The 144,179-nt window shown below is 37.8% G+C and overlaps 5 protein-coding genes, 3 long non-coding RNA genes and 1 pseudogene across 23 annotated transcripts; 5 read left to right on the top strand and 4 right to left on the bottom strand.

Moving 5' to 3' along the window:
- Positions 1-11,440: 11,440 nt before the first annotated feature.
- Positions 11,441-41,941, bottom strand: LOC136246648 (uncharacterized). 5 transcript variants are annotated; one of them, XM_066038176.1, is made up of 22 exons: positions 41,809-41,928; positions 40,880-40,949; positions 40,209-40,255; positions 38,630-38,690; positions 35,376-35,468; positions 34,760-34,891; positions 34,571-34,600; positions 34,472-34,510; positions 33,285-33,404; positions 32,379-32,477; positions 23,874-23,963; positions 22,886-22,949; positions 22,355-22,524; positions 21,820-21,847; positions 20,932-21,405; positions 19,967-20,151; positions 17,339-17,791; positions 16,588-16,722; positions 15,985-16,054; positions 15,335-15,396; positions 13,925-14,411; positions 11,441-12,581 (listed from the first exon to the last, which is right to left on the bottom strand). In XM_066038176.1, coding segments are annotated over exons 1-22 (3,897 nt in total). In that variant the 5' UTR covers positions 41,811-41,928; the 3' UTR covers positions 11,441-11,595. The 5 variants fall into 5 exon arrangements, with proteins under 5 accessions (XP_065894248.1, XP_065894249.1, XP_065894251.1 ...); XM_066038177.1 differs by lacking the exon at positions 34,472-34,510; XM_066038179.1 differs by lacking the exons at positions 38,630-38,690; positions 40,209-40,255 and having other exon boundaries at positions 41,809-41,941.
- Positions 41,804-58,965, bottom strand: LOC136246649 (hydroxysteroid dehydrogenase-like protein 2). The gene is made up of 8 exons (XM_066038181.1): positions 58,876-58,965; positions 56,816-56,979; positions 55,353-55,521; positions 55,160-55,204; positions 54,814-54,917; positions 54,497-54,598; positions 42,885-43,016; positions 41,804-41,928 (listed from the first exon to the last, which is right to left on the bottom strand). The coding sequence occupies exons 1-7, from the start codon at positions 58,884-58,886 to the stop codon at positions 42,964-42,966; spliced, it is 648 nt and encodes a 215-aa protein (XP_065894253.1). The 5' UTR covers positions 58,887-58,965; the 3' UTR covers positions 41,804-41,928; positions 42,885-42,963.
- LOC136246650 (uncharacterized) lies at positions 48,627-50,449 on the top strand. 5 transcript variants are annotated; one of them, XR_010696716.1, is made up of 4 exons: positions 48,627-48,724; positions 49,017-49,119; positions 49,386-49,459; positions 49,926-50,449. It is a non-coding gene; the product is annotated as an uncharacterized lncRNA (long non-coding RNA). The 5 variants fall into 5 exon arrangements; XR_010696715.1 differs by having other exon boundaries at positions 49,017-49,067; XR_010696713.1 differs by having other exon boundaries at positions 49,017-49,459.
- Positions 58,966-59,005: 40 nt separating the features above from the next.
- LOC136246642 (RNA 3'-terminal phosphate cyclase-like protein) lies at positions 59,006-64,580 on the top strand (annotated as a pseudogene).
- An 8,262-nt stretch (positions 64,581-72,842) lies between these two features.
- Positions 72,843-74,218, top strand: LOC136246651 (uncharacterized). 2 transcript variants are annotated; one of them, XR_010696719.1, is made up of 5 exons: positions 72,843-73,023; positions 73,316-73,451; positions 73,504-73,722; positions 73,771-73,813; positions 73,981-74,218. It is a non-coding gene; the product is annotated as an uncharacterized lncRNA (long non-coding RNA). The 2 variants fall into 2 exon arrangements; XR_010696718.1 differs by lacking the exon at positions 72,843-73,023 and having other exon boundaries at positions 73,274-73,451.
- A 989-nt stretch (positions 74,219-75,207) lies between these two features.
- Positions 75,208-81,399, top strand: LOC136247830 (uncharacterized). The gene is made up of 2 exons (XM_066039652.1): positions 75,208-80,270; positions 81,090-81,399. Exons 1-2 carry the CDS (start codon positions 75,208-75,210, stop codon positions 81,169-81,171), a joined length of 5,145 nt encoding a protein of 1,714 aa, XP_065895724.1. The 3' UTR covers positions 81,172-81,399.
- A 6,987-nt stretch (positions 81,400-88,386) lies between these two features.
- On the bottom strand, positions 88,387-121,593 carry LOC136246654 (uncharacterized). Its single transcript, XM_066038184.1, has 22 exons — positions 121,577-121,593; positions 121,245-121,314; positions 120,575-120,621; positions 119,035-119,095; positions 114,714-114,806; positions 114,098-114,229; positions 113,927-113,956; positions 113,828-113,866; positions 112,679-112,798; positions 111,770-111,868; positions 100,996-101,085; positions 98,137-98,200; positions 97,605-97,774; positions 97,082-97,109; positions 95,560-96,033; positions 94,708-94,892; positions 92,857-93,309; positions 92,171-92,305; positions 91,597-91,666; positions 90,866-90,927; positions 89,824-90,310; positions 88,387-89,522 (listed from the first exon to the last, which is right to left on the bottom strand). Coding segments are annotated over exons 1-22 (3,894 nt in total). The 5' UTR covers positions 121,579-121,593; the 3' UTR covers positions 88,387-88,539.
- Positions 121,594-126,853: 5,260 nt separating this feature from the next.
- Positions 126,854-132,099, bottom strand: LOC136247831 (piggyBac transposable element-derived protein 4-like). The gene is made up of 3 exons (XM_066039653.1): positions 131,647-132,099; positions 129,123-129,496; positions 126,854-128,919 (listed from the first exon to the last, which is right to left on the bottom strand). Exons 1-3 carry the CDS (start codon positions 131,648-131,650, stop codon positions 127,009-127,011), a joined length of 2,289 nt encoding a protein of 762 aa, XP_065895725.1. The 5' UTR covers positions 131,651-132,099; the 3' UTR covers positions 126,854-127,008.
- Positions 132,100-136,282: 4,183 nt separating this feature from the next.
- LOC136243298 (uncharacterized) lies at positions 136,283-139,270 on the top strand. Of its 7 annotated transcripts, none has more exons than XR_010694831.1 (6): positions 136,283-137,233; positions 137,281-137,732; positions 137,785-137,996; positions 138,079-138,316; positions 138,378-138,833; positions 138,884-139,270. It is a non-coding gene; the product is annotated as an uncharacterized lncRNA (long non-coding RNA). The 7 variants fall into 7 exon arrangements; XR_010694837.1 differs by having other exon boundaries at positions 136,285-137,732; positions 137,785-137,896; positions 137,942-137,996; positions 138,076-138,316; positions 138,884-139,268; XR_010694834.1 differs by having other exon boundaries at positions 136,285-137,732; positions 137,785-137,896; positions 137,942-137,996; positions 138,884-139,267.
- Positions 139,271-144,179: the final 4,909 nt, after the last annotated feature.

Here is a 144,179-nt window from a genome sequence, read left to right on the forward strand (position 1 = left end):
AGCAACTTTGTGCTAATACGGTGTTACATATCACAGTTAGGCTTTTGCACCTGTTATGTTGAATCCAGGCACATTATATCATGATGTAAAAATGTACATAATGTGTGACTGGGTCTGCAGAAACAGAGATCATGTGGGCCCATAAAATTTACATACTGTTTAAAACTTTCATGACTCCTAACTTTTAATGTGCTATATATGGCCATGAAATTTTCAGCCCTGTTTTAAGCAATGCATTAGCTATATCATACAAGTTACAGAATGCAAATACTATATTCTATTCCTGTACTAAGATATTTTCTGTCGTGTGATGGTGTGTAGTTTGTGTCCACATGCCCTGTTTCGAAGGCCCTGTCACATAATTATGTGATGTAACTATGTTATATTTCTAAGTTGTTGTTGCTCAGAAACAGATGATGGCCAAGTTCTCTTTGATGTGGTATATAGGCATTGTCACACAAAAGTACATTGTAGTTATTAGTTGGATAAATCTTTTCTAACATATATTATAAATGGATGGGATAGCTGCTCATGGTTGTATATTTCATACTTGTTCTTGTACATAATGATGTAGGTACATATTCCTGGTTAGTATTACAAGTTTTAGTTCTATGATATCCCATAGTGCATCAGACAATAAAATACGTACCAACAGAAACAACTAGCTATAATTTTTATGGTAATATTCCCAGGCCTGATTGGGGTAAGCTAAAAGAGGTTTTATAGTGTGTTATATAGGATGCTTTTATTATAATTTAAAGAGTACCAAAAATCAATGTGTATTATGAGTCATTTCAGTGTGCTGGTGCTTTCATAGGTCATTTGTAGTAGTCAAACTATTCACTAAGTTATTAGTAGTCTAATTATAGAAGTGATAACTACAATGCTGTATATAACTTGACACTACAACAAGGCTAGTTACTGAATAACTAGTTATAATGCATTAAAAGTGACTACGTCACAACTGCACTGCATCTTTGTACCAGTATTTGTTTGGGGTAGCTATCAGAATGTGTGTACGTCAGATCAATTTGTTTGGTTTGACAAGTTTGACCATGCAACCTCCTTTGAGTTGATTCTGTATGTAGTTTTTAAGAAATGCCTGAAAATGAATTGAAAAAATTACATATCTGAACATGGCACCAGGAGTTGGTATGAAATCCTTTTTGTCGCATTCACACAAATAAGTATTATAGTGTTTATTTTTTATCTATGTAGAAACCACTTACCTTTTAGGCTACTTCCACTACTTGTAGCTGCTTGTAGAGTCTCCCACCAAATAACAAAAATCTGAGCAGTTGAATGGACAAAATAATATCACAAGTGCTCACAAAGGTCTATACTTGTTGTAGCCACTGTTGTCCAGAATTTTACATACATGTATTATTATTATTATTATTACTAGGCCCAGGGCACATACAACCAAGTACAACCACCAATGGGGCAATCTACAAATGGGGCAATCTACAAATGGGGCAATCTACAAATGGGGCATGTACAGCAGTGCATGACCAGCACAGTGAATAGTGATAGTCACAGGTTTAGCGAAAAAATAATTATTTTGTAAAAAAAAAAATTCTTGCAGGCTACATAAGTATAAGTATGAAGGAATCTTAAACTACACTGTAGAGTAGGGACAATGTATATGTGTATATATGCAAGCAGTCAGCAAATTTTTGCCGATTAGTTAAAAGTATAATGCACCACATATTGCTAAACTATACTCACTTAGAAGTTTATCAAGTTATCTAGCTTAACACAAGGTTCACTCACTAACTATGTTTACATGGTATTACATGTATAGCTCTATATTATGTGGTTTGCTTGACATATCATGTGAAGAAACACAAAGAAAGTCATGAAGGAAAGAATACTACCAGTATGGATATGATGAAGCAAACAAGAGAAGTGTGCTTGACTTTATCCAACCAATACTGTCATGTCATTGCGAAGAATAATCAAGACAAGTTTTTGGATGTTTTATCACCAGCCACGCCCACACTGTCATCATCCTTACTATGCAGTACTATCGTACTGTACGATTTAATGTGCCCTTGGGTTGGTGCTATTGATGCAAGTTTTCATACTCAATGGAGGATTTTAATGGCATTACACGATATGGTGACTGTTTTATTAGAGTATTTGACAAGATTTCAAAATCTTGTGTACAGAATTAGTGTGTGTGTGTGTGTGTGTGTGTGTGTGTGTGTGTGTGTGTGTGTGTGTGTGTGTTGTTGGGGGACTGTTTGAGTGGCTTCCACAGCCTCAGTCTGCACATGGAGCTAAGGTTCATTGGAGAGACAACCTGATTCAAGAGATTCAGTACTAAAGACAGAAACATGTAGAGAGATGTGTGCCAGGAAACTGAAGAAGGTGCAGAAAACTACTCTTTCTGCACAGGAACTTGTCACCATGAATTTCAAAATAGACAGAGCATCGCCAGACAAGTATTAAATGACATGTCCACAACAGAGGAAGAGGTAGCCATGGTTTGGTCCACTACCAATAGTTTGAGGTATCATCCAGTGGATGGTTTCACTTTAATGGTCAATGATGTGTGTGTGTGTGTGTGTGTGTTTGTGCGTGTGCGTGTGTGTGGCTTTGCTTTGCTTGTGTGTGCATGCGTGTGTGTGTGTGTGTGTGTGTGTGTGTGTGTGTGTGTGTGTGTGTGTGTGTGTGTGTGTGTGTGTGAAAGGGAAGGGGCATGTGCCCTGTACCCCTTCCCACCACTGTCAGTAGCATTGTACACTTTTGCTATTGATACATGCACTGTATATATGTGGAAATTTGATGTTTAACATATAAAATATTATAGTATTGTCAATACAGCATGTACATATTATGTGCTTTGACTTCAGGTTCGGTGACACTAAACCAACTAAGGGCAGCCATACAAAGTTAATTTGACAACATGTTTGTGGTTATGCACAACAAATGCAGAAACTCAGACCATACTGAAGAATCTCCGTGGACTAACTTATGTACATTGTTTCAAAAGTGTCAGATAAAGCATAATACAGTCAGAATTTAATTTAAAAGAAGACTACTGCAATTCATGGACCGTATGCAAGTCAGGGGCAGATCCAGGGGGGGCTCAGGAGGCACGTGCCCCCCCTTAAAAAAATGTATATAAGATCGAGATACTCTAATAGAGCAGTCAATCACCAATCACTCTAATAAAGCAGTCATAGTGTTCATGGGGAAGTGTAGCTTACTTAGGAAGCTATAAATAAGATTTTATTTTACATAACATACGTGATATAATATATTTGGTAAAGGATAACTAGCTATTATTGTTGTGACCTTTTTTTTTTTTTTTTTGCTCTTCAAATTTTTTCAGCAAGGTGCCCCCCATCTTTCCAGACTCTGGATCTGCCCCTGCAAGTGGCCAAAATGAATGATGATTTTAAATGAATCTTTATTATGTGGCAATAGGTTGGCTCCAAAAAATCAGGGTAAAAACCAGTTATTGATGAGGAAGTTTAAACATTGTAATTGGGTGGACATCAGAGATACCCTTTCCACAGCAGTGTGAAAATGACAATCACATAGTTCACACAATGTACTTATTCCTAATAGAACAATTACCAATATGTTGTCAGTACAATTTATTGTTTCACACTATCAGAGATTAGCTGGGAAAGAAATGATATTTCTTTTTGCTTAAATTACAGTACAGTTGCCATTACAGGGTTTCCACCGGTCATGAGAACTGCATGAAAAATCGAACACAATGACCAGTAACATGAAGGGACACATGCATGCACTCAGCAGGAGGACATTCAAAAGAGATCAATCTAAGAACTAGTTGATGTGACTCAACATTACTGCAAATGACAGTCAAAACCCTTCACCTTATGATGTGTGGTGATAAACAAAAGCTAAATAGAGCCTACATTATTGAGGTAACTTTTGACTGCTCTATTAGTGTATCTTGATGTGCTTGACATTAGTGCTGCCACAATATGAGACTAGATATTGCAAAATCAACCATATGGGTGCAAGAGCCAAAAATGAGATAACACCAGCATGAAGTTGTTGCACTATCAGGCTAACAATTTCCATATCAAACTCTCCTTCAACTTGTCAGGTCTGCTTTTGGTAGACTGTTTTCTGACTGAATGCCAGATGTCTGTACAGGTTTTGAACAGCAGGGAAGTGTTTTTGGGGGTTCATATATACACTCTGGACAGACAACCAGGGAGTTGAATGTGTGATGCATGTCTGTTTTGTGAGATTTCAGTCTATTCCTGTCTCTGATGGGCTATTTTGTGGTCTGGTACCTTCAATTACCATCCTCGTCCATTTTTTAGTCTATCCCTTACCCACCCTGCCACCCCCACACTCAGCCCCCTGGACGCATGATCCTGCAACACTGGTGGAAAATCTATCTAAAACGGTGGGAAACTCTACAAGAATTATCTTGGCCACCAGGTGTTCTTAAAGGTTGTGAATTGCTCCATCTTTGTTGAAAAATCCATATGTGTAGTTGCCAAGGCTGATGAGTAACAATGCAAAAATACATTTTTCTCTGAATCAACAATGCGCCCGCCCATAAGGTGATTTTCCAAAATCCAGTCACACATAAAAAACTCCATATCATATATCACCAAGGTTTATGTCACGATACAAACATATATCATGATAACTAACTATAACATGAAAAACTCCTCCTTGTAAATTAAATATTTAAGTTGGACATATACCTCAAGTTAAAGTTACTCATGGTAATCAGGTTATAAGCATATTTTACTACAGCTGAGAAAAGTGGTTAGCACTCTATAGCAGGGGCATACCGAGGGGGGCTTCCAAGGGGTTTCAGGGAACCCCTTGGATTTTACACACTACTTGAAACATCAAGAAATTGAAACTGCAGGTTTCCAGAATCTGGAATCTGCAATGGAACAGGACACATTTTAAACCTTTATATTAGCTAAGTAATAGTTTCTCACATGATAGCAACACTTGTAGCATTGTTATGAATTATGATTTTGGTAAAAAGATCGAGATACTCTAATAAAGCAGTCAGGCAATGTAAACTACTCTAATATAACAGTCACCTATCTGTAGTGGAAACCCCTTTTCAAAATTCCTGCATACACCCCTGTATAGAATCCTTAAAACCTCAGTTTACTTTGGGGTTAAATCGTGCTCACCACTATAAACCATCAATGCATAACTTAATTAAATAACAAATACCATATGTCTGGCCTCCCCACATCATTGTACAGGGTACTAAATGGTGCTACTATCGTCACAACATCAATATAATTGATTGGCTATATCACCATCTTACTATCTTGATACTACCGATAAATTGTGGCAATGCTACTATTTGACATCTTCCTGGTGCCAGTGGCGTAGCAAGACTTTTCAGGGCGTAGCTATACAAACCATATAACTAGCATGCCAATCTGAGGGAATGCCCCCAAGTACTGTTGTTTTGAAAATTAGACCCTCTGAAATTGTGATTTCAACAATTTATTCGACTGTTGCATTAGGGTGACTGCTCTATTAGGATATCACAATATTTTATAGCATAAGCTTTCTACTATAAATGCATAACACCCAAGAAATTGTTAAATTTTAGACCCTCTGAAATTAATGCGAGACGGATTTCAACACTTTAATAGAATAGCTACTACTGAATACTCTGATTTTACTGATTGCTACAGTAGTGTGACTGTTCTATTAGAGTATCTCGATCTTTTTCGCTATGCTCGGACCTGGGCCTCGATTCCCGCTACGCCTCTGTTAACCTGGTGCTACCTTTCAGTCCTACCCCTACTTAAATTACAGAAACTTACAACACTTCTAGCCAGTTTAGTTGTAAATCTTCGGCTCAGTTGATTCACTCTTTCAGTGCCGCTCAGTCAGCCGTCCTTCTGGTCGAGTAGCTAGTCTGCCTCAAACACCAACTTTCTATGTAGTATGACGGTACCAGTAAGGTACTCTAGCCAACGGCGGTTCATCCTAATCCGCTGAGTTTTGTCTTGATAAAGTTCGAAGTAGTATCTAACACCTAAGCCATGAACTGGTTGCTATAAGCTAAAACCGGTTCCGACCAGTTCTCAAACCGGTTATACAAGTTCAATGTTTACTGTTATGCGTTGTAACAAACGCGTACTGCGGTTGAACCAGTTGCCAGGTACTCAAGAGATGTTACTATGGATAGCGTTATATAGAAAACCTAACTTGGCAATGAAGAGTTGCAGAAACAAACCCGTCGTTTTATTTAATGTTCGGATATCGCTTCATCCAATACCGGTTAGTGTTCTGTTCTATACCTTGTAGTTTTGTCTGTGAATTAATTATTTATGACGTCACGTTTGTATTAGTACTTGGTTATTATATAATGTATAATATAATAATTATTATTGATTATTATTATGATTATTGTATGTACCTGTATACATACAGTTGTATGTGAGTGTAGAATTGTACATGTGTAATTTACCTGAATATGATAATATACATTAGTGCATGTAGCTAGCTATATCCGCTCGGCTATATCTGTACATATGATGGTGGGGATATTGAGATGGTGGACAACTTCACCTATATACCTTGGCTCAGTGGTGTCTAGTGATGGTGAAATCTCTGAGAATATTAAGTGTAGACTAGCTAAGTCTTCCCATGTTTTTGGCTATCTGAGACATCGAATCTTTGCCATTGTTTGTTTGTCGTTAAGTGCTAAGAGAATTGTATATCAAGCGACAGTGTTAGCTGTGTTATTGTATGGGGCTGAGACATGGACACTTGCGGCTGACAATGTGAGATGTTTGACTGTTTTCCATATTTGTGTTAGGACCATCTTATGTATCTCCAGATATGAACAATGGCAACAACACCTAACTTCAGCTATACTTTACTTGATATGTTTGGCATTGAGCCAATATTTTTAAAATAATCATAGAGAGACTTTAACGTTGGCTGGGACATGATGGCCATATGGATGAGACTAGGCTACCTCAAATTAAAGAAAAAGAGACCTGCACATGGACCAAAGAATTATTGGAGAGATTTAGTTTTTACTGACTTGAAACAGCTAAATTTAAGTGATGGCTGGTTGGAACTCAGACAGTTAGTACAAACGTACATTGTCAGGAGGGAACATTTCAATTATCACAATTTGGGGAGAACTTGTGTGCTGCCAATCATCAACCTGTAGGTGGACCTTTCTGTGACATAATGCACACACTAATTAGATTGAAGCCTGCAACACAAACTGTTTACTGTGTATGCATAATTGGTTTATAATTTACAAATGTATTAACACATTATTTTATAATAATCTTGTAAATAAGTGAACACAGTTGTTTTTGTAATATACTTACTAACACTTTTGTAAACATGTGTATCTATATGTATTCGTGTTGCAGTATAAATTGAGTTGTGTTGTACCTGTATTCATTTCTGTTGCTATATTGCTAATAAAAACTGTTAACTATATAGACAATGTATATTCCATAATGCTACATGAAACAGCTAAATTTAAGTGATGGCTGGTAGGAACTGGGACAGTTGGTACATATGTTGTCAGGAGGGAACATTTCAATTATCACAATTTGGGGAGAACTTGTGCGCTGCCAACCATCAACCTGTAGGTGGACCTTTCCACTGTCAGTGTGGAAGAGTTTTCAGAAGAGCTGGTGATCATTTGAGACATCAGAAGTACTGCAAGTCAACACACTCTAAAAGCCTGCACTAGCCAGGCTTCGTTATCACAACTTCTGATTGTGGGCGACTTGAGGCTTGAGGTACATATGAATTGTAATTGTGATGGCGGTACAAAACAATTCTAAATACTAATATTGCACCCAACTCAATATCAGAAACAGTTGAACAGAAAAGTGGAATGCAAGACTGAAAGTGGTCAAAATGTTATGTTTGCTTTAAGGGGAGCCTTAACACCATTGTCACTGCTCATTACAAATACCGCACTAGTACTGTTACAGTAGAGATTTCATGTAGCTATATAGTAGGTTTCAAACATAGCTAGGGTTGAGGTATACTTCATCAGTGAAATAGGGAGGGGTTTTCTGGGGCTCCAGAACTTCCCTTACAATTTGAAGTCATTGGCATGCAGCAGGAACATTAAACTATTAGGGCTTGCCAGAAAAGACAAGATCAATATAGTGTGGTATAACTAACAGGGATCTTACAATGACTCCTCAGAAATGTTATTGACTAAGGGAGAACAAAGGTACACACTTAAGTTTTGATACTCTAATAGAGCAGTCACAACTACATACATTAATAGAGCATTCATACACACTCATATCAGAACATATATTTCTTTAAAACAGTTATTAAAGAAAAATAGGCTGAGAAAATTTACTGTAAAGCACGATTGGAGTTTTTCACTTCAATTAGAGAATTTGTCAATGAAGCATTTGGATCACTAAACTCTATGACCAGCCATAAGCCATAATTATAACATTAATGACTGACTGAGATAGAATTGTACGAAATATAGTGAGCATTAATTTTGACTCATCAGTTGATGCTGCACTGAGCACACTGGTAATATTTCCAGGCTAAAACTATATTTACATACCTAAACTTGACCCAAGACTGACAAAGAAACTGATAGATGATGAATTTAAAAAAGGGTTGGAAGTTAACTCATACCTTTGTTCATCTTCTTCACTCATGATCAGTAAAGGCTGCGATTCCTCTAGTGCTTTTTGCGACTGAGTGATGTTGTTTACGTCTGCTTAACTTTGACTGATCATGAGAGACCATTTAATTGTAGCATTACCAGTACTGCCTTCTCTGTTACATAATCATCATCACTATATTATTGTCATCTCTATCATCAGAATGGTTTACATTACTTACGTTGTTCCCTCCTAAACTTAGTGAAGACTTCAAAACAATGATCATTTCTTAAGGCAGTTCAAATGACACGTCTGTTGCAGGAGGTGATGGCACAGATATTGATTCAGTTCGGAATTGTGGGCTGTGTCAAATATATGCTAGTGCTAGGCACCAGCCTATTATGCTGGCACAATATGGACCATAATAGGTGCTTTTTAAGCATGAAGCATAATGCTAGCATAATGGGTAGGTTTTTGCCATACTTTAAATCATTATCAGTGGAAACGATTGGCATACTCAGCTACTCTATTTACAGCCTTGTGTACTTTCCTATACATTCTTTTCACGCAAAAAAGAATTTAAGTTGTGACGTGTAGCCTTATTAGTAATTCTAATAAATGAATGAGCTACATAATTTAAACATTTGACATAATAAGCTGCTAAATGAATTGTTTTTAAATGGTTAACTTTGAACAACATTTCTTGCAAGCCAAAAGTTATTGTTAATTCATTATCCATATAGAGAAAGTGCAAAACTGTTAGTTAAACATGAAAGTTGTGGCAAAAGCTTAAGTTTGAGCATAATAGGGAAACTTTTTGAGCATTGCAACATAACATAGCTAATAGGTAAAATGAAAAGCATAATAGGCTGGTGCTTAGCTAGTGCAATTATTCTGTTCTTGGTGTTCTGTGAATGCTATCTCACTACAATAGGCTGAAGTGTTATGACAGCATAACATTAACATATTATGTGGATATTTCAAACTATGGAGTTTAAATTATTCCTAATAGAACACTCAAATGTATTATATATACACACCTAGCTCCTTAGATCAATATTCTCTAATAGAACAGTCACTTTGTAGTGAAATACCAGTATGTAGTTTAATGGAGCATTCACTAATCCATTATAATGAATTTGGGGAAAGCATTGGCAAACTTATGAGCATATTTAATTTGACTCAGGCCGGCTGCCTATTCAGAATAACATCTCCCCCAGATTTCTACACAGTTGAGTAGACAGACTAACTGCAGGTGATATGGGGTCATCTGCACATTGAGTATTATTACCACTGGGCGAATATGGCTCATTGGAAAGTCATCAGCTTGTCACCAACACTACTTGTAACTTAGTTTGTTAGCAACATTGAGAAATTTTGTTTCAGTGGGTCAGGTGTAACTGCTTTTTTGGAGACTACGCATCTTTTGCAGTTTGGTTGCTTTGGTTTAGATATCACTTCTATTTGAATTGCAAGCCACAAAGCTGGCCATAAGCTGGCTTTGGAACTTCTCTTTAAGCGTTCTTTTCTCTAGTACAGAAATAATCATTTGTGCGCATAGCTTTGTGCTGATTAAAAATAAAATAATCATGTATATTAATAAGGTGGCTTAATTCATCATTCATTCATTGTTCAACTATCCCTCTAGGGATCTGCAGGGAGGCAACAAATTAGCCTGTGTAAATTACCACCAAGAGTACTAAACTATGGTACATCCATTACATTATACACGATGTGGTTAATAACACTACATCATTGTGACTTGTATTTCTGTACAATGCTCCATGAAAGTACTTTGTGTTATATGTATTCTTTGTTGTAATATAAATTACTGTCCTGTAAATGCCTACAAATTACATTACATGAACTATTTACAATACAACAACCAGATAACCTGCATTATCAATTCTTGCAATTTGTAATAAGGGCACTTATTGCCCGGTTGGTATTCCCAGCATCAAATCACACTGCTTTTGTATTGTTAACTAAGAACTTTACAATGGTAAAGTAGGTCAGTTTTGTGTACGGTGGGGCACAAAGATGCTAAAGGAGTGTAGAAGGCCTATGTGGTAATTTTACCTTATTTGAATGCAAAAAAATATTTAAAACTACTGAATGTCTCACAGTACCTACTGTATGTATTAGTGATGTGTGATAGTAACTGTATCAATTATCAAGATACTTGTATCACAATACAATGGTTTATCATGACTGTAAACCCAAATGATATGATGAATCAGGGGTGGTGGAGCAGGCCAGAGTGAGGGGGCCAGGCCACCTGTAGGTGAAGACCAAAAACAAAAAAAAGGCCACTGCCTGCTGACAATAGCCACTCTCCATATAACTACACATGCATAGCTAAGTAACTTGCTACACTGCTTCTCTGAATACTGTGACTGCTCTATTAGAGTATCCAGATCCTGACTGTTCTATTAGAGTATCGCGATCTTTTCTTGCAGAGTGTCCCATAAAAGTGTGGGGAGGGCATGCCCTGTCTCCACCGCCTATGTGATGAATAATTTTATAAATTATTCCTATGCCATTGCTATCAAATGCACACAAAAGTGAAACATATAATCAATGAATTGGTAATAATGTGACCAGATCTGCGAAAAGGTATCTTATAGCCTTTCCAATTGCATGTACTTGGCAATACATAACTTGACTTGTGTGTATGCCACCAGCCTGAAATTTGGTCACCTTACACTCCTAACATAGCACTATACCTGGATGTGATTTTAAGACAATGGGTTAAACACATGACGAGTTATGACTAGTCAAACTTGGAAAGTCTATAAGATCCCTTTTCACAGATCCGGTCACATATGCAACAGATATCCACAGTGAGTAACTCACAGTGCTATTGTAAAATAATGGTATATAGCTACACACAATACACACATGCAGATATTTCACAATTACAGTACAAAGTTACGAAAAGTAACAACTGACACAGAATTGCATGAAATATAATGAGCATTATTGTAATATATCAGTTGATGCTCCTGTTATCCTGGTTACCACGACCACGGAAGAACCCAGTAATGTAAAACCATAACAAATTACCTAAACCTGATCCAAGACTGACAAGGAAACCAAAAAACGAGCGAACAGACCACGATGAAGCAGTTGAAGAAGTCGGAGAAGGGTTAGATGTTTCTTGAACAGTACCATAAGTTTGTTCATCTTCTTCATCACTCAGTAAAGGCTGTGATTCCTCTAGTGCTTTTTGTGACCGAGGTCTTGCCTTATGATGTTTTTGTTTACGTCTGCTTAGCTTTGACTGAGACTGACTGAGTGTAGCACTAGCAGGACTAATCAATTGTGTCTTCTCTGTTACATTATCATCAATAAAATCGTCATCTCCATCCTCAATATAGTCTACACTACTCCCATCGTTCCCTCCTAAACTTAGTGAAGACACTCGACCCTTCAATACAATATTTTCTGAAGGCAATTCAAATGACACATCAGTTGCAGGAGATGACGGCACAGATATTGATTTCAGTTTAGGATTAACATCTCCCAGACTTCTAGACAGTTGAGATGATGGAGTAACAGCAGGTGATATGGGGTCATCTACACGTTGAGTAGCATCAGGAGAGTGAAGGTGTTTACCACTAGGAGAATATGGCTCATTGGAACGTCTTCGACGTGACTGTTTGCCACCACCACCACTAACTTGTAACTCATTAGGAGATTTAGTAGCACTCAGTTTGTTAGCAACATTCAACAGTACTTGATCCTGTGAGAGATTTTGATTTACGGGGTCAGGGGTTATTGGGAAGGCAGCTTTATCACGATCAACAACTTGTTGTAATATAGGACTCTTAGCTAGTGAAGTGACTAGAGGACTAAATGGTTCAAGACTTGATCCGTGACTATCTGAGAGGTTAGCATGTGATGATGAGCTGGTGACGTCATCATTAGCTGGTGTTATCAGTGAAGGAATAGGTCTGTCCTCTTTATTATCATCACCTAATTGTGGAGAATTTTAAACACAGTAAAATACAGTTGAATTAAACAAAATATGGCATGTACTTTAAATGTGTTGTATACAAAAACAATTCAGGAAATACAATTCCGCACTATTGAAAAAGGCCAATTAATTTTGTGGTCCCATTGCCAAGGTATTAATACATCACATGACCTTGAAAGAAGCTACAAGCTCCCGTTGAAATTGAAGGGGTCAGCGGCAAAAGGGGACAAGTGCCATTTGAAAATTTAGGTGACCACATAGTGGGCATTAAACAGAATTTTGAGATATAATTGAATTATTGTAATATTTGCTAAAAATCAATTTGAGACTGCCATGAACTTTTAAATTCTGTTGTTTACTTAATGACAACATTATTCACATGAATAAAACAAGCCATTCTAATTAAAAAAAAATGGAAAATCTATAATGGCACATGTCCCTTTTTAAACCAGGCGCACGCCCACAGCCGGCCGAAGACCGGCTGTGGGCGTACGCCTGGTTTACTGAAATTGTTTTCGTAAAAGTGTGTGTGTGTGTACCTATCTATCTACCTATCTACCTATGTTTGTCCGTACGCACCCACGTGAGCAAAATCGTTTAATAACGGTAAAAGCAGCTTTTATGTAAGAAGTAAAAGTGAAATGAAGTCTGTATTAAACTTTTGCACAGGTGAACCTTGCTCTGAGGTTGTTTCTTTTCGGCGGACTGAAATATGGGTGTGGTGACTTTCCTCAGACTACCTTCCCCCTTGAGGTTTTCAGGCATTAAGCAACTGAAAAACAACTGTGCAGGCCTCGTACACTGCCAGGAATAGCCTATCACTTTGAGTCAAAAGGGGGCATATCCCTTACGTACGCAAACGAAAATGAAGAGTAGCTTTGAGGCTTTGTCTAGAGAATTTGTGGGAAAAAACACGTTAGTCACACTATAAAACAGTTTAGAAGATAGTTTTGTGCGTAATATGTTGGTAAAAGCGGTTTATTTAACAAACACTTCCTTAGCAGTGCATAGCAACGTAATTGAACGAATTACGAATATTTCATGAATTACGAAATATGAGAAATAGCTAATTATATTACTGCACAACCCAAACTACCCTATTGTAAAGTACGTAGTAATACATAGTTGGTTAATTCATAGTAGTATATACTGTCTATAGTTATTCCAGATGAGTTAGCTAGCTGCATGGCGCCTGGTTTTTAGAAGTAGCACAACATCAACTTGTTTCCACTGATCCCTTCAATTATAGACATCAAGCCAACATGAAATTTTCATTCAATGCACATACCTTCTTAACCAAATAAGGACTAAACTAACAGCACAATAGTACATAATTATATACCTTCAGCAATTTCTGATGGTAATTTTACATCACCATTCTTGTCATCCTCGGTATAACCATAATCAGTGGTAACTTGTTCATCCTTTGACTGAGTTTTAACAACAGCATCAGAAGTGTCTCCCACTGGTGTAACAAACACTGGTGAAGTGTCACCCCCAGTAGTACCAGTTTCCACAGGTGTAGCAAACAGTGGTGAGGGTGACATCACTTTAGTAGGCAATGGTGTCTTACCAACCACATAAGGTGACTGAGAAAATGTCTGAATTATTGGAATTTCTTGATTAGCTGGGGTACTAAATATGGTGTTGTCATTTTCACTACTAGGTGGTGGTGATTTACTATGTTCAGTAGTATTAGGTGTAGTGGTTGAGTCAGTTGTGGCAGTGAATTGAAATGGTTCAGTGAGTTTGGTAGATTGTTGTTGACTATCAGTAGTGATGGATGTACTAATGTTTGTAGTGTCTACACTACAATTGAACTGGGCATCCTGTAGGGACAAGATACCAATATAATATCTAGTGTAACATGATACAGTAGATTACGATAGCCACCATCCTTAATTTTGTTTATTAAAACTGACCATTCTATTAGAGTATTTTGAGCATTAGTGTGTGCTCTATTAGAGTGCAGCAAGTATAATACAGTATGTTCTATTAATTATTATTTAATTGAGATTGTCCGTAACTTCTGTAGTGAATAAATAATTTTGTTGTAGGGCATGCCCTGTGGCCCTGTTTCTTGAACTTCAGACACTTGCATAAATTCATCACCAAGAAAATACATTTATTCAAGACTAAATTCATTGCTTTCCTTCTTGTACCCAATCACTTTACGACAGTATACTGTAAAACATGCGCTAAGTTTAATTTCAACATGTTACCTGTGTGGGTGTGTTTGTGTGTCTAGTGTTGTGTGTGTGTGTGTGTGTGTGTGTGTGTGTGTGTGTGTGTGTGTGTGTGTGTGTGTGTGTGTGTGTGTGTGTGTGTGTGTGTGTGTGCGTGTGTGTGTATAGTGTTGTGTTTGTGTGTGTGTGTGTGTGTGTGTGTGTGTGTGTGTGTGTATGTGTGTGTGTGTGTGTGTGTGTGTGTGTGTGTGTGTGTGTGTGTGTGTGTGGTGTGTGTGGTGTGTGTGCGTGTGTGTGTGTGTGTGTGTGTGTGTGTGTGTGTGTGTGTGTGTGTGGTGTGTGTGGTGTGTGTGTGTGTGTGTGTGTGTGTGTGTGTGTGTGTGTGTGTGTGTGGTGTGTGGTGTGTGTGGTGTGTGTGTGTGTGTGTGTGTGTGTGTGTGTGTGTGTGTGTGTGTGTGTGTGTGTGTGTGTGTGTGTGTGTGTGTGTGTGTGTGTGTGTGTGTGTGTGTGTGTGTGTGTGTGTGTGTGTGTGTGTGCTGACAACCAAGAGACACGACGCAGTCTACCTGTGGTGATGATGGTGTATCAGTTTCTGGCAGAACACTACTAAAGATCGGTACAGTACCACCTGAAAGATAACAACAGTTGTATGATGACAGTTTAAAGACAGGCATATGAGACTAGTAGTATAAGATCAAACTTTAGATAGTTTCAAAATCGTTTTCAACAAAAAACAGACAAGAAATTTACACTAAGCAGTGCTCCCGATAAGAATTCTTAAGTGCCAGGACAAATGTCCTGACAAATCCAAACTTATCCGGACATACGTATTTATACTTTACATGGACACAAGTGCCTATAACACTGTCCGTAGTAAGCATTCTCTAATGTAAGGCACTCTGGCTATAGACATTCCCTTTGTTGTGCTGACGATAGACTTCTTTTATGTGCTGAGACACTATACAAGTGATTTTGTGAGGTTTCTGTACAGCAGAGAGGTTGGCATTGGTACATTTGTGGTCACTCTCTTGGTGGAGTTTTTGGGCTATTTTGATAGGACATTATGTCCTGCCAAATACACTGATGGTCAGACATTGGATAATTTGTCCCAGTGTCCGACTGTTATCAGGAGCAATGCACTAAACAATACAATCATCGTCTATTCTAATACAACACTCATAATTACATCAACAGTAAGTACACCACTACAACTTACTATCACTTTTAATCTGGTCAAACACTGGTGCTAGATTCTTAACAAGAAACTGATCATTAGAACCATCAGCCTGTAACAATGGAAACAGCACATGCACCAAATAGCACATGCACCAAATGGCACAACACACACATGCACACGCACACGCACGCACGCACGCACACACATACACACAATGCCTCTGGCAGCTATGCAAAACAGCTATTACCATCCAGTGAACTACCAATGAGATGTCTGTGTACCACTCAGGCATTCAAGTCTTTTGTGAAGGAAAATCCTCCTGGGGCAGCATTAGTGGAGCACTGTCAGGTCACATGGATAGAGGATGTGGACTCAAAAGTTCCACAACGACCCCAACACCACTAAATGAGACAATGATAGTTGGCATTTGTTTCCCTAGCTAACACCTAGTAACCATTGATGATGGCTGCTTCCCCAGTTTACCAGATCCCTATTATACAGCCAGATAGAATAAGTAAAGTTTCTTGCTCGATGAAACAACAACAAAAGTATATAACTTGGCACACATATACACTTAAATAGGATCTGTTTCACTGGTTGCTAGAGACATTTAAAAAGAATGCACAACACATGTATACCTACCACTGCAGGTTGCAAGAGGCCAGGTTGACCACCATCATCAACTGGGTCAGTGTTGGAATGACGTTTAAATGCTGCTCTGCGTCCTGATCTTTTAATAGACTGATTCTTTGATGATACCCTCATGGACTGACTCCTCTGTGTGTGTGGTGATAACACGTCACACAATCACATACACACTAAATACAGTTACTATACTAGTCAGAGGAGGATGCCACAATTCTGTGATTATGCAGCCAAGAATGGCACCAAGGTAAAGGATTTCTTTTGTTCATCTAAAATGACACTGTTGTGTTGAGAATCATTATAAGGGCCCTCACACACATATGGTATAGATACACAATTGGTTTTAACAAAAATATTTGGCAATAAAATAGTTCAACATCTTTGAGATCACAAGATGAAGGATCAACCTTGTCTGAGTACCAGTACAAGGAACACACAAAGAATATGCTAGGGTTACAAGTCCTATAAGGCTGGCAGCATGAGCAGTGTATCGTGTGAATTTTTAGTTGTACTGTTTGTTATGTTACAGTGTATGACAAAAGGGGCTATTGTTTCATATTGTAAATGGATATAATTTTGGATCCTTTATGATTGAGAATACACAATTAAAAATGTATTGTCAATAACCCCCTCCTCCTCCTATGCAACACACACACACACACACACACACACACACACACACACACACACACACACACACACACACACACACACACACAACACACACACACACACAAACACATCTTACCCTCAATGGAAGGCTGGTAGTCACCAACTGATCCTCGTGGTCACTCACTACAACATAATCCTCATCTTCATCATCATCATCACTTTGTGTATAATCTTTGCTCTGGCCCTCCTCTGATTGCCTTGACAACAGACGAAAACGTTTACGAGCAGCTGCCCCTAATATCCCTGGAGCAGAACCTGATAATGAATATGTAATACTCCTTGTCACCGACATGCTACGTCTCATGCGAGGCAGAGTACTGCTGGGGGCAATAAAACGTCCTGAGGCAGTTATGAACATGTCTTCATTGGTAGCCCCAGGCTGTTGTGAATTGTCCTTGTCAATGAGTCCACTGTACATGGGACTGGAGTGTATGGCAGGATCAATATCATGTTCCTCCTCTGAGTCAGTATCTGAAGATGTTGTGTGTACTTCAGTCTTTATGACTGCTGCGGCCTCCAAGTCTCCTTCCTAAGGATGACAGAAAAGTATATTAAACAAAAAAAAAGCATTAAGATGGACCTTCAGTGCTGGTCACTGTAAAGTGCTAATAATAATAATAATAAATACAGTACAACTGTAGCATAGAAGGTCTCCATTCTCTGAACCAACGGGCTACAGTGTTCTTACTTACAAGTGAGCGAATCAAAATGAAATCTATTCATTTACTTAATTTAATCACTCTAATTTAGTATGTGGCTTTTAATGAAACAGAATACTTTGACATAGCAAAGAGGACATGAAGTGGAATTTTCAACCCTTAAGGATCACCCTGGTATTAGGATTACTCCGTACCTTCAATGTTGTGTGTAGAATTGATATAGAAGCACACAATAACACAATGAGACTATAATAGGGTAGGCTAGCCAACTACACTTATAATAACTCTGTAGAGCAATTACTATGGTGGTGTAACCTTAAGAGATTCACTGTAGTATTGCTATGTATAGCTACATACATATAATGTACAGGCGGGCACTATGGGACGATATTCTTACTGCTGTAAATTGCTTTTACTACTTGCTTGGGAATAACATGCAATGAACAAACAATTATGAATTAGTCTTTGCTAACACACAAATCCATCAGATAGACCTTTCTCTTGCTAACTTTTGTGAAAGCTACTTAAGGCCAGGCAAAGTTAATTCACACAGTTTATTGTCTCGGTTTTCCAAAAAAGCATGTGGTCATTATTTCACTTTGGGAACTGAAATGTGCAGAAATTGCTGCTGAGCTGCATTTCAGCTAGAAGTCACATTGCCTTTATCACATAATACTGTATGCCACTCCCAGTTACAACTAATTTATTTATAGCCATTGTAGTGTTTGTAGTGTAATGCAACATCACTGCTAGCATGTGATATTAGCTACGTAGAGTCTTTCCTAGATAAATCACAAGTTACCGTATAGTGGGTTATTTTCGAAACAGAAATTTTCGTACAAGAAGCAAAATCTGAATTTCGAAAGAATTCAATTTCGAAGAGTGCATATTTCGAAGTCCGGATGGATTTCAAATAAACGGAAATTCGTGTCACAAATTATGAAAATGCGTGAATGTTTGCCAAAAACTGACTTACTGATGGAATAATCCCCATTCCTGTGCACTGGAGAGAAGACTGAGGGAGTCTCGGGTGGAGTGAACTCACTGGCACGATCACGCTCGATCATAGCTAGCTCATATCACCATAGATTCTAGAGCAGATGGCATCAATTCCCATTCTGGATCACCTGTTTTTTGGTTATTGGTACAGTAATGATACAGTTTACCCATTATCATCAGCAATACTGAGCTAAAACTCAAGGAATACACGAACGAATCGCCGAAAGTTGGACGGTTGCTTTCACTTGTGGGAATTTATTTTCGAAAAACAACCGGACGTGGGAATTTATTTTCGAAGAGAAGGGCCTCTTCGAAATATCCGAAAATAAAAACCTTTCGAAAATTACCAGCTATATGGTACTGAAAACTGTAAAGTAGGAAATTTTCTTTCAAGATAATTTAGTTGTAAAATATATTCGATGTTATATTTTCGCAGGCAGCTTAAGCCACAACAATATTTCACCAGTGAATTTTTTTGTACAAACTGCTGAGTTATTAACCTCTATACTGTATCTGCAGTCAGCACACCATTGGGATTAGAAGCCAGCACCGTTTTCGCTACGTTCCTTTGCTGTAGTGCGCAATGCAGCACACAATGAAGTTGATCAAGGTATGACAACGTTAAACTGGTATCTGTTGTACAATGAACATCTAATTGTAATGGATCCCTACAGTTGTGACTGCATTAGGTATGCTTCAACCTTTTGTTGTAGTCGGAGCTAGTACAATCATATGCAACTACAATAATTCTGGCAGAGAGGGCTCTATAGGCCATTCTGTTTTCTCCATCATTCCTCAGTGTTCAAACTAGTACACTAGTTTTGACCTGTGTAATATAGCCACAAACTTTATGACAAGCTACCAAATAATATTTCACAATTAGAAAATATTCACGACCGTAATATTATTTTCATTGGTTGAGGCAACCACAAAATATTCTTACTCTCGAATATTTCCCTATCTATGGTAACATGTATAAACTACTATACATTGTTAATTTCTTATAATGGCATGACTATAGGGCTTATATTCCATTTAACACACACCTCAGGCTTTCCACCATCAGTGACATCATCAGATGATGTTGGTTGAATAATTTTATCATCATCATGGAGACCAGGTTCATCAGTTCCTGTTGTTGTCAATGGCAACTGATGATTATTTTCTGTGATGTCATCATGGATCATGTGATCCTCTTGCATCACGTGATCTTCTGCATCACCATCACATTCTACATACATGCATAAACATCCATAATTCACACACACACACACACACACACACACACACACACACACACACACACACACACACATGCACACACGATTTGCATAAACAATGTACATACTTCAAACATTTCATAAAGTGTTACATCCCCAGCTGTTGGTACACAAACACTAGTCTTGCATGGATAATCAGTTCAAATAACTTGAATAATCAGTTTTGATTAAAATAAAAACCGATGCTATTCTCTACTTACTGTGTAGTATAATGATGTGGGGGAGGCTAGACATAAGTTATTTGGCATTTTCATGAAGATATGTGTTAATGGTCTACAAGTCAAGTCCACAATAAACTGTCAGGTTTTAGGCTCCTATGTAGTACTGTACATCAGTGTTGTTTAATATGAGTCATTTAATAATGACGAGGATAAGTATTAATGCAAGCAAAAGTTATGAGTATGAATTAGTCACCTGTAGTATATACTGTATATAGTCACTGTACAAATTGATTTCTTTGTTCTATCTACCGTCTAACGTTATCACTCCAAAACTGCTCACCGTAATAGGCTAACCCATACTTTGAACACTGTAAATAATGCTAGCGTTGAAAAAAAAAAAGAAATTAGAATGTTGTGTGAGCTAGGTGGGTATTGGCTGAGAAAGTCACAAATAAATAAGCTAGTAATGGAAGCCTACTCATCAGAAGTTTTCTACCCAACTGAGAGAGGCTACAGCTACAACAAAACAAACAAACAACAACAATACAAACAGACAGCTAACATACATACCATCTTCAGGTATTGGGGTCATTGGTGGTTCTGTACAAATCTGAATATCACCAAGGCTGACAAGAGAGCTACGTTTAGAGGATGCCACAGACGTCGCATCACTATCTTCCCCTTCCAAGTTGACACTCTCCAATGATGATATACTAATAACTGATTCTCTGTAGGGCAGAATTCCTTTAGGAATCTTTCCAGCTGTTTCATCAGATACAAAATCCATGATCTTGTCTTCTTCTATTTGTGCAAGAATTGACAAGTTTCTCAGATCTCCTCTACCCATTTTGCCATCTTCTCCACTGTCTCCAATATGGGAGTCGTGAGCAGCTAACTTTGACCACTGTAATGGGCCGTCGTCTGGCGGTTCAACTAAGTGAATCATTTCCGTGTTTTCGTCTGCAACTGTGGAGTATCCTAATAGTTTGGGATGGGAAGGAGTCTCGTCTCGAATAATGTCAGAAATATTTGTATTAGTGGATCCTACAGGAAATAAAAATATGAACAGATTACAACATAGACATCAATATTCAAATGTACAGATTTAACTACTCTAATATAACAAACACTACTATATATTCTAATTGAGCAATCATCTTCCATTATGTGGGGTGAAGAGCGTACTGTAATCTTTTCCTTAATTACATACAATTTAAGCTTACTATCCACACAGTAAGGAGAGCACAACAATGCTGTTGGCACACAATTCACCCAAAATTGCAGTAAATTGTCCTCATGTGTACAATGCACACACACATACAGACAGATGTTTGTCCAAATGTGAACAGGATAAAAATGATACAGTATCCAAAACTACAACACAGACCTGCTACATAGGACAGTAGAATTAAGGCTAAAGTGTACATATAGCGAAAATGAAATGTTTTCATTCCATACCTGGTTGTGTTTCCATGTCATCAGATTCCTAAGAAATTAACAAATTGATTTAAACATACACACAGCTTAATAGTACATGTACCAATTGTAGCAATTGAATGTCATATGTAATGACACAGAGTGAGTTTGTTCCCGGAGGAATTTACATATATGTAGCAGTAAATAAGCCTACAATACTGGAACCACAACAGCCACCATATAAAGTTGACACTGTTTGTTTGTGCCCAAATTTATTTTACTAATACATATAATATTCATATTAGAAAAGTGTCATGATCGTATTGGTCAAAATATCTCCTGATTATTAAGGTGCCATTACTAATAAAACTGTTCCATTTTTAGAGATCTAAATGTGTGTATAGTAATACAATTGGTACCATGGACAAGTCCTCATTATTATAAAGATTTCTTTGATATTATACACTTTTAGAGAAGAAGCAGTACAAGTACACGACATACAGCATTATAGTATGATATGGACATTAAAATTGTAATTGAAAATTGTTATCACAAGCTCCAACAGATCACTACATACCTTACTACGTTTGACGGAGATTTTTCTTCGACTTGCATGATGTCGGCTGAACACAACAGGACGTGGTCCAATGTCCTCATTAACATTTGATTGGTCTGAGAGAATTTGGCGTGGCTCGGATATGACCGGTTCATCTTCACGATATGACCGAGGTCTCTTTCTATTAGAGTCTACATGATGTGTGTGATGAGAACAATATAAAAACATGTCTCATGATAAAACAGTTTATACAAGCAATGACATTTTTAGTGAGCCCTAACATATGGTAGTGGTCGACACGTGTGTTATGAAGAATGGAACAAAAAATAGAGTAGAGACTGAGTTAATTGATAGTTTTGTATAAATACATCCTTATTCATCATTCCAAATGTGTTATGACAACCCAAGACAAGCTACATGTACAAACATACATATGCATGCAGACACATACATGGACTACACAAACACGTACACGCGCACACGCACGCACGCACACACACACACACACACACACACACACACACACACACACACACACACACAAAAGCTTACAATAGTCTTGCTTCCCGGAATGACTAATCAACTCAGCATTCCTCGGTAAAGCACTAGTCTTCATCTGCATGACAGCAGGAATAATATATGTGTTTAATCCATGTGTACCAGTACAATTTAATGTGCTCATACACAGAGACAGTTTTGTACTATATGTGACAGAATACACAAGAAGCTACGTATGTAGCATAAGGAACTGTTAACAAGGTGTGTAAACCTCAAGTTACGTACATTAGAACAAAATGTCAACAATCTGTAACTTGGAAGAGTATAATACTCCAAATTTTCATGATGATCAGTGAGAACTATTGACACATAAAATTTGTAGGAGTGTTATCACTGACATGGTTGGTTTTGTGTGGGTACGAACTAGGGCTGGGACGAATATTGAAATTTACCTTCGAATATTCGCTAATATAATTTCGAACATTCGAAGCTTCGGTGTTAGCTTTCAAGTTACATGTTTTCTTGTATTTATGCACATCCTTCTTAGGTTTTACCTTTCTAAACCTATTTAATAAGTTTGTAAGCATGTGGAAAGTGCATAGCAGCAGTACTGAATGACATGATCGATCAATTGCAAATGGGCGTGTCCGCTATACTGTAATCATGCACAGGTAAACACCGAGTAATGGCTAAAAGTTCATTTTCCATGTATTATCTATCACCTTATAAGGTGTTTTAAGGCTGCAACTATGGTAGCAAGCTGAACTATGATGGTTTAAAAGTGGGAATGGCACACGAAGATCAATCACGAATAGAAAAACATTGATTATGCGAGAGGAATAAAGTAACAACATTTATAATTCTTTCGTAGACTGAGTGCACAATGAAGCTTCGAAGGATACTTTTATAATTCGAAGGTTAAGTAAACTTCAAAGTTTACTTAACCTTCGAATTCGAAGCTTCGCCCCAGCCCTAGTATGAACCATATTTTCCTCACCTGTATACACCATGCAAACATACTAGCTCATACAGTAGTACTCACCCAGATCTCTTCAGGTGACAGACAGAGGTCAGTCTCAATCAACATCACTAGAGTATCCATCCACTTCATCTTATCATCTTCATTCTTTGTCTAGTGAGAACAAATATTATTGCAGACCAAAACTGACCAATATTCAAGTATTCAAGTGAACAACTTTGTGAAGTCATGAATGTGTCTATACACTAAGTACGTGTGTGTTGTGTTGTGCGTGTGTTTACGTACAACTTTACATATGTGGTACGTGTGAAAATACATTCACAGACATCACTAATATGGTACAGCAGGTGTTGGATGGCTTCCTATTACTAAACTGGACACCACAATTACAACTACAAACACACATTATATAAACCACTCAGTGGTGACATTGAGGCTGACCCCACACAATGGGAGAGATTCTGAACAAAGGGTAATGATAATGATATTAATTTTTGTACAAGTTCCCACTAAACTTGTGCAGAACTTGAACTACGCAACTACAAGCAGCTCTCACTATTTTTATTATGTACTCTTGACTGTACATATTGTTACACAATATGAAACACTAACATGCACACTTAAAACTGTGTAGCAGATTTGTGATTTTCATGGGTTGGCAGCAATCGGTAAAGGATAGAAGTACTCTCTTTACACACACACTCCTATATTGTATAGGAGAGATTTTGCGTACCCTCATGTAAAAAAACTCTCCTGTACACAAAATATGGGAGTACACGCATTTAAATAGTGTACCTCTACATTGCGGTGTTTTCCCATAATATATACGTAAGAGTAATACTGCATACCTACGCAAAATTCCATGATCTGTTTGGTAGTATATTTATTTCTATCTGTGCTGCTAAATGAATGGGAATCTGTATTCTGCGGAATACGGAATAGCGGAATAAGCAAAAATCACATTCTAAACTTTTGTTATTGTTTATAGCCACTATAACGTTTTAACATACGTACATTCCTTACCTCATAGAGAACACAATCACGATGGCACCGATCCTCTGGGCAATATTTAAATAGGGCTATTCACTCCAGAACAATCTAACTAAGCTAAACTATACTGTTAACTTCACTACATAATCAAAGTTCTTATAGCTATACTTGCTCATACCAGCTGCCACACACGAGCAGCTAGTTAGCTAACTGGCCGAACAGTTTACGACAAAACAATCCACCCCCTAGGTAGCTACCCTACATACATGGAATAATCTACCCTTTCTTATAACTCTGTTACCATTTCCTAAAATGTTTCAAATAAATCCGGAGGATAAATACTGCTTTCAGCTCCCAACATCAGAGCTCCAACCTCGGCCCTAACACTTCGTATATATAACTCTAATAAATTCGGGCAGTTACTCATGTGTGACAGCTGGTATGAGCAAGCATAGCACAAAGAACTTCTAGTTTTTTAGCGATTGTGTAGTGGAGTGTATTTGATGGTAGTTTAGCATAGTTAGATTGTTCTGGAGTGAATAGTCCTATTTAAAGATCGCCCAGAGGATCAGTGCCATCGTGATTGTGTTCTCTACGAGGTAAGGAATGTATATTAAAATGTTATAGAGGCCATAAACAATAATAAAAAGTTTGAATGTGATTTTTGTTTATTCCGTTATTCCGCTATTCTGTGGAATACAGGTTCCCGAGATGAATTGAAAGCTTTGTCAATGCTTCAATTGTCACCTTCTTTGCTGATATCAACAAAGACCATTTCTATAATATATAAAGAATTTAAACTTTTGTGATTCCTGAAACAGTATTTCATTAATATGGATTCCCTTACTTCACCTACATACTGAACATAAGAACATCTTGCAGCAAATGTTGTGGCTAGATGATGCAATCATCATTGCAGGCTAGAAATTACTGAGGCATCAATTTCCTGATATCAGTGGATCCACAGTGGCAGTTCCAGTCAGGAGGTGTGATGTTCTACCTGCTGGTGCCATTCACATTGTACACAGTCAATCAAACCACTGGATATGTATAAAGTTAATGAGAACAAGTCATCTGTAAACCTGTACGATAGCAAGTACTCAAACATACCATCCCCAGTTATAGATTTGATTCTTGATATCACCAACTATGAAGGAGATGTAGCTACCATCAAGAGCATGAAAATACAAGGGGTTGTACCAGTGGAGAGATCCGTAGGTCCTGAAGGGACGAGGAGGGTTGGCCAGGGTAGACATTTCCACAAGTTGAGCTCACCCCACTTTAATCCCTTTAGCAGCTGCCCACTCTTTAAATTCCCAATCATATACGAGCCACTATCAGCCACCCAGATCTGGAGTACTACATGGAGGTGAGCAGCGAGGCCTACCGCTTCCTCTTTGGATGCTGCTGGGGTAGACAGGAGGACTGCCATGAGCATGGCGTAAGCCTGCAGTCAGCTGTAGAGGTCAATAATAGTTGGAGATTTCCTGGGAACCTTGCTCACAATGTGGCCTTCCACCATTGACGAGCCTTCACGTGGGTCGGATCCTCCAACAAGCTGGGCTAGATTCACAAGTTCTCAGCATCTCCTCTGTGAGTCTTGTGGGAACCAAGGGAATACCCTCCGAGACTACTAGGCAATGGTCTATGGAGAGCTGAGAGAGGACCGACAGGCTGCTCACAGGGGGAAATAGGAGTCCCCATGTTGCCAGTAATGGTTCAACTGGAAGAAGTCACCTGAACAAAGCAAATAGCAGAGATAATGGCAGCTCTATTGCATTGCAATAGTGTGCTGCACTGAGCAAACAAAGAAATTTATATGACAGATATGATTAGTTACCACACCCCTTTTTCTCAGGGCCCCTTTGGAGAATACCACTGGCTGGATGATGGTCTTGTACTAAAACTAGCAGTAATGCACTACGAAGGAAGAGACAGATAGTGCACTGCACCAACATCAAGGGTACATGAACAACAGAAACAACAATGGTCAATATTCGATAGTTACCTGACAATGTAGGTGGGGCTTGCACCTTAGTGGGAGTAGCAGTGGAGGACAAAGGTTCCTAAATGAAGGTCTCGGCTGTTGTAGGATTCCAGCCACCACCGTGGCAATGTTGGACAGGTCATTCTGGGAGAGACTCAAACAGACAGTGGACGATGTGGGAGGCTGTAACACTGGCGCAGACACTGGTATCACCGTGGCAAGGGGGGGGGGGGGAATGGAAGTACTGGGACTTGTGGAACTGAGGCCGCAACCACTGGAGCAGAGATGACAGAAACCACTGGATGTGGATAACTGAAGGTACGGAAGCTGGAGCCACTGCAGACGAAACTACAGTAGCCAGATGCTGATGACCAAGTTCATACACTTTCACACAGAGCAAAGACACAAGCTGTTGATACACTGAGCAGAGTCCAGAAACAATGAGTTAATTATCCCACTTGCCCCCAATAACCACATTCCATCAAGTGCAAGAGGTTTGAATAGAATGACAACAAAGGGGAGAATGCATGGATTAGATGCGTTAACACTGTTTAACCTGCAGTTAAACTTGTATGAATGAGTTGGAAGTATAGAAAATGGTGGGAAATACTAGTATCTGTATATGGATCCCAATTCCCTCAAGCAGGTAATATGTAGTCATCTGATTGCCACACCCATGTGCCCATGTGTGCCTACAGCATGACACCCACAGTCACTTTTATGCCTGTAACTAACACAACCACCAGACTTCACACAAATACCAGACTTCACACAGCCAACAAGTTGCACAAAACTAAACAAAAGCCTGTATCTGAGATATCAGACAACATTGACAAAAAACACATCTTGTACATATCTAATTCACTTCACAAAGAAAAGTTTTCTGCAGGCTGAAGCTGCATCCGTGTTGCTACATGTATATGTACATAACGTTTCCTAGCTGTGTGTCTCCTACAAATCAAATAATTATGAGACACAAGGGTGATACATATATCATACAGTGAAACCTCACTTAGTGGCCACTTCATTAATAAAGTCAGTGGCCACATACTGCAGGACCAAACTGGTAAAACTCACACCCCATTCACACTACCTTCAAACCCAGGTATAGCAAAGCACAGCTAAAAACAAATTGCAGTGTGAATCAATCAAGCTGTGCCAAACCAGGTCCAGCACAGCACAACAAGGAGAGGTAGACTGGTATGTATTGGCCCGGGATAGGATACAGTGTGAATGTATTGTGCACTAGACAACTCAGGCTAACAATATAACTTGCTTCTGTTGGTCACAGAACAAGTATATTCTACACTCTAAAAACTGTTCTTCAAAGTGGTTATGACGTATTGTAGTTCTGCTTGACTTTGGGACAGTTACACTCTAACAATGCGTTGATATTCCTGAGCACTCACTAGCTGCGGCTATAACATTGTACGACTTATTTCAGCTGGTTCTATGTTTCCTCACTACAATCCTAGTGCCTTTTATTAAGCGTCAAAAGCTTGTGCACTTGTTTTAGCTAATTATTATTTGGCGCTCGCACTATTGAGCTTGTGTCAGATGCAGTAGTGTGAACAAGTGCCAACCTGAGTTCAACAACCCTAGTTGAAAATGTTCAGGCTAACCCTGTATAGTGTGAATGGGTGTAACACAATATTCTCTTAATAGGCCAGCTGAACAGACAGTCAATGTATCACTGCAAAAGTTGCTGCTCCTGAGTACCTGCCAAAAGCTATGCTAATAGTTTTAGGTATAATTAATTGCTTGGTATAATTCAGTCACCATTATAATGAACTACACTAGAGCAATAATATACAGACATCAATCCTCGTGGACAATGAATCATGATGGAAAAAAAAGAGCTAATTTTTGGGGAAAAGACACTTGTAGAAGCTGTTGATGAGGATATGTACAATAGGATTATGTACCTTAGACATGACATGAACTGACATGAGCATTCATTCACACGTATGTGGTTTAAAATGAATCATTCTTGTTCAGAAATCCTGGAAACCATCTTTGTAACTGGCTACATTGGTTACAAGGTAATGTTGTTCTTTGTAGCAGTTACAACTGTACAGTGTATGTCTTTCTACTAGAACAACATATCTAATTGATCAACATTGGGAGCCAAAGATACAGTGGTATCAGCCGTCTTCAAGTTAACTATATACCAAGAGAGCTACAGATATTTCAGTTAGATGAAGCTGGTATGTGCACCAAATCAGTCAGGTTTACACTTTACAGCTAGACTGAACCAGGCTGTGCAGTTGTGTAGTTGTGATGGATGTGAACAAAAAAAAATATTAAGTCAGGCTGTGTACACACAAGAGTACAATTAAAGTCTTCCTCCATAACTACCGGTAAATATTCCTTCACTGCAAAATCAAGTTGTCACTTGGATAAAGACCTATTATACAGCATCCTTTACTGCAGAGTTGTACACCACCAGTTTCTTGCTTGGGGGGGGGGGGGGGGGTCAGCCTGGTTATTGAGAGGTCCCACACTTGATGCACGGGAAGGGACCTGCTGCCACTGTTGTTTCCTTGAGCAAGAAACTTTACCTCCACTGCTCCAGCAATCCAGCTAAACCGGCTGTATTTAAGCTGCAAGAAATTTCATGAGTTAAATTTTCGGGTAAAAAATTATTCACCAGTGTCCTCAAGCGACAAAAATTTTTTAACAATGAATTACGTAACTTTATTATGGCTTTTTTGTATATAGCAGAAGCAGAATGACAAGCAGTGGAACTGAAGTGTGGCATCTCCGTTCCATGGAGGTGCTGCACCCCAGTTTCAGAAGTTATCCGTCAGCACAAATCAAGCAATGGACTGGAGTGGAATTGCTGTAGCTAGAAACTTATTCCATGCAACTTGCATATTTGCGTATATACAAGTATAAGAAAAAAAATGGAACTTTAAATTAGATTAGGGACAGTGTATAATGCTGCAATAAAATGTACTGAAACAAGCTGGATCGGAGTAGTACATAATGTCCAAATACTGTGAAACAATAAGAAGTGAATATCCCTACTGTGCTACATTCTCTTATACTTGTTTGTGAATTATTTTGCAAGCTCATGACCACTAAATATCTACTGAGTTATTCACAGCACTATTATACTAGATTATGACTCATACAATAACAATTGATCAGTGGGCGTGGCTCTACATAAGCCTGCAGACAATAATGGACATGGATTCTTGCATACCTACGGACTGATGAATGGGCATGGCTACCATATGTCTACAGACAGTAATTTACGTAAGTGGGTGTGGCTCATGAAAGAAGCAGAGCTACGCTATGACGTGTAGTAACACGTCCACATTTAATTTAGCACGTGGGGTCAGACCCAAACAATTTGTAAAGCAGGACCTGGATGACCCAACTTGGTTTAACATTGTTACTAAAAAAACTATATTTATTGACTTACACATTGCTATATAGTTCGCCATGAGTTGCTCTCTCTGATTGATATCAACAGCGAGTCACATACGCATGTTTTTGGTGCAACCGGCGACCACGTATATTCAAATAGTTTGATGCAATATACACTGGTATGGAAGCCATACTGTAGTCTATTAACACTCAGCGGTAGAACCTTGACTGAAGGCCATGGTAAAGAAGGATAAAAGGTAAGACAATAGCGCAAGCATTGTATGCTTATCAATATACCAAAGGTTTTTTCTTAAGTGAACTAGAAACGTTTCTGTGAAAAAATTAGGACTGTAGTTGTAGCCACTTTTCCGCTACGCTAGACTGAAGGCGTCAGGCAGGCAGTAGAAAATTCTGTTGAATAATTTTTTTTCTAAATTCTGCAGCAACTTGATGCAAACGTTTCAGGTCGATCAGAAGACACTTTTGGGCTTGGTTTTACCCGACCAATACTGTCAAGTCGTTGTGAGGAAAAAATCACGGGAGGTTTTTGGGTTATATTATATCACAGATCACTCTCACACCTTCAATGTCCCTAATATACGTACAGTACTATCGTACTGTATGATACGTCATTTAATGTGTCCTGTAGTAGCTGTCTATCACGGAATGGCATCATTACCAATGCTATCGCTTGTGCGGCAAAATAGACGAAGACAGTTCTCCTCTAGGATGAAGGAGGCCCTTGTTTTTAAATGACTGCAGCAAAGACATATGCTTGACACGCCAACGGCCAAGCCTCGATCCTGGTGGCCAGATAGCAGTTAGCTAACTTTATCCAACCTCTCTAATATTACATTGGTAAAAAATTTTCGTGTAATTAATTTTCGTCAGATGCTAGCTTCAACTAAATATTTTTAACAGTTTATAAATATAGAAATATGGTATCATATACACCATGTACGGTACAATTCAGGGCACAGATAAAGAATAGCCTACTTGGCTGATGTTGTCATCTCTGTAAAAATAAAAATTATTTTTAAAAACTCTACAGTACGTGATGGTAAATGGGTGTGTCATTCACACATGTATTGTCAAGTTGTAAAATACTGTAGGTATATTTGAAGCCAGTTGGTGTACCAGTAAATCATTACATACAGCTTTCAGTTTCAACATTGTCTGGGTAAAATCGCCACCAACAATTTTATAAGATTGGTAGTGAATTTGGTGATCACTCTGACTTTATCTGTGGTGAGATTTCTACTTGAATTTCTTGTGTTTAGGCTCTGAAATCCCACAGCAATTGTACTGTCATCCTAATACAAAATGATGAAAATCTATCAGGACAATGGAACTTTTATTATTCTTCTTGTATTCTATACTTGTGCAACTAACACATGAGCACATCAAGGCATGATCACACGCTTACAATTTAATGAAGCATATTGGATTGCACTGACACTTCGGCATTTAGAATAGTACTATCACATTCAAGTATTGTCATTGTAAAATAAAGAATGTCTGTTCTATTAGAGTAGTAAATTGTTAAAGATATAGTGTATGTTCCATTAGAGTGCTTAGTTGGTCAAAGTCAACAGCCACATTGTCATGAAAGGGATTAGTGCAAAGTTGATAAAGTTAGGATTATCAGCTGTGCTGCTACCTTACATAGTAAAGAATTGGAATCAAATATGTACATATATGGACATACAGTGCCTGTACACAACATACAGTGCAATAATATCTAACACTGTATAGTACTGTAACAAATGATAGTGTGGAAGTTAAATGCTGCTTAAATTTTAGCATTTAACAACAAAGACCACCTCAGACATGAGGACATGTGTTCAACACATCAATCCAGCAAGAACAGCACTGTTGTAGAGAGCATGGCTGATAACTAAAAGGATAACTTCATGAGAATGACAGATATTGCTCGGAATTGCAAATGCATCACCATGTCAACAAATCAAACCGGCCTTCAAGGATATTGTAATCAAAAGAGTGCTGTCCACGACTCCATGGTACATCCTCACTCAGTCTTGGGTGATTGGTTAGTTCAAACATTGACCGTGTGGTTAAAACAAGCAAAAAACTAAACCTCTTTATAATACACAAAAAGGAAGAGTTCCATTACACTTCCACACAATCACATGTTACAATACTATACAATGTTAGACACTCTCATATTATTAACTGTTGGTACAGGTATTATCTACCTCTAATAGAAAGTAGTAGTCTCTGTTAGTGATGGAGAACACCTTGAAACAAAATGGATGGTTCCTTATAGGTGCTGCCATTACAGAAACTTCTTCACCCTATAAACAGACATTTGTAATAAATAAATACAACCACCAGTTATGTGAACTGTTTGTGTCTGATTGTGTAACTACGTATATAGGTATATGTTTGTACATCACATTACATGTGTGTTGATGTTGATAAAGACTACCTACAGCTGCACAGAGGTGTAGGAAGATATTAAACTTATGTGGTGCCTGAGTTTTCATCTGTAGGACTTGATACAGCTTCCTGCTGAGTTACTCATATCCCCAGTACCCCAGTAATCTGTGGACCCCAATTGTAGCAGGAGCATAGGAAGCATGGGTGCTTGAGCAACCATAAATGTTTCTAACCAGAATCAAAATCACTCATCCTTCCTTTTCTAACTTGCCAGTAATTCCATCTGCCTTGATCTGGCTTCAACCATAGTCCATAGGCGTAAACAAGCGTGTGGCACAATTGCATTAAAATAATAGAATACTAGTCTGCCTTATCAAAGATCAAGATACTCTAATAGAGCAGTCATATACCGTAATAAAATAGTCAAGAGCAGTTATAAGCAGTCATTTAACTGTTTATCCGTTAATATCAAATTGCTGATTCCATTGCTCAGCAAAAGTACCATTTTTAAACGTGATCAGAAATTGTTTGTAGACAAAAATCTTATTGGTATCCTAGAAATCACCCATTTTTCAAGAAGACAAAAAATTAGGTCATGCGTTTCACCTGATAGCATCAGTGAGTGTGTGTGTATGTGTGTGTGTGTGCGTGCATGCGTGTGTGTGTGTGTAGTGTAGTGTAGTGTACACAAGCATCCAACACATTTACAAGTATTTACATACATCAATGTGTCCTTTATAATAATATCTTGACTCTTTCTTGTCCCTCTTCAACAGTAGCAATAACTTCTCAAACACAATCACATATCTCAACCCTTTGAAACCGATCACCTTCAGGTAATCCTACAAGAACAAGTGATATAACGTAACATCCTGTAGACTACCATCTGTTTTGTGTATTGTACCAAATCATTAAAGAAACACTAACTGGATAAAAAGCAGAGGCTATACTATCAGCTTAACACTGTTATTACAATTTCAGTAGTTTTATTAAGTGTGCACTTGTTCTAGCTCATCTTTCAGCATTGGAACGAACGTGTTGATAAGTTACTCCGATGGCACCTGCCCTTTGAGAGTAATAAGGGTCTGATATGCTTAGTACAACGCTTCCACTACTATCTGATCCCAAGTTGATACCAAGACACGTTCAGAAATTAAAAAAGTTCGGATAATCAAAGCCCATTCATTTATATACAGAGCCTGCTCAACTATTCTAACACCTTAGACAGATTACTCCAATAGAACATTCATTTCCACTGTTCAGATAATCGAGTGTTTGGATAATTGAAGGTTGGATAAATGAGGGGGCATTGTTGTTCCAGAGGAATATAAATTAAAAGAGAATACATAATTAAAATGGTCTTAGTGGATGACCTTTTTACTGATAAGACACGGCACTACCATGGTTACAAAGTTTTGGAGGGGTAAAACTACCTTTGAAGGTTATACTGTACATACAAAACTATTGAAAATTCTGAACCTTCGCTCCAGTATTAACGCATGTACGCACACACACACACACACACACACACACACACACACACACACACACACACACACACACACACACACACACACACACACATGTACAAAGAAAATCATTTAAAGCCTCCAGCAGCTATGCACAACACATCTATTGCCACTCAGAGAACTAGCACTGGGATGACTGTGGATTACTTGAGTCTAGTGCAGGAAAATCTTCCCGGGGAAGGACTAGTAGGATACTGCCCAGGTCTCATGGAGAGAGAGGCCGTGGAGCTTGAAGTTTCACAATGATCCCAACAACGATAAGAGAGACAAGGACAAATAGGACATGCATGCACAGTGTGCGTACGCATGCGTACACTCACATGTACACTCTCTACACACGCCACACTACACACACACACATACACTGAACTGTACAGTACCTCCAATAATACTTTGCCATAAGAATTTAATCGTTTACCCTAAATAATGAAAAGAGAACAATGAAACACATCATTTACCAAACACTACTACATGCGTACCTTCCATCCCATCAAGCAACTTTGGATTTCCTAGGCAATGAAAATAGTACAAATGAAAAATAAATTATAGCAATGTGGTTATACATGCATAAAACACTCACAACAATATAATCAAAAATACCACACACACACACACACACACACACACACACACACACACACACACACACACACACACTACAAACATACCTGTACTCTAATTGATGCCTCATATACTCGTTGGGTCTCATTAATACCAGCAGCCACACTCATCATTGTAGCATGTGCCTTACACAAATTTGTGTAGCCAGTAAAGTCTGGTGTTAACTTCTTTGTGATGTTCTAGAGATATAGTAACCAACAACAATAATCAGATCACTAGCTAGTGAACACATACATGTGTAATAAAACAAGGTGATATTTTACAAGTTACTGGCACCGAATCTTCTAGAAATAACATAATTATTACAATTCACAAGAGCTTCGTGACAGTAGTTTGTAACCTTTCAAATTTAGCAGATGAATAGGATGTCATATAAGTTCAACCTTGTTTCCAGTAATGTTGAGACAGTCATATATATGAGAAGTTATAAGCTAAAGATGCTTACGTCCTGTTTTGAAACCTGACGACTAACAGTGAAAGAGGAAATGTCAGGTATTATAGGAACTCTATTTGGTGGCTTCAAGTATCAGAAGCCTTCTATACAAGGTGTCAAAACAGGATATTTGTCTAATCACCTTATAACTATTCTAAGTACCATTCCATATATTTTATATCCATTACTCTAATACAAAGTGTACAGTAGTGTGTATGTGGTGTACATACCGCTAACAAGAGATGGTATTTCAAAACTCGCTGAACCGGTTTTATCAGCAGTGCTTGTAGTGGCAGAGCATGATTTAGTGACTGCTGACATTGCTATAGTAACAAGAAAATGAGCATGTGTACAAAATTAACACATGTATATGTATGCACACTACACTATAATACGCACACACGCACGCACGCGCATGCACATATACAAATGAAGGACACCATTTGACAGTTTATAAATAAGGGCAACATTTGGAACAAATATACAATAATGATAAAATCAGGTCTTGAAGTGAATGTTCACCTTAGCTACATTCCAGAAGTGGCCACTAAGTGAGGATTTCTCTCTGTTACACACACACACACGCGCGCGCGCACACACACACACAAACTGCTCTGATGTTGACATTAGAAGTGATACACTCAGACGTCAATTAGTTGTCACTTCTTTAATAAGACCACCTTCATATCAGTAAGAACAGCAGCCCATAAGCCTTGTGGTATTCATGGGCTGCTGGTAACAAGGTTCCTTGTATTATATTACACATTTACTGTATACAGTTGTGAGGTCTAACAAGTACTACAAAGTCTGGATTTCATCACAACAGGTAGTATTATATTATTATGGTACACAGTTATGTTGCTGATGTTAGTACACCTGTGTAATATGGACATTACTATCATACAGAATAGTAATACTGTATTTTAGGGATCATGGAGGTTTTCACAAAATAATGCATGATAATTGAAGCAAGCTTGAATGAGCCCCACACTGGCAGTAAACAATGGACCATGGTACGAGCGTCACGTTCCCAAACGTTTACATAACGAACACGGAAAGTCCCACACTATTAGTAGTTGATTCAACCATGGTACAAGCATCACGTTCCCGAGTATTTATGCAATGAACACGGAGAGAGATAACAGTCTGCCATAAACAGCAGCAGAGTGAAAGGTATACCAGGACACAGCAAGATCGGTGTAGATGTCAAACAGAATCTTATAAACAGAGGGAACCAAGGTGCTGTATAAATGGACTGTTGATGGGTACTAAATGATGAATATACATTAAAATATACTTTAGATAGTCAGTGATAAGCTAGCTATACCGTTTTATTTTGAATATGGAGAACAGTCTTGAGAACATGGAGAACAACAGTTAATATATGCATGAACAAACATATGTTCTAATTAAAGTACAAACACACTCACATTAAACACTGTTCATGCAAATACAATTGAACTCCAGCAATACCACAATCCCATCAAGATGGCACATCAGTTTTTACACAACTCAGGCTCACCCCAGCATGCTTTTAGCATCTGTCTAGTATATATTATAGTGACCACAAACCAAGCCCACAAGTACTTTCAGTCAGACCAAAATGTTTCGTTGCTACAAAGTTATTAATACACACACTTCAATTATGGCTAAGGCAATAGGTTTGATTTTTTATACTGTTCAATGTCACTTTAGTCTGACAGATACCTTTTGGCATACCGCATGCGTACAATGTACACATCATGAACTTATTACCTGTGTCCTCCTTTGTGTCCCATTTGTCTTCGCTAACAGTTCAAGGTGTCAATTCATTCTTGCATGTGATATAACATGGATGTATCCAAGTTTTCCGCATTGACTGGATTGATTACAGAGGTACTTCTCATAATATTGTAACACTGTAACAGGATGAACATAGCTGAAAATGAAGCATAATGGAAACTTCACTTTTCAGTGATTGATAGTCAAGTCATGCGGTCAGACGAAAACAATAAGTCTGGCACCATTCTTTCCTTTGATGTAGTACATGTTGGTGTGGGTCCACTAATCATAGCAATATTACAAAACAAACAAGTATAAGGAAAACTTATAAGAGGCTGGGAGGTATACCATATAATATAGCATCAAACTGATTTTCACTTTCAAGCACGAAATGCCATTAGATGTATTACACTATGAGGGAAGCCAGACAACATTTAATTACACTGTCAGTTATGTGTTGACAGTTTGGTGGTGACCACAAGTCCTGCCAAATGGTAAACTGTGAGGTTTCAGGTGACACTATTGACAAAGTGGGACTGTAATCCACAGCTGACATTACATAAACAGGTGTTGCTAGGATATTACTAGAGCACAAGTGCCCATAAATACTGTAGATTTTTATGTATATCAGTATCTGCTGTTTACACATGTTACTGTCCTGTATACATAAACAAGGCCAACATAGCCAATAACTGATAGCCAAATCCAATTATCAGTGCACCTCTATATAATCACAAATAAACAATACCAGCTTAAATTTTAAAAAAGGATACCATGAAATACTGGATACCGGGATATTTCCTCAATACTGGATACCAGTAGTAAAAATACAATACTGTTCAGCACTAGATCACAGATATAAATTGTAGGGGACTACAACTGAATTTAATTCCTACTTTGTTCCTGGGTAGGACAAAAGTTATGACAATAAAGGTCATGGGAAACAAGTTGAAGTTGTGGTACTTCTAAAAATCAGGCGCCATGCAGCTAGCTAACTCAACTGGAATTAACCATAGATAGTATATGCTACTATGAATTAACCAACTATGTATTTTACAATAACGTAACTAATTCTTGTATTTCGTAATTCATGAAATTTTCGTAATTTGTTCAATTGCGTTGCTATGCACTGCTAAGGAAGCGCTTGTTAAACAAACCACTTTTAACAACATATTACGCACAGAAGTATATTTTAAACTGTTTTATAGTTTGACTATCGTGTTTTTCTCACAAATTCTCTCGACAAAGCCTCAAAGCTGCTCTTCATTTTCGTTCGCATACGTAAGGGATACGCCCCCTTTCAACTCGAAGCGATAGGCTATTCCTGGTAGTGTACGAGGCTTGCACCATTGTTTTTCAGTTGTTAAACACCTGAAAACCTTAAAGGGAAGGTAGTTTACAAAGTCTGAGGAAAGTTGCCACACCCGTATTTCAGTCCGCCGAAAAGAAACCACCTCAGAGCAAAGTTCACCTGTGCAGAAGTTTAATACAGACTTCATTTTGCTTTTACTTCTTCCGTAAAAGCTGCTTTTACTATTATTTAACAATTTTGCTCACGTCGGTGCGTATGGACAAACATAGATAGGTAGATATGTAGATAGGTAGATAGGTACACACACACACACACTTTTACGAAAACAGTTTCAGTAAACCAGGCGTGCGCCTGGTTAAAAAGTTATGTTCATTATACAATTATACAAAACACACACACAGACAGACTCACCAACATAAAAGTAATGATGTCTGTATCATTGTCTATTAGGTCCTGTAACTTCTGGGAAGCACTAGAGTGGATATGTTCATATAAAGTCTACACATGCTAACTACAATACCATTACCACAATCATATATTGTAAACATCTTAAAGCACACAATACACATATTGTACATAACACACACACAACAAAGCAACCTCACACATACACACAGTGAAATATAAAGACCCTGTATGGAATGGACAAAAACAAATCAAATTATTAAGATGTCATCCAGGTCAGTACATGTACAGGTGAGACCTCCATTATCCAACCACCAGTGAGTCAGTAAAGTGTTGAGATAAAGAAATTTGTTAGGATAGATGAAGTCCATTTAGTTATATTAGGGATCATGAAGGTTTGGGCTTTTCTGGCCATATCACCCCAAAACCTACCTTCATGGCATCCTGGCAGTATTGGTGAGGTATAACCAAGCCCAAAAGTGATAAATTTCCCTGGAATTTCACTTTATTTGCTGACAGAACAAGGTGCCGGTTCGTCCTTCATGGTAGTGATGCAGATGGCTTCCCTATGTTTGCAAAGGTTGTGACTGGATAGATTGTAAAGACTTTTTCGCAGTGTTCTCTCTTTGTAACTTTGTGTAATGGACAGAATATTGCTGAAAAAAAGTATAATGGCACTTATCTTTTCCAGTAATGATTGATAGTTGGAGGGATGTCATGCCTGGAATTATTCCTTTTGATGTGGTAAGTGTTGGCTCATTTAAACAAACAAGTAGAAGGAAATATTAAACGTTTGATTAGGGATCAAAGTAGTGAAACAATAGCTAAAGGTAGTGAAAAATGGTTTCCTATACTTGTGTAGATATCGTTTCAGCTAGATAAGTACGTATAAGGATTAAATGTCCACTAGTATAACTGCAGGTAGAGGCATTAATGCTTTTTCCTAGTTTTTTCTTTCTTTCTTTGATCACTAATAATCCAATTCTAGTCTTTCCTTCTACCTGTACTATATGGAGTTGTACTCCAATAGAGCACTAATACTGTAGAACAAGGCATTAAAATACTCTAATCACTTACAGTACATTATAATTGAGGTCATACTATACTAAAGAACACATACTGCATTTTGGGACCATCATCAAGTGTTGAGATTATGAGGTGTCATTATTTTCAAGCTTTATGGAATCAAAAACATATTTTTTAGTTGAAATCAAGTCAATATTTGACAATCAAATATCTTGAACTCGATCATGAGTACTACCACAGACTTTATGATAGTAATCACACTTTCAAACAAAACTCGTCATAATGAAACAGGCCGTAAATTTTAATATCGCTAAGTATCCTAAACGCGAGATCAAAGTCCTTGTGACAAACACCTGCTATAGGTATTAGGCACTGACTACACAACAAACACACACCACACACACACACACACACACACACACACACACACGCACATGCACACACACAGTGCACTACACTATGCTACACTACTACAGACAGACACACACATACAACACACATACAACACACATACAACACACATACAACACACACACACCACACACACACAGAGGCTCACGTAGGGAAGTTTCTGCAGTAATGCTCATACTGGTAAAAGTTGCTCTCCTAACAGGATAACACAAAAAAGCAATATGTGTACACATGTTAAAAATGAAGATGTGACTAATGAAGTGTAAATACTAAATTGATAAAGGAACACATTTGTGAGGAATTTCAGTTTTTTGATTCATAACAACAAAGCTTCAATATTATTACCAATAAACTTGTAAGAGGAAACAATGTTGCAAATGAAATTAAATGTCACATAGTAATTTTTTTATTTCATACATAATTATTTGTGTGAGGAAAACCATTCTATATGGTATTTCTCCAGCAGTCAGGATGTAACCAAATAATGGATTTATAAAAAGGAAATGTGGGGTAATGTATATTCAAAGCTTTTAAAGTTTTTCTTTTAACACATTTGTCTGTAACATAGAGTGCAATGGTATTGTAGTCATTCAGCAGCCATACAGCAGTAAATTTAGAAGGCAACATCTAGATCTTATGGAAGTCATTTCTTTAAATGAAATTTAATCTCAAAAAGAATTCCTGTTTTTACAGTCCTAACATTAAACTTAATGGAAGGTTCATGTAACATGTCTGAAACATGTGCAACGTTTCAACATCAAGACAAAATTACAAACATACAAATCTTCAAAACTCAAGCTCACAATCATGCACACTTACATGTTGTAGGAACACATCACCATAGTCTGATGGTTGTGTCCTGTAGTAGATCAAGTCTCTGAAGAGGAGCCTGTAATTGGAAGGAGCTTATCATTAGGATGTGCTTATAACTAGACCACACAAATACAGTATATGTTTGTACCATTGTACTGTAAACACATCTTGTATGTACAAATGTGTTGATAAAAACAAACTCTCAACAGCTGTATTACCACATGCCAGACTGGATATAATTTTGTGAGTTGCATTAACCCCCCCCCCCCCCCCCCCACTGGGGTAGGATTAATCGTGTAGTAACCCAGCAGGAAGTGCTGTATCAAGTACCCTAGTGTATCCCCTCATCTAATCCTGGATCTGTCCCAGCTTTGTCTACTTGTTTCTCAAAGTGCGAACTGGGATTTGATGTTCCTGAGCTTTTACCTGTAGGAGTAGGTATATGGAGGAGAGGGTCTGTGCCCCTCCAGAAGCTGAAGGTAGTTTCAGGACTGAAATTTTTGCAGTTTTAAGCACAAATATACTACTTTATAAGTGGACTGGATTGATCAAGAGTTGTATGACAGGGATAAATGACAGTCATGTGTATAGTTCAGATAGCCATGAGTATAAAGAATGTCATGCAAAGACTATCTGCATTTCAGATGGAAAAAATCTTAGCAGGCTAAGTGTTCCCCATGCATGGGATAGTACTGCAGATGGTAGTTTTATCATATTCAACAACTATGGAGGATTCTCAATAGTCAATAGTGTCATGTGTGGTGACTGTTCTATTAGAGTATCTCGATCTTGTATAATTTTTTTTTAAGTTCACCTGATAACCTTTTCCCCTGTGTTTGTGTGTGTAGTGTGTGTATATGTTTGTGTGTGTCCGTGTGTGCGTGTGTGTGTACGTGTGCATGTGGTATACACAAGCATCCAAACTATTTACATACATCAATGTGTCCTTTATAATAATATCTTGAATCTTTCTTGTCCCTCTTCAACAGTAGCAATAACTTCTCAAACACAATCACATATCTCAACCCTATGAAACTGATCACCTTCAGGTAATCCTACAAAAACAAGTAATATATTATAACATCCTGTCCAGTTCTAGTAGAATATCATCTGATTTGTGTTCTATGTACCAGCTCACTGGCTAATACAGAGACTATATATAATATCAGCTTATCAATCTGTTGCTACAGTTTCAGTAGGTTTCATTAAGTGACTAAGTGATTTTTTACATTGTACAATTGTTCTAGCTCATCTTTCGGCATTGGAGCTAACGTGTTGATCAGTTAGTCCGGTGGCACCTGCCTTCAGAGATTTGGTATACTAAGTACAATGCTCCCTCTATTACCCGTCCTCCTTGGTACCAAGATATGTTTGGATAATCAATGCCCTATACAGAGCCCTGTTCAATTACTCTAACACTTTAGACAGAATACTCTAGTAGAACATTCATTTCCACTGCTCGGATAACTGAGTATTCAGATAATTGAAGGTTGGATATATGAGGAGTACTGTATCATAGAGTTGCTCTGGAGGAATTTAAATGAAATGGAACTACATAATTAAAATGGCCTTAATGGATGCCTTTCTTACTGATAAGACATGGCACTATCAATGGTTACAAAGTTTTGGAGGGGTAAAACTACAGTATCTTTGAAGTTTACAGCATTAACACGTACACACATTCAAAGCCTCCAGCATCCATGCACAACACAGCTATTGCCACCCAGAAAACTAGCACTGGGTTACCTGTGGACCAGCGCAGGCAAATCCTCCTGGGGAAGGACTAGTAGAGTCTCATGGAGAGAGAGGCCACGGAACCTGAAGTTTCACAATGATCCCAACAACAATAAGAGAGACAAGAACACGCATGCACACAGTGCACATGTACACACACACACACACACACACACACACACACACACACACACACACACACACACACACACACACACACACACACACACACACACACACACACACACACACACACACACACACACTACAAACACACTTGTACTCTAATTGATGCCTCATATACTCGTTGGGTCTCATTGATACCAGCAGCCACTCTCATCATTGTAGCATGTGCCTTACACAAATTTTTGTAGCCAGTAAAGTCTGGTGTTAACTTCTTTGTGATGTTCTAGAGATATAGTAACCAACAACAATAATCTGATCACTAGCTAGTGAACACATACATGTGTAATGAAGGAAAGTGATATTTTACTAGTTACTATATTACATTTATATGTCATCTAATCTTCTAAAATATAATTACAATTCACAATAGCTCCTTGAGTACAAATAAAAATATGTGACTGTCTCTGCACAACTTTCACATGTATTAACACATGTATGTACACTACATTACGCATGCACGCACACAACACATACACACACACAACACACAACACACAACACACGCACACACAACATACACACAGACACACTACACATACAAAAGCAGTACACCATTATCAGTGTTGGGACAGTTACTTTTTAAAAGTAACTAGTTATATATTACATATTACTTGCAACTGAACTATTTAGTTACAGTTACATATTACCCATAAAATAAAGTAACTATAATAATATTACATATTATATTACTTTGTGTCCACAGCCTTAAGCTGTCACGTGTGAAACTACCACCTTATCATGTGCCATGATGACGTTGTTGGGCAATGCGCAAATCTTGGTTATAAGCAAGAAGCTGGTGAATGAGCTTCATTCAGTAGGCCTCATTACTTCGTTGTGGCTAGGCATTACTCAGTGGATTACTAACGAGATTAGTAACTTCGTTACTTGTAGTACAGTAGGACCTCCATTATCTGAACACCTATGTGCCAGCTGAATCACAAAAGTGTTCAGATAAGTGAATTTGTTCAGATAAACGAAGCCCATTGATTTATATACAGAGCTCTGTTGAATTACTCTAATAGAACATACACCTCTGACAAAATATCCTAATAGAACAGTCACCGCTACTGTTTGGATAATCGAGGTCCTACTGTAGTAATATTATGTAATATTAGACTTGTTACAGTAACTATATTACCTAGGTAACGTGTTACATTTGTTAGTAAAGTAACTTGAGTTATATTACCTGTTTTTATAGTGTATTTCATTATATTACTTAGTTACCACAAAAGTAATATTACATAATACGTTACCCCCAACACTGAGAGTTAAATCTTATAAATAAGGGCACCGTTTTTTGGAACAAAATATTTGGCCTTGGTCTTGAAGTAAACCTCAACTACGTTCCAGAAGTGGGCCACTAAGTGAGGATTTCATTGCGTTACACACACACATATACCATCCATAAACACTGATCTGATGTTGACAATAGAGTGATACAGTGAGAGACGTCACTTAGCTACCACCTCTTTAATAAGACCACTTTGTTATTGTCATGTCAGTAACACTGTTCCTTGTATTATATTACACATTTACTATATACAGTTGCGAAGACAAAATACTACAAGGTCTGAATTTCATCACGACAGGTAGTAATTGTACTACTGTAGTTAGGTTTTGTTTACCATAATAATGTTGGAACACTTGTATAATATGGACATTACTATCATACACAATGGTAGTACAGTATATTAAGGATCATGGAGGTTTGCACAAAATAATACATAATAATTATATATTGACCACAAACCATATATAACCAAACCCACAAGTACTTTCAGCTGGACCTGAAATGTTTTGCTGCTATAAAGTTACTAACACACGCACCCCAATAATGGCTGAGGCAATAGACTAGATTTTTTTTTTACTGTTCAACATCACTTTAGCCTGACAGGTGCCTTTTGGCATACCGCATGCGTACAATGCACGCATCATTAACTTATTATCAGTGTCCTCCTTTGTGCAATTTCCCTTCTCTGACAGCTCAAGCTGTCAATTCACTGTAGCGCATAAAGTAACAGGAATTATCCAAATTTTCCACACTGACTGGATTCATTGTAGAGGTACTTCTCATAATATTGTAACACTGTAACAGGCTGAACATAGTTGAAAACGAAGTATAATGGAAACTTTACTTTTCAGTGATTGATAGTCGGGTCATGCGGTCAGACGAAAACAATAAGTCTGGCATCATTCTTTCCTTTGATGTAGTACATGTTGGTGTGGGTCCACTAATCATAGCAATATTACAAAACAAACAAGTATAAGGAAAAATTATAAGAGGCTGGGAGGTATACCATATAATATAGCATCAAACTGATTTTCACTTTCAAGTACGAATGCTGTTAGATGTATTATGATATGAGGGAAGCCAGACAGCATTTAATTACACTGTCAGTTATGTGTTGACAGTTTGGTGGTGACCACAAGTCCTGCCTAACAGTAAACTGTGAGGTTTCAGGTGACACTGTAGTGCCTTCCACCCCATCAACTGCATAGCTGTTAGTAAAATGCATTTAGAAACTGTTAGCTGTGAGTAACTTTTACTTGTGGTATATAACCAACTTTGAATATTAGCAGTTGACTTATCACAAACAGAGGTGCACCAATATTATTATTAGCCGATACTCTGATAACCGATATAAAATAATATTATAAAGCCAATAAACAAAGCCGATCTGATATGGTAGCATAAAACTTTTCTCTGATAATATGCAATCTAAATTAATAAGTGACAGAGTAGGATTGTAATCAACAACCGACATCAGGCATTGCTAGGATATTACTAGATCACAAGTGCCCATAAATAGATGTTTATGAATATCTGTATCTGCTGTTGGTATACACATATTACCGATATGCAAAAGCAAGGCCAATATAGCAGATATAACTGATAGTCAATCCGACTATCAGTGCACTTCTAATCACAAACAAACAATAATACACCCCCCTGTAGTTTAAATATTAAAAATGTACACTAGATGATGACTAGAATACCATGAAATACCGAATACCGGCATACTTTCTCACCAGTAGCAAAAATACTAAACTGCTTGGCACTAGATCAAGACACACGATAGTGTGTTGTGTGGCCCAAGAAGCCAGCGCACCACATTGTGGGTATATTGACAGGAAGAAAACATAATTTTCACACTTTTGTATCTCGGTGATTCCTTATCCGATTGGAACCAAATTTACTACAGATTTTCCCGCCTGCCAGGGGAGTCTACAAACCAAATTTGAAGGAAATCGCTTTAGCAATTTCCGAGATACTAGCTGCCAAAGTTTCAATTTTTTTTCATCGTTTTCTTCTTCGTGTTTTTGCACACTTGCAAAAATTGCTATAAAACACAAACACGTACTCCGATCGCCTTGAAATTTGGCACACAGAAAGGGAGTCCAAAGGCGAATCCTAGCATTAAATTTGATGCAAATCTGATGAATGGTTCAGGAGTTATGACCGATTATTCGCGTAAAACAAGATCGATTTGTTGTCACGCCTACAGGGTAAACCACTTCATGGAATGAGTTGAAAATGGCTATGTAGATGGAGTAACCATCGTAGGAGTGCCTTTCTGTGGTTTGAAAGGAATCGAGGTAAAGACAACGGAGATATGACACAAAACCCAACCTGTGTCACAATTATGCAATCAATTTTTATAAATAAAAAAAGTATTAGTTTTTATGCCTACTAGGGAAACCGCTTAGAGCAATCAGCTGAAAATCAGTGTACAACCGGAATAATCTTAATAGAAAGTCCTTGCAGTAGTACAGAAGAATCGGACTACAAACCACTGAGTTATGATTCGAAAGCCAATTCTGTGTAGCAAATGCGAGATTGAGATACTCTAATAGAACAGTCACCTTAATAGAGCATTCAGCTAATTTATTTACTCCATTATAGAATTCTATTACATTACAAGTTATTCTGTAGGGAGTTCAGCTGCAAACAGTTAATCTTATAGACAGTTCAACAAGAAGCAAGTCACCCTATAGAGAGTTCAGCCACAAATATTATTGTTGTAGTGATTCAGAACATTACAAGTCACACTGAAGAGAGTTCAGCTACAAACAATTCACTCTGTACAAATTCTGCTACAAACAAGTCTTCATGCAGAGAGTTTAACAACCAAAATCCACGATGTAAAGACTTCAGCTTTACTAACAAGTTACTCTGTAGAGAGATCAGTGGGTACATCATTTCAGATAATATGGCTTGTTAAGTAACTAAGGCATTGTAACTGGCTAGTGTGCAGTGGTTAACTGTGCATTTGTAAGAACACATACAGAACTGGTAAATCACATTTCCATGTACGTAGCTTATATAATGTGGCATGATCACCTTATGTGACATCGTTATACATACAGTAATGTATGTTTGTGAAAGTTTCATACGTTAGTATGTATCTTCCAGCACAGCGGTGGCTGACTAACTAGACTCAGTTACTAGTGCTACAGACATAAAGTCCGATTAGACTGAATAGTTTAGATATCTTTTCTCTCTCAGAATGGATACCCACATTGCACAAATTCTAACCATATAATTATGTTACTCAGTGTTAAGTTTAATCCAAAGAGATATCCAGTGATGTCATCCTTGATACAGTACCATATAGACCTTAAAAACATTTTGATGAGAAAACACTCCACTGGTATTATATTCTTTGATAATATGACTTACTGTTGATAATCAGGGAGCTTGCATGAATCAGTATGACCAACATTATATACTTGTAGCAGATTTGTAAAGTGTAGTATTTGATAGTTGTATAGCACACATTTTAATCTGACATGTATTTAGCAGTCACATGTGAATGTTGTACTATACAGTGAAAATACTTGGATCGCATTGGCCGCAATTCTTTTCATATGAAGCACTAGGTGTGATCGCATGAACACCTTGGGATGAACTGAACAGAATACAAATGGGACCATGGAAAGGTACCCTTAGTAGAGGGGTATCCTAATTTCTTGAGAGTTTAAATGTGTGTATATACAAATGGGAGTACTGGTAAACATTTTTTAGGTGATTGATACCATTGTAATAGGTTGTACTTCCGCTTCAACAATTGTCCAGTGGAGTGTGGCACTTGGCCAGTATCCGAGTGGCCTGCAGATCAAAGTCAGGCTATAGGGATAGATTTTTTAAAACCCCTTCTATGTATTTGTCCCGTTTCACATTAGTCAACAATTTTCGTCTAGGTTCCCTGTCTCATGGTAAACACCTCGTACAGGCTTTGCCTCCAGTACCTAACTGGTAAAGCAGATAAAAACAAACAATTGTTAAAAGTACAAAGTTTGTTGATTCTGAAACTGTTGTTGCACACCCCTTATGATACTTCTGAAATGAGTATATACATGTGAATTAAAATTTTGCATTTTGACTATAATATATTCAATAACCACATCACTATGGTAGCTACTTGTATATCAGTAACTAGCTGAAACAGTATAAGCTGAAGACCCAAGTGAATTATATTAACCATTTATACTCCTCACTGACTCTTGTACTGATAATAGTGACTGTAGCGGCAGCTGATCATGCAAACTTGATTGTATGGGCTGACAAAACCTCTGACAAAGCAATTACTGTTGTTGACTGCTGTCGATGTCTCATGCCTTGCTCAGCCATGATAACCAGCTGCCTTTAACCAGAAACACTGATTCTGCCACCCCAAAGGTATTGATGGGTTGTCCCTCAACAATACGGCTCTGTTCAAGCTGCTGCTAACACCAGATTTCAATGGAGCGCAATCGAGATTATTTACCGTGGCCCCATTCAAGATGGCGGAAAGGTGTTGCCATAGCAATGACGTACTTTTGGAAAGAGTCTATTCCTACAGTTATGTGGCAAACTGGACAGACAGTAGCTAGTTAGTTATTAGTGTTGATTCCGCTGTGAATACTACCTTCACTACTACATTCCTCTGGGTGAGTGGATATGTACATAGATCCTTAGAGTGTAAAGGATCTATGATATGTTTGTATTGTTCTTTACAGATTACTTAAGCATGTTATACTTTATGTACTAGTCTCACCTGGCTAGAGCACTTTATCTTTGTAGGGAGAAAAATGAGTGTGGTCCAGTTTGAATAGTGCACTCATTCTGGACACACCTCTAAGCATGACATCACTGCTTTTGCACGTGTTAGTCCCACTGTGTCATATTATGTGTCTCACTGTGTCATAATTATTGTATGTCTCGCTGTGTCATATTGTATAGCCAGTCACCATCATTGGTACGACGCTTTGATAGACCACCACCATCCGAAGTGTAGGTTAAGAGTGATGTATCAAGTATTATGTACAGATGATTTAGTTTGTATGTATGTTCAGGAGTCCAACAAATCTCGCATAGCCAGACTGACTAAGCCTTTCGCTATTGAGCAACATGCTTGTTTTGTATCCTGTTGTGTTCAAGCAAACACTGTGCCACATTTTAAAGTATAATAGTCTCAGAACCTAAACAGTAAGAAGAGAATGGCTTTGCCAATTTGCACCAAGCAGTGGAACTTCCCCTGAAAAAGTTGGTCTAGCTATGTGAGATAGGAGGGTGTCCTGATATTCAAAATGAAATATAAATTCATTACAGTGGAACCTGTGTATTAAAGACACCTTGGGATCAACCAAAAATGTCCTGATTATTAAGATGTCCTGATTTTCCAGGTCAGTTTACATGTAAAAGCTGGTACTTTGGGGCCTCAACTAAGTGTCCAGGTTATGCAGGTGTCCTCTGTAAAACAGTAATTGTATATTCAGTCGAACCTCTCTAATCCAACACCTGCATAATCCAGAATCCTCTCTAATCCAACCGAAATGTCATTTACCAACATTTTTGTATAGAAAACAACCTCTGTAATCTGACAACTCTGTACCCCATAATCCGACACAAACTTTGATTCTCTAGATTTGGAAATGCATTGTTTTTGACCTTTGTAATCTGACAGAGAATAATAGCGGCATTAGAATAATCACAGAAAATATTTTTTAAGCAACCAAAGTATTTAATTGGTTGACAGTAATAGAAAAAAGCTGTAATACTTAAAATTAATTCATGTTAAAAACATTGTGTGATCTGTTTTACCTGTTATTTACTGCATGATCTGACATATTGTATAATGTCGGATTACAGAGGTGACTTGATAATCCAACAACCTCCTTTATTCAGCAAAATCTATGGCTCCCATTGAGCATCGCATTAGAGAGGTTTGACTGTATACTGTAAAACAATCATTGTACAAACTGTTTGCTCATGGCTAAAATGACAGCTAACAAGTATGTGCAATATGTTTCTGTAAAATTAATTATTGTGTACAGCCTACTTTGTGTCTGGTAACTTTTCAGGTGTGATATGTGTAGAGCAACCCTCTATGAGCACAATGATCTAATTCATGGAAATTTTGGCACCACAATGACCCAACCAACCTGGTGTAACAAATTTTGTATTGCGAAATGCAATAAAAGACATATCTCATGACACATGATAGATACCTCAGATTTTGTTGGAAAAGTAGTGCATGGCAATTTAAATGAGCTATAGAAGAAGGAAATTGGAGAAAATTTTAGTGCATCGATTTTTTTAATTCCACGTAGGGCTACTACAGTAACTGAGTGTCATATGTTTGTACGGGTATGTGTGAAGGTCATCCTAGTTGATTACAGTCTTTATAGGGATTAGTGTGCTGCAAGGATTCTATGTATATATGTATTCCTATTCATAGTGCGGGTGGCTACTGAAAGTTTTATGGTGTACTCCTGTTTCTACAGTACCTACACGATGTGATGGAGAAGGCTACACTGCAGGAGAAAACTGTGGTCTCCCCTAGAACTTACATCAGTGATCAAGCTTATCCTTTTTATGAACGAGATAAGTGAGCCTACATGTGTGTATAGGTAGGCTACAGTACATTACACATGCACACACACATATGCATAATAAATAGGGACCCGCCGATTATGCTCATAATTTTGCCGATTATGCTCATAATTTTACCTATTATGCTATGCTGCACTACTCAAAAATTCACCTATTATGCTTAAATTAATCCTCAATATTTACCTATTATATGCTCGATTCTGCTCAATGTTCATGCCTTAGTTCATATGCTTTGCTACTAGTTTAACACTATAAAGAAAGAAAAAAATGAGTTGCTGGAACACAAATAATAAATTCTTGCTGCATGCCTGCATGTAAGAGACAAGATCGATATACTCTAATAGAACAGTCAGTTTGATGATTGTTCTATTAGAGTTACTGACTGCTCTATTAGAGTATATTGATCTTATTTTGCAATTGTCATTTTCCCAGCAAGAGTTTACACTATCGTACAAATATTTAACCTATTATGCTGGCATTATGCTCAATGCTTTTAGGTACCTATTATGCTCAAAATTATGCTAGCATAATCGGCGGGTCCCTAATAATAAATATTAATGCTACACAGTACACGCATGCACACACACACACACACACACACACACACATACACACACACGCGCACACTGTTTTTACACTATGATGACTAAAATACTTGAAGTTGGCATTTTCTAGTTATACCCTGGTGACGAAATGAAACCAGACCAGTGAGTGATATGAAATCAGCCATAATTTGAGACAATTATGATAAATTACTGAAATTCCTCTATAATTCATCCTCAGAGGATCTACGAAATTTTCTTGGAGGAAGCAACAGCAGCCTGTATGTACCTCATAGATTGTCAAGTTTCACTTTGTCATGCTTCACGTTCCAGTGGTGGTCTGGTAAAATGGCAATCATTGCTGTAAACTGGCATTACAATGGATGTTCAGGACTGTACACAAACAAAGAATGTTGGGTGTAATCACATACATATAGTTAAAGAATCTGTGAATAATTCTACACTGTGTGTAGTAAGTGACCAATCTACAATGAATCATTTTTATTATAGACTAAAGTCTCCATCACACTATACGAAAGTATGCTGCTTACTTTTTGGTCTCTTGTATGACTTAACTGAAATCATACCCATAGTGCTAAACATTATAGAGTTATGAAGGCGTCAGCAGAAAATTCAGCTAAATAGAAATTCCATAGAAACGAGTTTGGCCTGGGATGTGTAGACATGTGGTAGCGCCTACCCAGTGAATCAGCATTTGAGACAATTACGATAAATTACTGAAATTTCTCTATAATTCATCCTCAGAGGATCTATGAAATTTTCTTGGAGGAAGCAACAGCAGCCTGTATGTACCTCATAGATTGTCAAGTTTCACTTTGTCATGCTTCACGTTCCAGTGGTGGTCTGGTAAAATGGCAATCATTGCTGTAAACTGGCATTACAATGGATGTTCATGACTGTACACAAACAAAGAATGTTGGGTGTAATCACATACATATAGTTAAAGAATCTGTGAATAATTCTACACTGTGTGTAGTAAGTGACCAATCTACAATGAATCATTTTTATTATAGACTAAAGTCTCTATCACACTATACGAAAGTATGCTGCTTACTATTTGGTCTCTTGTATGACTTAACTGAAATCATACCCATAGTGCTAAACATTATAGAGTTATGAAGGCGTCAGCAGAAAATTTGGCTAAATAGAAAATTCCATAGAAACGACTTTGGTCAGGGATGTGCAGACATGTGGTCGCGCCTACCCAGTGAATCAGCATTTGAGACAATTATGATAAATTGTGACTGTCTCTGGGAAAACCGGTCTTATCGCCCATTTAAAAGTATCGAGAAACGTCGGATTTAAATATTCTGTGTGTTGTAGCTGGCCAATGGTGGTAGCTACGCATACCAAATTTTCACACGTTTCACAACAATTTCTTACCTTCCTGATCATCCACTGAAGAAATAGTCAACAGCTAAGTTTCCCGCCATTTTAGATAGTTTTTAAACCAAGGTTGTCTGTATCATGCGAGCTCCAGAAGGGTGGGAGGCGGGGGCCCTGGAAGGCGGGCAAGATGGTGTTCAAAAATTGAAAAGAGATGTGCTGGGATGAATTAGGCCAAGTTATAGGCCATTCAGGGCTCAGAACTGGCTAAAATGAAAGGAAATGTACAGCACAGGTCATTGTCCAACACCACAGAGCTGTACAGCCACACACAGCCATCTCCTGGTTGGCCAGGGCTCCATCAAGACCCCAGACCACTCGTACGGCTCGCCACTGTGCTCTAGAAAAGCAGCCAGCAAAAGCAGACCACTTTACTCTGGTCGACTGTGGCAGTGAAACTTGATAGTGCATTCATTAAGCTTTGTGTTTGTGTGAAAAAATCAAACTTCCTGTCTTGGGCGATAAGAACGGTTTTCGTAGATCCAGTCACATACAACTGTGTCACGTGAGATCACGTGATCACACTAATATTACAAAGCTGTGAACTCTCTCCTCTTGCTGTTTTAAGTGGCTATCAGTGCTTCTTGTTGTGTTTCATGGCAGTGACTGATGGTGTCTACCACATATTTACCCATTAATACAGTTAGTACATTACATAGACTGGAACTTCATACACATATTTTCGTCACTGGCATAATTGACGAAAAATTTTGACAGCTAGAATACCTAACGTTAATATTTGTATATGCAAATTATTCGTATAGTTAAAAATAATTAGTCGTCTTAATTTTTGTTGATACAACCAGCACTGAAAAATTTTTGACGGCAAAATTTTTCTGATTAATGATATTACACATTTGTGTGCACAGCCTTAAGCTGTCACGTGTGCAACTACCACTTTATCACATGACATGATCAGGTTGCTGGACAATATGTAAATCTAGTATTCAAGAGTCAATAACTGATCAGTAAGCTTCATTCATTAATTTGAAGTGGCTTTGTTAATGCTTCATTACTTCGTAGGCATAACTCAGTGTATTAGTAGCGAGGTTAGTAACTCCACTACTTGCAATAATAATATCTGAGTCGTTACAGCAACTTCATTACTTAGGTAACACGTTACTTTTGAAAGCAATGTAACTTGAGTTATATTACTATTTTTATAGCATATTTCGTTTAGTTACCACAAAAGGTAATAATATTACCTCCAGACATGGGGCCAAGTACATTTAAAAGTACTTAAGTAAAGTACAAGTACTTTTGAATTTTCCAAGTACAAGTACAAGTACTCCTGCAGCAATCAAGATAGTACTTAAGTAAAGTACAAGTACATTTTGTTGTAGTAAAATATACACTTTATTCAGAGTATTGTAGTGTGCCTAGAGGTGTTGATACTTTCAGGTTTTTGTCAACCATTCTCTCTCTTAAACTCTTAAAATACACTGCCTTGAACAGCAGCATTGTTTTTGTTTGCTAGAAAGCTATGACATCATTAATCGTGGCAACATGATACATAGTATGGTTGGGGAAGACAGTAGAAGAATCGCAAGTAGTTGTAAATTGCACCTTCATACAATTTCGTTATTCTCATTGTACACCCACTGTGTACAAACTACGTACAATGTTTGCAGTACTTACAAGTAAGTACTCAAGTACATACAAGTACTTAGCAAAGTACTTGAGTATAAGTACAAGTACACTGGGGAAATTAAGAAAGTATTTAAGTAAAGTACAAGTACTTTCAAATTTGTACTTAAGTGTACTTAAGTATAAATACTCATGTACTTGGCCCCATGTCTGATTACCTCACGTTACATAAGAAATGCATTACCCCAATACTGCACAAGTATATAAAATACACACAATCAACACACATACCTGTACGAGGCCACAGAGCATTGACAGCTATACCATCAGGCTTCAGCTCTTCTGACATTCCAAGAACACACATGGACATTCCATACTTAGCCATAGTATAAGCTACAGGAGGAAACAACTAGTAAATACAGTGGGTAGCTCTTTTGGTTTAAGATGAAAACCGTTCATCAACACCTTTTAGAACTGATGAACCAAATGCTAACATCCTAGGGCTCTTCTATTGACTATGTCTTAATACAGTATATGTACAAACTGACATCCTAAACTACATGCACAGGACTACCTATGGATTAGCTGCAGGGCAGCAACATGGTAACCACAATGATCCCTGAACCATCTTGGCTTCATGTTCAGTGGTGGACTGATGTTGAGAATGTGAGGGTTCCTGCCCTTTTTGAGGTAGGGAATACACAGCTTGCTCCTGTTAGAAAACAATAATGATGGATGAAGCATGTATTCACTGATTCCACTCTATTGAAAATGTGTACCACGTACACTAAAGTTGTGCCAAGCCAATACAAAACTCAGCAGCATAAAAAGCTAAACTCTTACACATAATATGCACATATCTGAACATAATGCATGATACTAAATATGTTAGGAGTAATATACTTATTTGCTTTGTTGTTACACGATACCATCAAAGCACACCATTCAACTTACGTTAGAAACGTTCCCCTTGCATTAATCCCCATCATCAAGTCATACCTGCAATATGCCAATACTATTACTGTAACAAATCAGCCACTGTATTTAGCAATAAATGACATCAAGTTGTAACACACAAACGCACCCACGCATGCACACACACACACACACACACACACACACACACACCACCCTTTCTTGCATTTACCTTTTCATTTCTGTGCTGACAGTACCAGTGATACTGATGGCACTAGCATTGTTGACTAGTACATCAATACCACCAAACTTCTCTACTGCTTGCTCAACAGCTCTGGACACCTGATCCTCAAACCTGATATCGACCACACAAGGCAGACATTTGCCACCGGCATCTTCGACTACACATGTACACAAATAACATGTACACCACTAACTGTTTGATATAAATTTACTAATGGTTGTATCCTTACTGTACTGTAAAATGTACTACATAAGAGGTGTTAAAGTTTTAGAGATTAGCAAATGATAAGCGGATGCATATGATTCAAGGCCCTCTCACACTACAGTCAAATGTGCATCAAAGCTGAATCAGACCATTTCACACCTGAGCCGGATTGATTGCAATGGCAATCACTCCTGCTTCATGTCAGTCCACCTTGAGAGGTGAATTTAAAGCACATTAGCTCAATATGCAAGGGGGTGCCATACAGTCTTGAGATATCTTGCAGAAAGCATGGCTATTGTAAAGTGATGGCATACCTAGTGTAATACCGTATAGCCTAAATATTTCGAGGGAGAAATTTTTTTTGCTGATTTTGCGGTTTTGGGGGTTACCGGCAAAAATTTCATCTTTGAAATAATTAAACCTCCATATAGTTGAAGACATTTTGGGAGTGTCCGTAAATCCACACAAAAAATTATTTTTAGAAACATTGCTCAAAAATTTGCCCCTTGAAATATTTAGGCTATACGGTACTCAGCTTGTAGAAGCAATACAGTGACCATGAGTGAGTGTTGAAGGAATAGTGTACCATTCTGAAATCATCCTGCACGGTGCAGGTTTCCTCATATCAACTAACCAGCCTCTTGGTCCCAATGTTTTGTAAGTGTACCAACAACATTCCTCGCTGCAAATACTTTCTATCAGTAAACAATATTTGTGAATTGAACAACATGGTAAATCAAAATGTGTACACTATACAGTGAAACCTGTTTTAGCAGCCATGTGTTTAGAAAAGCCACTTCTTCAAAAGGCAAACTATACCACAGTAAGAAGAATATTCCACCTACTGTATAGTGCAAAAGTTTAATGGAGTTAACAATTTTTGCATTGCAATTTGTCGAAATTTTCCCTCTCAAAAATTTTGCTCTCTTATACAACATTGAAGCATTTAGTCAAAATGCTTGGTCATCCAATTTGTCAAAACCTCACCTCATCAAATATTTGTGTTATATGGTATCTAATCCAACATGCCTAACTAGAAATTATTGAAGGACAAATTCTATACACATTTTTAGTCTTCTTGCAGGTCAGTAGCAGAACAAAAATCACAACAATACATTTTATATTTGGCAGAAAGCATTATATAAAGTGGGGTCCTTCAGACAACCTAAAAACACTGTTTTAATGAAAATATTATACAGTCAAAATTACATGGTAAACAAGTAGTGATTAACGTAATAAGCATATACCTTCCTTAGCAGCAGTGTAGATGGTACCAGGTAGTTTAGGGTGAGGGTCTGCAGTCTTAGCTGCAATCACAACATTGGCTCCATCCCTTGCAGCCTTGATAGCAATGGCCTTGCCAATCCCTCTACTAGCTCCCGTGATGAACAAGGTACAGCCGGCTAATGCTCTAAATAAAACAGCAGGCTAATATTTCTGTGTACACACATACGTAGTAGAAAACTACATTGAAATAAAATGATCTATATGATACCTGTAGTGTACATTTAAAAGTTCATGTGGACTTAAGTTAGTCGAGTTGAGCAGTTTCAAAACCATTTAACTTACCACATTAGTCGCCATATTGTTGTACCAGGCTGGAGATGGAATGAGTTAAACTCCTTGCATCTTATCCAGACTCTTAGTGAATACATGGGTAATAGATATCAGTGATAGATACAAAGGTATCCAGCATTGAGAGATCTATACTACATCCCAGCAGAGTGAAGAGAAATGTAGAGATTAATTAGGCCAAATACAGGCTATTCACCACTCAAAACTGGCTAAAGTGAAAGGAAACTCCAACAACAAACCCACAACCTTCAATATATTCCGAGGGGTCTGATACCAACTCACAAATCATTTGGAATCCCAAAATGGAATCTGAAATCTTGGTTAAGAAACTGGAATTTCTGATAAAATGGAATCTCGACAAATGTTATTTAAATCCAATTATTCTTGTAAAGTTATACTGCAGATTATCTCGTGTGCTGTGTTGCAATCAGTTTAGTATTGCGAGCACTGTGCAAGTGTCTCGACACGTTTATACACAATCCATTTCTGGCCTCGTCAGTGATCTAATTAGCCTGGAAGCCAACCGAGTACATAAAAAGTATTAATATAATTAGCTTTGCAAAATTTGAATTTGGAATCTTGACTTGGAATCCAGAATCTATGCGAAAAAATTGATGAGATTCGGGATCGTTTTGGGTGGTGTTGGACCTACCCCCAATACATTCTTAAAACCTTCTGTAATGATCGTTTCTGAAATGTTTAAGGATAATTTTATATGCCCAGTCTCTTCTAGCAGGAAAATATATATATTGTACATACAGTAAATTTAGTATATGGCTTCTCGTAAATTACTGGAACTCCTTATTCACTAAGTGCTTAGCAAAAAAATTTTCAACTCAAGCCATCTCCAGCCTGGTATAAAAATGATAGCCGATTTGTTACAATGTTTTGATAAGAGTATAACTGTTCCACCCTCTTGTAAAAGGACACTGCATGATCAACATAAGGCCACATAAACCTTAATTATTAGTTTCTCATCCTCCTGCACTAAAAATACCAGTGCGGAAGGGCAGATTTTTATTTTATTTTTTACTGAATTAGCTAGCTAAAACAACTCACAATGCAGTTTTCTTAGACTGCTCTAGCAAGGTACCAACTTTAAAACGTGCTGGATGGCTGCACTAAGCCACCAGTGATGCAAAAATTCCGTGATGAGGTAAGAAAAATGGCGATGCGGGCGGGGATGAGAAACTAATAATTAAGCTTATGTGACCTAATAATGTATGAAATGAAGTCCACAAATACAAAACAGCAGAAAACTACAAGCCCACAGGTAAAACGCAGGCTGCATCACTGTACAAATAAAAGGTATGGATTTACACCACTCCAAACAAATTCTCCTCCATTCAGACGGATTTATATGCAGGCAGGTGAGTCCAATTCCTTTATAAGATTGGCAACTGCCTGAACAAATCCACAACAAACTGCATTTAAAGTTGTATCTTCTTCGTCTCTTATACTGCAGGAATTGCACAAAGGAGAATTTATGAGTACAGACACGTGAGCTGACACCTTTAGCAGATCACTTTTATAAGGCTGTACAGCATGCAAGAAAAAAACCGGAAGAATACGGAATAGTAGCTCGCATGTGCTGCTGCCGTTTGACCAGTACGCTGTTCCCAAACTTCGAAAACAGATGCGGGCAGTGGACGGGAAATAGAAAATTTATTTGGAATGGCCTTACCGTATGCTGATCCATGTGCGACTATAACACACAATTCAACAAACTCACCCAGTGTTCATTTCGTTTCGGCTATTTCACCTTCTGCTGAACGTGTTCACCTGGTACTACTCACGTGACTATTGTGTGCGGTCTTTCTCCAGAAAGAATAAATTCTGTAAGCGCTTGAAATACAATAAATTAGGAGGCGCGAATTGTAAAGCATGTTGACTTTTGAAGGATGCAACTTCTTTCGTCAAAGACTAGTACTGTCAACGTTGTCAGGAAAGGCAATTAAAATAATACACATAAGAGACAAGGATGAACAACCCGGATTAACAGGTATACTGTGCTTTGAACTCGGCTTTGAAATGGGTACACGTGTTCACTGTTTAGCGCATGAAAAATCACTAAAACCTGCACGAAAAGCTGAATGTGTGAGGCAAGTGCCTATGCTTTGTCGTTATTATCTACTTAACCAGTTATGCACTGGGGGTGAACGCCTGTAAGCGTGTCTACCACCAGTCTAGGAGACTATCTGGTTATGACCTTTCAGTCATTCTGATTTTTCATGTAGTCTCGCGTCTGCAAACATGCATGAGTTGTAGTTAGTAGAAAACTAAATCTTATATATGTTTGTCGAGACGCAAGTTTTATGTAGCACCAGGAGCTTATGAGCCGCCTTCGCTCCTGGTAGTACATGGCCAATTGCTATATAGTATACGAAGGGGTGACACACAGGCAGTCACTGTCAGTAGATCTATGACCATGGTCAAACTCTTACAAGTCACAGGTCAAGGCCACCAAATTTGTGCCAAACCAATGGTCAAGGGCAAAAATTTCCAACCCACAATCAAAAAGTGCTGAAATATTGTCGCTAAGTCACAGGTAAAAGATTGAAAAAGGCTCTTAGTCATATGCAGGTCACAGCAAAATTTTGGCTGGTCAAGATTTTGACCTCAGTCGTAGATCTCCTTACAGTGCATACCAACATGGCTCCTCCTGAGTATATAGCCTCAGCAGTACTCTTATCTGTGTGAAACAGAAACTAGACATTTTATATATGGAGGCTTCAAATCAGACCGCATTTCTTTATCTGGCACATGCACCTACCTAACAAATGTCATTTGGACAACTTTCTGTTAGTACATGTGACTAGCTTTACAGTGTTTTAGCCAGTGAGCCCTCTATGTAAATATAGACCTTCAGCATGTAAAGCCTTAATAATAAAACATTGGTTAACCATTTAATCGGGTATTTTAACCAGTCCCTTGATTGCTTGTTTTTCTTTAAAAGTAAAATCATGTTTCTTGTGTGTATGTGTACAGAGTATGAAGCCAACTTCTTAAGACTACTTGACATGCTAACAGATGGGTCTCGTATTGAAGTGAACGAATCAGGTATGTTAATAACTGCATAGTGATACTATACACGTCCATGTGTAGTGAGTTACTTCCTGTTAGTTATTTGTCTATACTTGTATTTTTAGGTACAGTTTTGTATTACAAGCCGGGTGTGTTGGTAGGTGGTAACACCATCCATGACTGTAACATGTCTCGCTCAATGGGCTACTACCTCGAGCCCATCATCATGTTGGCTCCATTCATGATGAAGCCAATCTCTATCACACTAAAGGGAATTACCAATGGACCATCTGATCCTTCAGTATGTGTGGTGGTTGGTACTTGATTGAATTACTGTTTCATTGTTAATAACAGGTAGACTATTACAGGATGTGTGTGTTACCAAGATTAAAGATATTCTTACCTGATGAATCTCTTTCACTGAAGGTAAAGAATTTTATGGGAATTTTGTCTCTGTATGAATGCAGTTGAACTTTAGTAATAATGGAAAGGGTTGCATCATGTTGAAACTAGCACATCACATTAGAATAGTAGGAATGTATAGCTCATGCAAAATGTTTGGTGATTTCAGGTGATGTACAATTGTTGTCCAGATTCTTGAAAGAGGCTTCCATCCTGAGGGTGTTGGAAAGGTCAATTTCACTTGTCCTGTTGTGAAAAAGATGCCCCCAGTTGTATTAGAAGATTGTGGCAGGATAAAGCGTATCAGAGGAATAGTGTATCCTGACAGCTATTATGCATACTGTCATGGTGTGTGTGTACATGGGTGTGTATAAGTATGCAGGTTTGATGGAGACGGAACATCATGATCTATCATACGGTACAATAGTACTGTATGGTAAGGATCATAATTTGTGTCCAAAAATGTCTGACCCTAATGTAATTATTTAACTGAGTTTCCTACTAACTGATCACTTCAGCCAAACATATCTCAATTATGGGGCTTGATTTCTTCACTGTTTGATGTTACTTAAGCCCACTATGTGCCCTTCGTCAACCTCTGAAACTGTGATGCATGCATCATGGTCCCCCTTTGTATCCATTTCCTCCTTCACTACCGTACAGGTATTGATTTGTGGTTAGCATGTGATGGCTTCCTTGTGCCAACTCTTGGAAATTGTCTGCCGTTTCTGTTGTGACTGGATTGATTGCAGTGGCACTTCTCAAACTGTTCTTCATTTGTTGTGTTGTATAATGGGCAGAGCATAGCTGGAAATGGAAGTAGAGTGACCACTTTGAATGATAATTGGAGAGGGGGGAGGGTTGTTTTATGGTATGTTATGTCTGACTTTTGATGCTGTATGCATGGCCGGGTTCACCAGTCACAATTTTGTTACAAAACAAAGTAAACTAGGGACCAGACAAGGAATCTTCAATTTGTGCAGGGATCGTAGCAAGGGATGTTGCCTACACCTGCTGATATGCTAGTGGATATTAATCCCTACTTCAGTCATTGTTATGGACTAAAGTAGAGATTAAACATCCACTTGCATCAGGATCCTTATTGAAAATCACTAACATCGTAAATGTGGCTTGACCTTGAAAATATATCCCTTCAAATATTTTTGGCTATTGGTACTTTGTTGATAGGTTGAATTGCCTCTGTTGCCAGCTGGAGTCTATTGGTATCTCTGATAAGTAATTGTAGGTTTTGAAATTCTATATCCAACATGAAATTACTCCCATTGTACATTGTTACTCATGTTACTTTAACAAAGACCTCAGATATACTTCAAGAGTTTCCCCATCAATTGCTAACCGGATCATAGAGGCGGCTAGAGGCTTGTTAAACAAAGTGGTTCGAACCTGATGTGTACATTTATACTGACTTAGCAAAGAAGAAGGAATCAAAAAGGTATACAATATTTTATACATTTTCATATGGATACACCTACTATTCTAGTTCTCCTGGATATGGTGTGACGTTAGTTGCTGAAAGCACCACCGGCACATTTCTTGGTGCAGAAGTGATGTTTTGCAAAGATGGTAAAGACGTTGTTCTACCTGAAGACTTAGGACAGCAAGCAGCCACCCTATTGTTTCAAGAAATATTGAGTGTATGTGTTGGTGTGGATTGTTAATGCATTCCAGGATGTTGTAATGAATACTGTTATTTTAGTGGGTGAGACACTTGGAATGAGTAAACAGGAATTGAAAAGCCACAAATTAACCCTCCTCCTAATGACCTATTGAGAAATGAAATATATTTTTATCTCACTTTTTTTTTCCCATTAAAGGTTACTTTAGTACCCGTACAACCGGAATTTTGTATGTAAGCCTGTGTATTTATTGAGGACTTTACAGCATGAATGAGCTACAGTGAGCATGCTAATTGTAATCCAAAACATCAAATCATATCCTAAAAATATGTGGAGAGTTTACACTTGGAGCGTGATGTATACATGTTGTTTCTCAAGGACCTATTTTCTCACGTTTCAGGAATACCATAGCTTACGTGAAATGTGTGTAGTAAATTAATGCGATGGTTTGTTAAAATGCACACAATGTTGGAAAGAGTATTTGTGAACACTATATTTCTTAAACAGTATGTATACAGTATAGCCACAACAATGTTAATTTGTTGTAATTGTTGCTATGTAGGAAATGTAAGTGTATAATGTAAGTGTTATCCATAGGGAGGTTGTTGTGATTCAGTGATGCAGGTCATTACCATGTTGTTTATGGCCATGGGTGAGAAGAACGTATCAAAAATCAAGATTGGAAATCTTACTGACTGCTCGTATGTTGATTGTTTTAGTATCTTAACACTAGTGTAATAAAATTTATTAATTTAAAAATGAACTATAGACCCAAAGGTACATGTATGGTGTTTACAACTACATAATATGTAGGAAAATCTTTACATTAGCATGTTATAGCAATTATTTAACTTCGTTTAGTGGTAATGTAAGGATTTTCCCACACCATACCTCTTGTTTCATTGCATTTTATTGCTTGGAGATTCTATTATACATGCTTTTTTAAAAAGTTTTTTTTGTACTTGTAGCATAGCAATGATATACGGCACACTATGACTGTTCTATTAGAATATGTTGTATTAGGTGACTGCTTTATTAGAGTATCTCGATCTTGTGAGGGAGCCTCTGGTAGAAGTATCCTAATCAATAAGTGGTTTGTTTGATTAGCATAAGTGCTTCAAATAATTTTATGCATCTACACTGTATGTATGTTGTCAATATAGAAAATTAATGCCTTAATATGGTTTCTAAAAGAAAATGACGACTAGTAACACTGGAGATGAAAGGGAAAGACAAGGCGTAAGGGTACACAGTCATCGGAACCCAAAAAGGCACATTTCACTTTCGAGTTTGTTATGGTGTACATATTGGTGGCTGTATGATGTGTTGTTTAGCCTCTAGCTTTTCACTGTGATCAAGCAGGCTGGCAGGCAGACCAAAAATTACAGTTTTTGCTTCTGTAAGGATTTTCATTAATGATTTGATATAAGACTCCTGCTTTTCATAAAATTAATTTGATTTTTGATAGCGACTTTTTTTTGGAAGAGGGGTGGCATTTTGTTTTGTGGGGAACCCCCAGTATTTTATTTTCATACACATCATACAATACAATAGTACCTAGGTATAACCAAGCCCAAAAGTGCATTCGGTTTGACCTGAAATAGGTTGCTACAAATTTTAAAAAAATTCTGTGGAATTTTCTACTACATGACTGACTGAAGCAGATAAGCCTAACTCAAGGTATGTAAAGAGTTTGTGTGTTTCTTTAACTTGCACTGCAAGTTTCAGTCTTACCGTTTAGCGTTAGGATAAAACCCTAGGTACCATTTTCATCCTTACGGCATCACAAGTAGAATGGCATAAATTGTGTACCCATCGGATATCATGCTTTGAAAGTTACAGCCCTCCGTTTAAGACTTGCGTATTGTCTGTGTTTATGTCCGGTTTTCTGGCCTACACAGGTTTAAGGGTTAAGGAATTTTAAGTTCAATTAGGGATTATAGAAATAAAAAGTAGTGAAACAAGGGAAGTCGCCTACACCTGAAGAGTGGACATTTAATCATTAATTTAAGTGGTGGGTATAGTCTGAATTAGGGAGTAAATGTCCACTAGTATATCTTCAGGTGTAGGTAACCTCCTTTGTTTCACTACTTTTTATTTCTATGATCCCTAATCGAACTTATAAATCCTAATTTTTCGTTCTACTTGTTTGTATTATATTTGTGTGTAGGATCCAGTTTCTAAGGCACATGAGAGACTTGTTTCAAGTCACCTACAAGGTGGACTCTAAGCAGGAAGAGATCGAAGAAACACTGACAAGACAAGATGTAACTTTGACTTGTGTTGGGGTTGGATATGCTAATTATACCAAAGGAATATTATAACCACCATTATATCACTTATGTTATTATTTGTTTGTCTAGTGCGTACCGTATATATGGGATTATATTCCAGAACTGAAGGCGGTGCTTAGATAAGACAAGAGTGCATTAATTGATGTTCAATTCAGCTTGCAGATATGCGATGATTGCATACAATAAAAGAAGAGGCTAGCGATAAAATGCTTATTAAGAGTTACACATAATATTCATTGCCTGCTTTACACAATAGCTGGTAAATAACTAGTCTGGTGTTGCCCATTCATTTGCATAAACATGTAAAGGGATGGATGCCGCCAGACTATGATAATGTATATGATTTTGCTGTTATCAAGATTTTAAGATCATGATACCCGTTTTGTACTTTTTAACTAAAATCAGTTGATTATCAAAATAATATTTATTATGATAAAATGATTAACACTTAATGATATACAGGTTTTTTCATTATCACACAGCAGTAGTAAAAAGCATTTAAGTTAACTTTAGTGACCTTCACATGGGAAACTTATGCCCAGTAGTGATGCATGCAGTGATATATAGTGTGATTCTGTGTGAAGCATATACAACAAAATTTAATGTCATTTGCTCAATTAAAAACAACAATCAGTGTCCCTCAGATGCATCAGCAGATTTACATCAATTGCTAATTGGAGCATAGAAGCTTGTTAAACGTGATGTGTACATTTATACTGACTTGGCTAAGACGAAGGAATCAAAAAGGTATACAATATTTTATACATTTTCATATGGATACACCTACTATTCTAGCTCTCCTGGATATGGTGTGACGTTAGTTACTGAAGGCACCACCGGTACATTTCTTGGTGCAGAAGTGATGTTTTGCAAAGATGGTAAAGATGTTCTTCTACCAGAAGACTTTGGACAGCAAGCAGCCATCCTATTGTTTTGTATGTGTTGGTGTGGATTGTTAATGCATTCCAGGATGTTGTAATGAATACTATTATTTTAGTGGGTGAGACACTTGGAATGAGTAAACAGGAATTGAAAAGCCACAAATGAACAATTAATGACCTATTGAGAAATGAAATATTTTTTTATCTCACTTTTCCAACCATTTCTTTTTTCCACTAAAGGTTACTTTAGTGCCCTTAAACCTGAATTTTGTGTGTTAACTTGTGTATTATTAAGGGCATTGCGGCATGTATGAGCTGACCTTTATAGTCCATCCTAAAGTGTTGTGATCTAAAACATCAAATCAGATAATGTGTTTACACATGGAGTGTATTGTATACATGTTGTTTCTCAAGGACCTATTTTCTCAGTTTCAGGAATACCACAGTTTCGTGATTGTTTTGTTGTGGTGCACAATGTTGGAAAGTGTATTGATGAAAATTATATTTCCTGAACAATACCATGTATGCTGCAACAATGTTCAATAGTATTATTTGTTGTAATATTATTATAATAATCAAGATTACTGACTACTCGTATGTTGATTGTTTTAGTATCTTAGCACTAGTGTATAAAAAATGAAGTAGGGACCAAAGCGATCTAAAGTAATGAAATGAGAGGTATGGTCTTGCATTGTAGCTATGTGGGAAAATCCTTATAATAATATTTTACTTGTTGTATTAGGTGACTGCTTTATTAGAGTATCTTGATTTTGCGAGGAAGCCTTTAGTCCTACTTAGTCAACAAGAGGCATATCCTTGGTTTCTGCAGTGAGACCAGCTAGATTATTTAGCGGTGTGGTCACCATAATCTGTTTTACTGATCATTGTTAGTGTAGCTTAGCAATTAAAGAGCATGGTCACAGTGCTTTGTTCCCTCTAGTGAAATAGTTGCTATAATTGCACTTATCTATGCTTTTGTACAATAGTACAAGTGCTTCAAATGATTTCATGGCATCTATGTATGTTCCTGTAAGCAAACAAAAAATTAATGCCTTTGATATGGCTTCCAAAAGAAGGTGATATGACTAGTAGTATTTGAGATGAAAGGGAGAGACAATTCATGAAGGAATGCAGTCATCTGAACCCAAAAGGGCACATTTCATTTGTGAGTTGGTTGTGGCATAAAATGGTTGCTGTACGATGTGTCGTTTAGCCTCTACTGTGATCAGGCAGGTTGGCATGCAGGCAGATCAAAAATTGTAGGTTTTTAAAAAACACAATATTGATACTTCTGTAAGTAATGATTTGATGTTAGACTCTTCTGCTTTTTGACTATTTTTAAGTAATGGTAGCTTTTTTTTTTGGGGGGGGGGGGGGGGGGGGGAGGCGGAGGAGGGCATTATTTTGTTTTAGGGGAAATCCCTACTAATCAGTACAATTTTTTTCATACACATATGTATTGTATTTGTTGGCAGGATCTAGTTTCTAAGGCACATGAGAGACTTGTTTCAAGTCACCTACAAGGTGGACTCTAACCAGGAAGAGATAGAAGAAACACTGTCAAGTCAAGATGTAACTATGACTTGTGTCAGAGTTGGATGTGCTAATTATAACAGTTGTATCACTTATGTATATTCCAGAACTGTAAAAGGGGAAGCAGTGCTTATAGATAAGATGTAGAGCACATTAATTGATTGTTCAATGATTACACACAATAAAAGGAGAGACTGTCATTATTTTTGTAAATGGAACAACAAAATGCTATATATAGTATGCATTAAGTTAGGTTACACATGATGCTCCTTGCACACTTTACATAATAGCTAGTAAATAACTAGTCTGGTGGTGCCTGTCCCTTTTGCATGTATTAAACTTATACATGTGAGGAGGTGGATGCTGCCAGACTGTGTAATATCTAAGTGTCTATATGAATTATCGTGGTAAAAAATGACTTTGCTGTTTTTGAGATCGTGGTAGTAAATCTATCAATCACTTGTCATATCTCAACCAGTTTTGGAAGCTCCTTGTCCTACCTACCTTTAATTTATGATTAACACTTAATCAGATACAGGTTTTTTCATTATCACACTGCTGTAGTAAAAGTATTTGATTTATCTTTAGTAAAATTAAAGTGATAAATGGTTTTAGAAATCATGTAATTCTTGAAGGTTGTGTTACATGTTAATCTACTGATACATCTGAAGGCTATTGATTGCTCTATTAGAATATTTGAGTGACTAAAACATTGGTTGTACTTGTCGTATATGTTTCATAATAATCACTGCAAACATTTTTTGTGCCTTCCAGAGAGTCTGACCGTGTGTATAAATTATGCTATCAGAGTTGAAGAAGTACATGACTGATGCAATGTAGTTGAGGTTTAAGAGTGCTCTATTAGAGTTGATCTGCATGACTATGATTGCAATTATGAATTCTAGGCACCAGCCTATTATGCTGACATAATACTGTACATAATAAATGGCTGCATGAACCATCAAGCATAATGATAGCATGCTGCAAATCTTCGTGGATCTAGGATCAACATACTTTAACACTCAGCAATTGTAGTTATAGTAAGTAGCTGCTCATCACTGCATTGTTGGAACAAATATAAAGCAGCTTGATTTTTAATGTGCTAAATGGTTTCTCACAAGCCATAGTTAGTATTCTATTCAGAAAATGCAATAGTTCAGATTTATGTATTAGCAAAATAATATGTGACTGTCTCTGGGAAAACCGGTCTTATCGCCCATTTAAAAGTATCGAGAAACGTCGGTTTTAAAATTTTTAATATTCTGTGTGTTGTAGCTGGCCAATGGTGGTAGCTACGCATACCAAATTTTCACACGCTTCACAACAATTTCTTACCTTCCTGATCATCCACTGAAGAAGTAGTCAACAACTAAGTTTCCCGCCATTTTAGATAGTTTTTAAACCGAGGTTGTCTGTATCAGGCGGGCGGGCAAGATGGTGTTCAAAAATTGAAAAGAGACGTGCTGGGATGAATTAGGCCAAGTTATAGGCCATTCAGGGCTCAGAACTGGCTAAAATGAAAGGAAATTTACAGCACAGGTCATTGTCCAACACCACAGAGCTGTACAGCCACACGGCACAGCCATCTCCTGGTTGGCCAGGGCTCCATCAAGACCCCAGACCACTCGTACGGCTCGCCACTGTGCTCTAGAAAAGCAGCCAGCAAAAGCAGACCACTTTACTATGGTCGACTGTGGCAGTGAAACTTGATAGTGCATTCATTAAGCTTTGTGTTTGTGTGAAAAAATCAAACTTCCTGTCTTGGGCGATAAGAACGGTATTCGTAGATCCAGTCACAATTACTGAAATTTCTCTATAATTCATCCTCAGAGGATCTACAAAATTTTCTTGGAGGAAGCAACAGCAGCCTGTATGTACTGTCACGGAAATATCGGTCCGGGTAAAATCGGTCCGGCCGGACCGATTTTGGATACCAAAACTGGTCCGGCCGGACCAAATTTGGTTGACCAAGTTTAGTCCGGCCGGACCATTTTTGGCATCCAAAATTGGTCCGGCCTGACTAAAATTGGTCCGGCCCAAACTTTGTTGGCCACATGCACCCCCTGACCACTTGGACCAATTTTGGTTGGTCCGCGGGTGTACCTGGCATTGTGTGGACAGGTCGGTCCTATTGTGATGGATCACTGCAGCCGACTTAGCCTGGAAACTATATAAATGAGTAGCGTAGTTTAATTTCCCGAGTTCTGTGATTTACGGAAAATGCATGTAGTAGCTAGAAACTAAATTCCATGATCTACACTTTTAAAAATAAAGAGTAACCACCACTCTGAAGAGTTCCCAGTGTAGGGAGGATTTAGCTAACACCCCATGGAGAGTAACCAACATTCGGAAGAGAATACCCATTACTCTGAAGAGTAAGTGACACCACCTTCAGAGCATGTGTTACTCCCCAGATACTCCTTTAGAGTAATGGTTACTCTCCGGGGGTGTTAAATCCTCCCTACACTGGGAACTCCTTGAGAGTTGTGGTTACTCTTCATTTTAACAGTGTATATATGCAGCGATGAACACAGTCGCAAAATTAATGCTGTTTTAATTTAAAGCAGTGTGGTATGATAGCTAAAAGTCCTGTATTCTTCTTCTCCATGTCAATAGCTAGCTGGGAAGTAGAGGTTTTCTTCCGGCATACATCAACTCAAATGCATGGTCAATGCTGGATTCATGGTGGTCAATGTTGCATACAAAAACACAGGTAACACAATATTCTTCCCAAGTACGTTTTTATATGTTCAACCATGTTTGAATGTGAAAACCTTTTCTTGTATTATTGATATAAATTACCAATTAAATTTTTTTTTAAATGTTCAATAAACTTCACAAGCATCATCAGCTCTGCAGTGTTTGGTTGAATCTTTCATCCAGCCTGTTTGTGTTGATTATGACAAACAACTATAGCAACATGATGGAAATCACCAGCCTATGCTTGATCACCTATACTTGAGGATGGTAGACAATATATAAAATCTACCATTAAAACATGTCTTATCTTCAACTTCTGCATAATTATATAGCTCAGAATTTAATTTGTTAATTCTGACCCTTGGTCAGTTTTTTATTAATCTGGGAATACCCATGCATGCACGCATTGTCATAAACAGATACACATATTATTTCAGGGACTGATCCAGAGGGGTGGATGAGGTGGCTAGCCACCCACCATGCATGGCCTTGCAGCCACTCAGACATGCATTATTTAATAATGAATATTACTGATCAGGAACACTCTTTTGTTATATCAATATGAACTAAATCCCTACATTGCATCAGATTCCAATGCTAGTTGGCTATAACCTTACAGTAGATGGTAGCAGTATACATGAATTTATCTATGATCATGGGCAGTATTAACTATCACCAGGCAGAGAACTTCTTGAAGGAAGATATGGGGTCTGCTTTAGGATTGAGTCGATTTTACTTTTATGTCTGCAACAACTCACCCTAAGGCTGTGGAATAATGCAACTGCATGCCTCAAAATTTTAAGTTGGCTAAGTAGTAAAAAACATACTGAGAATATTATAGCTATAACCTTTATAAGGTGATGTTTCTTCCTGTGGGGCATGTCATTAGTAGGAGATGATAGTTCACATTTAGTTATTCAATGGAGTAAACCTAAACTATCATCTCCTACATATAATCACATATGACAGAGAGGAATGTGCAGTATGTGCACAGGTGTTACATAGCAGGTGTATTACAGTTTGTTTTAACCACTGGTGTTAACTCATGATCAGCCTGTATACTGGGATTACAAAATACATTAGGCCAGGAAACTTGATTATTAGTTTCTCATCCACAAAAATTCAGATTTCCATGCAGGCGGGAGGTCATTTTTCATTATTCATTAGTAAAGAAAATACTCCAAATCAGGCAAGTCTGTTATAAAGGTTAACTATAAAACCTTTTAAGAACTATTACTTACTTATTAGCTACCACCGTTTCTGAGGTGCAAGTGACATTTGCTGTGCTGTAAAATGATAACCAGCCTTCCTAACATCAAAATACGTGTGCATGTGATTGATAACAGCGATAATGAAATTAGAGGCGGTGGGGTAAAAAGGGATGTGGGCAGGGATGCGAATCAATTAATCAACTTTGTCCGGCCTTATTATGTTCACAAGGGTATAGGTGACTGCTCTATTAGAGTATCTCGATCTTAAGCACCTCCAATGCGGCTAGCTGATCCCGTGCATGCAATGATCCGTGCCCTTGTTGGATAACCTTTTAAGCACAAATCCATGCAGTGATAATGCCTGCAATGCTCATTATTCGAGATTGATAAATGAGAATAGCTATAGCTAAGTCGGCTACATTGTTCCGTCACAAACAACTTATAGCTATGCATGCATCATTGGCTGCATGCGTTAGTGATCCACCCGGACCCATTTTGGTCGACCAATATTGGTCCGAGTGGTCAAGAGTGCATGTGGCCAACTAGGTTTGGGCCGGACCAATTTTGGTCAGGTGGGACCAATTTCGGATGCTAAAGATGGTCCGGGCGGACTAAATTTGGTCGACTGAAAATGGTCCGGCCGGACCGATTTTTGCCCCGGACCAAAATTTTCGTTACAGTACCTCATAGATTGTCAAGTTTCACTTTGTCATGCTTCACGTTCCAGTGGTAGTCTGGTAAAATGGCAATCATTGCTGTAAACTGGCATTACAATGGATGTTCATGACTGTACACAAACAAAGAATGTTGGGTGTAATCACATACATACAGTTAAAGAATCTGTGAATAATTCTACACTGTGCGTAGTAAGTGACCAATCTACAATGAATCATTTTTATTATAGACTGAAGTCTCCATCAGACTATACGAAAGTATGCAGCTTACGTTTTGGTCTCTTGTATGACTTAACTGAAATCATACCCATAGTGCTAAACATTATAGAGTTATGAAGGCGTCAGCAGAAAATTTGGCTAAATAGAAATTCCATAGAAACAAGTTTGGTCTTGAATGTGCAGACGTGTGGTCGCGCCTACCCAGTGAATCAGCATTTGAGACAATTATTATAAATTACTGAAATTTCTCTATAATTCATCCTCAGAGGATCTACGAAATTTTCTTGGAGGAAGCAACAGCAGCCTGTATGTACCTCATAGATTGTCAAGTTTCACTTTGTCATGCTTCACGTTCCAGTGGTGGTCTGGTAAAATGGCAATCATTGCTGTAAACTGACATTACAATGGATGTTCATGACTGTACACAAACAAAGAATGTTGGGTTTAATCACATACATATAGTTAAAGAATCTGTGAATAATTCTACACTGTGTGTAGTAAGTGACCAATCTACAATGAATCATTTTTATTATAGACTAAAGTCTCTATCACACTATACAAAAGTATGCAGCTTAATTTTTGGTCTCTTGTATGACTTAACTGAAATCATACCCATAGTGCTAAACATTATAGAGTTATGAAGGCGTCAGCAGAAAATCTGGCTAAATAGAAAATTCCATAGAAACGAGTTTGGTCTGGGATGTGCAGACATGTGGTCACGCCTACCCAGTGAATCAGCACTGCGGTGCACCATTACTCATGGAAAACAACAGCACTTGCATGTGTCCAGCTCATTAAAATTTTCATTAGAGATAGGTACTATAACCAATCATATCAAAGAGGTGAGCATATGTTCGCTTCCAGTGGTTTTACACGTTTCTCTACGCCTGAATAGTCCGTACTAAATGTATATTATGTAAGGCCTACTTGTTCTTTCAGTGTGTGCTATCAAACGTTTGGGTAGCTGGCCTTTGTAACAAAATTTATTAAGGAACAACAAGTAGCCAGGTGACTAGTGTTACTACAGGTGACTATATTAATATCACAGTCTTGGCCAAATGTATGTATGCTTGTTGCTAGCTACCACTGTGGCTTACATACTGTTCCTAAAAGTTAAATTGACTACCTACCTTATATAAGACATAATAATAATTTTCAAGTACAGATCCTCCTAATACTTTGTGTATGATATGACGATGAAGCCAATGTTCCCGGTACTGCAGCGGTATAAATGTGGTGTACGACATTACCCAAAAGCATAGATGTTATGTACGCCAACAGTCATGTTCCACCAACAACTGTTAAGTATGCCTAAATACTGTATAATTAAAAAAGCATCGATGAAATGACAACAAATGCAGGAAATTTTTGAGGGATGAAATTCTTGCAAATTTGTGAATATTGACAGTTTTCTATATAATATTATATTGATGAAATCATTGAGGTTATTATAGTGATCACCTTAGTGAAGTAATATATAATGTTGCTCTCTAGATTTTTGTAAATTTAAAGTCATGTGTTACACAGTTTTGCAAAGTTTTGTCCCTCATAACTTATGGCCTGTGTGCACTTACTACTGATATTCTTGGTATGGTAGATTCAACCAGTAAAGTGTGCCAGATTCACTCAGTAGGGAGTAATCAAGTTGTACGATGACCTTTGTGCACTAACAACCGATATCCTTGGCAGATTCGGTCAGCAAAGAGTACTGAAGTTATAATGACAGACAATCGGTAAGTATGATCATGGCCTTTGCATACTAATAACAGCTTATATTCTTGACAGATTCAGTCAGCAAAGTATACTCAAGTTGTTCAATGGACAATAATGACCATGGTCTTTGTATGATGGACAACTTGCAATAGCCTTTTGTGCACTCATCAAGGAGTACCCAAGTTTACGGCAGACAACTGCTAAGTATGACCACGGCCTTTGTATAATAATGACCGATATCCTTGGCAGATTCACTCAACAGAGAGTACCCATGTGTACGATGGACAGCTGGTAAGTTTTCACTAGCATTTGTTCACTAACAACTGATATCCTTTGCAGATTCAGTCAGCGAAGAGAACTGAAGCTGTACGACATACAACTGGTAAGTACTGTATGTCTGAGCATTTACAACTTTGCAACTGTTCTGAGCATTTACAACTTTACAACTGTTCTTTTGCAGTTTCTTTCAGTCAGTTATAAAGTTGTACCATAAATTTTATACTGGTAATTGTAGCCTATAAACTCTTTAAAATAACTATGTCTTGGCAGATGCAGCCTGGTGAAAATAGTACTACATGTATGGCTTGAATTGATGTACAGCAACCACCAACTGGGTCAGGCCTGGTGTAGATGAAGAAAAGCCACCGCGACAGGGAACATCTTAATGTTTTTTTCTATACAAATGTAATTCTACATAAAGGCAAGCTTAGATTAATGCCACTTGGGATGACAATGGAGCTGTTGTTGTGTGTGTTACAGTTTATTGAATTACATTTTTATACATAAATTCTTTAAAAATAGCACAGAATACATAAGAATTTAATAATAAGTTAGCTGTATGTACTGTGCCCACGTAACCATGCCAACAAGCTGTGGTAAGCTATACTACATTGTGTATATCTATTACATATGTACACATGATGTATACACACCAGTGTATAGCAGCCAATTTGTAATACACAGGAGATACAATAATAGTATATCATATTCATACATACCTGTGTAAATTGAATGTATAATTGAGTTATGCCTACTAGTGTGCACCTGAGTATATCAAACTTTTTGCACAGTGAACTGTTAGAAAACTGATCTTTCAACTCATCCCCTGTTGTCCAATTACTCCTATAGCAGCCACTATTGATATCACTTTTGACAAGTTACCTATATAGTGTGTGTGTGTGTGCTATGCTAAACTTCATACAAGAATCATTTGGTAAGGATATATTCATAGCCTTCAGTGAACACTTGATCTTAATTCTAAAGTGCTGGCTATATCTGGCTATGCAAGACCACAAGTATTGACACAATACATTGGCTATGTAGCTATCAAAACTGCAGTACTATCTCACTAGGGACTTGTGAATACTGCACAAGTAGTCAGAATAATGACATTAAAGCAATAACCATGTTTATAACCAGATTTAACAAAACCAGGCTTCTACACACATCCAGTTCTTTGACTTTGACTGCTTTTAACTTGACCACTCAGTATGCTATTGACTTACAATTTTCACACAATTCTTTCATTGCATTATGACACAAATTTTAAAAATGAATTCCATTACTTCTACGTTGAGTTATGGACTTATGATCCATTAAAAGTCACAAATCTGTATGTGTGGAAGTCTGGTTTTGTCAAATCTGGTCACAAATGTGGACATTATCATGACATCATCAGTGTTACATCATATCCTCTTTTGAAGCTATAAATGTCAGTAACTGAACTACAAATTAGTCTTATTGTTACCTATTGATACAAACATGGATCTCTTAAAAATGATCACAGCTGCTGTTCTGCTAGTGTGTTTGTTCAGTCAAATTAAAGGAACTACAAAAGTGATGCCTGATGATCTATCTGATACTTCTCATAACAGTAGTGATGACTTTAATAGTGGCTCAGGTGATTTAACTGAGAGAGGTCAGGATAAACTTCCGTGTTGTGTATCTGGAAACTTTACCTTTTATTCAATTGCTGACATTCTAAATAACATCTCCAGTAATAACACCATTGTCAACATTACAACTGATGTTGAGTTGTTCTCTAATGTGACATTAGAAGGTCGTGAAAATATCATGATAATAGGACACAGAAATCCTGTTGTAAAGTGTAATGATGTTGGTGCAGTAAAGTTCATCTCCTGCAAGAATATAACCATTGAAGGTATTCAGTGGGAAGGATGTGGCTCTAAAGATTATCCAGGAATTGAATTCTACAACTCATCCAATGTTTCTTTTAAAAGAAGCTCATTCCATAACTCAAAAAGAAGAAGTGTTTTGCTTTCAGAAATGTCTGGAAATGTGCACATTGACAATTGTAATTTTACACACAAGAGTAAATACAGTGGACATGGAGCAGCTATACATTATGTACTAAATACTAATAGTTCCAATAAACACTGGTTAGTGGTTCAAAATTGCAAATTCATTTTCAACAGAGCCACACAAAGTGTAGTTTACATTGATGGTTCAGGTAGCAGGATCCCTGGTCATGTTTACTTACAAGACAATGTGTTTGTCAACAACACAGGAGTACCAATTTACATTTCACATACTAATCTTCATATTAGAGGTAGTGTGTTGTTCAAGGGTAATACAGCAAAGTCTGGTGGAGGAATTTATAGCAATAATTCCACTGTCATATTTTATGATAAATCTGATGTAAATTTTATTAGTAACTCTGTTACAGCTAATGGTGGAGCTATTTATCAAGTTTATTCTAAAATCATTTTTGAGGCAAACTCAGTAGTGACATTCAAGAACAACAATGCAAGGAATGGTGGTGCCATATACAGTAATAAATCTCATATCACATTTGATGGTAACTCAAGTGTAACATTTAAAAATAATGAAGCCAGATATGGAGGAGCTGTATATTGTAGGTATTCATCTCATATCACATTAGATGGTAACTCAAGTGTAACATTTAAAAACAATGAAGCCAGATATGGAGGAGCTGTATATTGTAGGTATTCATCTCATATCACATTAGATGGTAACTCAAGTGTAACATTTAAAAACAATGAAGCCAGATATGGAGGAACTGTATATTGTAGGTATTCATCTCATATCACATTTGATGGTAACTCAAGTGTAACATTTAATAATAATGAAGCCAGTGTTTATGGAGGAGCTGTACGTTGTTGGTCTTCATCTCATATCACATTTGATGGTAACTCAAGTGTAACATTTAATAATAATGAAGCCAGTGATGGAGGAGGAGCTGTAAATTGTCGGTCTTCATCTCATATCACATTTGATGGTAACTCAAGTGTAACATTTAATAATAATACAGCCAGTGATGATGGAGGAGCTGTTTATTGTTGGTCTTCATCTCATATCACATTTGATGGTAACTCAAGTGTAACATTTAATAATAATGAAGCCAGTGATGATGGAGGAGCTGTTTATTGTAGGTCTTCATCTCATATCACATTTGATGGTTACTCAAATATAACATTTAATAATAATGAAGCCCGTTATGGAGGAGCTGTAAATCGTCAGTATTCATCTCATATCACATTTGATGGTAACTCAAGTGTAACATTTAATAATAATGGAGCCAGTTATGATGGGGGAGCTGTAAATTGTGAGCGTTCATCTCATATCACATTTGATGGTAACTCAAGTGTAACATTTAATAATAATGAAGCCAGTTATGATGGGGGAGCTGTAAATTGTGAGCGTTCATCTCATATCACATTTGATGGTAACTCAAGTGTAACATTTAATAATAATGAAGCCCGTGTTGGAGGAGCTGTATATTGTGAGTCTTCATCTCCTATCACTTTTGATGGTAACTCAAATATAACATTTAATAATAATACAGCCAGTGATGATGGGGGAGCTGTATACTGTGATGAAACATGTGCCATCTTACTTCATAAAAGTACAATAGTAACATTTAACGGCAATAAGGCCAGTAGTGATGGAGGAGCTGTCTATACCACACGGCCATCCCATATTGTATTTGAAGATAATTCTATTGTTAATCTTAATAACAATACTGCAGGACAAGATGGTGGAGCCATAGTTTCTAGCAATGTCATATTTACAGGGAGTTCAACTACAACATTTCAGAACAATTTAGCCAGGCGAGATGGTGCAGCTATCTATTACATTAATAATGCTAAAGTTTCATTTTTTAATAATTGTTTTGTTATGTTCTACAATAATACTGCAGTACAGCAAGGGGGGGCTATATATCTGTTTGACAATTCACTTATAACTTTCAAGGGACACTCTAATGTCACGTTTCTAAACAACACAGCAATACAACATGGTGGAGCCATATATTCAGAGAGCCAAGTCATTATTCTATTAGAAGGACACTCTACAATCACCTTTAAGCATAATAAAGCTGGTCAAAGCGGAGGAGCACTCTATATTACTGACTATTCCACTACTATGTTGACAGGACATTCTGAAGTGACTTATTCCAACAATGAAGTTACCCAGTATGGTGGAGCAATATTCTGTGTTGGTAACTCCAAAATTACTTTAAAGGAGTATATTTCAATAGAGTTTACAAACAATACATCTGAATATGGTGGAGCCTTATCAATTTTGCAATCTTCCATATTATTTGAAGGAGACAGTTCAGTAAAATTCACCAGCAATAAGGCAGAGAATGGTGGAGCCATCTTTGTTGTGATGTCTTCTGTGACATTTGTAGACAATTCCCAAGTACAGTTTTTTAACAATTCGGCTACAGGAAGTGGTGGGGCCATGCATCTAAGTAATCGTTTCATTGTAAACTTTTACAACTATTCTATTATCACATTTTATCACAATAATGCTAATCGTCATGGTGGAGCTATATATTGTGACCTGACAAAAAGTATTGGAAGTAGCATTAAATTCAACACTACAGATATTGTATTTGACTACAATACTGACTTCATCAGTTCTGACATTTATATGAATGTACCAACATCATGTGATGAGATGTGTTTGAACAACAGCATCGTTACCAATGAATATGCTCAATTTGATGGGGTCATTAAAACTTCTCCTAGAAAACTAGAATTCAGTGACTCAGCAGTTACATGTATTGATAATGACAATGATACAAATTGTCAAACTTATCTAGCAAAAAATATAATGCTTGGTCAGGAAATTATAATCAATGCTTGTGTATTGGATTATTACAATCAACCTGCCGGATCAATGCAATTTGAACTGAGTAGTGAAGATCAAGATCATCACATTAATGGATCTGACAATGTACTAATATCATGTACAGTGTTTGAGGGAGTCAGTATAATAGGAGAGAAAGTTTTAAATGCAAATAATTATTCAATGACTATTACTTCATCTGATGGTAGTATATCTGACGTGGAGAAATTTTCCATTGAGCTAATAACTGAACTATCACCATGTCACCCTGGTTTCTACCATGATAATACTACTTGTGTATGCTACAGTGATAATGATATCGTGTCTTGTTCTGGTAGTACATCATCTATCAAAAGGAGCTACTGGTTTGGTGAAGTTAACGATAAAGTTACTGTAACAATTTGTCCCAATAGTTACTGTAATTTTACTTGTTGTGAAACAGCTAATGGATTTTTTAAACTTTCACCAGTCAGGGAAAACCAATGTAATTCTCAACGATCGGGTACTGCTTGTGGTGGTTATAAGGAAGGCTATACTCTTTCATTTGATTCTGTAGAATGTGTAAGTGTTGACACATGTACAGCTGGACAAACAGTACTTGTGGTGACATTATCAATCCTTTACTGGGTGGTCATAGTTACATTAGCGTTCATTGTGACATACTATCACATTGGGATTGGTTATTTGTATGCTATTACATACTATTACAGTATGGTGGATATTTTACTGAGTGAACGCTTGTTCTCATCGCAAGGATTGTTTACATTTGTTAGCATTATGTCCAGTATTGCAAAAGTCACACCACAATTTTTAGGACAGCTCTGTTTAGTAACTGATATGAGTGGAATTGACCAACAGTTCATTCATTATGTCCATCCACTAGCTGTTGCCATCATCATAGTAGTAATCTGCCAATCAGCAAGAATATCATACAAGTTTTCATCATTTGTTAGTAGAGGAATTATCCATGTTATCTCTTTCCTGCTACTGCTATCCTATACTTCTGTGGCAACAACTTCATTACTGCTATTGAGATTGCTGAGATTTAATAATGTGGATAAGGTTTACACTTACCTGTCACCTGACATAGAGTATTTTCATGATCGCCATCTACCATATGTTATCGTTGCAATAGTATGTTCACTAATCATTGTGATGGGTCTTCCCCTTCTCCTGCTGCTAGAGCCATTCCTTAACCACAAGATAAACTTTACTAGGATAAAACCATTGTTGGATCAGTTTCAAGGATGCTACAAGGACAAGTATCGCAGTTTTGCAGCTTATTACATGACATGTCGACTGGTGATTATTCTGATAATCATTGCCAATCCATCCAACAATAACACCACCCAGTATTCATTGATCATTGCTAACTCCACATTAGCCTTGATACATGTGACATTAAGGCCATATGGATCTAACATTCTTAATGTGATTGATGGCTTTATGTTGCAGCTGATGATTGTGGTTTCAATGGTACCACTTATTGACAGTTATGATCCTGATTTATTGCTATCATTTGTGTTTGTATTAGTTATACTACCCTTAATACCATTTCTGATAATGGAAATTTACCTTTACAAAAAGACAATTAAGAAAATCACTAAATATTGTGTACCACCTAAACCTGACACTACCAATGACAACAATGAGGTACCGATGAGAGACTTTGTTGATAGTGTTATTGATGATAGCAGGAGGGTGAATGCTACTATTTGTGAAATGTAAGTATATCACAGTATGTATGTGCATTGAAACATGATATTATAGTGTTTTATATGTACTGTACAGTAGGTGCTAGATAAAGCCATAGTTAACTATCAGTGTATCATCACGTAGTCATATACTCAAGTGCAGTCTATAAATGACCTTTTTCACACACAAAATTTGGCCCATTTTTGAACTTTGAAGTTTTGATCATGGCATATAATAGCCTCATTGAGTGTAGCTACAGTATCTGGCTTCATTCTAGTACTACAAGCAAGTTAATCAGCATAAGGAGTCAAGTGTTACATCATTCTCTTTGCTGGTATTGGGGGTTTCCTGGGGTTCTGGAAACATCGTGGTTCTCCTTCCAATTCTGTATCTCAAAATTTTTCCCAGCTACATATAGCTATGATTTCAGTCTGTTCTATTAGAGTGTCAACAATTTATTTCATGTGCAAAGTTTATAATCCCCATATCTACTATATAAAAGTTGCACCTATATATTATGCCAGCATTTTGTTGTGTGTTATAAGTATCATACCAGCATATCATGCTACAAATTGTAGTTAGTTTCCCAGTAATGATACACCGAGAGAGAAAAAGAGATCTTCATAGTACATATTTTTACATCCTCCTATAGAACAATCAGAGCTAAAATGGTAACTCTTGACTTTTTGAAAGAGAATAAGTAAAGGATTTTACATTAATTTGTGACCAGATTTGCACTGTATACTTTAGTGTACAACTAGAATGTAGTAATTTTTCTGCAATACACATCATGCTTTACAATGTGATTGCTGTCATAGCAGTAGATGGATTGTTCTCTTTACTTTTAGATATAGCAGAGAATCAGAGATGGATGATGCTACTCACTACCGCGAATCCTTCATGGAAGTGATGGATGAGATTGAAGACTGACTGTGTGCTATGAGATGTGAACAATGACAAGTGCAGATTGTATGTATATAGTGTGACACACATGCATGTATCCCCCTAATGTGTATCGTAGAATTATTTAGCTTGAGATGAAATAGCTATAGTGTATAATTATACAGATTTGTGTGCTTTGATTACTACTATTATGTAACTGAATTTGGAATATAACCCGTATGAGCATACTGTTGATTCATAGAAAAGCATATTAAAAAGCAGTGTAACTCACCTGACCTGGCAGATACTGTGTGCTTATGAATTATTCACCAATGATGGAGCAGTTCATAGCATTTGAGAGCATCTAGTGGCTATGGTAGTCCATGCATAGTTTTCTATCATTTTAGATAGGTTTTTCACCAGTGTTGCTGTATCACAAGTTCTCAAAAATGGGTGGGGAGGGGAAAATGTATGGAACAAATGGACTAGGATGGTAGTTGAAGACAAATGACAAACTACAAAATGGATGAAGATGGTATTTGAAGGCACCTATCCACAAAAAGATAGAGTACAAAATTGACAAGGATGGAAATTGAAGTCACCTAAAAAGATATGACTACAAAATCAGTGAGGATGGCTGAAGACAGCAGACTACAAAACAACTTGTCAGAGGCAGGGAAATTGGCTGAAATCTTACAAAATAGATTGAATTATGTCATCACACATTGAACTCTGTCGAACTCTCTACAGCATGTCGATGGTGTTCACAAACCTGTACAGATGTCTGGTGTGACTATACAAGCTGCCAGAAAACTTGTTTACCAAAAGTATACCCGACAAGTTAAAGGCAAGTTTGATGCACAAATTGTTAGCCTGGTGGTGTAGCAACTTTGTGCTAGTACGGTGTTACATATCACAGTTAGGCTTTTGCACCTGTTATGTTGAATCCAGGCACATTATATCATGATGTAAAAATCTACATAATGTGTGACTGGGTCTGCAGAAACAGAGATCATGTGGGCCCATAAAATTTACATACTGTTTAAAACTTTCATGACTCCTAATTTTTAATGTGCTATATATGGCCATGAAATTTTCAGCCCTGTTTTAAGCATTGCATTAGCTATATCGTACAAGTTACAGAATGAAAATGCTATATTCTATTCCAGTACTAAGATATTTTCTGTCGTGTGATGGTGCGTAGTTTGTGTCCACATGTCCTGTTTCGAAGGCCCTGTCACATAATTTTGTGATGTAATTATGTTATATTTCTAAGTTGTTGTTGCTCAGAAACAGATGAGTGCCAAGTTCTCTTTGATGTGGCAGGCATTGTCACACAACAAAGTACATTGTAGTTATTGGCTGGATAAATCTTTTCTAAGATATATTATAAATGGGTGGGATAACTACTCGTGGTTGTATATTCATATTTGTTCTTGTACATAATAATGTAGGTACATATTCCCGGTTAGTATTACAAGTTTTAGATCTATGATATCCCATAGTGCATCAGACAGTAAGATATGTACCAACGGAAACAATTAGCTGTAATTTTTTATGGTAATATTCCCAGGCCTGATTGGGGTAAGCTAAAATAGGTTTTAGTGTGTTATATAGGATGCTTTTATTATAATTTAAAGAGTACCAAATTTTAATGTGTATCATGAACTATTTCAGTGTGCTAGTGCTTTCATAGGTCATTTGTAGTAGTCAAACTATTCACTAAGTTATTAGTGGTCTAATTATAGAAGTGATAACTACAATGCTGTATATAACTTGACACTACAACAAGGCTAGTTACTAAATAACTATGCATTAAAAGTGACTATGTCACAACTGCACTGCATCTTTGTACCAGTATTTGTTTGGGGTAGCTATCAGAATGTGTGTACGTCAGATCAATTTGTTTGGTTTGACAAGTTTGACCATGCAACCTCCTTTGAGTTGATTTTGTATGTAGTTTTTAAGAAATGCCTGAAAATGAATTGAAAAGATTACACATCTGAACATGGCACCAGGAGTTGGTATGAAATCCTTTTTGTCGCATTCACACAAATAAGTATTATAGTATTTGTTTCTTATCTATGTAGGAAACCACTTTCCTTCTAGGCTACTTCCACTACTTGTAGCTGCTTGTAGAGTCTCCCACCAAATAACAAAAAATCTGAGCAGTTGAATGGGCAAAATAATACCACAAGTGCTCACAAAGGTCTATACTTGTTGTAGCCACTGTTGTCCAGAATTTACATACATGTATTATTATTATTATTATTATTATTATTATTGTATGTACCTGTATACATACAGTTATATGTGACTGTAGAATTACACACGTACATGTTCAGTTTACATGAATATGTTAATATACAGCAGTGCATGTATATCTGTACATATGATGGTGGGGATATTGAGATGGTGGACAACTTCATCTCTATACCTTGGCTCAGTGGTGTCTAGTGATGGTGAAATCTCTGAGAATATTAAGTGTAGACTAGCTAAGTCTTCCCATGTTTTTGGCTATCTGAGACATCGAATCTTTGCCATTGTTTGTTTGTCATTAAGAACTAAGAGAATGGTATATCAAGCGACAGTGTTAGCTGTGTTATTGTATGGGGCTGAGACATGGACACTTGAGGCTGACAATGTGAGATGTTTGACTGTTTTCCATATTTGTGTTAGGACCATCTTATGTATCTCCAGGTATAAACAATGGCAACAACACCTAACTTCAGCTACTTTACTTGATACGTTTGGCATTAAGCCAATATTTTTAAAATAATCATAGAGAGACTTTTACGTTGGCTGGGACATGATGGCCATATGGATGAGACTAGGCTACCTCAAATTAAAGAAAAAGAGACCTGCACGTGCACCAAAGAAGTATTGGAGAGATTTAGTTTTTACTGACTTGAAACAGCTAAATTTAAGTGATGGCTGGTTGGAACTCAGACAGTTAGTACAAACGTACGTTGTCAGGAGGGAACATTTCAATTATCACTATTTGGGGAGAACTTGTGTGCTGCCAACCATCAACCTGTAGGTGGACCTTTCTGTGACATAATGCACACACTAATTAGATTGAAGCCTGCAACACACACTGTTTACTGTGTATGCATAATTGGTTTATAATGTACACATGTATTAACGCATTATTTTATAGTAATCTTGTAAATAAGTAAACAGAGTTGTTTTGTAATATACTTGTTTATTCGTGTTGTAGTATAAATTGAGTTGTGTTGTACCTGTATTCATTGCTGTTGTTATATTGCTAATAAAGACTGTTAACTATATAGACAATGTATATTCCATAATGCTACATGAAACAGCTAAATTTAAGTGATGGCTGGTAGGAACTGGGACAGTTGGTACAAATGTTGTCAGGAGGGAACATTTCAATTATCACAATTTGGGGAGAACTTGTGTGCTGCCAACCATCAACCTGTAGGTGGACCTTTCCACTGTCAGTGTGGAAGAGTTTTCAGAAGAGCTGGTGATCATTTGAGACATCAGAAGTACTGCAAGTCAACACACTCTAAAAGCCTGCTTTAATTTGTTATCACAACTTCTGGTTGTGGGCGACTTGAGGCTTGAGGTACATATGAATTGTAATTGTGATGGAGGTACAAAACAATTCTAAATACTAATCAATTGCACCTAACTCAATATCAGAAACAGTTGAACAGAAAAGTGGAAATGCAAGACTGAAAGTGGTCAAAATGTTATGTTTGCTTTAAGAGAAGCCTTAACGCCATTATCATTGCTCATTACAAATACCACACTAGTACTGTTACAGTAGAGATTTCATGTAGCTATATAGTAGGTTTCAAACATAGCTAGGGTTGAGGTATACTTCATCAGTGACATAGGGAGGGGTTTTCTGGGGCTCCAGAACTTCCCTTACAATTTGAAGTCATTGGCATGCAGCAGGAACATTAAACTATTAGGACTTGCCAGAAAAGACAAGATCAATATAGTGTGGTATAACTAACAGGGATCTTACAATGACTCCTCAGAAATGTCATTGACTAAGGGAGAACAAAGGTACACATTTAAGTTTTGATACTCTAATAGAGCAGTCACAACTACATACATTAATAGAGCATTCATAGACACTCATAACAGAACATATATATCTTTAAAACAGTTATTAAAGAAAAATAGACTGAGGAAATTTACTGTAAAGCACGATTGGAGTTTTTCACTTTAATTAGAGAATTTGTCAAAGAAGCATTTGGATCACTAAACTCTATGACCAGCCATAAGCCATAATTATAACATTAATGACTGACTGAGATAGAATTGTACGAAATATAGTGAGCATTAATTTTGACTCATCAGTTGATGCTGCACTGAGCACACAGGTAATATTTCCAGGCTAAAACTATATTTATGTACCTAAACTTGACCCAGGAAACTGATAGATGATGAATTTTAAAAAGGGTTGGAAGTTAACTCATACCTTTGTTCATCTTCTTCACTCATGACCAGTAAAGGCTGCGATTCCTCTAGTGCTTTTTGTGACTGAGTGATGTTGTTGACGTCTGCTTAACTTTGACTGATCATGAGAGACCATTTAATTGTAGCATTACCAGTACTGCCTTCTCTGTTACATGATCATCATCATTATTGTCATCTCTATCATCAGAATGGTATACATTACTTACGTTGTTCCCTCCTAAACTTAGTGAATACTTCAAAACAATGATTATTTCTTAAGGCAGTTCAAATAACACGTCTGTTGCAGGAGGTGATGGCACAGATATTGATTCAGTTCAGAATTGTGGGCTGTGTCAAATATATGCTAGCACTAGGCACCAGCCTATTATGCTGGCACAATATGGACCATAATAGGTGTTTTTTTTAAGCATGAAACATAATGATAGCATAATGGGTAGGTTTTTGCCATACTTTAAATCATTATCAGTGGAAAAGATTGGCACACTCAGCTACTCTATTTACAGCCTTGTGTACTTTCCTATACATTCTTTTCACACAAAAAAGAATTTAAGTTGTGACGTGCAGCCTTATTAGTAATTCTAATAAATGAATGAGCTACATAATTTAAACATTTGACATAATAAGCTGCTAAATGAATTGTTTTTAAATGGTTAACTTTGAACAACATTTCTTGCAAGCCAAGAGTTATTGTTAATTCATTATCCATATAGAGAAAGTGCAAAACTGTTAGACTAAGTTAAACATGAAAGTTGTGGCAAAAGCTTAAGTTTGAGCATAATTGTGAGCATAATAGGTAAACTTTTTGAGCATTGCAGCATAACATAGCTAATAGGTAAAATGAAAAGTATAATAGGCTGGTGCTTAGCTAGTGCAATTATTCTGATCTTGGTACTCTGTGAATGCTATCTCACTATAATAGGCTGGAGTGCTATGACAGCATAACATTAACATATTATGTGGATATTTCAAACTATGGAGCTTAAATTATTCCTAATAAAGCACTCAAATGTATTGTATATACACACCTAGCTCCTTAGATCAATATTCTCTAATAGAACAGTCACTTTGTAGTGAAATACCAGTATGTAGTTTAATGGAGCATTCACTAATCCATTATAATGAATTTGGGGAAAGCATTGGCAAACTTATGAGCATATTTGACTCAGGCCGGCTGCCTATTCAGAATAACATCTCCCCCAGACTTCTACACAGTTGAGTAGACAGACTAACTGCAGGTGATATGGGGTCATCTACACATTGAGTATTATTACCACTGGGCAAATATGGCTCATTGGAAAGTCATCAGCTTGTCACCAACACTACTTGTAACTTATTAGGAGTAGCACTTAGTTTGTTAGCAACATTGAGAAATTTTGTTTCAGTGGGTCAGGTGTAACTGCTTTTTTGGAGACTATGCATCTTTTGCAGTTTGGTTGCTTTGGTTTAGATATCATTTCTATTTGAATCGCAAGCCACAAAGCTGGCCATAAGCTTTGGAACTTCTCTTTAAACGTTCTTTTCTCTAGTACAGAAATGATCATTTGTGTGCATAGCTTTGTGCTGATTAAAAATAAAATAATCATGTATATTAATAAGGTGGCTTAATTCATCATTCATTCATTGTTCAACTATCCCTCTAGGGATCTGCAGGGAGGCAAACAAATTAGCCTGTGTAAATTACTACCAAGAGTACTAAACTATGGTACATCCATTACATTATACACGATGTGGTAAATGACACTACATCATTGTGACTTGTATTTCTGTACAATGCTCCGTGAAAGTACTTTGTGTTATATGTATTCTGTTCTAATATAAAATACTGTCCTGTAAATGCCTACAAATTACATTACATGAACTATTTACAATACAACAACCAGATAACCTGCATTATCAATTCTTGCAATTTGTAATAAGGGCACTTATTGCCTGGTTGGTATTCCCAGCATCAAATCACACTGCTTTTGTATTGTTAACTAAGAACTTTACAATGGTAAAGTTGGTCAGTTTTGTGTACGGTGGAGCACAAAGATGCTAAAGGAGTGTAGAAGGCCTGTGTGGTAATTTTACCTTATTTGAATGTAAAAAAATATTTAAAACTACTGAATGTCTCACAGTACCTACTGTACGTATTAGTGATGTGTGATAGTAACTGTATCAATTATCAAGATACTTGTATCACAATACAATGGTTTATCATGACTGTAAACCCAAATGAGAAGATGAATCAGGGGCGGTGGAGCAGGCCAGAGTGAGGGGGCCAGGCCACCTGTAAGGTGAAGACCAAAAACAACAAAAAAAGGCCACTGCCTGCTGACAATAGCCACTCTCCATATAACTACACATGCATAGCTAAGTAGCTTGCTACACTGCTTCTCTGAATACTGTGACTGTTCTATTAGAGTATCGCAATTTTTTCTTGCAGAGTGTCCCATAAAAGTGTGGGGAGGGCATTCCCCGTCTCCACCGCCTATGTGATGAATAATTTTATAAATTATTCCTATGCCATTGCTATCAAATGCACACAAAAGTGAAACATATACTCAATGAATTGGTAATAATGTGACCAGATCTGCGAAAAGCTATCTTATAGCCTTTCCAATTGCATGTACTTGGCAATCCATAACTTGTCTTGTGTGTATGCCGCCAGCCTGAAATTTGGTTACCTTACACTCCTAACATAGCACTATACCTGGATGTGATTTTAAGACAATGGGTTAAACACATGACGAGTTATGACTTGTCAAACTTGGAAAGTCTATAAGATCCCTTTTCACAGATCCGGTCACATATGCAACAGATATCCACAGTGAGTAACTCATAGTGCTATTATAAAATAATGGTATATAGCTACACACAATACACACATGCAGATATTTCACAATTACAGTACAGAGTTACGAAAAGTAACAACTGACAAAGAATTGCATGAAATATAATGAGCATTATTGTAATTTATCAGTTGATGCTCCTGTTATCCTGGTTACCACGACCACGGAAGAACCCAGTAATGTAAAACCATAACAAATTACCTAAACCTGATCCAAGACTGACAAGGAAACCAAAAAACGAGCGAACAGACCACGATGAAGCAGTTGAAGAAGTTGGAGAAGGGTTAGATGTTTCTTGAACAGTACCATAAGTTTGTTCATCTTCTTCATCACTCAGTAAAGGCTGTGATTCCTCTAGTGCTTTTTGTGACCGAGGTCTTGCCTTATGATGTTTTTGTTGACGTCTGCTTAGCTTTGACTGAGACTGACTGAGTGTAGCACTGGCAGGACTAATCAATTGTGTCTTCTCTGTTACATTATCATCAATAAAATAGTCATCTCCATCCTCAATATAGTCTACACTACTCCCATCGTTCCCTCCTAAACTTAGTGAAGACACTCGACCCTTCAATACAATATTTTCAGGCAATTCAAATGACACATCAGTTGCAGGAGATGACGGCACAGAAATTGATTTCAGTTTAGGATTAACATCTCCCAGACTTCTAGACAGTTGAGATGATGGAGTAACAGCAGGTGATATGGGGTCATCTACACGTTGAGTAGCATCAGGAGAGTGAAGGTGTTTACCACTAGGAGAATATGGCTCATTGGAACGTCTTCGACGTGACTGCTTGCCACCACCACCACTAACTTGTAACTCATTAGGAGATTTAGTAGCACTCAGTTTGTTAGCAACATTCAACAGTACTTGATCCTGTGAGAGATTTTGATTTACGGGGTCAGGGGTTGTTGGGAAGGCAGCTTTATCACGATCAACAACTTGTTGTAATATAGGACTCTTAGCTAGTGAAGTGACTAGAGGACTAAATGGTTCAAGACTTGATCCGTGACTATCTGAGAGGTTAGCATGTGATGATGAGCTGGTGACGTCATCATTAGCTGGTGTTATCAGTGAAGGAATAGGTCTGTCCTCTTTATTATCATCATCTAATTGTGGAGAATTTTAAACACAGTAAAATACAGTTGAATTAACCGAAATATGGCATGTACTTTAAATGTGTTGTATACAAAAACAATTCAGGAAATACAATTCCGCACTATTGAAAAAGGCCAATTAATTTTGTGGTCCCATTGCAAAGGTATTAATACATCACATGATCTTGAAAGAAGCTACAAGCTCCCATTGAAATTATAGACATCAAGCCATCATGAAATTTACATTCGATGCACATACCGTCTTAACCAAATAAGGACTAAACTAACAGCACAATAGTACATAATTATATACCTTCAGCAATTTCTGATGGTAATTTTACTTCATCATTCTTGTCATCCTCGGTATAACCATAATCAGTGGTAACTTGTTCATCCTTTGACTGAGTTTTAACAACAGCATCAGAAGTGTCTCCCACTGGTGTAACAAACACTGGTGAAGTGTCACCCCCAGTAGTACCAGTTTCCACAGGTGTAGCAAACAGTGGTGAGGGTGACATCACTTTAGTAGGCAATGGTGTCTTACCAGCCACATAAGGTGACTGAGAAAATGTCTGAATTATTGGAATTTCTTGATTAGCTGGAGTACTAAATATGGTGTTGTCATTTTCACTACTAGGTGGTGGTGATTTACTATGTTCAGTAGTATTAGGTGTAGTGGTTGAGTCAGTTATAGCAGTGAATTGAAATGGTTCGGTGAGTTTGGTAGATTGTTGTTGACTATCAGTAGTGATGGATGTACTAATGTTTGTAGTGTCTACACTACAATTGAACTGGGCATCCTGTAGGGACAAGATACCAATATAATATCTAGTGTAACATGATACAGTAGATTACGATAGACACCATCCTTAATTTTGTTTATTAAATCTGACCATTTTATTAGAGTAGTTTGAGCATTAGTGTGTGCTCTATTAGAGTGCAGCAAGTGTAATACAGTATGTTCTATTTAATTGAGATTGTCCGTAACTTCTGTACTGAATAAGTAATTTTGTTGTAGGGCATGCCCTGTGGCCCTGTTTCTTGAACTTAAGACACTTGCATAAATTCATCACCAAGAAAATACGTCTATTCAAGACTAAATTCATTGCTTTTCTTCTTGTACCCAAACACTTTACGACAGTATACTGTAAAACATGCGCTAAGTTTAATTTCAACATGTTACCTGTGTGGGTGTGTTTGTGTGTATAGTGTTGTATGTGTGTGTGTGTGTGTGCGTGTGCGTGTGCGTGTGTGTGTGTGTGTGTGTGTGTGTGTGTGTGTGTGTGTGTGTGTGTGTGTGTGTGTGTGTGTGTGACGCTGACAACCAAGAGACACGACGACACGACACAGTCTACCTGTGGTGATGATGGTGTATCAGTTTCTGGGAGAACACTACTAAAGATCGGTACAGTACCACCTGAAAGACAACAACAATTGTATGATGACAGTTTAAAGACAGGCATATGAGACTAGTAGTATACTGTATTACAAGATCAAACTTTAGATAGTTTCAAAATCGTTTTCAACAAAAAAACAGACAAGAAATTTACACTAAGCAGTGCTCCCGATAAGAATTCTTAAGTGCCAGGACAAATGTCCTGACAAATCCAAACTTGTCCGGACATACGTATTTATACTTTACATGGACACAAGTGCCTATAACAATGTCCGTAGTAAACATTCTCTAATGTAAGGCACTCTGGCTATAGGCATTCCCTTTGTTGTGCTGACGATAGACTTCTTTTATGTGCTGACACACTATACAAGTGATTTTGTGAGGTTTCTGTACAGCAGAGAGGTTGGCATTGGTACATTTGTGGTCACTCTCTTGGGTGGCTTTAATGTTTAATCTCCTAGCAACCAAGACACAGATATTATTAGTATAATCAAATATGCACACCCTGGGGTTTTTGGGCTATTTTGATAGGACATTATGTCCTGCCAAATACACTGATGGTCAGACATTAGCTAATTTGTCCCAATGTCCGACTGTTATCAGGAGCAATGCACTAAACAATACAATCATCGTCTATTCTAATACAACACTCATAATTACATCAACAGTAAGTACAGCACTACAACTTACTATCACTTTTAATCTGGCCAAACACTGGTGCTAGATTCTTAACAAGAAACTGATCATTAGAACCATCAGCCTGTAACAATGGAAACAGCACATGCACCAAATGGCACAACACACACATGCACACGAACGCACGCACGCACGCACGCACAATGCCTCTGGCAGCTATGCAAAACAGCTATTACCATCCAGTGTACCACTGAGATGTCTGTGTACCACTCAGGCATTCGAGTCTTTTGTGAAGGAAAATCCTCCTGGGGCAGCATTAGTGGAGCACTGTCAGGTCACATGGATAGAGGATGTGGACTCAAAAGTTCCACAACGACCCCGACACCACTAAATGAGACAATGATAGTTGGCATTTGTTTCCCTAGCTAACACCTAGTAACCATTGATGATGGCTGCTTCCCCAGTTTACCAGATCCCTATTATACAGCCGGATAGAATAAGTAAAGTTTCTTGCTTGATGAAACAACAACAAAAGTATATAACTTGGCACACATATACACTTAAATAGGATCTGTTTCACTGGTTGCTAGAGACATTTAAAAAGAATGTACAACACATGTATACCTACCACTGCAGGTTGCAAGAGGCCAGGTTGACCACCATCATCAACTGGGTTAGTGTTGGAATGGCGTTTAAATGCTGCTCTGCGTCCTGATCTTTTAATAGACTGATTCTTTGATGATACCCTCATGGACTGACTCCTCTGTGTGTGTGTGGTGATAACACGTCACACAATCACATACACACTAAATACAGTTACTATACTAGTCAGAGGAGGATGCCACAATTCTGTGATTATGCAGCCAAGAATGGCACCAAGTTAAAGGATTTCTTTTGTTCATCTAAAATGACACTGTTGTGCTGAGAATCATTATAAGGGCCCTCACACACATATGGTATAGATACACAATTGGTTTTAACAAAAATATTTGGCAATAAAATAGTTCAACATCTTTGAGATCACAAGATGAAGGATCAACCTTGTCTGAGTACCAGTACAAGGAACACACAAAGAATACGCTAGGGTTACAAGTCCTATAAGGATGGCAGCATGAGCAGTGTATCATGTGAATTTTTAGTTGTACTGTTTGTTATGTTACAGTGTATGATAAAAGGGGCTATTGTTTCATATTGTAAATGGATATAATTTTGGATCCTTTATGATTGAGAATACACAATTAAAAATGTATTGTCAATAACCCCCTCCTCCTCCTATGCAACACACACACAACACACACACACAACACATCTTACCCTCAATGGAAGGCTGGTAGTCACCAACTGATCCTCGTGGTCACTCACTACAACATAATCCTCATCATCATCATCATCATCACTTTGTGTATAATCTTTGCTCTGGCCCTCCTCTGATTGCCTTGACAACAGACGAAAACGTTTACGAGCAGCTGCCCCTAATATCCCTGGAGCAGAACCTGATAATGAATATGTAATACTCCTTGTCACCGACATGCTACGTCTCATGCGAGGCAGAGTACTGCTGGGGGCAATAAAACGTCCTGAGGCAGTTATGAACATGTCTTCATCGGTAGCCCCAGGCTGTTGTGAATTGTCCTTGTCAATGAGTCCACTGTACATGGGACTGGAGTGTATGGCAGGATCAATATCATGTTCCTCTTCTGAGTCAGTATCTGAAGATGTTGTGTGTATTTCAGTCTTTATGACTGCTGCGGCCTCCGAGTCTCCTTCCTAAGGATGACAGAAAAGTATATTAAACGAAAAAAAAAGCATTAAGATGGACCTTCAGTGCTGGTCACTGTAAAGTGCTAATGATAATAATAATAAATACAGTACAACTGTAGCATAGAAGGTCTCCATTCTCTGAAACAACGGGCTACAGTGTACTTACTTACAAGTGAGCGAATCAAAATGACATCTATTCATTTACTTAATTTAATCACTCTAATTTAGTATGTGGCTTTTAATGAAACAGAATACTTTGACATAGCAAAGAGGACATGAAGTGGAATTTTCAACCCTTAAGGATCACCCTGGTATTAGGATTACTCCGTACCTTCAATGTTGTGTGTAGAATTGATATAGAAGCACACAATAACACAATGAAACTATAATAGGGAAGGCTAGCCAACAATCCATCAGATAGACCTTTCTCTTGCTAACTTTTGTGAAAGCTACTTAAGGCCAGGCAAAGTTACGTAATTCACACAGTTTATTGTCTCGGTTTTCCAAAAAGCATGTGGTCATTATTTCACTTTGGGAACTGAAAAGTAAAGAAATTGCTGCTGAGCTGCATTTCAGCTAGAAGTCACATTGCCTTTATCACATAATACTGTATGCCACTCCCAGTTACAACTAATTTGTTTATAGCCATTGTAGTGTAATGCAACATCACTGCTAGCATGTGATATTAGCTACGTAGAGTCTTTCCTAGATAAATCACAATTAAGTTACTGAAAACACGAAATTTTCGTTCAAGATAATTTAGTTGTAAAATATATTCGATGTTATATTTTCGCAGGCAGCTTAAGCCACAACAATATTTCACCAGTGAATATTTGTACAAACTGCTGAGCTATTAACCTCTATACTGTATCTGCAGTCAGCATACCATTGGGATTAGAAGCCAGCACCGTATTCGCTACGTTCTTTTGCTGTAGTGCGCAATGCGGCACACAATGAAGTTGATCAAGGTATGACAATGTTAAACTGGTATCTGTTGTACAATGAACATCTAATTGTAATGGATCCCTACAGTTGTGACTGCATTAGGTATGTTTCAACCTTTTGTTGTAGTCGGAGCTAGTACAATCATATGCAACTACAATAATTCTGGCAGAGAGGGCTCTATAGGCCATTCTGTTATCTCCATCATTCCTCAGTGTTCAAACTAGTACACTAGTTTTGACCTGTGTAATACAGCCACAAACTTTATGACAAGCCACCAAATAATATTTCACAATTAGAAAATATTCACGACCGTAATATTATTTTCATTGGTTGAAGCAACCACAAAATATTCTTACTCTCGAATATTTCCCTATCTATGGTAACATGTATAAACTACTATACATTGTTAATTTCTTATAATGGCATGACTATAGGGCTTATATTCCATTTAACACACACCTCAGGCTTTCCACCATCAGTGACATCATCAGATGATGTTGGTTGAATAATTTTATCATCATCATGGAGACCAGGTTCATCAGTTCCTGTTGTTGTCAATGGCAACTGATGATTACTTTCTGTGATGTCATCATGGATCATGTCATCTTCTTGCATCACGTGATCTTCTGCATCACCATCACATTCTACATACATGTATAAACATCCATAATTCACACACACACACACACACACACACACACACACACACACACATCAGTTCAAATAACTTGAATAATCAGTTTTGATTAAAATAAAAGCCGATGCTATTCTCTATTTACTGTGTAGTATAATGATGTGGGGGAGGCTAGACATAAGTTATTTGGCATTTTCATGAAGATATGTGTTAATGGTCTACAAGTCAAGTCCACAATAAACTGTCAGGTTTTAGGCTCCTATGTAGTACTGTACATCAGTGTTGTTTAATATGAGTCATTTAATAATGACGAGGATAAGTATTAATGCAAGCAAAAGTTATGAGTATGAATTAGTCACCTGTAGTATATACTGTATATAGTCACTGTACAAATTGATTTCTTTGTTCTATCTACCGTCTAACGTTATCACTCCAAAACTGCTCACCGTAATAGGCTAACCCATACTTTGAACACTGTAAATAATGCTAGTACTGAAAAAAGAAGAAATTAGAATGTTGTGTGGACTAGGTGGGTATTGGCTGAAAAAGTCACAAATAAATAAGCTAGTAATGGAAGCCTACTCATCAGAAGTTTTCTACCCAACTGAGAGAGGCTACAGCTACAACAAAACAAACAAACAACAACAACAACAAAAACAGTCAGCTAACATACATACCATCTTCAGGTTTTGGGGTCATTGGTGAATCTGTACAAATCTGAATATCACCAAGGCTGACAAGAGAGCTACGTTTAGAGGATGCCACAGACGTCGCATCACTATCTTCCCCTTCCAAGTTGACACTCTCCAATGAAGATATACTAATAACTGATTCTCTGTAGGGCAGAATTCCTTTAGGAATCTTTCCAGCTGTTTCATCAGATACAAAATCCATGATCTTTTCTTCTTCTATTTGTGCAAGAATTGACATGTTTCTCAGATCTCCTCTACCCATTTTGCCATCTTCTCCACTGTCTCCAATATGGGAGTCGTGAGCAGCTAACTTTGACCACTGTAATGGGCCGTCGTCTGGCGGTTCAACTAAGTGATTCATTTCCGTGTTTTCGTCTGCAACTGTGGAGTATCCTAATAGTTTGGGATGGGAAGGAGTCTCGTCTCGAATAATGTCTGAAATATTTGTATTAGTGGATCCTACAGGAAATAAAAATATGAACAGATTACAACATAGACATAAATATTCAAATGTACAGATTTAACTACTCTAATATAACAAACACTACTATATATTCTAATTGAGCAATCATTTTCAATTATGTGGGGTCGAGAGCATACTGTAATCTTTTCATTAATTGCATACAATTCAAGTTTACTATCCACACAGTAAGGAGAGCACAACAATGCTGTTGGCACACAATTCACCCAAAATTGCAGTAAATTGTCCTCATGTGTACAATGCACACACACATACAGACAGATGTTTGTCTAATATATAATAGTTAGACGTCAAGAACCAGGGTTCTACGGGATTTAGAAAACTCGAAGGCCCTGGGCTGTAGCGCCTGAGCGCAGCGAGGGCGCTACTAAGGGCCTGAGGGTTTTCTAAATCCCGTAGAACCCAGTGGTTCTTGACGTCTAACTTATTTAGACTACAACTCGTTATTGTATCTTGAGTTGACAGCTGCTTGTAAATAGGAAATGTATGACTAATTACTAGAAACAAGCCCTCTACACCTCCCGACATGGCGGGACCTCAGCGTGGCTGTTGCTACCCGTTTAAACGCCCATGCGTTGCCAATGTTACAGGCGCATGCTATGTATCGAAGTACTGGACTCAGCGACTGGACTACAACTCATTGTTGCTGTTGTTGTGCCTCGACAGCTGCTTGTAAGCAAGTAATGTAGTGTTGATTAGTACAAACAAGCCCATTACACCTCCCTCTAATTCAGTACAGCTGTTACTAGCCATTTAAATGCCCATGCGTTGCCAATGTTACAGGCGCATAATTATTGTGTTTCGTATCGCCTCAAAGCGTGGTCTCTATTGGACATGACCGTGGCTCTACGAGATTTAGAGACCACGTTTTCAGCCAATCAAATTTCAGTATCAAACTTGTTGTAGTCTAAGAACAGGATAAAAATGATACAGATTCCAAAACTACAACACAGACCTGCTACATAGGACAGTAGAATTAAGGCTAAAGTGTACATATAGTGAAAATGAAATGTTTTCATTCCATACCTGGTTGTGTTTCCATGTCATCAGATTCCTAAGAAATTAACAAATTGATTTAAACATACACACAGCTTAATAGTACATGTACCAATTGTAGCAATTGAATGTCATATGTAATGATACAGAGTGAGTTTGTTCCTGGGGGGTTTTACATGTAGCAGCACATAAGCCTACAACACTGGAACCACAACAGCCACCATATAAAGTTGACACCGTTTGTTTGTGCCCAAATTTATTTACTAATACATATAATATTCATATTAGAAAAGTGTCATGATTGTATTGGTCAAAATATCTCCTGGTTATTAAGGTGACATTACTAATAAAACTGTTCCATTTTCAGAGATCTAAATGTGTGTATAATGGTAACATGGACAAGTCCTCATTATTATAAAGATTTCTTATATATTATACACTTTTAGAGAAGAAGCAGTACAAGTACACCACATACAGCATTATAGTATTATATGGACAGGTTAAAATTGTACTTGAAAATTGCTATCAAAAGCTCCAACAGATCACTGCATACCTTACTACGTTTGACAGAGATTTTTCTTCGACTTGCATGATGTCGGCTGAACACAACAGGACGTGGTCCAATGTCCTCATTAACATTTGATTGGTCTGAGAGAATTTGGCGTGGCTCGGATATGACCGGTTCATCCTCACGATATGACCGAGGTCTCCTTCTATTAGAGTCTACATGATGTGTGTGATGAGAACAATATAAAAACATGTCTCATGATAAAACAGTTTATAAAAGCAATGACATTTTTAGTGAGCCCTAACATATGGTAGTGGTCGACATGTGTGTTATGAAGAATGACAACAAATAGAGTAGAGACTGAGTTAATTGATAGTTTTGTATAAATACATTCTTATTCATCATTCCAAATGTGTTACAAGAACCCAAGACAAGCTACACGTACAAACATACATATGCATGCAGACACATACATGGACTACACAAACACGCACACACGCATGTGCGACACACACACACACACAAACGCACACACACCCACACACACACGCATACGCACACACACACACAAGCTTACAATAGTCTTGCTTCCAGGGATGAACAATCAATTCAGCATTCCTCGGTAAAACACTAGTCTTCATCTGCATGACAACAGGAATAATATATGTGTTTAATCCATGTGTACCAGTACAATTTAATGTGCTCATACACAGAGACAGTTTTGTACTATATGTGACAGAATACACAAGAAGCTACATATGTAGCATAAGGAACTGTGTAAACCTCAAGTTACGTACATTAGAACAAAATGTCAACAATCTGTAACTTGGAAGAGTATAATACTCCAAATTTTCATGATGATCAGTGAGAACTATTGACACATAAAATTTGTAGGAGTGTTATCACTGACATGGTTGGTTTTGTGTGGGTACGAACTAGGGCTGGGACGAATATTGAAATTTACCTTCGAATATTCGCTAATATAATTTCGAACATCCGAAGCTTCGGTGTTAGCTTTCAAGTTACAGGTTTTCTTGTATTTATGCACATCCTTCTTAGGTTTTACCTTTCTAAACCTATTTAATAAGTTTGTAAGCATTTGGAAAGTGCATAGCAGCAGTACTGAATGACACGATCGATCAATTGCAAATGGGCCTGTCCGCTATACTGTAATCATCCACAGGTAAACACCGAGTAATGGCTAAAAGTTCATTTTCCATGTATTATCTATCACCTTATAAGGTGTTTTAAGGCTGCAACTATGGTAGCAAGCTGAACTATGATGGTTTAAAAGTGGGAATGGCACACGAAGATCGATCACGAGTAGACAAACATTGATTATGCGAGAGGAATAAAGTAACAACATTTATAATTCTTTCGTAGACTATGAGTGCATAATGAAGCTTCGAAGGATCTATATATATAAAGCTGAAAATGTCTGTCTGTCTGACGGTCACGCTGCTTACTCACCAGACTTGGAGCGAATCGACATAGTCTGTGCTGATAATGAAGCGCTCATCATCCGCCTACTCTAAGATTGTTATCACGAGTTCACGCGTGCTTCCGTTCGGTCTCTACAGCACGTAGAAGGCCAAGGTGTAGAGAAAACTTGAGCAACATTCCTTTGAAAACCACAGCACATACTGTTCAAGTGGTAGAACGCCTGACTAGCGTGCAAGAGGTCGTGGGTTCAAATCCACGTGTTGACAGATTTTTTTCTTTCTACTTAGTACCTTTTTGTGAACACCTTTTTAAAACACGGCTTTTAGCTCATCATATCTTGGCATGCAAAGCACGTATCGAGGCGGGACTTCAGCGAAATTAAACGCCCATCATCTGGCAACTCGAGTGTTGTTGTAGCAAATCAATACGTGCTTTTGTTCGCTCTTTATAGGGCGATGAAGGCACTGGTGTAGGGAAGGATCACTGAAAAGTTGAGCTACATTCCTGTCAAAACCACTGATAAACAACTGTGGCGATTTGTGCACCTCCCTTAACCCCAAGTTATTATAACCAGCCAGGGTTCAATCCCCGCCTAGGTCATAACTTTTTTTTTCACTTCTGGGACCTTTTTGATGCACCTTTTTGCTCTATCTGTTCCATGCAAGTCTTCATCTACAAACTCTTATGATCAGTTTTTCAGCACTGGCACTGAATTACCTCACATAATAGGGACTCTTATAGCACTTTTGGGACAGGGCAGACAAATTGCCAACATATTTGTCCATCTGTGTGTTGGTCCAGTGTGTTGTATTAGAGTAGGTAAAAGCTTCTTTCACCAGTATCCAGAATATCTACATCTTTGTTTTAAGCACATAGGTGTGCACTGACATGAAAAACTGTTTGTTCAGACTTACCTCAATGCTACTGTAGTAATAGGCAGCTTGCATGATTGAACAAATACTACTGTGCATCTGAAAAATGATAACACTGGAACCATGCAGATCCATAGTTTACACCGAGGAACTGCATCTGACCTGGTACAACTGTTTCACTATCCTGCTTACATGCTTTCACTCTAAAGATTCATGCATTACCTTATTGGTCAATTACACTGCAGGTGTTTCAAAACTGGGTTTTTGTATGGCAAGAGGTATATGTGTCACTGCAACATCAGAACTGAAAGTGCATAGGACAAGTTCTGAACTTTTGCTTGCCATGCAGTAACTATAACTGCAAATTGTGTTGACTTTAAATTATGCTCAAGTTCATTTCTCTTTGTGACAGTTGGTAAGGTAAACATCAAAATGTAGAAACTGAAACTGTACCGTGTGTACACAACCTGTATGTAATGTAGGGTATACTGTATACAATTGCCTTAGCTTGCATGCAGTTTAACTAATTAGCTAGCCTTGCATACATGCTTCACTATAAATTATTATGTACTGCATAAGGATCATGTACTTTAAAGTACTATCGACATACATGCTACACAGCAAATATAGGACACTAATATTTATGCTTGGTTCCCAATATATTAATTATTGTTGCATTAGTTCTCATGTAAAGCAGTTAAGGTTTCGTTTGTTCTATACAGCACGTTGAAGTCACTGGTAGGGAAGATGCACTGAATAATTAAACTACATTCCTGTCAAAACCACAAACAATAAACTTTAGTGTTTTGCATCATTAATGACATAAGAAAACCTCATGCTCTTTAAAAAATGTGACATCACCATGTACCCTACATAGCTACATTAACAGTGCTTGTGTTTAATGCCTAGTCTTTCTTCGTGGCATTAAAATGTTTAATGTGGAGATGGTCCTGCACATAGGGCAGGTACCAATGCTAGTACTTTTATAATTTGAAGGTTAAGTAAACTTCAAAGTTTACTTAACCTTCGAGTTCGAAGCTTCGTCCCAGCCCTAGTATGAACCATATTTTCCTCACCTGTATACACCATGCAAACATACTAGCTCATACAGTAGTACTCACCCAGATCTCTTCAGGTGACAGACAGAGGTCAGTCTCAATCAACATCACTAGAGTATCCATCCACTTCATCTTATCATCTTCATTCTTTGTCTAGTAAGAACAAATATTATTGCAGACCAAAACTGACCAATATTCAAGTATTCAAGTGAACAACTTTGTGAAGTCATGAATGTGTCTATACACTAAGTACGTGCGTGTTGTGTTGTGCGTGTGTTTATGTACAACTTTACATATGTGGTACGTGTGAAAATACATTCACAGACATCACTAATATGGTACAGCAGGTGTTGGATGGCTTCCTATTACTAAACTGGACACCACAATTACAACTACAAACACACACTATATAAACCACTCAGTGGTGACATTGAGGCTGACCCCCCACAATGGGAGAAATTCTGAACAAAGGGTAATGATAATGATATTAATTTTTGTACAAGTTCCCACTAAACTTGTGCGGAACTTGAACTACGGAACTACAAGCAGCCCTCACTATTTTTATTATGTTCTCTTGACTGTACATATTGTTACACAATATGAAACACTAACATGCACACTTAAAACTGTGTAGTAGATTTGTGATTTTCATGGGTTGGCAGCAATCGGTAAAGGATAGAAGTACTCTCTTTACACACACACTCCTATATTGTATAGGAGAGATTTTGCGTACCCTCATGTAAAAAAAACTCTCCTGTAGACAAAATATGGTAGTACACGCATTTAAATAGTGTACCTCTACATTGCGGTGTTTTCCCATAATATATACGTAAGAGTAATACTGCATACCTACGCAAAATTCCATGATCTGTTTGGTAGCATATTTATTTCTATCTGTGCTGCTAAATGAATGGGAATCTGTATTCTGCGGAATATGGAATAGCGGAATAAGCAAAAATCACATTCTAAGCTTTTGTTATTGTTTATAGCCTCTATAACGTTTTAACATACGTACATTCCTTACCTCGTAGAGAACACAATCACGATGGCACTGATCCTCTGGGCGATCTTTAAATAGGGCTATTCACTCCAGAACAATCTAACTAAGCTAAACTATACTGTTAACTTCACTACATAATCAAAGTTCTTTTAGCTATACTTGCTCATACCAGCTGCCACACACGAGCAGCTAGTTAGTTAACTGGCCAAATAGTTTACGACAAAACAATCCACCCCCTAGGTAGCTACCCTACATACATGGAATACCATAGAGTCTGGTTGTTAAGCGCATGTACCTGTTAAGCACATATTATTTGTTAAGCGCATGCTTGTTTCTTGTGACTTATCATGTCTGTTAGGCGCACGTGTACAAACACGCGGAAAAGCTACAGCAGAGAAGAGAAGTTAAATGTTACGAAATGGTACTGGAATAATGGACGGAATTTGTATCAGACATGTAAACACTTTGATATGAACTCGAAAACTGTGCTTTGTTGGATAAAGGATTAAAGGAAGATACAGGCTAGCAGTAAGGGACGCAAGCGTGTTCAGTTTGATCAAACACCGCCATACCCAGTAATGGAAGACAAGTTGTATCGTGAGTATCGAAGCTACTGGCAAAAGGGTGTGAAAGTGAAAGGGTGGTGGTTTAAAACGAGAGCGAAACAGCTACTACAAGCAACAGAAGCGGGCTCTCAGTTCAAGTTTTCCAATGCATGGTTTGCTGGATTCAAGCGACGTTATAACATCAGCTTACGGCGTCCAACTAATAAAGCACAGAATGTTCCAACAACAAAGAAGCAGTTGATTCAAAACTTTCATCGAAAGATTTGCCAGGAAGCAGCAGTGGGACCACAGATAGGCAAGCTGGGTCAGTTTAACACCAGCAACGTTGCTAATGTTGATCAGACACCTCTGCCATTCACTTTTACAGATGGGCCTACATATGATGATAAAGGTGTGAAAACTGTGTGGGTCCAAGGTGGGAGTTCTGGCCTGGATAAGCGTCAGTGCACAGTCCAGCTTACCTTGTTTGCTGATGGCATTCCTAGAGTAAAACCATTACTGATCTTTAGAGGAACTGGAAAACGTATCTCACTCAGAGAGCAGCTAAAATATGATCGACGCGTTGGTGTTAAGTTTCAAGCAAAAGCTTGGTGTGATGAACCCTGCATGAAGCACTGGATACGTAATCATTGGAAACGTAATGTCAGTGGCAAAATGATGCTGTTGCTTGATCATCACAAAGCCCAGAAAACTCCATCGGTGCTAACCATGCTGAAAGATGAATGTGATACCATTGCTGTCCTTGTTCCCCCGGGTTGTACCAGTCTTGTGCAACCCTTGGATGTAGTTTTTAATGGTCCTTTTAAGAAGGCAGTTGATGAGCTTGCTACCACTCACATGGAGGCAAATGTTAGTGATTACTTGCATGGGAACTTTACTGCAAGTGAGCGGAGAATCCTGCTGACTAAATGGATTGGAGAAGCCTGGGAAAAGGTTGCTGCCAATAAGGACATGGTGATCAGGGGGTTCAAGAAATGTGGAGTTTCTGTCGCAATCAATGGCTCAGAAGACAATGAAATAAACATCAAAGATTTGGAAGATTATGAAGTTGAGAGTGATGACGATGATCCATTTGTATCCTCAGAATCAGAAGATGGCAGTGAGAGTGATCGTTCCAGTGATACCTGCAGCTCTGATGACTACACAATTGTTCTCTCTTCAGAATCTGATGACGATGATTCACAGACCTTTCCAAAATTGACTGTTCCATTTGATTTGATTACTAATCAAGAGCGCTTTCCACCATTTGCTGGTGGTTTTATTAACTTACTGGAAGTGAGGGACACACCTGACGAATATTTTACTATCTGAATGTGATGTGATGGTGCCAGGTGTTTAATTTACTGTCTAACAAATACATGATTGTATAATTGTATTGTACATAATATTATTGATTTACAAATCCATGATTCAATTTACTTTTGATCATATCAAACAGTCAGCTTCTTGTACAGTTATTTTCCAATCGGTCTTTGCACAATCCAGCGTTTCTCTAATTTCTTGCGCAGTTTTCCAATTAGCTTCTTCTTCGTGCAAAAAGTGTAATGACACGGCACAACAAATCCAATTCCCCGTCTTCTATGTCCAGTAACTTCGGAGGATACAGTTCCATCATGCTCAATGAAGTACCAAACGAGGTGTGATATTTCATGAGGAACATGTCCTACAATTTCGCCTGTCTTTATTACAGCTACAGCAAAGCAATCTTCATCATTGTGTGCTTCCTGTTCCACATGAAGTACTTCACCTATAAAAGGAGTCCAAATATTTTTATAAACATGGTGACCACGTATAACACAATCCATGTGAAACGAATCCATGACCAACGCGGATTAAAGCGCATGCATTGGTTATTAAGCGTATGTGCTTAACAAGTATATATTAATTGAAACATTTTTTTGCTGAGTTTTATTAGGCGGATGCGCTTAACAACCAAACTCTACGGTAATCTAACCTTTCTTATAACTCTGTTACCATTTCCTAAAGTGTTTTAAATAAATCCGGAGGATAAATACTGCTTTCAGCTCCCAACATCAGAGCTCCAACCTCGGCCCTAACACTTCGTATATAACTCTAATAAATTCGGGCAGTTACTCATGTGTGACAGCTGGTATGAGCAAGCATAGCACAAAGAACTTCTAGTTTTTTAGCGATTGTGTAGTGAAGTGTATTTGATGGTAGTTTAGCTCAGTTAGATTATTCTGGAGTGAATAGTCCTATTTAAAGATCGCCCAGAGGATCAGCGCCATCGTGATTGTGTTCTTTACGAGGTAAGGAATGTATATTAAAATGTTATAGAGGCCATAAACAATAATAAAAAGTTTGAATGTGATTTTTGTTTATTCCATTATTCGGCTATTCCGTGGAATACAGGTTCCCTAAATGAATTGAAAGCTTTGTCAATACTTCAATTGTCACCTTCTTTGCTGACATCAACAAAGACCATTTCTATAATATATAAAGAATCTAAACTTTTGTGATTCCTGAAACAGTATTTCATTAATGTGGATTCCCTTACTTCACTGAACATAAGAACATCTTGCAGCAAATGTTGTGGCTAGATGATGCAATCATCATTGCAGGCCAGAAATTACTGAGGCATCAATTTCCTGATATCAGTGGATCCACAGTGGCAGTTCCAGTCAGGAGGTGTGATGTTCTACCTGCTGGTGCCATTCACATCGTACACAGTCAATCAAACCACTGGGTATGTATAAAAGTAAATGAGAACAAGTCATCTGTAAACCTGTACGATAGCAAGTACTCAAACATACCATCCCAGTTGTAGATTTGATTCTTGATATCACCAACTATGAAGGAGATGTAGCTACCATCAAGAGCATGAAAATACAAGGGGTTGTACCAGTGGACAGATCCGTACGTCCTGAAGGGACGAGGAGGGTTGGCCAGGGTAGACATTTCCACAAGTTGAGCTCACCCCACTTTAATCCCTTTAGCAGCTGCCCACTCTTTAAATTCCCAATCATATACGAGCCACTATCAGCCACCCAGATTTGGAGTACTACATGGAGGTGAGCAGCGAGGCCTGCCGCTTCCTCTTTGGATCCTGCTGGGGTAGACAGGAGGACTGCCATGAGCATGGCGTAAGCCTGCAGTCAGCTGCAGAGGTCAATAATAGTTGGAGATTTCCTGGGAACCTTGCTCACAATGTAGCCTTCCACGATTGACGAGCCTTCACGTGGGTCGGATCCTCCAACAAGCTGGGCTAGATTCACAAGTTCTCAGCATCTTCTCTATGAGTCTTGTGGGAACCAAGGGAATACCCTCCGAGACTACTAGGCAATGGTCTATGGAGAGCTGAGAGAGGACCGACAGGCTGCTCACAGGGGGAAATAGGAGTCCCCATGCTGCCAGTAATGGTTCAACTGGGAGAAGTCACCTGAACAAAGCAAATAGCAGAGATAATGGCAGCTCTATTGCATTGCAATAGTGTGCTGCACTGAGCAAACAAAGAAATTTATATGACAGATATGATTAGTTACCACACCCCTTTTTTCAGGGCCCCTTTGGAGAATACCACTGGCTGGATGATGGTCTTGTACTAAAACTAGCAGTAATGCACTACGAAGGAAGAGACAGATAGTGCACTGCACCAACATCAAGGGTACATGAACAACAGAAACAACAATGGTCAATATTCGATAGTTACCTGACAATGTAGGTGGGGCTTGCATCCTAGTGGGAGTAGCAGTGGAGGACAAAGGTTCCTAAATGAAGGTCTCGGCTGTTGTAGGATTCCAGCCACCACCGTGGCAATGTTGGACAGGTCATTCTGGGAAAGACTCAAACAGACAGTGGACGATGTGGGAGGCTGTAATACTGGCGCAGACACTGGTATCACCGTGGCAAGGGGGGGAAATGGAGGTACTGGGACTACGTAGTGGAACTGAGGCCGGAACCACTGGAGCAGAGATGACAGAAACCACTGGATGTGGATAACTGAAGGTACAGAAGCTGGAGCCACTGCATGCAACTGCGACGAAACTACAGTAGCCAGATGCTGATGACCAAGTTCATACACTTTCACACAGAGCAAAGACACAAGCTGTTGATACACTGAGCAGAGTCCAGAAACAATGAGTTAATTATCCCACTTGCCCCCAATAACCACATTCCATCAAGTGCAAGAGGTTTGAATAGAATGACAACAAAGGGGAGAATGCATGGATTAGATGCGTTAACACTCTTTAACCTGCAGTTAAACTTGTATGAATGAGTTGGAAGTATAGAAAATGGTGGGGAATACTAGTATCTGTATATGGATCCCAATTCCCTCAAGCAGGTAATATGTAGTCATCTGATTGCCACACCCATGTGCCCATGTGTGCCTACAGCATGACATCCACAGTCACTTTTATGGATGTAACTAACACAACCACCAGACTTCACACAAATACCAGACTTCACACAAGTACCAGACTTCACACAGCCAACAAGTTGCACAGAACTAAACAAAAGCCTGTATCTGAGATATCAGACAACATTGACAAAAAACACATCTTGTACATATCTAATTCACTTCACAAAGAAAAGTTTTCTGCAGGCTGAAGCTGCATCCATGTTGCTACATGTATATGTACATAAGTTTCCTAGCTGTGTGTCTCCTACAAATCAAATATGAGACACAAGGGTGATACATATATCATACAGTGAAACCTCACTTAGTGGCCACTTCATTAAGAAGGCCAGTGGCCACATACTGTAGGACCAAACTGGTAAAACTCACACCCCATTCACACTACCTTCAAACCCTGGTATAGCACGGCACAGCTAAAAACAAATTGCACTGTGAATCAATCGAGCTGTGCCAAACCGGGTCCAGCATAGCACAACAAGGAGAGGTAGACTGGTATGTATTGGCCCGGGATAGGATACAGTGTGAATGTATTGTGAACTAGACAACTCAGGCTAACAATATAACTTGCTTCTGTTGGTCACAGAACAAGTATATTCTACACTCTAAAAACTGTTCTTCAAAGTGGTTATGATGTATTGTAGTTCTGCTTGACTTTGGGACAGTTACGCTCTAACAATGCGTTAATATTCCTGAGCACTCACTAGCTGCGGCTATAACATTGTACGACTTATTTCAGCTGGTTCTATGTTTCCTCACTACAATCCTAGTGCCTTTTATTAAGCGTCAAAAGCTTGTGCACTTGTTTTAGCTAATTATTATTTGGCGCTCGCACTATTGAGCTTGTGTCAGATGCAGTAGTGTGAACAAGTGCTAACCCAAGTTCAACAACCCTAGTTGAAAATGTTCAGGCTAACCCTGTATAGTGTGAATGGGTGTAACACAATATTCTCTTAATAGGCCAGCTGAACAGACAGTCAATGTATTACTGCAAAAGTTGCTGCTCCTGAGTACCTGCCAAAAGCTATGCCAATAGTTTTAGGTATAGTTAATTGCTTGGTATAATTCAGTCACCATTATAATGAACTACATTAGAGCAATAATATACAGACATCAATCCTCGTGGACAATGAATCATGATGGAAAAAAAGAGCTAATTTTTGGGGAAAAGACACTTGTAGAAGCTGTTGATGATGGTTATGTACAATAGGATTGTGTGCCTTAGACATGACATGAAGTGACATGAGCATTGATTCACACGTATGTGGCTTAAAATTAATCATTCTTGTTCAGAAATCCTGGAAACCATCTTTGTAACTGGTTACGTTGGTTACAAGGTAACGCATGCTCATAATTGTTCTTTGTAGTAGTTACAACTGTGTATGTCTTTCCACTAGAACAACATATCTAATTGATCAACATTGGGAGCCAAAGATACAGTGGTATCAGCCGTCTTCAAGTTAACTACCAAGAGAGCTACAGATATTTCAGTTAGATGAAGCTGGTATGTGCACCAAATCAGTCAGGTTTACACTTTACAGCTAGACTGAACCAGGCTGTGCAGTTGTGTAGTTGTGATGGATGTGAACAAAAAACAATATTAAGTCAGGCTGTGTACACACAAGAGTACCATTAAAGTCTTCCTCCATAACTACCGGTAAATATTCCTTCACTGCATAATCAAGTTGTCACTTGGATAAAGACCTATTATACAGCATCCTTTACTGCAGAGTTGTACACCACCAGTTTCTTGCTTGGGGGGGGGGGTCAGCCTGGTTACTGAGAGGTCCCACACTTGATGCACGGGAAGGGACCTGCTGCCACTGTTGTTTCCTTGAGCATGAAACTTTACCTCCACTGGTCCAGCAATCCAGCTAAACCGGCTGTATTTCTATAAATATAAGCTGCAAGAAATTTCATGAGTTAAATTTTTGAGTAAAAAAATTTTCACCTGTGTCCTCAAGCGACAAAAATTTTTTAACAATGAATAACGTAACTTTATTATGGCTTTTTTGTATATAGGAGAAGCAGAATGACAAGCAGTGGAACTGAAGTGTGGCATCTCCGTTCCATGGAGGTGCTGCACCCCAGATTCAGAAGTTATCCGTCAGCACAAATCAAGCAATGGACTGGAGTGGAACTGCTGTAGCTAGAAGCTTATTCCATGCAACTTGTATATTTGCGTATATACAAGTATAAGAAAAAAAATGGAACTTTAAACTAGATTAGGGACAGTGTATAATGCTGCAATAAAATGTACTGAAACAAGCTGGATCGGAGTAGTACATAATGTCCAAATACTGTGAAACAATAAGAAGTGAATATCCCTACTGAGCTACATTCTCTTACACTTGTTTGTGAATTATTTTGCAAGCTCATGACCACTAAATATCTACTGAGTTATTCACAGCACTATTATACTAGATTATGACTCATACAATAACAACTGATCAGTGGGCGTGGCTCTACATAAGCCTGCAGACAATAATGGACATGGATTCGTGCATACCTACGGACTGATGAATGGGCATGGCTACCATATGTCTACAGACAGTAATTTACATAAGTGGGTGTGGCTCATGAAAGAAGCAGAGCTACGCTATGATGTGTAGTAACACGTCCACATTTAATTTAGCACGTGTGGTCAGACCCAAATAATTTGTAAAGCAGGACCTGGATGACCCGACTCGGCTTAACATTGTTACTAAATAAACTATATTTATTGAATTACACATTGCTATATAGTTCGCCATGAGTTGCTCTCTCTGATTGATATCAACAGCGAGTCACATATGCGTGTTTTTGGTGCAACCGGCGACCACGTGTATTCGAATAGTTTGATGCAATATACACTGGTATGGAAGCCATACTGTAGTCTATTAACACTCAGCGGTAGAACCTTGACTGATGGCCATGGTAAAGAAGGATAAAAGGTAAGACAATAGCGCAAGCATTGTATGCTTATCAATATACCAAAGGTTTTTTCTTAAGTGAACTAGAAACGTTTCTGTGAAAAAATTAGGGCTGTAGTTGTAGCCACTTTTCCGCTATGCTAGACTGAAGGCATCAGGCAGGCAGGCAGTAGAAAATTCTGTTGAATATTTTTTTTCCCTAAATTCTGTAGCAACTTGACGCAAACGTTTCGGGTCGATCTGAAGACACTTTTGGGCTTGGTTTAATCCAACCAATACTGTCATGTCGTCGTGAGGAAAAATCATGGCAGGTTTTTGGGTTATATTATATCACAGATCACTCCCACACCTTTGATGTCCCTAATATACGTACAGTACTATTGCACTGTATGATACGTCATTTAATGTGTCCTATAGTAGCTGTCTATCACGGAATGGCATCATTACCAATGCTATCGCTTGTGCGGCAAAATAGACGAAGACAGTTCTCCTCTAGGATGAAGGAGGCCCTTGTTTTTAAATGACTGCAGCAAAGACATATGCTTGACATGCCAACGGCCAAGCCTCGATCCAGGTGGCCAGATAGCAGTTAGCTGACTTCATCCAACCTCTCTAATATTACATTGGTAAAAAATTTTCGTGTAATTAATTTTCGTCAGATGCTAGCTTCAACTAAATATTTTTAACAGTTTATAAATATAGAAATATGGTATCATATACAGTATGTTCAGTACAATTCAGGGCACAGATAAAGAATAGCCTACTTGGCTGATGTTGTCATCTCTGTAAAAATAAAAATTATTTTTAAAAACTCTACAGTACGTGATGGTAAATGGGTGTGTCATTCACACATGTATTGTCAAGTTGTAAAATACTGTAGGTATATTTGAAGCCAGTTGGTGTACCAGTAAATCATTACATACAGCTTTCAGTTTCAACATTGTCTGGGTAAAATCGCCACCAACAATTTTATAAGATTGGTAGTGAATTTGGCGATCACTCTGACTTTATCTGTGGTGAGATTTCTACTTGAATTTCTTGTGCTTAGGCTCTGAAATGCCACAGCAATTGTACTGTCATCCTAACACATAATGATGAAAATCTATCAGGACAATGGAACTTTTATTATTCTTCTTGTATTCTATACTTGTGCAACTAACACATGAGCACATCAAGGCATGATCACACGCTTACAATTTAATGAAGCATATTGGATTGCACTGACACTTCGGCATTTAGAATAGTACTATCACATTCAAGTATTGTCATTGTAAAATAAAGAATGTCTGTTCTATTAGAGTAGTAAATTGTTAAAGATATAGTGTATGTTCCATTCGAGTGCTTAGTTGGTCAAAGTCAACAGCCACATTGTCATGAAAGGGATTAGTGCAAAGTTGATAAAGTTAGGATTATCAGCTGTGCTGCTACCTTACATAGTAAAGAATTGGAATCAAATATGTACATATATGGACATACAGTGCCTGTACACAACATACAGTGCAATAATATCTAACACTGTATAGTACTGTAACAAATGATAGTGTGGAAGTTAAATGCTGCTTAAATTTTAGCATTTAACAACAAAGACCACCTCAGACATGAGGACATGTGTTCAACACATCAATCCAGCAAGAACAGCACTGTTGTAGAGAGCATGGCTGATAACTAAAAGGATAACTTCATGAGAATGACAGATATTGCTCGGAATTGCAAATGCATCACCATGTCAACAAATCAAACCGGCCTTCAAGGATATTGTAATCAAAAGAGTGCTGTCCACGACTCCATGGTACATCCTCACTCAGTCTTGGGTGATTGGTTGGTTCAAACATTGACCGTGTGGTTAAAACAAGCAAAAAACTAAACCTCTTTATAATACACAAAAAGGAAGAGTTCCATTACACTTCCACACAATCACATGTTACAATACTATACAATGTTAGACACTCTCATATTATTAACTGTTGGTACAGGTATTATCTACCTCTAATAGAAAGTAGTAGTCTCTGTTAGTGATGGAGAACACCTTGAAACAAAATGGATGGTTCCTTATAGGTGCTGCCATTACAGAAACTTCTTCACCCTATAAACAGACATTTGTAATAAATAAATACAACCACCAGTTATGTGAACTGTTTGTGTCTGATTGTGTAACTACGTATATAGGTATATGTTTGTACATCACATTACATGTGTGTTGATGTTGATAAAGACTACCTACAGCTGCACAGAGGTGTAGGAAGATATTAAACTTATGTGGTGCCTGAGTTTTCATCTGTAGGACTTGATACAGCTTCCTGCTGAGTTACTCATATCCCCAGTACCCCAGTAATCTGTGGACCCCAATTGTAGCAGGAGCATAGGAAGCATGGGTGCTTGAGCAACCATAAATGTTTCTAACCAGAATCAAAATCACTCATCCTTCCTTTTCTAACTTGCCAGTAATTCCATCTGCCTTGATCTGGCTTCAACCATAGTCCATAGGCGTAAACAAGCGTGTGGCACAATTGCATTAAAATAATAGAATACTAGTCTGCCTTATCAAAGATCAAGATACTCTAATAGAGCAGTCATATACCGTAATAAAATAGTCAAGAGCAGTTATAAGCAGTCATTTAACTGTTTATCCGTTAATATCAAATTGCTGATTCCATTGCTCAGCAAAAGTACCATTTTTAAACGTGATCAGAAATTGTTTGTAGACAAAAATCTTATTGGTATCCTAGAAATCACCCATTTTTCAAGAAGACAAAAAATTAGGTCATGCGTTTCACCTGATAGCATCAGTGAGTGTGTGTGTATGTGTGTGTGTGCGTGCATGCGTGTGTGTGTGTGTAGTGTAGTGTAGTGTAGTGTACACAAGCATCCAACACATTTACAAGTATTTACATACATCAATGTGTCCTTTATAATAATATCTTGACTCTTTCTTGTCCCTCTTCAACAGTAGCAATAACTTCTCAAACACAATCACATATCTCAACCCTTTGAAACCGATCACCTTCAGGTAATCCTACAAGAACAAGTGATATAACGTAACATCCTGTAGACTACCATCTGTTTTGTGTATTGTACCAAATCATTAAAGAAACACTAACTGGATAAAAAGCAGAGGCTGTACTAACAGCTTAACACTGTTATTACAATTTCAGTAGTTTTATTAAGTGTGCACTCGTTCTAGCTCATCTTTCAGCATTGGAACGAACGTGTTGATAAGTTACTCCGATGGCACCTGCCCTTTGAGAGTAATAAGGGTCTGATATGCTTAGTACAACGCTTCCACTACTATCTGATCCCAAGTTGATACCAAGACACGTTCAGAAATTAAAAAAGTTCGGATAATCAAAGCCCATTCATTTATATATAGAGCCTGCTCAACTATTCTAACACCTTAGACAGATTACTCCAATAGAACATTCATTTCCACTGTTCAGATAACCGAGTGTTTGGATAATTGAAGGTTGGATAAATGAGGGGGCATTGTTGTTCCAGAGGAATATAAATTAAAAGAGAATACATAATTAAAATGGTCTTAGTGGATGACCTTTTTACTGATAAGACACGGCACTACCATGGTTACAAAGTTTTGGAGGGGTAAAACTACCTTTGAAGGTTATACTGTACATACAAAACTATTGAAAATTCTGAACCTTCGCTCCAGTATTAACGCATGTACGCACACACACACACACACACACACACACACACACACACACACGTACAAAGAAAATCATTTAAAGCCTCCAGCAGCTATGCACAACACATTTATTGCCACTCAGAGAACTAACACTGGGATGACTGTGGATTACTTGAGTCTAGTGCAGGAAAATCTTCCCGGGGAAGGACTAGTAGGATACTGCCCAGGTCTCATGGAGAGAGAGGCCGTGGAGCTTGAAGTTTCACAATGATCCCAACAACGATAAGAGAGACAAGGACAAATAGGACATGCATGCACAGTGTGCGTACGCATGCGTACACTCACATGTACACTCTCTACACACGCCACACTACACACACACACATACACTGAACTGTACAGTACCTCCAATAATACTTTGCCATAAGAATTTAATCGTTTACCCTAAATAATGAAAAGAGAACAATGAAACACATCATTTACCAAACACTACTACATGCGTACCTTCCATCCCATCAAGCAACTTTGGATTTCCTAGGCAATGAAAATAGTACAAATGAAAAATAAATTATAGCAATGTGGTTATACATGCATAAAACACTCACAACAATATAATCAAAAATACCACACACACACACACACACACACACACACACACACACACTACAAACATACCTGTACTCTAATTGATGCCTCATATACTCGTTGGGTCTCATTAATACCAGCAGCCACACTCATCATTGTAGCATGTGCCTTACACAAATTTGTGTAGCCAGTAAAGTCTGGTGTTAACTTCTTTGTGATGTTCTAGAGATATAGTAACCAACAACAATAATCAGATCACTAGCTAGTGAACACATACATGTGTAATAAAACAAGGTGATATTTTACAAGTTACTGGCACCGAATCTTCTAGAAATAACATAATTATTACAATTCACAAGAGGTTCGTGACAGTAGTTTGTAACCTTTCAAATTTAGCAGATGAATAGGATGTCATATAAGTTCAACCTTGTTTCCAGTAATGTTGAGACAGTCATATATATGAGAAGTTATAAGCTAAAGATGCTTACGTCCTGTTTTGAAACCTGACGACTAACAGTGAAAGAGGAAATGTCAGGTATTATAGGAACTCTATTTGGTGGCTTCAAGTATCAGAAGCCTTCTATACAAGGTGTCAAAACAGGATATTTGTCTAATCACCTTATAACTATTCTAAGTACCATTCCATATATTTTATATCCATTACTCTAATACAAAGTGTACAGTAGTGTGTATGTGGTGTACATACCGCTAACAAGAGATGGTATTTCAAAACTCGCTGAACCGGTTTTATCAGCAGTGCTTGTAGTGGCAGAGCATGATTTAGTGACTGCTGACATTGCTATAGTAACAAGAAAATGAGCATGTGTACAAAATTAACACATGTATATGTATGCACACTACACTATAATACGCACACATGCACACACGCACACACGCACGCACGCGCATGCACATATACAAATGAAGGACACCATTTGACAGTTTATAAATAAGGGCAACATTTGGAACAAATATACAATAATGATAAAATCAGGTCTTGAAGTGAATGTTCACCTTAGCTACATTCCAGAAGTGGCCACTAAGTGAGGATTTCTCTCTGTTACACACACACACACGCGCGCGCGCACACACACACACAAACTGCTCTGATGTTGACATTAGAAGTGATACACTCAGACCTCAATTAGTTGTCACTTCTTTAATAAGACCACCTTCATATCAGTAAGAACAGCAGCCCATAAGCCTTGTGGTATTCATGGGCTGCTGGTAACAAGGTTCCTTGCATTATATTACACATTTACTGTATACAGTTGTGAGGTCTAACAAGTACTACAAAGTCTGGATTTCATCACAACAGGTAGTATTATATTATTATGGTACACAGTTATGTTGCTGATGTTAGTACACCTGTGTAATATGGACATTACTATCATACAGAATAGTAATACTGTATTTTAGGGATCATGGAGGTTTTCACAAAATAATGCATGATAATTGAAGCAAGCTTGAATGAGCCCCACACTGGCAGTAAACAATGGACCATGGTACGAGCGTCACGTTCCCAAACGTTTACATAACGAACACGGAAAGTCCCACACTATTAGTAGTTGATTCAACCATGGTACAAGCGTCACGTTCCCGAGTATTTATGCAATGAACACGGAGAGAGATAACAGTCCGCCATAAACAGCAGCAGAGTGAAAGGTATACCAGGACACAGCAAGATCGGTGTAGATGTCAAACAGAATCTTATAAACAGAGGGAACCAAGGTGCTGTATAAATGGACTGTTGATGGGTACTAAATGATGAATATACATTAAAATATACTTTAGATAGTCAGTGATAAGCTAGCTATACCGTTTTATTTTGAATATGGAGAACAGTCTTGAGAACATGGAGAACAACAGTTAATATATGCATGAACAAACATATGTTCTAATTAAAGTACAAACACACTCACATTAAACACTGTTCATGCAAATACAATTGAACTCCAGCAATACCACAATCCCATCAAGATGGCACATCAGTTTTTACACAACTCAGGCTCACCCCAGCATGCTTTTAGCATCTGTCTAGTATATATTATAGTGACCACAAACCAAGCCCACAAGTACTTTCAGTCAGACCAAAATGTTTCGTTGCTACAAAGTTATTAATACACACACTTCAATTATGGCTAAGGCAATAGGTTTGATTTTTTATACTGTTCAATGTCACTTTAGTCTGACAGATACCTTTTGGCATACCGCATGCGTACAATGTACACATCATGAACTTATTACCTGTGTCCTCCTTTGTGTCCCATTTGCCTTCGCTAACAGTTCAAGGTGTAAATTCATTCTTGCATGTGATATAACATGGATGTATCCAAGTTTTCCGCATTGACTGGATTGATTACAGAGGTACTTCTCATAATATTGTAACACTGTAACAGGATGAACATAGCTGAAAATGAAGCATAATGGAAACTTCACTTTTCAGTGATTGATAGTCAAGTCATGCGGTCAGACGAAAACAATAAGTCTGGCACCATTCTTTCCTTTGATGTAGTACATGTTGGTGTGGGTCCACTAATCATAGCAATATTACAAAACAAACAAGTATAAGGAAAACTTATAAGAGGCTGGGAGGTATACCATATAATATAGCATCAAACTGATTTTCACTTTCAAGCACGAAATGCTGTTAGATGTATTACACTATGAGGGAAGCCAGACAACATTTAATTACACTGTCAGTTATGTGTTGACAGTTTGGTGGTGACCACAAGTCCTGCCAAATGGTAAACTGTGAGGTTTCAGGTTACACTGTAGTGCCTTCCACCCTATCAACTACATAGCAATTAGTAAAATGTATTTATAAGCTGTTAACTATGAGTAACTTTTACTTGTGGTATATAACCAACTTCAGGTATGACCAACTTTGAATATTAGCAGTTGACTTATCACAAACAGAGGTGCACCAATATTACTATTAGCTGCTACAAAATCAATCTGGTCAATATAGAAAACTCGGATACACCCTATCAACTAGGGTGGAAGGCACTACAGTGTAACCTGAAACCTCACAGTTTACCATTTGGCAGGACTTGTGGTCACCACCAAACTGTCAACACATAAGTACCTCTAAAATGTTTCGTTGCTACGAAGTTATTAATACACACACTTCAATTATGGCTAAGGCAACAGGCTTGATTTTTTATACTGTTCAATGTCACTTTAGTCTGACAGATACCTTTTGGCATACTGCATGAGTACAATGTCTTATTACCTGTGTCCTCCTTTGTGTCCCATTTGCCTTCGCTGAAAGTTCAACGTGTCAATTCACTCTTGCATGTGATATAACAGGAATTACAAGGGTGTATCCGAGTTTTCTACATTGACCAGATTGATTACAGAGGTACTTCTCATAATATTGTAATTCTCATAATATTGTAACACTGTAACAGGCTGAACATAGCTGAAAATGAAGCATAATGGAGACTTCACTTTTCAGTGATCAATAGTTGGGGAATACAGTCAGATGAAACAACAAGTTCAGTATCATTCTTTCCTTTGATATGATATGTGTGGGTTTACTAATCATAACAATATTACAAAACAAAAAACAAGTATAAGAAGAATTTTAGTTCAATTAGGGATTGTAGCAGTGCTGGCCTGCTGGGCAGTATACCAGACAATACAGCAGTATTACCATCAAACTAGTATTCACTTTCAACATTGGCATGAATGCCATTAGATGTATTATGCTGTGAGGGAAGCCAGACAGCATTTAATTACACTATCAGTTATGTGTTGACAGTTCAGTAGTGACCACAAGTCCTGCCTAACAGTAAACTGTGAGGTTTCAGGTTACACTATTGACAAAGTGGGACTGTAATCCACAGCTGACATTACATAAACAGGTGTTGCTAGGATATTACTAGAGCACAAGTGCCCATAAATACTGTAGATTTTTATGTATATCAGTATCTGCTGTTTACACATGTTACTGTCCTGTATACATAAACAAGGCCAACATAGCCAATAACTGATAGCCAAATCCAATTATCAGTGCACCTCTATATAATCACAAATAAACAATACCAGCTTAAATTTTTAAAAAGGATACCATGAAATACTGGATACCGGGATATTTCCTCAATACTGGATACCAGTAGTAAAAATACAATACTGTTCAGCACTAGATCACAGATATAAATTGTAGGGGACTACAACTGAATTTAATTCCTACTTTGTTCATGAGTAGGACAAAAGTTATGACAATAAAGGTCATGGGAAACAAGTTGATGTTGTGCTACTTCTAAAAATCAGGCGCCATGCAGCTAGCTAACTCAACTGGAATTAACCATAGATAGTATATGCTACTATGAATTAACCAACTATGTATTTTACAATAACGTAACTAATTCTTGTATTTCGTAATTCATGAAATTTTCGTAATTTGTTCAATTGCGTTGCTATGCACTGCTAAGGAAGCGCTTGTTAAACAAACCACTTTTAACAACATATTACGCACAGAAGTATATTTTAAACTGTTTTATAGTTTGACTATCGTGTTTTTCTCACAAATTCTCTCGACAAAGCCTCAAAGCTGCTCTTCATTTTCGTTCGCATACGTAAGGGATACGCCCCCTTTCAACTCGAAGCGATAGGCTATTCCTGGTAGTGTACGAGGCTTGCACCATTGTTTTTCAGTTGTTAAACACCTGAAAACCTTAAAGGGAAGGTAGTTTACAAAGTCTGAGGAAAGTTGCCACACCCGTATTTCAGTCCGCCGAAAAGAAACCACCTCAGAGCAAAGTTCACCTGTGCAGAAGTTTAATACAGACTTCATTTTGCTTTTACTTCTTCCGTAAAAGCTGCTTTTACTATTATTTAACAATTTTGCTCACGTCGGTGCGTATGGACAAACATAGATAGGTAGATATGTAGATAGGTAGATAGGTACACACACACACACACACTTTTACGAAAACAATTTCAGTAAACCAGGCGTGCGCCTGGTTAAAAAGTTATGTTCATTATATAGTTATACAAAACACACACACAAACAGACTCACCAACATAAAAGTACTGATGTCTGTATCATTGTCTATTAGGTCCTGTAACTTCTGGGAAGCACTAGAGTGGATATGTTCATATAAAGTCTACACATGCTAACTACAATACCATTACCACAATCATATATTGTAAACATCTTAAAACACACAATACACATATTGTACATAACACACAAACAACAAAGCAACCTCACACATACACACAGTGAAATATAAAGACCCTGTATGGAATGGACAAAAAAAAATCAAATTATTAAGACGTCATCCAGGTCAGTACATGTACAGGTGAGACCTCCATTATCCAACCACCAGTGAGTCAGTAAAGTGTTGAGATAAAGAAATTTGTTAGGATAGATGAAGTCCATTTAGTTATATTAGGGATCATAAAGGTTTGGGCTTTTCTGGCCATACCACCCCAAAACCTACCTTCATGGTATCCTGGCAGTATTGGTGAGGTATAACCAAGCCCAAAAGTGATAAATTTCCCTGGAATTTCACTTTCTTTGCTGACAGAACAAGATGCCGGTTCGTCCTTCATGGTAGTGATGCAGATGGCTTCCCTATGTTTGCAAAGGTTGTGATTGGATAGGTTGTAAAGACTTTTTCGCAGTGTTCTCTCTTTGTAACTTTGTGTAATGGACAGAATATTGCTGAAAAAAAGTATAATGGCACTTTTCTTTTCCAGTAATGATTGATAGTTGGAGGGATGTCATACCTGGAATTATTCCTTTTGATGTGGTAAGTGTTGGCTCATTTAAACACACAAGTAGAAGGAAAAATTAAATGTTTGATTAGGGATCAAAGTAGTGAAACAATAGCTAAAGGTAGTGAAAAATGGTTTCCTATACTTGTGTAGATATCGTTTTAGCTAGATAAGTACGTATAAGGATTAAATGTCCACTAGTATAACTGTAGGTAGAGGCATTAATGCTTTTTCCTAGCTTTTTCTTTCTTTCTTTGATCACTAATAATCCAATTCTAGTTTTTCCTTCTACCTGTACTATATGGAGTTGTACTCCAATAGAGCACTAATACTGTAGAACAAGGCATTAAAATATTCTAATCACTTACAGTACATTATAATTGAGGTCATACTATACTAAAGAACACATACTGCATTTTGGGACCATCATCAAGTGTTGAGATTATGAGGTGTCATTATTTTCAAGCTTTATGGAATTAAAAACATATTGTTTTAGTTGAAATCAAGTCAATATTTGACAATCAAATATCTTGACCTCGATCATGAGTACTACCACAGACCTTATGATAGTAATCACACCTTCAAACAAAACTCGTCATAATGAAACAGGCCGTAAATTTTAATATCGCTAAGTATCCTAAACGCGAGATCAAAGTCCTTGTGACAAACACCTGCTATAGGTATTAGGCACTCACTACACAACAAACACACACCACACACACACACACAGACACGCACATGCACACACACAGTGCACTACACTATGCTACACTACTACAGACAGACAGACACATACAACACACATACAACACACATACAACACACACAGAGGCTCACGTAGGGAAGTTTCTGCAGTAATGCTCGTACTGGTAAAAGTTGCTCTCCTAAAAGGATAACACAAAAAGCAATATGTGTACACATGTTAAAAATGAAGATGTGACTAATGAAGTGTAAACACTAAATTGATATAGGAACACATTTGTGAGGAATCTTCAGTTATTTGATTCATAACAACAAAGCTTCAATATTATTACCAATAAACTTGTAAGAGGAAACAATGTTGCAAATAAGATTAAATGTCACATAGTTCTTTTTTTATTTCATACCTAATTATTTGTCTGTGAGGAAAACCATTCTATATGGCATTTCTCCAGCAGTCAGGATGTAACCAAATAATGGATTTATAAAAAGGAAATGTGGGGTAATGTATATTCAAAGCTTTCAAAGTTTTTCTTTTAACACATTTGTCTGTAACATAGAGTGCAATGGTATTGTAGTCATTCAGCAGCCATAACAGCAGTAAATTTAGAAGGCAACATCTAGATCTTATGGAAGTCATTTCTTTAAATGAAATTTAATCTCAAAAAGAATTCCTGTTTTTACAGTCCTAACATTAAACTTAATGGAAGGTTCATGTAACATGTCTGAAACATGTGCAACGTTTCAACATCAAGACAAAATTACAAACATACAAATCTTCAAAACTCAAGCTCACAATCACACTTACATGTTGTAGGAACACATCACCATAGTCTGATGGTTGTGTCCTGTAGTACATCAAGTCTCTGAAGAGGAGCCTGTAATTGGAAAGAGCTTATCATTAGGATGTGCTTATAACTAGACCACACAAATACAGTATAATGTTTGTACCATTGTACTGTAAACACATCTTGTATGTACAAGTGTGTTGATAAAAACAAACTCTCAACAGCTGTATTACCACATGCCACACTGGATATAATTTTGTGAGTTGCATTAACCCCCCCCACTGGGGTAGGACTAAACGTGTAGTAACCCAGCAGGAAGTGCTGTATCAAGTACCCTAGTGTACCCCCTCACATAATCCTGGATCTGTCCCAGCTTTGTCTACTTGTTTCCCAAAGTGCGAACTGGGATTTGATGTTCCTGAGCTTTTACCTGTAGGAGTATGTATATGGAGTTGAGGGTCTGTGCCCCTCCAGAAGCTGAAGGTATATCACATGTTTCAGGACTGAAATTTTTGCAGTTTTAAGCACAAATATACTACTTTATAAGTAGACTGGATTGATCAAGAGTTGTATGACAGGGATAAATGACAGTCACGTGTATAGTTCAGATAGCCATGAGTATAAAGAATAGCATACAAAGACTATCTACATTTCAGTTGGAAAAAATCTTAGCAGGCTAAGTGTTCCCCATGCATGGGATAGTACTGCAGGTGGTAGTTTTTTTCTATTCAACAACTATGGAGGATTCTCAATAGTCAATAGTGTCATGTCTGGTGACTGTTCTATTAGAGTATCTCGATCTTGTATAATTTTTTTTAAAAGTTCACCTGATAACCTTTCCCCTGTGTTTGTGTGTGTAGTGTGTGTATATGTTTGTGTGTGTCCGTGTGTGTGCGTGCGTGTGTGTGTACGTGTGCATGTGGTATACACAAGCATCCAAACTATTTACATACATCAATGTGTCCTTTATAATAATATCTTGAATCTTTCTTGTCCCTCTTCAACAGTAGCAATAACTTCTCAAACACAATCACATATCTCAACCCTATGAAACTGATCACCTTCAGGTAATCCCACAAAAACAAGTAATATATTATAACATCCTGTCCAGTTCTAGTAGAATATCATCTGATTTGTGTTCTATGTACCAGCTCACTGGCTAATACAGAGACTATAATAATATCAGCTTATCAATCTGTTGCTACAATTTCAGTAGGTTTCATTAAGTGACTAAGTGATTTTATACATTGTACAATTGTTCTAGCTCATCTTTCAGCATTGGAGCTAACATGTTGATCAGTTAGTCCGGTGGCACCTGCCTTCAGAGATCTGGTATACTAAGTACAATGCTCCCTCTATTATCCGTCCTCCTTGGTACCAAGATATGTTTGGATAACCAAAGCCCTATACAGAGCCCTGTTCAATTACTCTAACACCTTAGACAGAATACTCTAATAGAACATCCATTTCCACTGCTCGGATAACTGAGTATTCAGATAATTGAAGGTTGGATGTATGAGGGGCACTGTATCATAGAGTTGCTCTGGAGGAATGTAAATGAAATGGAACTACATAATTAAAATGGCCTTAATGGATGCCTTTCTTACTGATAAGACATGGCACTATCAATGGTTACAAAGTTTTGGAGGGGTAAAACTACAGTATCTTTGAAGGTTACAGCATTAACACGTACACACATTCAAAGCCTCCAGCATCCATGCACAACAGAGCTATTGCCACCCAGAAAACTAGCACTGAGTTACCTGTGGACCAGCGCAGACAAATCCTCCTGGGAAAGGACTAGTAGAGTCTCATGAAGAGAGAGGCCACGGAACCTGAAGTTTCACAATGATCCCAACAACAATAAGAGAGACAAGAACACGCATGCACACAGTGCACACGTACACACACACACACACACACACACACACACACACACACACACACACACACACACACACACACACACACACACACAATCACATACACTGAACTATACAGTACCTCCAATAATACTTTGTCATAAGAATTTAATCGTTTACCCTAAATAATGAAATGAGAACAATGACACACATCATTTACCAAACACTACTACATGCGTACCTTCCATCCCATCAAGCAACTTTGGATTTCCTAGGCAATGAAAATAGTACAAATGAAAAATATTCAGTAGTATATTATAGCAATGTGGTTATACATGCACAAAACACTCACAACAATATAATCAAAAATCCCCCCCCCACACACAAACACTCACAAACACTCACAAACACACTCACACACACACACACACACACACTACAAACATACCTGTACTCTAATTGATGCCTCATATACTCGTTGGGTCTCATTGATACCAGCAGCCACTCTCATCATTGTAGCATGTGCCTTACACAAATTTTTGTAGCCAGTAAAGTCTGGTGTTAACTTCTTTGTGATGTTCTAGAGATATAGTAACCAACAACAATAATCAGATCACTAGCTAGTGAACACATACATGTGTAATAAAACAAGGTGATATTTTACTAGTTACTATATTACATTTATATGTCATCTAATCTTCTAAAATATAATTACAATTCACAATAGCTCCTTGAGTACAAATAAAAAAAAAAATGTGACTGTCTCTGCACAACTTTCACATGTATTAACACATGTATGTACACTACATTACGCACGCACGCACGCACGCACACAACACATACACACACAACACATACGCACACACACACAACACATACACACACACACACAACATACACACACATACACACACACACACAACATACACACACACAACACACACACACACAAACACAACATACACACAGACACACTACACATACACACACGCACATACACACACAAAACACACATACACACACACAACATACATACACACACACAACACACATACACACGCACACAACACACACACACAACATACATACACACACACAACATACATACAAACACACAACACACAGAGACATGCACACACACACACAACACATACACACACACACACAACACACATACACACACACAACACACAGAGACACACACACGCACACACAACATACACACAGACACACTACACATACAAAAGCAGTACACCATTATCAGTGTTGGGACAGTTACTTTTTAAAAGTAACTAGTTATATATTACATATTACTTGCAACTGAACTATTTAGTTACAGTTACATATTACCCATACAATAAAGTAACTATAATAATATTACATATTATATTACTTTGTGTCCACAGCCTTAAGCTGTCATGTGTGAAACTACCACCTTATCATGTGCCATGATGACGTTGTTGGGCAATGCGCAAATCTTGGTTATAAGCAAGAAGCTGGTGAATGAGCTTCATTCAGTAGGCCTCATTACTTCGTTGTGGCTAGGCATTACTCAGTGGATTACTAGAGATTAGTAACTTCGTTACTTGTAGTACAGTAGGACCTCCATTATCTGAACACCTATGTGCCAGCTGAATCACAAAAGTGTTCAGATAAGTGAATTTGTTCAGATAAATGAAGCCCATTGATTTATATACAGAGCTCTGTTGAATTACTCTAATAGAACATACACCTCTGACAAAATATCCTAATAGAACAGTCACCGCTACTGTTTGGATAATCAAGGTCCTACTGTAGTAATATTATGTAATATTAGACTTGTAACAGTAACTATATTACCTAGGTAACGTGTTACATTTGTTAGTAAAGTAACTTGAGTTATATTACCTGCTTTTATAGTGTATTTCGTTATATTACTTAGTTACCACAAAAGTAATAATATTACATAATGCGTTACCCCCAACACTGATCATTAGAGAGTTAAACCTTATAAATAATGGCACCGTTTGGAACAAAATATTTGGCCTTGGTCTTGAAGTACACCTCAACTACGTTCCAGAAGTGGGCCACTAAGTGAGGATTTCATTGCGTTACACACACATATACCATCCATAAACATTGATCTGATGTTGACAATAGAGTGATACAGTGAGAGACCTCACTTAGCTACCACCTCTTTAATAAGACCACTTTGCTATTGTCATGTCAGTAACACTGTTCCTTGTATTATATTACACATTTACTATATACAGTTGTGAAGACTAACAAATACTACAAGGTCTGGATTTCATCACGACAGGTAGTAATTGTACTACTGTAGTTAGGTTTTGTTTACCATAATAATGTTGGAACACTTGTATAATATGGACATTACTATCATACACAATGGTAGTACAGTATATTAAGGATCATGGAGGTTTGCACAAAATAATACATAATAATTATATATTGACCACAAACCATATATATATAACCAAACCCACAAGTACTTTCAGCTGTACCTGAAATGCTTTGCTGCTACAAAGTTACTAACACACGCACCCCAATAATGGCTGAGACAACAGGCTTGATTTTTTTTTTACTGTTCAACATCACTTTAGCCTGACAGGTGCCTTTTGGCATACCGCATGTGTACAATGCACGTATCATTAACTTATTACCTGTGTCCTCCTTTGTGCAATTTCCCTTCTCTGACAGCTCAAGCTGTCAATTCACTGTAGCACATAAAGTAACAGGAATTATCCAAAATTTCCACACTGACTGGATTGATTGCAGAGGTACTTTTCATAATATTGTAACACTGTAACAGGCTGAACATAGTTGAAAATGAAGCATAATGGAAACTTCACTTTTCAGTGATTGATAATTGGATCATGCGGTCAGACGAAAACAATAAGTCCGGCATCATTCTTTCCTTTGATGTAGTACGTACATGTATGTGTGGGTCCACTAATCATAGCAATATTACAAAACAAACAAGTATAAGGAAAACTTATAAGAGGCTGGGAGGTATACCATATAATATAACATCAAACTGGTATTCACTTTCAAGCAGGAATGCCATTAGATATATTACACTATGAGGGAAGCCAGACAGCGTTTAATTACACTGTCAGTTATGTGTTGACAGTTCAGTAGTGACCACAAGTCCTGCCTAACAGTAAACTGTGAGGTATCAGGTGACACTGTAGTGCCTTCCACCCTATCAACTGCATAACAATTAGTAAAATGTATTTATAAGCTGTTAACCCATTAATAGCTGAATTCCTGGAGGGAATTTAACAAAAAAACGCATGACTCAAGACAAGCCTCTTTTCTAAGCAAACAAACGGTTAAACCCCTTGGAAACCATATATCACTATGTTCCCCATGGACCAAGGAATACAACTATATGCTATTTGTTGCCATAGCAGCAACCACATATACATTACAATATTTTATAACTCCGTATTTTTATATGCAAACGGTAAAACCATACTTGACACAGTTATTCTAACTTTAGACATCTAACAACAAACCTTACTTCATCACAACTGCATTGTATACGCCGACGGGTGAAGCGCTGTGAGCGGAAGGCGATGTTTCAGGTAAGCGTATTCAGCCATAGATTTTTGATACGATTGCCGTACGCGCATGCGTAAATACTCATGCAATAACAATGGCGTCGTCACGTTTCACAAATTCAGTGATGATAGAGGTCATAGCAACAAAGGAACGATCAATGACGGAGCGATTTCTTATGAAACAAACGAGTCCATCGAAGCAGATCAATGGTATCGTGATGTTTACGTGAGTGAATGGACGTATTTGTATTGGTTATTGTTTACTGGCTAATATAGATTAGTATACAAGCAATTAGCATTTGTTACAAAACATTATATGCAAAACAATAAAGTGCTGCGTACTAGTTACTACAGTTGGGCTAGCTAGTGTTCCAGTATTCTACCTTTGTGTGATAAAGTTTGAAACATTCCCTATCGTCACTTACACATAAATGTACATTACAGTAAGAACATTTAAATCGAGTTTCATGCCTCAGTTCACTTCTAGAAAGATGTTGCTTGTTCCTTGTCATGTTGCACACTACACATTCAAGTTTCTTTGTCTTTTGTATAGGCCAGTGACCAAGATTCAAGTTCAGTCGTGTTTCACTATGCTCCCCACTCCGCTGACGACCAGCTCGTTGCCGGAAACAATAAGGTCCGATTAGCTGATTGGCTACTGCAATGCGGAAGCTAAGATAACTTCGCTTTCGTCGACTTGGATAACCAGCATACAGTGATGGATTGGAGTACCTCTCTAAGATGTAAGCATTGTAAAGAGCACATTCTATCAGGTGAGCAAAAACTCTTTTCCACCACTTGCGGGATCTTCTTCCCACATTATAGTATCCTATATGCTGATCACTGCGATCCACCCCTCGCATGTACTGCTGATAATCAGGCAGCAGTGGCGGACAAGAAACATCACTTGATGTCCCATCAGGATTAGTACGTCGGACTGTCTCTCCATGTGATGCTCCTTCATGAAAGGTTGATAGAAAATAGACAAATCTTCGATCATACCATGCTGCTGCAAGGAGTGGACCATTTGATAGGTAATTATAGTATCCCCTATCTTCCGTTGTCCTTCTAATTATTGACTTAGGAAACCCTGTTCTGTTTGTTCGAGCTGTCCCACAAGCGTTGTTCTGATCTTCATACAGGGCCATGTACAGACGAGGGCTGGTATAATAATTGTCAGTGTAAACTTCATGCCCTTCAAGTCCATCCATAAGTTCCAGTACAACTCTTGAACAAAGCCCAATATCAAGGTTTGACTCCATGTTTTTGCCTGTGTATATTTGCATTCTGTATATGTACCCATTTGTTGCATCACACAACACAAACACTTTTATCCCCCACTTTGTAGGCTTGTTCTTCATATATTGCTTGAAGTTGAGATGACCCTTGAAAGGAATCATAGCCTCATCTACAGTCACAGCCTGGTGAGGTGTGTAATTGGAAGCACATTGGGCAGTGACCAAGTTCAGCAAGTTTCTCACTTTAAAAAGTTTGTCATGTCGTGGATGCCCTGCTGGATGTTGCTGTCTATTATCAGCAAGATGAAGGAAACAGTAGATCTGGAGAAACTTGTCTCTACTCATTATTTCTGAGATACCAGGAGTACTCAGGATCTCCTCATCAACCTGCCAGTACATGTCAAGGTGTGGCAAGTGTAAGATCACCATCATTATGAGCATTCCAATAAATGCCTTCATTTCTTCACAGGTGACATCTTTCCACGGTCTTGCATATTGCCGACAGGGAAACTGCAAAGCAGCATAACTATTGGTTTCAGTGACCAGCAAGTCCCAAACATCATCAGTAAAGTACAAATAAAATAAATCAACTGGCCTTGTGTTTGGTGGAAATCGTACATTTGGACCAGGAGTTGGTGAGTAGCTAAATTTAGTGTGTGTGGGCTCTATATTCTCCCACTCTCCAGGTAGAAAAGTTACTCCAGCTGCTCTTCCATCACCAGGTATGGTACCACGTCCTCCACCAAGACTAGTTGTTCTACTCCGACTACGCTCCCTGCCACGACCACGTCCTCTGCTGTCACTGCGACGTACACCACGTCCACGCCTGGCACTGTCAGTAGGTCCTACACCACCACCACCTCTTGTTGTACCCCATCCTCGTCGATGTGCACGTGCTGCTCCTCGAGCTGCTGTAGTGGCACGGGTTGGTCGATCAGGTGATGTTGGTATGGAGTCATCATCGGAAGTGTCACTATCAGTAGGATCAAGTCGTCGTTGCTTGGGAGAACTTGGGTGTTCTGAACTGGATTGCTGCAAAGGAATACAAACATTTATTTGCATTATGTAGTCACTCATAAATAATTTTACTTAGCTACAACTTGTATTTTTTAATCTATTGTCTGTATGTTTTCTATTTGTATGCTTGTATGTATTCTATCTCTTTTCACCAGTGCATATTTATCATCAACCATTTATACCTTAGTTGTCACTTATTCATATGTGAAATCATTTACACTTTCATCTCTATCATTGTGATCACTAATACTTCCTGTCCTACTGATGGCTTCACTTTGTTCGCTGGAAGCATCATCAAACTGTTCTTCATCAACCCTCTCTTCAGTAGACTGTTCTTCATCAACCCTCTCTTCAGTAGTAGGATCGTTCATGTCTTCAGTAGAAGGATTGTTCCTGTCTTCAATATCATCTCTGTCCTCATTCAGGTCGCCAGCAGCATCCCAAGCATCTGCCACTGGTTCGAGTACAGCTTCAGCCTCCAATTCGCTTCGACGGAAAACAGGCTCGCCCAAGTAGGCATATATCTCTTCTCCTTCATTATCGTCGCTCTCATCACTGCTGAATCCATCATCAAGAAGAGTATCGAGAAGGTCTGTTACGGAAAGTCGGGATGCCATTATGTCATTTACGCGCAAAATGCGAATCGCTTTGCGGGAAGGACCATTTATCCTAGTAACCAAAGGGGTGTGGTCATACAAATCTTAGCACATGTGCGTCGGCCCTAATGGAGCTGCTTTATGGTTAAACTAGCGTGCTTTGCCAAATCATGTGGATTTCTAAATCCATGCCGCCATATGGCGGCTACCGCCGTTAATGGGTTAACTATGAGTAACTTTTACTTGTGGTATATATAACCAACTTCAGGTATGACCAACTTTGAATATTAGCAGTTGACTTATCACAAACAGAGGTGCACCAATATTACTATTTATAATTAGCCGATACTCTGATAACCGATATAAAATAATATTATAATGCCGATAAACAAAGCTGATCTGATATGGTAGCATAAACCTTTACTCTGAAAATTTGCACTCTATATAAACAGGCATTGCTAGGATATTGCTAGATCACAAGTGCCCATAAATAGATGTTTATGTATATCTCTATCTGTTATTGGTATACACAAGTTACCAATATGCAAAAGCAAGGCCAATATAGCTGATATAACTGATAGTCAATCCGATTATCGGTGCACTTCTAATCACAAACAAACAATAACAGCTTAAACTTTTAAAATGTGCACTAGTTGATAATTAGAATACCATGAAATACCGGATACCGGCATATTTTCTCACCAGTAGCAAAAATACAAAACTGCTTAGCACTAGATCATAGATACAGAAGAAACAAAACAAGGGAACTACACCTGAACACTGTATTATACTAGTGAACATGTAATCCATACTTCAGTCATGGGTTGGACAAAAGTTATGACAGTAAAGACACACACACACACATACACACGGGATTAGATACAATTACACTAATTAGGTTCTCACTCCCCTATATATAGGAATAATTTCGCATACCCTTACATAAAACTTCTCCTCTTATATAGTGTCTGTGCTAAAATTACATACTCCAATGCCAAGCAGCATGCCTCTATAATACAGAAGTTTTGCGTAAGGTAAGTGCACCTAACTCCAGACAGCTTTTGTTTTCAGTGCTCTATCTCTGTCATACAAGCAAATTACCTAAACCTTACAATATGGTGATAAAGCTTATCCTATGTTGCATCAGTCTTGCAAGTTTCATCAAAATATCTCCTTCTGTTAAGGAGCTGGGCTCAAAAATTTAAATTTCGCTCATACTCCTAACTCCAGATACCTTTTTATAATGCCTGAAACAGTACTTTCAAAGTACATTTCAAATTTTAAACACTGCCATGTTAAACTTGCATGCATTGTCCACTTCATAATCGATTTTGAGGGTCACAGTACCTTGCATTGTCAAGTTATGGGTATTTCAAATCAAAGTATATTTTGGTAAATATTCATACAGCTTCAATGAGACTGGCTGTTACAAAATCGTCCATAGCAAGTGTTTGGCTGATTATTAGCAAACGAAACTTGGTACAGTGATAAGTCATAGTTGTCCGTCTGCACTGCATTAAAATCAGCCAAACAGTGATTTCAGTTTGGGAATAAGCAGCAATTATCGAAGAATTGTTGATAATTTTGTCATACATAGCAATAAAAATCACCTCATTTGGGAAATGTAGCAAGACTTTAAGCTTTAGGACCATAGCATCATCATACATGAAACATCAATCACCTAAAATTTCAAGTAAATGCTGCAGATAGTTTTGGAGATATGACGTCAAAAATTTGAAGTATCTGGAGTTAGGAACTGTCTGGAATTAGGCGCTTGCGCACTTACTTTGCCCCATGCAAAAAAAATGTCTTACGTGTATATACAGGAAACTTTTGCACATCCCAATTAATCTCGTGCCCAGACCCCACCCACTGCGTTGAGTAGTGTGTGGGGTCTGGGCACGAGACTACATCCCAATAAGATTATACCTTTTATCACCCTTGGAAACTATCAGTAGTCGTGGTATACTGCTTGGGGTGAACTCACCTAATAGGTGAAAGAACTAACGAGAGATCACACCTTTTTTTTGGGCTAAAAAGTCATGGATACGTTGTGGGATGGAGTTTTACCATTTTTTTTCTACCATTAGGACAGTAAAGTAAGTTGTTATATTAAATTAAGTACTTAGCACTATAAGTTACTAACCCATTTCAACGAAGCAGTAGTAGCTCTGTCATTCCGTGGTCTGTTCAAAGGCTGGTAACCATATTCAACCTAGTACCACTATAAAACTGAGTCCCACAATACAAAGCTCGACCGATCAAAGTGTATCAATTTCTTTGAACTGGCTGCCGGGCATCAAAGCCATAGGCTAATTTTAACCGTTTTCCCACGATATTGCCCTGGCCATATGCAAGTTAAACCCCAAGCGGCGCCTTTGAATGCCCATCCTAAAGTGTCATATAAAATTAGGCTGCTGCTATTGTTCCGGCAGTCACGTGAATAAAAACAGAACTTAGACAAAAAAAAGGTCCTCAAACGAAAGCTTCGAATTAAATTGCTGGTCACTTTCGTTAATTATCTATGCTTTCACCACTCTTTGACATCAATCTTTTAACACACTTGATCCAATTAAATTACTCTAATACACTGATGCCACCTATGGAAGACTTTGCAGGGGCGGATCCAGAGGTGGGTTCAAAGGGTTCCTTGGAATCCCCTTTTGAAAGAGTCTCTCTTACTCGAGATACTCTAATAGAGCAGTCACAGTAGTCTTTTTGGAGCAGTGTAGCAAGCTATGTATCTGCTTATCATAGAAGGAAATGTAGTTGGTGAGGACATCTATGGTGAGGGGCAGCTAGCTATTGTCAGCAGGTGATGACCTTTTGTTTTGGTCTTCAAGTTACAGCTAGGCTGAAGTTGCAATTCCAAAGTGGAACCCCCCTTTTTAAAAGTCTGGATCCGCCCCTGCTTTGATTAAGATACACCGGCAAGTGGTTACTTTCACTATTTTTTTGATATCAATCTTTTGACACCCTTTTGATTCCATTAATACATGTCACCTAACTATTCCAGGAGGTTATAGCTAAAAAGCTCTAGCTAAACAGCTAAGTCAGTCACACATTCTTTATAACATGGAGAACAGTTGCAGTGAGTTTGAGGCTGGAGAAGATATTCAAGATAGTAAGGAAGATAAGGATGACTAGAACGCAGAACTAAGCGAAGGATAATTATGAAGAGAATTTCACTGTCCCCACTGTGTAATGCTCTAGGCTATATTCAACAAGCTACGGAAATCTCACAGTCTCAATGTAGAAAGTTACTTGATGAAGCTGCTGGATTATCCATTACTGCATCTAGAAGAAGATTTCTAGCAAGGAACTGTGTTTAGTGGTCAGTAGAAACATAGGACTATTTGTTTATTCGCTGTTATTTTTTGTTTGTTTGTTTGTTTATTTGTTTTTGTGTGTTTTCACACCTTGCCACGCCCACCTTATGGTTGTTCATGTTGTGGTCGCATAAGCCCGAGGACACACCACACTTTCAGTTACTGTATAATATACATATGCATTATTTTCATCATCATTGATAGTTCTCTCTCTTACTGTATTCAGGACAATTGTTAATGGAATCAGCTAAGTCTAAGAATTCCTTTTAGAAAGATAATGATCAGTACTGATTTAATCTGCTGTCTATGTACAGTGTAATAATTTTGTAGATACTTGTGAAAATTGTCAAGATGCTGCAACTTTACACTGTGATCAGTGCAACAACAGTTACTGTAATATGTGTGCAACACTCAGACATAAACATTCGAGTAGAGCTAGCCATAAGCTGAGACAAATCATTCTAAGGGAAGCTAGTGTAAGCAGAGAGATTGCAGGTTAGTGATATTATCCATGTTCTTAATCTACCAATTAATAACAGACCAACTGGAAGCACATATAACAGGTGTGGCCATTAAGCAATTTAGAGTCAGGAAAGTTAAACAGTAGCAACTACAAATAATATGTGCATGCCTAGAAGGAAAAGACACCTTTGTAGTCCAACTGACAGGATCAGGAAAAGGTATTTGTTTTCAGTTGGTACCATTCATCAATGGTAAGATAACTGCAGTGTTGACTCTGACAATTAGTCTAATGAAAGACCAATGTTGCAACTTACAAGAGAAAAGTGTTCCAGCAACCTACACAGGAAGCAGCCAAAGTGTCCCACATGTTAATTACAAAAATTTTAGAATGGAGAAGTTTCACTACTCCTGAAAATATTTTCAACAATGATGGTTGCACATCAGGTGTATTCTACCAGTTAATTATAATGGATGAAGGCTATATTGGATTATTTAATCAACAGCTGGAAAAACTTCAGTTATAATAATATATAATCATATTACGTTGAGCTAATTGTGGTCATTGGTAGCTTTGATGGTCAAATATACTTTCAATGTAACTAAAATAGTTTTGTAGTTTTGTATTGGCTTACCAAATGTTAAAATGTCAAAACTTTTTATTGCACATAATAACACAGATAATCCTCATGCACATACATGTTTAATGTCACATAATCATATAATAATGCTGTAGATGTAGGCCAGGGTTTGGATACATTTAAAAATATTACAAATCATGCCACTGCCCAGTCATGGCTCTTACTGCTACTGCTATTCCAACAGTTAGACAAGAAATCATTAGTTTCTTCAAATGTCCAGTTAATCACAAGTGTTAACCAAAAGACTATCTTCTACAGTTGCTATGAATTGGAGTTGCTGTCATGTGGTACATACGCATGTCACAGTGAGACTATTGATACATATGTATTGTTCTAGGTGAAGACCGTTACACACAAATTTCTAAGCAGATTAGTGACATTATTAGCAGCAAAGATCAGCATGCAATCATTTATATGGATTTCATTAAAGATGCAGCTCCACTAGCTATCTCACTTCATCAAGCTGGATACAGTACATGTAGTTATCATGGACAAACTTTTTCAGCACATGACAAGATACAATTTATCGAAGCTTGGAGAAATGGATCTATAGAAGTTATGGTGTGCACGACGGAATTTGGAATGAGAATTCATCAGCCAGCTGTAGAAACTGTCATATGAATTGTATGTCCACCTACATTGGAATCAATGGTTCAAGAATTTGGCCTGAAGAGATGGATGACTAGCTAAAGGAATACACCCATTTATTGTAATACATAGGTATGTATGTACCACGTAGGTGTCCTGTTTTATCAAGAAAGTGACTTATATCATTCATCTTTTTGGTCAAAGGTGTCTTGGATTCTTTTTCAAACTCATGGAGGTACGTATGCAATATCAATGTACAAAGTATCCTCCGTGCATATACAGTAGTGTATTGTATATGTAGTAAGATTTAATTTTTTATGTCCAAAAAATATCACTTAAACTACGTGGCCTTACTTCTTCATGCCCACAAGGTTCTATGAAATTTATGTGTCTGAATTATCTACTAACTGACTAACTGATTGATGCCTTTAGCTAATTGACTAATTAAGGCTATGGCTTAACTTCATCACTGTTTAACATTATCTCAGCTTTTTGAACCAACCACAGCAACTAGGCCACTACAAGGTGGGCTTACCGTTGTCGTCCTTTGTGTCGTGTTCTTTCTCTACTACCACATAGATGTTTATTTGCAGTAAATATGTGATGTCTTCAGTGCTGTGACTGTCATGAAAGTTCTGTAGTAGCCAGATTGATTACAGAGACACTTCTTGTACTGATTGTTTTTACTATGTGTATCAATAACAAGAGGAACAAAGCAGGAAAACAGTCACTTTGCTTTTTAGTACACTCGATACATAGGCAGAAAGTGTATTTAAGTTTAGATAACCTGTCCTGTTTCATCTACTCAAATGTGTTACACATTAACTGTACTTTACAGATTTACTCTTGCACATTTGCTTGGAAAATGTAGACGGTCAGTAATTTTGCTAAAAACACGGAGAATTGTGAGACATCAGGACAGTGTTGTGATATTTGTGAATCTCTCCTAGCAATGATTGATTGCTCAACAGAATGAAAACAGTTGTACAAGCTGTAAATGAGTGACCTAATTCTGAAGAAAAAGGATTAGACATATGTACACACATAACATGTATTGTATAGACCACTCACTGTCTTCATAATAGCTTGCCCAGTGGATTCGTTGATCAGGGGATAAGAAAATTAGCCAGCTTCATGACTCCTCTTTGAAAAGCTTTGGTTGTGTTAGTAAATCGTTAAACCACTCTGTTGAAAAGTGGCACATATTTATCTGCCAGGCTTGGCTAAAAGGTTTTTAAAACAGGAAAATAGTTATTGGCAAAAGGACACAATAAGATGACTGAAATTGTATTTGCTACATACACTGTAGCAGGAGATGGCATTTTACTGCTGGAAATTTGAAGATCAGGAAATAAATGTGACTGGATTTTGGAAAATCACTGTTATGGGTGCATTGTTGATTCAGAGAAAAATGTATTTTAATAATTTAAAGCTTTGTTACTCACAAGCCTTGGCAGCTACACGTATGGATTTTCAGCAAAGATGGAACAATTCACAACCTTTATAGCAGCTAGTGGCCAAGGTAATCCCTGTGCAGTTTCCCACCATTTTAGATAGTTATTTTCACCAGTGTTGCTGTATCACGAGTCCTCAAAAAGGGATGGGAAAGAGATGGACTAAAAATGGACAAGAATGGTAATTGAAGGCACCAGGCCACAAACCAGCCCACAAACCAGCCCGTCAGAGGCAGGAAATAGACTAAAATTCCACAAAAAAGGCATAGATCACGCATTCAGCTCCCTGCTCGTCTGTCCAGAGTGTATGAACCCCCCAAAGCACTTCCCTGTTGTTTACAGACCTGTACAGATGTCCGGTGTGGTTATACAGGCCACCAGAGAACAGTCCACCATAAGCAGACTCAACAAGTTGAAAGTTTGGTATGGAAATTGTTAGCCTGATAGTGCGGCAACTTCATGATGGTGTTATCTCACTTTTGGCTTTTGCGCCCATATGGTTGATTTTGCTAAATCTGGTCACAAAGTTACCTGCAGCAGATGAATAGTGGACGATGCTACATAAAGATGTAGAGAATACACACTTACCTGATAAACTAGCTGTAACTGACAAACTAGCTGTACCTGATAAACTAACTGTACCTGATAAACAAGCTGCAAGCAAATCAATTCTGAATCAGAGGAAAGGAAAAGGTGTATACATGCACTAGCTTAATGTTGCAAAGGAACTCATATCTGACAGAGCTAACTGGTATGATATCAAAAGCTCAGACTTATTTTCCAGGCATTTTCACTGAGCCATATCCTAAATACGTACCTTGGTTATTGTGAAGACATTTCAAAGCTACCAAACTATGAAGTCAGTGACCCCCATTTTCAGGTAAAGCTAGGTCAAAGCATCTAATAGAAACAATTGTTGATGGAAAATCTGAAAAGGTTTACTATCAATTTGCTCCTTGTGGTGGAGTAAAAAAAATGTGCAATGTACACAGAAGGATGCTCCTATGTTGTCCCTACCACCCACGTAATTAACACCCTGATTCACAGTTAGTACATTCAGGTGATTGTCCAGTTGAATTCTTTTACTTTTGGCCTGAGGATGCAAAGGATATGAGAAGGTGGATAACTGGACTAGTCAGAATTGACATGCATGAATCTGATCTACATAACCATCCACAAGAAAATCCCAGTTAAAGTAGACATAGATATTAGAAGAGTAGTAATAGAAAATCCTCACTTAAAAACATCAGATTTATTAAAAGGTACATAGTATCACTTAATATTAGCCATCATTGCATTTCTGTTTTAGGAAAAGGAATACATTACATTCCAGGTATAGCAAGCTTAGCAGCAACCAACAGATCTAAAATCAAAAACATCAGATTAAACACGTTAAGAGATGTGAAGTCTAACCTAGATGCAAGATCTGCTATATTAAGCATTGAAGTAGAAGCAAAGACATATGATCAATCTATGATAGATCAAACAGAAAGTAACTTAATGCATATGATGTATGTAAAATATTTATCATTATTCCAAATGTAGGTAAGAACCTGAATTGTTATGGCAATTTGGTCATTCTTATTTACGCAAGTACGGAATTGGAGACAATTTCACATGGTTGATGGTTATGCGCCCATTGATGTCAGAAGTTTTAAGCAGACCACAATTTATTGAAGTGGACGTTACATACAAGAGTTGCTTCAAGCTGCCTTACTAGCTCAATGTAGTGGTATTCAATTACATGACCATGAGATGTACGTAAGTATCATCTCTAATGTCTGGTTCCTTTTTGTTTATACTTACCATTCAGGGATGGTTGTTTCTCATGTTCAGATGAATCAAATTGATGCTACCATGTATACTCAACACTTTAAAGCAATATTATTTTGAGCAAACTAGTGGAAGACCATCCCTCATTTAAGGTTGGATATTCATTAGTTAAAATAATTGCTGATTGGTCCAATCAGCAAGTGAATGTATTAGAAATGGTACATTGCTGAAAGCATTCTTAAAGGATGTCAGGTATGGAAGATATCTGTTGATAAGGCAATTAGACAATCCTATAGCCTTAACACAGGTGTACTTCATTCGATCTGTTCAGCAGGTCGTTAAGAAGTTGAGCAATCAGAATAAGAAGCACCGAGAAATATTTGTCACCATTGGTCAGCAAATTTTTAAAGCCAAAACAGCAGTCGAAGTGATGACACTGTTTTCAAAAATGAAAGGAGAATGTCCTCTGTCCCAGGTAAACCTACCAAAGCAGTTACATAGTGAAATAATAGTAGAGTGGCAACAGGCAGCAGCAGCAAGGGTGGAGTGGTGGACAAGAAAGCGTCACTTGTGTAAGTAATGAATTTTGTTAACCAGTACATGTTTAAGGATTGTTTACATGTTTATTCACAGTAATGCTCAGTAATCACTTTTCTACCATGAGTAAAGAAGAATTCAATGACCTACCCACATTAACTAATGCTGTTGAGTCCCATAATCAGTTGTCAAAAGTCAACAAACCTGATATTTTTTGCGTGACGTTGCTAACAACTTACAAGATTGATATGGCATCTACTGGCAAGAAATGAAGGTTTGTCAACATGATTACAGCAAAGGGAACGATGAGTATAGACTAAGGAATAATGAGGCTGTCAAAAAGTCCCGTGCAAAGCAGAAACTGCAAATTGAATATGATGATGAGGGGCCACCAGACAAGCTAAGGCATTTTCACGTAAGTGCATACCCCTCACATGTAATCACTTCATGACTGTTTGTTAGTAAGCAGCACAAGGCAGAAGTAAAGCAAAGTCAATGAGTCACAAGTTGTTGTCATAGATGACAAAGAAAATAATCAAATACAAGCTAATGGTAACAATAATATGAAATAACATACTTAAATTGTAATACATATTTTCCAGATTCAACTCTGTGGCTACCACATCTCTGTTTACATGATGAGCTAAGGATTATTTTGCAACAGAAATTATAGCTTGATGATGTCATCATGAATGTAGCTAGCAAGTTGCTCAGACAACAATTTCCTCATAAGAAAGGATGACAATCCACGCTTGTGGCAGCAACAAGCAATTGCAAAGTGCTTGAAGGAGGTGCAACTCAAATATTACTTGTTTGTTTCAACATTATTATAACTGGTGAACCCACACATACCACATCAAATTAATAGCACTAGATTTAATGTTTTCATTTGAAAACACACCCCACTTTCACATTTATAATGAGAATTGTCCATATTTTCATAGTAACTGGACTGAATGCAGAGACCCCTCTAATTTTGTTTTTTGTTTGTATATAACACTTAAACACAAAGTGAAATGGCCACTTCACGAGGTATAATACATACTTGATTTCTGTATAACTGTATTCAGAGACTTGTGCATGTGTGCTGCCACTGGTAAGAGATACTAACTGATAACCACTTAATTAATATATGATAATACAATTATATTCAATATGTATATGGTAGTTAAGAAACATTGCATCATTATCTCAGTCAGTTATTGTATTTTTAGCATCTCAACTTCTGCAACTTCTGTTTGGAATTTCTTGGAACCTCAAAAGATATGGCAATTTTCTTTTTAGGATAAACAAAAAAACTTATCTTTCCCACATTTATACCAGATCTCTTAACTTGTAATGACTGAAAAATTTGTGACCCATCTCAAAGTATCAGTGTGATTTACCAGTTACTTAACATCAAACTTTGAATTTTATAGAGAAAAGTATTATGACATGGTGTAGAAAGTATATTGTGTCCTTCTACAACTATTTAATAATATATACTAGTACAGATTGTGACAGAAATTAAAATGCCTGTAAATTGTTTGCCATATACTGTTAGTTACTGTACAAATCAACTTTCATGCTGTTCCAATTGCCCAGTTGTAGGACTCCAAGACTATTCAACACAATTGACTGAAACTTAGGCAGATCACTCCTTTGTGATGATAAATAACAATACCAGAAAAGTGATCAAAGAATGTGTGAACATGGTGAGTTTTCAATCAGTCAATCGCACACTTTTGTTTGTAAGTGTGCATGTGTCTTTGTGTGTGCGTGCATGTGTGTGTGTGTATGCGCGTGTGTGCGTGTGTGTGTGTTATGATATGATATGACATCACTAATATCCACTAATTAGTCATTGAATCAGTTTCAACATCAACCAAACAGTTTAAGTGCTGGTCAGTCACTGTGGTGTACTAACATGATCATCTTTAGTGGCACTTGGTACAAACCTGTAGTTGAACAGCAACAGTAGAACTAGTAATGTATTTGGGTGCCTCTTAAGTTATGACACTAAGCTGTGATGCTAAGGCAACTTTCACACTAAGTCCTGTAAGTATTGTACAAACTATTACTATGTGTTAGTATTCAATAACTGCTAACAATGATGTCTATATACTCCACACATTTAATAAACACCACGATAGTTTCCACTAAGATCTAGGAATTACAAGGCAAAGATGTAAATGGTTGAGATACTCTAATAGAACAGTCACAATAGGATAAAAGTGTATGACAATGTTGAGAAAAACTTACTAATGTTCAACTCAGGGATCTCTATGCACACCCTAATCCTTAACCACTCAGCTGCTGCCATCATGGTCAATATTTGTAGCATTTTATACTTTATAAATGAAAATTCTACATTGGCATGTTACCACCATCTGTTCAGTGCCAAAGTAGAAAGTATCAAATGCATAGTTATGTTGTAATAGCTACCATCATTCTTCTTTACCACTTTTTATCACTGGAAGCCTACTTCATTTTAAAAGTATTTTGCACTAGTATTAAATACAGGGAGATTTGTTTGTAGCTGATCTCTCTACAAGTTGAATTGTGTGTAGCTGATCTCTCTGCAGGTTGATTTGTTTTAGCTGAACTCTCTACAGGGTGATTTGTTTGTAGCTGAACTCCTTACATTGTGTGTAGTTTCTAGCTGATCTCTCTACAGGGTGATTTGTTTTTAGCTGATCTCTCTATAAGTTGATTTGTGTGTAGCTGATCTCTCTGCAGGCTGATATGTTTGTTGCCGATCTCTCTACAGGGTAATTTGTTTGTAGCTGAACTCTCTATAAAGTGATTTGTTTGTAGCTGAACTCCTTACATTGTGTGTAGTTTCTAGCTGATGTCTCTACAGGGTGATTTTTTGTAGATGAACTCTCTACAGGGTGATTTGTTTCTAGCTTATCTCTCTACAGGTAGATTTGTGTTGATTTGCTCATTGCTGATCGCTCTAAAGGTTGATTTGTTGTAGCTGAACACTCTGCAAAGTGTTTTGTTTTTAGCTGATCACTCTAAAGGGTAATTTGTTTGTAGCTGCTGAACTCTCTCCACAGTGACTTGTGTGCAGCTGAATTCTGTGTAGCTGAATTCTCTAGAGAGTGACTTAACTGTAGCTGAATTCTCTACAGGGTGCATGACTTGTTTATAGCTGAACTTTCTTCAGTGTGACTTAATTTTAATGTTCTGAATCTCTATAGTGCTTAACTCTCCACATGGTGACTGTCTTCTTGCTGAACTGTCTATAAGATTAACTGTTTGCAGCTGAACTCCCTATAAAATAACTTGTGATGTAATAAAATTCTATAATGGAGTAAATAAATTAGCCGAATGCTCTATTAAGATGACTGTTCTATTAGAGTGTCTCGATCTCGCATTTGCTACACGGAGTTGGCTTTCGAATCATAACTCAGTGGTTTGTAATTCCATTCTTCTGTACTACTGCAAGGACTTTCTATGAAGATTATTCCAGCTATACATCGATTTTCAGCTCATTGCTCTTAGCGGTTTGCCTAGTAGGCGTGAAAACTAATATCAAGACACACGGTAGTGTGTCGTGTGGCCCAAGAAGCCGGCGCGCCACACCGTGAGTATATTGACAGGAAGAACGAAAACGTCATTTTCACACCTTTGTATCTCGGTGATCACATATCTGATTGGAACCAAATTTGCTACACAGTTGCCCGCCAGCCAGGGGAGTCTATATTCCAAATTTGAAGGAAATCGCTCCAGCCATTTCCGAGATACGAGCTGCCAAAGTTTCGTTTTTTTTTTCTTCGTTTTTTTTTCTTCTTCTTCGTCTTTTCGCACACTTGCAAAAAATGCTATAACAAGCAAACGCGTACTCCGATCGCCTTGAAATTTGGCACACAGAACGGGAGTCCAACGGCAAATTCTAGCATCAAATTTGGTACAAATCCGATGAATGGTTCAGGAGTTATGACCGATTATTCGCGTAAATCAAGATCGATTTGTTGTCAAGCCTACAGGGTAAACCGCTTCATGGAATGAGTTGAAAATTGCTATGTAGATGGAGTAACCATCGTAGGAGTGCCTTTTGGTGGTTTGAAAGGAATCGAGATAAAGACCACGGAGATGTGACACAAACCCCAACCTATGTCACAATTACGCGATCGATTTTTATGAATAAAAAAGTATTAGTTTTCACGCCTACTAGGCAAACCGCTTAGAGCAATGAGCTGAAAATCGGTGTATAGCTGGAATAATCTTCATAGAAAGTCCTTGCAGTAGTACAGAAGAATCGGATTACAAACCACTGAGTTATGATTCGAAAGCCAACTCCGTGTAGCAAATGCGAGATCGAGATACTCTAATAGAACAGTCACCCTAATAGAGCATTCGGCTAATTTATTTACTCCATTATAGAATTTTATTGCATCACAAGTTATTCTGTAGGGAGTTCAGCTGCAAACAGTTAATCTTATAGACAGTTCAGCAAGGAGACAGTCACCATGTAGAGAGTTAAGCAAATATACCACTATAGAGATTCAGAACATTACAAGTCTCACTGAAGAAAGTTCAGCTATAAACAAGTCATGCACTGTGTAGAGAATTCAGTTACACAGAATTCAGCTACACACAAGTCACTGTGGAGAGAGTTCAGCTACAAACAAATTACCCTTTAGAGTGATCAGCTACAAACAAAACACTTTGCAGGGTGTTCAACTGCAACAAATCAATTACCTTTAGAGCGATAAGCAATGAACAAATCAACACAAATCTACCTGTAGAGAGATCAGCTAGAAACAAATCACCCTGAAGAGAGTTTAGCTACAAAAAATCACCCTGTAGAGACATCAGCTAGAAACTAGACACAATGTAAGGAGTTCAGCTACAAGCAATCACCCTGTAGAGAGTTCAGCTAAAACAAATCAACCTGCAGAGAGATCAGCTACAAACAAATCACCTTATAGAGAGTTCAGCTACAAACAGATTACCTGTAGAGAGATCGGCTACAAACAAATCAACCTGCAGATAGATCAGCTATATACACACAAATCAACTTGTAGAGAGATCAGCTACAAACAAATCACCCTGTAGAGAGATCAGCTAGAAACTACACACAATGTAAGGAGTTCAGCTACAAACAAATCACCCTATAGAGAGATCAGCTACAAACTAGACACAAAGTAAGGAGTTCAGCTACAAGCAAATTACCCTGTAGAGAGTTCATCTACAAACAAATCAACCTGTAGAGCAATCAGCTAGAAACAAATCACCCTGAAGAGAGGTCAGCTACAAAAAATCACCCTGTAGAGAGATCAGCTAGAAACAAATCACCCTGAAGAGAGGTCAGCTACAAAAAAATCACCCTGTAGAGAGATCAGCTACAAACAAATTGCCCTGTAGAGAGATCGGCTACAAACAATCAACCTGCAGAGAGATCAGCTACACACAAATCAACTTGTAGAGAGTTCAGCTACAAACAAATTACCCTGTAGAGAGATTGGCTACAAACAAATCAGCCTGTAGAGAGTTCAGCTAAAACAAATCAACCTGCAGAGAGATCAACTACAAACAAATCACCTTATAGAGTTCAGCTACAAACAAATTACCCTATAGAGAGATTGGCTACAAACAAATCAACCTGCAGAGAGATCAGCTACACACAAATCAACTTGTAGAGAGATCAATTACAAACAAATCACCCTGTAGAGAGATCAGCTAGAAACTACACACAATGTAAGGAGTTCAGCTACAAATAAATCACCTTACAGAGAGTTCAGCTACAAACAAATCACTCTGTAGAGAGATCAGCTAGAAACTGGACACAATGTAAGGAGTTCAGCTACAAGCAAATCACCCTTTAGTGAGTTCAGCTACAAACAAATCAACCTGCAGTGAGATCACCTACAAAACAACACCTTGTACAGAGTTCAGCTAAAAACAAAT

This window comes from Dysidea avara, chromosome 2 (assembly GCF_963678975.1).
Source record: "Dysidea avara chromosome 2, odDysAvar1.4, whole genome shotgun sequence".
NCBI lineage: Eukaryota > Metazoa > Porifera > Demospongiae > Dictyoceratida > Dysideidae > Dysidea > Dysidea avara.

What these genes read in the sequence shown, in the direction of transcription:
- LOC136246654 (XM_066038184.1), bottom strand. An exon ending in TACTGCAGAAACTTCCCTAC is followed by an intron (nt 119,096 to 120,574) that starts GTGAGCCTCTGT and finishes TATCCACTCTAG; the next exon opens with TGCTTCCCAGAAGTTACAGG. An exon ending in ATACACCATCATCACCACAG is followed by an intron (nt 90,311 to 90,865) that starts GTAGACTGTGTC and finishes TTGTCCCTACAG; the next exon opens with GATGCCCAGTTCAATTGTAG.
- LOC136246648 (XM_066038176.1), bottom strand. An exon ending in AGGCATCAATTAGAGTACAG is followed by an intron (nt 34,601 to 34,759) that starts GTATGTTTGTAG and finishes TTCATTGCCTAG; the next exon opens with GAAATCCAAAGTTGCTTGAT. An exon ending in TGTCACCTGAAGAGATCTGG is followed by an intron (nt 22,950 to 23,873) that starts GTGAGTACTACT and finishes GCTGTCATGCAG; the next exon opens with ATGAAGACTAGTGCTTTACC.
- LOC136247830 (XM_066039652.1), top strand. Translation starts at nt 75,208, where the DNA reads ATGATCACAGCTGCTGTTCTGCTAGTGTGTTTGTTCAGTCAAATTAAA. An exon ending in AATGCTACTATTTGTGAAAT is followed by an intron (nt 80,271 to 81,089) that starts GTAAGTATATCA and finishes CTTTACTTTTAG; the next exon opens with ATATAGCAGAGAATCAGAGA.
- LOC136246649 (XM_066038181.1), bottom strand. An exon ending in GCAAGGGGAACGTTTCTAAC is followed by an intron (nt 54,918 to 55,159) that starts GTAAGTTGAATG and finishes GTTTTCTAACAG; the next exon opens with GAGCAAGCTGTGTATTCCCT. An exon ending in ATGGTTCAGGGATCATTGTG is followed by an intron (nt 54,599 to 54,813) that starts GTTACCATGTTG and finishes TTCCTCCTGTAG; the next exon opens with CTTATACTATGGCTAAGTAT.
- LOC136247831 (XM_066039653.1), bottom strand. An exon ending in ACAATGATAGAGATGAAAGT is followed by an intron (nt 128,920 to 129,122) that starts GTAAATGATTTC and finishes ATTCCTTTGCAG; the next exon opens with CAATCCAGTTCAGAACACCC.